The sequence below is a fragment of the Armigeres subalbatus genome, chromosome 3, assembly GCF_024139115.2.
Source record: "Armigeres subalbatus isolate Guangzhou_Male chromosome 3, GZ_Asu_2, whole genome shotgun sequence".
Lineage (NCBI taxonomy): Eukaryota > Metazoa > Arthropoda > Insecta > Diptera > Culicidae > Armigeres > Armigeres subalbatus.
In genome coordinates, this window is record NC_085141.1 from 2,464,114 (window position 1) to 2,608,292 (window position 144,179).

General features: G+C 39.2%; 2 protein-coding genes across 8 annotated transcripts; one reads left to right on the forward strand and one right to left on the reverse strand.

The window, feature by feature from the left end:
• Positions 1-28,003: 28,003 nt before the first annotated feature.
• On the reverse strand, positions 28,004-83,774 carry LOC134220478 (upstream stimulatory factor 1-like). Of its 7 annotated transcripts, XM_062699532.1 has the most exons (6): positions 83,001-83,774; positions 82,479-82,516; positions 82,304-82,351; positions 67,054-67,173; positions 66,694-66,815; positions 28,004-33,134 (listed from the first exon to the last, which is right to left on the reverse strand). In XM_062699532.1, exons 1-6 carry the CDS (start codon positions 83,039-83,041, stop codon positions 32,748-32,750), a joined length of 756 nt encoding a protein of 251 aa, XP_062555516.1. In that variant the 5' UTR covers positions 83,042-83,774; the 3' UTR covers positions 28,004-32,747. The 7 variants fall into 7 exon arrangements, with proteins under 7 accessions (XP_062555516.1, XP_062555518.1, XP_062555519.1 ...); XM_062699534.1 differs by lacking the exons at positions 82,304-82,351; positions 82,479-82,516; positions 83,001-83,774 and adding an exon at positions 82,166-82,211; XM_062699535.1 differs by lacking the exons at positions 82,304-82,351; positions 82,479-82,516; positions 83,001-83,774 and adding an exon at positions 81,982-82,026.
• Positions 83,775-95,002: 11,228 nt separating this feature from the next.
• Positions 95,003-107,872, forward strand: LOC134221423 (uncharacterized). The gene is given in 4 exon segments (XM_062700614.1): positions 95,003-95,068; positions 97,074-97,353; positions 106,651-107,703; positions 107,706-107,872. Coding segments are annotated over 4 exon segments (1,566 nt in total).
• Positions 107,873-144,179: the final 36,307 nt, after the last annotated feature.

Here is a 144,179-nt window from a genome sequence, read left to right on the forward strand (position 1 = left end):
ATAAAATATCGATAATAAACTAAATGTTTCTGGTGCAAGCCAATTGACAAGCTACATTAGTACATTATGACAATAATGAGAAATTATCACAATTCCCCCGTCCAACAACTGCATCGAATTAGTTAATTTCACTAGATAATTGTTTTCATTTTAAAAACATTCCATGGTTAAAAATTTCACCTAATATTGTAGTGGAGTTGACCATAAACCATGGTAGATTTTACGTTGTGCGTTCATGACAGTTCCATGGTAAAATTAAACGCACATTCTGTTCGAAACAAATGCGACATGTAGTCTGCACAAATCAAGTGCACTGAGAACAACGCTGCAGTAAAAATTACCATTCTGATGGTTTAAATTAAATGCACAACGCCACTTGATTTGTGCAGACTACATGTCGCATTTGTTTCGAACAGAATGTGCGTTTAATTTTACCATGGAACTGTCATGAACGCACAACGTAAAATCTACCATGGTTTATGGTCAACTCCACTACAATATTAGGTGAAATTTTTAACCATGGAATGTTTTTAAAATGAAAACAATTATCTAGTGAAATTAACTAATTGATGCAGTTGTTGGACGGGGAATTGTGATAATTTCTCATTATTGTCATAATGTACTAATGTAGCTTGTTAATTGGCTTGCACCGGAAACATTTAGTTTATTATCGATATTTTATTTATGCATGTTTTAGTTTTACAAATGATTCACTTATATGATGGAACAAAGGGGAACGACACAAGTTTTCCCAAGCCGAAAAATACTGCATCACCAGCTGAAAAGACGCAATATTTTATGTAGGTTTTGTTGTCTTTTTCGGGATTTTTCGGTTTTTCGAAACTTTGTGTCGTTCCCCTTGTGATTGAAGTCATTCTCTAATCCGGCTAGGAGCAGCATGATATTCTGGGCATCGGATCGTCTTGTTTACTCCGGAATAAATTCGCTCTGAAGTATGTCATCGAATGTTATTTTAGTTATGCGATGTTGTCTTGGATGTTGTCCTTTTTATTTACTGCATCGAAGAAAAATAATGAACATGAGTTGTGGAAAAATGACTATTACAATGCATACAAACCTTTAACCCAGGAAGTACAATATTATTTATTTGTTCGAGTTCTTTCTCGAATTATTTATCTTTTTTCAAATAACAAATCGGCGTGTCGGAAGAATCTTGAGCAACGTTCACAACACGATCACAACAGGCAATATGGCAGCCAGCAAGAACAAAATATTCTGCATTACATCATGCTTAGTTTAACTATGCGTATAGTAAAAATAACTGCATCAGTACCGCAGTTTTGAATACCGTGCAGTTATTTCAATAACAAATGCAATCAATCTAACAATACAATACAATAGTATTTTCAAGAACAGATGCATAGTTAAAAATACTGCAACATAATTTTCAGTGTGGCGTTGTGCATTTAATTTAAACCATCAGAATGGTAATTTTTACTGCAGCGTTGTTCTCAGTGTACTTTCAGCTTCATTTAAATCAATTTCGACCAAAAAGCACTGTGAATTGATTAAATTTCACGTTTATTCTCATGCGGCAACCATATTCATGGGAATAATTAAAATTACTTTTTATCAATATATAAGATTTTTTCCCACTTATATTCATGAAAAAGAGATCAGGCACGATAAATCAATTGCTCTTTTTGCATTTGTCTTTTGAATTTTTTCTTAAAACTATTCTTTCTAAGCCTTCCAATGCCTAAAACCGGCCTTAGGCAGGGTACTTTGACAATTGTGAGTTATTTTCAATTGGAAAAGTTTTTGATATTGGTCAATAATTAAATCCCTAATGCATGTCTAAGAGTAAATTAAAATAAAATTTCAAAATTCTCAATATTGAGAGTTGCGCAATTTTCTTTTCCTTTGGAGCTTTGTCCGTGGTTTGTTAGAAGGTGGTGCACTTGTCATAAGACGAGTTTATACAATCCCATTGAATTCCACCACTTAATTGTATCTTGACAGATACGTATTTCGACCTCAACAGTAAGGCCGTCTTCAGTGTCTCGTACTAGACTCGACTGGAAGAAAATGATCGCAGCTTACACTATTTATACTATACACTATTATATTTATGTCTTATGACAAGTGAAGACATTCCACTAAAAAGCTTAAAATAATTTTCTTATCAGAAGATGGTGTATGATGTATATTTTTTACAGGATAATTAGGGTAACCAACTTGATTTGGACTCTTGATTTCATTTTCTTGATTTCTGAATCTGAAGTATACATCACTGAAAATCTCAGAACGCACACAATACATTTTTGTCGAAATTGTGAATTTAAAAAGCAGGAATCTTCTCATTGATGCAAACCAATCGAAAGATAAGGCTTTGCTTCGACTCAATCAACAGTTATTACATTAACAATTAACATTAACATTAACAATTAACAATTTGTTCATTTGGGGGTCCAAAATATGTTACACTGTCCAAAACGAAAAATATTTTCATTTCAGAAAGTTACAATTGTCGACGATTTATCAACATTTGATGGCAATTTCAAATTTCTGTTTCATAAATGAGACTTCCATCTATAAAATGGTTTGATTTACGCCTATATCAAACGTGCCATTTTATACATATAAGCAGATATCGGTAAGCACTTCCTCCAGGGGTCCAAAATGGAACATTCACTCTATATCAACGTGATTTTTGATATATTTTTTGTTATTTTAACAAATTTTGTTACAATATTTTTCCAAAATAAATAACTTCCCTTGTTATAATTTTGTTATGCATTATTGATCGGTACAAATAAGTAGTGGAATTAAATGGAATTGTACGAACTCTTATGACAAGCTATAATTTTATGTTGTTGAACACGGAGGTCAATTTGTGGCACTGGCCATCGAGCAAGTAAGTGCAGTGCGTGTTTTAGACGTCGCGAAAATTACAAAAAATCTATTTGGGGTTCGGTGGCTCATGCGCATGCATTGCGCTTTGCTCCGGTCAACACAAGTGCGATCTTCCATAGTTTGCAGTAGCTATCGGGCAACTAAGTACATAGTGCTGCGCGTCCGTTCGGTCGTCAAAAACGCGATTCTCCTCAGTTTCCATATGCCACCGGGTGTGCATGGTTTAACATTTTTCGTGTGGCGAGACAGCGAGACAAATTATCCTTTGTAACTAAAACCATATACTATCCCAAGACAATAGACGAATCCAAGTAAAAATAAGAAGAAGACACACGACGGTGTTAACTTTGACAGATCCTACAGCACAGCATAGGAAGATCATTTTAAAATGCTTATAATAAATTCTAGACAAATTGTAATTAAAATCTGATTGCTGTAGGGTACGGAAAAAGTTCTGAATTATATATTTGGAAGCTTATCTCAATTTTTTGTATATTTTCCAAAAATGTATCTATCATACAGTTCGGAACTTTTTCCGTATCATACATCAATCAGATTTTAATTAAATTTTGTCTAGAATTTATTATAAGCATTTTAAAATGATCTTCCTATGCTGTGCTGTAGGATCTGTCAAAGTTAACACCGTCGTTTGTCTTCTTCTTATTTTTACTTGGATTCGTCTATCGCAGGTTCTAGTCAATCACGGAGTAGCAACTATGAATTGTGCGGTCATAATGCTCATGCTCATTAAACACGGAGGTCAATTTGTTACATACGCACAGATAGAAAAAGTTGTTGAAACTTACCAGGGAATCAATATTCGAGCAACGCCTAACAATCATCAACAGTCAACAGAGTTTGTTACTGACAAACACACCTCGCAATAAGCCTTTATCATAACCCTAACACAATATGACAAGAATCATTTGCCTTGCGAGCTCCGATATTTCCGAAAATACGATGCTATTTTTGTAATCAGAGTTGGATTCTCGAATATTTCCATAAAAGCAGTAACTACGATAGCATAAAACCGAAATTTGCTGTAGAGATATTGCAAAATAACGGGATGAAAAGTTAGCAACAAAATTGTCTTCTTTTTTGTAGCTGACAAAAGTTTTTGGATCTTTGTCATTATTATCTCCGACAACAACATAGCTTTGTCATTGGTTCTCTTTTATCGCATGTTTCACATTCGCATCCAAGAAAAATTGATTCCCTGAAGCTTACACGAAAGTAATGCACAGGGAATGCCAAAACGAGCGTAAATTTAAACGATATTATCGCCTGAATGTATGCAATTTACGCCCAGAAAAATGTAATTTACCACGTCTTTATTTTTTATGCGCTGATTAGTTTTTATTATTTATTTCTGAGTCCTTGAACGGAAATTTACAGGTTTTGTTCGAACTGTGTTCGGTAAACTCAATGGGAGTAACTTTTTTTTAGCCACGTTAAACGCAAAACAAGACTGAAACTCAATTTAGCTTTTTATTTGGGTACTTCACAAAACTTCAATCGCTCATTCGAGTTGGACGCACATAAAAGCTCGCATACATACCTGAGCACAGGAACACGTTTTCCGCGAGTGTTAATGTGAGAACTTCCAAGCAATAACCATTTTAAAAGCCTCTTATAAAGTGATATCCCAAACCTTTTTCCGTCGTCCGAAGCGAATGAGTTTGTGCGAAGTTATCAAGCACGGATCATTCAATGTCGCTCAGCTGTACGGAAAATCCTACAAAAATGCCCTGAATAGGGGAGACTGGGTAGACTTGATCCCCTTTTCTGATTTCGGATGTATCACAGCCAAAAATAAATAAACATACGCGATTTCCACACAGCCTCTCTAAGGAATATAGTATTTAACTTTACTGATGTATGACAGTCCTTAAATTATTGTTGTTATTGACACACAATCGATTTTTTGGAGTGCTGTCAAAAATATACTTTTAAAATATTCGGGGGAAATTGATCCCTCTCCAAGAACTTGCTTTGATAAAATTAGAAAGGTGCCCTCAGATTTTTTAAATATTTTTCCTTCAAAATACGCGCAATTTTACGAATTGCTGTACGTATACATGAACGATTTTTGTTATCGAATTCGACAGCAAATGCAATTTTAAAATTTGGGTAGACTTGATCCCCTTTCTATGATATCTACGCAATAAATAATTTTTCCTGCCAACCCTTCATCAAATCTGTCAAATCTACACAAAATTAGAAGCCTGGGAATAAATTTATATTTTTTGAATTCTTTTGCCAAATTTTTGTATGGGTGACTAATGGGGGATCAAATGTCCCCATATTGAGGCAATAACTTCAAATCCAAATATCCTAAAACTTTGATGGAATGTTGACATTTTCATCAGTACAAATCATTAAGCACATTTATGGCTTTGTGCTGTGAAAAAAGCATTAGGTCATTGTTATGAAAAGTTAATCAAATTTTGCGTGGCCAATAAAAAAATCTTTAGGAAGGTCAAAACATACAAACCACCCTGCAGAATAAATAAGGTTGTCAATCCAAAAAATAACTCACCACATAAAGGTCATTTGTCTAGAGGATCTATACTAAAAAATACGCTAGAACAAAACTACTTTAGTTCTTGTTAAAACAGGGGGTGATCAAGTCTCCCCGGGGATCAAGTCTACCCACCTTCCCCTGCCGTTCTCAACGCACCATCTGTTTATTGATTTCAAGGCGACATACGACAATAATATGGGTAGAGGTATGGAAAAATATAGGCCACAATAGCTTTCCCGGGAAGCTTATAAGACTCATGAAAGCAACAATGGATGGTATTCAAAATAGTGAGGAGATTTCGTGTGAACAATCTAGTCCGTTCGTGTTCCGGGTACTACGACAAGGTTATGGGCTTTCGTGTCCGCTGTTGAAAATTGAGCTTAAAGGTGTTATGTGGAGAGCCGGATGCAGCAGCCGAGGTACAGATTACAGGAACGATTTCCAACAGATTCTGTCAACTTTTGCGAATAATATGGACTTGGTCGGCGAAACATATGAAAAGCTGGCAAAATCTGAGTACACAAAGTACATACTAAGGAGCAGTCTGAAAAGATTAACACTCGCACCAAATGCATACATATAAAACGCTCATAGGAACGGTGATCCTTTACGGACATGATACTTGGTCCCATGCTCGAGGAGATTTTGGAGTTGGATTATACTTAGCATCAACCTCTAAAGGTGAACCAGACTAGGGCTGCGTACAAAAAAAAACACAAACCTTTTACACAAAATACGAACATAACTTCAATCCGACCAACCATTCCTCAAACTCCTTAAGTTGTTTATTCGAAATTTATGAAACGGTCGGTATTTCTTTACAATGAATCATTTCCAAAAATTATATAAAATTAATAAATCGTTATAAAGTCTTAATGGCGATGGGCGATGGTGCCTTTCTCGTTCGTTCAAAAGGGTTAATAAATATATATGAAAAGTCTGAAATAACACTAAGTGGATAGGTCTTATTTTTCATATTTGTTTATATGTATTATAAAAATTTCTCGCCGAACGCAAATCGGATGAGCAATGAGTGATTTTGTATTGTGGTTTTGAAATTAGTATTTTGGCCATAACATTGGATCCCATTGTCCGATATAGGACAGGATTCTGCGCCGAATGCAATTTGTTGCGACCAAATCGGTTGATCATAAGTGCCTAAAAAATTGGCGAGTGTTTTTGCGCACATACACACATACACACACAGACATCACCTCAATTCGTCGAACTGAGTCGATTAGTAGGTATATAACACTATGGGTCTCCGGGCCTTATATAAAAAATTTGTTTTGTGAGAAAGACAAAAATAAAATATGTCTCAATTCGTGTAAAGTTTTATATCAACGCAGTGCTATACTTTGACAACGAATTTAATAGATAAACGCCTCCGCACCTTTATCACTTTTTAATTCATCGGTTCATATCGCTGAGCAACGACTTAATTATACATCCCCGTTTGATAATTTCCATTTCGAAGAAAATGGGTTGAACAAATGTTGAATGAAAAGATATTCGCATTTCAATTATTGAAGGAAAAAAGCTCCTTAGCTTAGCTGTCAATCGCGCTGTTCAAGACCATGCTGAATGTGGCTGTTTTTGATTCTCGGTAGGTCTAGCAAATTTTCTGATTGGATATTGTCTCAACTTCTCTGGGCATAAAAGCAATATCATGTTTGCACATATTATATGAATCCAATAATGGTAAACTTGGTTAATAAACTTCACAGTAAATAACTGTGGAAGTGCTTCTTCTTCTTCTTCTTCTTGGCATTACATCCCCACACTGGGGCAGAGCCGCCTCGCAGCTTAGTGTTCATTAAGCACTTCCACAGTTATTAACTGCGAGGTTTCTTAGCTAGGCTACCATTTTTGCATTCATATATCATGAGGCTAACACATTGATATTTTATGCCCAGGAAAGTCGAGACAATTTCCAATCCGAAAATTGCCTACACCGGCACCGGGAATCGAACCCAGCCACCCTCAGCATGGTATTGCTTTGTAGCCGCGCGTCTTACCGCACGACTAACGAGGGCCCCTAAGCTAAGAGGGAAGTGCTTAATGAACACTAAACTGCGAGGCGGCAATGCCCCAGTAGGGAATGTAATGCCCGCAAATATGAATTAGACGAAATTTTATATGAATGTAAGAATAAATACTTAGTATACGAGAAACGCAAAAATAATGGCAAATAATTCAATACCCAATTTTGAAAACGACTTATCTGTTTTTGTGAACAAAGATTCAAACGTCAACTTGACGAATCTCATTGCACTCCCACGCAAACCAACACCACCAACAGTTAGCAGAAGCCTTCACCTACGTGCGATGGTGTTGGCTTGCGTGGGAGTCCTATCAGTTTTGTCAAATCGACGTTTGTTTACAAAAGCAGATAAGTCGTTTTGAAAATTTTGTACTGAATTTTACTATTAAGAATAGGAACAACATTGGTGTAAAAGTTTCGATAGTCATGAGTGTTCCTACATAGTTGGCAAAAAATCTGATCTTTTATTTTTTACAATTTTAAAGAATCGAATCAAGGATGTTATCGATCATTTAGTAATTTGCATTTGATCATTTAGTAGTTTGTGAATAACTCATTCCAGAAGCGGAATTTCAAAATGTGTTGTATGGTAGACTTCTAGTGTGAAGGTTTTTGTACAACTTTGCCTAGAGATTCATTGTTTGAATCCCCTCAGTAACGGAGTTATAGCTATAGTTTCAGTAACTTAGACTAAATGATAACAAAATTCCAATCATTTAGTTTAAGTTGCTGCAACTAGCGCTATAACTCCGTTATTAAATGAATTCTAGCAACGAACCATTACGCAGAGTTGTAGAAAAATCTTCGCACTTGAAGTCTACCATACAACACATCTTGAAATTCCGCTTCTGGAATGAGTTATTGACAAACTACTAAATGATCGAACGCAAATTACTAAATGATCGATAACATCCTTGAATCGAATAAAATTTATTCAGTCAATGCAACTAATAAACGGATATTTGAGCTTTCGAAATATCACTTCGATCTGTCAAAAAATACAGTGCGAGTCCCGTATAAAAACAATGGGAACCGCAGCTATAGGAACACGAATAATAAAATACCGCCACTGCACCAATAGTTCGAAGTATCATTTTAGGCAACAATGATGGATTCTGTTGCAATTGGATCAATCTTTGTTTGAAGTATAATTGATTAGCTTTCGAATGCACATTAAAGGTAAGTCAAATGAAGTACCAACTTGGTGAAAGCGAAGAAATGGTTTAAACCACCTTCTTAGTTCCTCCACTATTTGATCTTTCACCCAATATAGGGGAAGTGGGGGTAGCACGCCCATAGGGGTTAAAACGCGCCACCCCTGAATAAGGTTAAATATCCCCATTTTGATTATTTTCAATAGTCTATACGATAAAGCAATGAAAAATATTGCCATTGGATACATATATTTCATGATTTTTCTCTAGTTATACATGAAAAACTCGAAAAAACGATTTTTGCGTGTTTTGATGCAATTCTAGCTCGGTGGAATTTAGTCTTTCTGTCGCTGTTATACATTGATAAATTAATAATTGAGCCATGAGCCATGCTGCTTACTCGTGTTCTGTTCACGAAATCGTCGTCAAAAATGGTTTTAAAACGATTTTATGGGCCTTCAAACTTCTGAGGTCGGTGTGGGGCATTACGCCCATGCTCATTTCGTATGACCGAAACAGCTGAAACATTCGGTTAATTGCCTTAATGTAGGCAATTAAAATGAAAATCAGTACGACAAGCTCATGCGCGTTTTAACCCATCCACTGGCGCATCTCACCCCGCATGGTTTCAAAATCATTTTTTTTTGGGTGCTTTTTAAAAATCAAATTTCTGTGCAATAAAATGGACAATTAGATATCTGTTATCGGTAGTCAGTCGCAGATATGCTGTTCTTCAGTATGCGCTGATGAAAACTGGCTGAAATGGTGGTTTTCATTGATAAAAATGGCATTTTCCTTAACGTGGGCGTCCTACCCCCAGTTCCCCTAGAATGTTGATGTAATTTAGACCAACAATCAAAACTACATTGTTGTCTGGTGCCTCTCATGCGAAGATAAACATCATTAGTTCTTCTGGTTCGAATTAGAAAATAAATAGACAGTATCTTAAACACAAACAAACACTCGAATGATTGATAAGAAAACTTTTAAAGATAGATATCATAAACTTTGAAGAAAATTATTGTAATGGTTGGTTGAGAAGTTTCTCTTGATCTGTAAACTATTAATATATATTTTTGTATTATATTCTTTTTCAATTTCATTCCGTGGAAACATAAAAAGGCAATCATTTCTATTTTGACTCAACTCATATTTTCCCAGCAATCGGGCATTCATAATTACGGACATAAATGAGATCTAGGTGCCCGCTAGAGTAAACGCTAGTGCGATGCGACGCGACGCCACTCACGCAAAGGAATAACAATTATTATCAATGACTCGTCAAATTGCACTGTCGCGCTTACTCTGGCTTCACCCTTCACAAAAACGGGCGATAACCGTACTAAACGTTAAAAATTGCTTCTGCTGTGGGGAAAACCATTCATCGTTTGATTGTCGTACAGAAACCAGGCGAAAATGGATCTCGATTGCGATCCGACGGGCTAAAGAAGATGATGTGCACCTCAAGCAAAGCGGATTGATAAGGAGGATGCTGATTTACGGACCCTCCGAAGACTGCAAACTGCATTCCGACCTCAAGTTGTGCTTTTTGTCCAATGAAAATTTAAGGGGGGAGACATAATTTCTAAGAAGTACTTGTATCGGCCTCACAAATTGTTAACCCTCCGCGACTCGCTTCAATTTTCGTAACACTCGCATGTTGTAAAAAGTATACTATATATATCATGAGGCTAACACGAAGTAGATAGTTTGAATATTCATCATTTGCCTTCCACAATTGTTCCATTCCAAGTCATCCAAGAATTTCCTGGAGCCTACACGCGTAATCAAGGACCTAAGGTCTACAAGCGTAACGAAAGAGCTGTTATCTCTTTTTAAAAATGGTTCATGCTCTATTTGATATATTAAACCAAATTCCGTTCCAGGTCATCCAAGAATTCCCTGGAGTATAGGTCTTGAGATCTACCCGCGTAACCGGGTTGTTACTCTTTTTTAAAAATGGTTCATGCCCTATACGATCCCAAACATGTCCTCCAAGATTTTTTTTTCACTTACGTCTCAAATCCAAATCCATATTACATCACAAGATCGTCCTGGATTTTGAATCAAATGGCCTGCCGAATCAACCAAGGCTTCCATGATGTCCCCAGCCGCGGTAACAACCCAATTATGTTCTCCGAGTATTTGTCGTTCACTCGCGTCTCAAATGTAGGCATATGAGTTGTTTTAAGATCTCCAAATTATCCTGGAGTTCGTATCAAATGATCTGCCGAATCAACCAAGGCTTTCATGATGTCGCCAGCCGCGGTATAAACCCAATTATGTCCTCAGAGTACTTTTCTTTCACTTGCGTCAGAAATCCACACGTATGAGATGTAGTAAGATTTCCAAATCGTCCTGGAGCTTGAATCACATGGTCTGCCGAATCAACAAAGGCTTCTATTTTGTCAACGGCCGCGGTACCAATCAAATTATGTTCTCCGAGTATCTGTCTTTCATTCGCGTCTCAAATGTAGGCATATGAGTTGTTTTAAGATCTCAAAACTATCCTGGAGTTTGTATGAAACGGTCTGCCGAATTAACTATTAAGACTTTCATGATGTCCCCAGCCGCGGTATCAATCCAACTATGTCCTTCAAGTATTTTCTTTAACTTGCGTCTCAAATCCACACGTATGAGATGTAGTAAGATCTCCAAATCGTCCTGGAGCTTGAATCAAAAAGTCTTCCGGATCAACCAAGGCTTCCATGCTGTCCCCAGTCGTGGTAACAACCCAATTATGTTCTAAGAGTATTTGTCGTTCACTCGCGTTCACATGTAGGAATATGAGTTTTTTCAAGATCTCCAAATTGTCCTGGAGTTTTAATCAAATGGTCTGCCGAATCAACCAAGGCTTTCATGATGTCTCCAGCCGCGTTATCAGCCTAAATATGTCGTCCGAGAATTTTTCTTTCACTTGCGTCTCAAATCCACACATATGAGAGGTAGTAAGATCCTCAAATCGTCCTGGAGCTTGAATCAAATGGTCCATCGAATCAACCAAAGCCAGCATGTTGTCCTAAGACGTGGTATCAACTCAATTATGTTCTCTAAGTATTTGTCTTTCACTTGTGTCTCAAAACAAGACATATGAGGAGTTGTAAGATCATCAAATTGTGCTGGAGTTTGAATCAAATGGTCTAATGAATCAACCTAGGCTTCCATGATGTGTTCAGCTGCGGTATCATGAAAATCATGCCCTACGAATATTTGTCTTTCACTTGCGTCTCAAGTCAAGGTATATGAGATATTTTAAGGTCTCCAAATTGTCCTGGAGTTTGTACCAAATGGTCTACCGAATCAACCAAGGCTTCTTTGATGTCAACGGCCGCGGTATCAACTCAATTATATTCCCCGAGTATCTGTCTTTCACTTGTATATCTAATCTGGGCATATGATATGTTGTAGATCCTGGAGATCTTACAACATCTTTCATGCTAAAATTTGAGACGCAAGTGAAAGACTAATACTCAGAAGACAAAATTAGCTTGACACCTCGGCTGGGGACATCGTGGAAGCCTTGATTGATTCGGTAGACCATTTGATTCAAACTCCAGGACAATTTGGAGACCTTAAAACATCTCATATACCTGGACTTGAGACGCAAGTGAAAGACAAATACTCGGAGGGCATGATTTTGATGATACCGCGGCTGAGGACATCATGGAAGCCTTGGTTGATTCATTAGACCATTTGATTAAACCTCCTGGACAATTTGGAGATCTTACAACACTTCATGTGTCTTGCTTTGAGACGCAAGTGAAAGACAAATCCTCGGAGGACATAATTGGCTTGGGACATCATGAAGGCTTTGGTTGATTCGATAGACCATTTGATTTAAACTTCAGGACAATTTGGAGATCTTACAACATCTCATATGGCTGTATTTGAGACGAAAGTTAAAGATTAATACTCAGAAGACAAAATTGGGTTGACACCGCGGCTGAGGACATCGTGGAAGCCTTGGCTGATTCGGTAGACCATTTGATTAAAACTCCAGGACAATTTGGAGATCTTATAACATCTCCTATGCCTGGATTTGGAGAGATGTTACAATACCTCATGTAAGACGCAAGTGAGTGTATTTCAAAGTATCAAACGATCTAAAAATTAAGTGAAATACTTGAAATTTTAGCAAAAACTGTTTTTACGTCACATTCGGTTTAGGGTGGCTGTGCCAGTAATAGTGGTATACCAAATAATAGTGAAAACTCAATTTTCGCTACATGTAGTGCATTTTATTTTTTACAAAATTATTTCATAGCAAGCGCTATTGCTTGAAAAAGGTGAATGTGTGCGAAAAAGTTTTCAAATTTTCCTGGAAAACATCGAAAAACATTTTTCCTTAATTGTTTGGCTCCCTTGCACCAATAATATTGAGGAGCTCCAATAATAGTGAATCCCATTAGCAACCATTGGGATTCACTATTACAGGACAGAAGTTAGCTAGTCCCACTATTACTTATCCATGTACCATTTAATGGAGGAAGCGATTTTGAAAAGACAACAATATTTAAAGTATCAAAAATATTTTTTCTGAAAAGTAGAGTAGAACAGCTTTCTGCCAATATATTTACATCACAGGAAATATATTCCTATCAATAGTTAATTAAACAATTTGGACCTGTCACTAATGTCGTAGCCAAGCAAATTCGTCTTCCGATTTGCCTCTTACCAACGAAAACAAGCGCGGAACACCGAAGGATAATTCGCATGTTCACGCCTCAAAAACAGAACACTGAATGATCGTTTATTTTCACCGTTCCTGTCAGCCTACTGAGATTGAATTTCAAATTTCTTCTCATAAGCTTCTTAGTATGCTGGCATTTCAAATGCCAACTACGATTGAATTTCAAATTCGTTATCATTTTTTCTAATAATGTCATTTTTAAATATTCTAGTTTACGAAATACGTTGCACTTTATCCATCAATGTAACCAACAAATGCAAATGCATTTTTCGGACTCACTTTATTCCCCACAACTAATACCACTATTATTGGTACACCGACCCTACGTCCCCCCAATACGTGACGTAAAAAGAGGGTCGAATGTATATGACTCACACACACTCACATCACTTTCAGCTCAGCGTGTTTTTCGGCCAAACGACCTTTCTCCATTGATAATCATATTCAAGGATACGTCATAAAATCATTGATCATAATATCCAATAATAGGGCTGTCCTTTGCAATTTTTTTTTTAACGCTGTGTACAAATGATATTGACATTGATCTAAATTTCTACTCATCCAAGTTTGACATGATTTTAGAGCAAGTTCTGCTTATTTTTTCAATTATCTTATCCACTATAATGGCTTCCCATTATGTCTTGCGTCAACACCACTTACCTGATGTTGCTACCATATTGGAATTCCCTGCCGGAATAATGACCGCCCTGCACTGGATGTCTGGTTGTTTGTTGTTTGCCAAAGTACTTCTCAACTTTTGGGCAATAATATTTTTCACATCCAATAAAAGGAAACCGACATCAGGTGCGCAACATTCAGAAGTCATTCCAATAACAATTTACAATGCATTAATTCCGGCGACGCGTTGCTATCCCAGACGGACGATGATCGGATACCAATCGAAATTGACGTCACTGTGTCACAGGTAGAGCGGACAAACAAGTGGATTTTTAGCACGGCCTAGTAACAACAGCAGGGGCGCAATGGCATTCGGATCAAGCAGAACAACACTTTGGGTGGTGCAGTTTTTGCTTTCATCGTTATAACTTGTTTTCTCTTTATTTTGTTTTTCTTTTTGTTGTTTCACAATACGTTCCTATGATAGGGTTTTTCGCATCCCTCCAAGTGGCTGAAATGGGGTTGCATTCGCTGCCTACTATGCTATCAGAATTCCTTTGCTTGAAAAGTTGGTTGGCTCAATCGCTCAATCCGGTAATCTGTGTGTGTTGTCTTTGTGGGTATGTATGTGTTTGTGTGAATGTATGTGTGTCTTTCGAATGCTTTCAGTTTTGTATTTGTGTGTTTGTGAATGTACATGCGCTTCAATGTTCCGTCTTTCGTTCTCACTATTTTAGCTTCTTTCTTTATCCATTACTTCAGTGTTACAATTCAAAGTTTTTTTTTCGTTTGCTAAGATTTTTTCATCCTTAGCTAATCTTGTATAGCTTTTTATTACGGTATGAATATGTAAATGGGTTGTGAACTTGTGACTTACTCAAACTTATACGGTATGGGTATTTTTCTCTTCGTTTGTATAGCTCGCTTTTGCTGATGAAACACACCTAGATAATACGACGTTTGCGTTGGGTAAGTAACGGAATCAAAGATCATGTATCAACCATTATTGGCTTTATTGGCATTTCCAAGGAAATGTAGATCAATTAAACAACATCAATTGGTAACGCGGGGTTTTCTGACTTTTGTGTATATTTGCTCTTGTCTTTTGTAAAGTGACTGCTTCAATATGTTTATGTTTCTGATCGTATGTTAAATATTAATACATTTGTTTTTTGTGTTCTTTTAAGTATATTTCATGTAATAGCAATAATTTAATAACCTTTTGAAAAGTTCAATTGATAACTATAAGTTAATTATTGTATCTGATTTCGTTACTTTAGATTTCATTAATAATATGCTTTTTTCAGTAGAAGTTTGCTTTTAGTTTATTTGCTTTTCTTTTTTGTTTAAGTAAATGTATTTCATTTTAACTTCACTCTTCTTTGATTTGTATGGTTGTAGCGACGATCCTTAATTTGTATTTATTGCAAATAGTAACTCGTACTCCTTTCGTTATGCTTCACAACTTTTGTACATAGACCAATACTTTAAATATAATAATATTTCAGTAAAATACTTACGATTAGTAGTTAATAGTTCAATAAAATAATAACACTATTATTGCATTTATCCGCATATATATAGTTAGGTATTTTTTCTCTTTAGTCTTTGCTAAAATCTTTTCTGGTTTTCATCAATTACCTTCATATAGTCTTACTCTATGTATCGTTCTCTTAATGATAATATATTCAACAACAAGATGTGTAGCACAAATAAAATGGGATTTCACTAAGCTGTACAACCAAAAAACGAGTAGTCTTTCAAGCTGAACATAATCAATAATAACAACAATAATCTGAGCACAAACGACTTCCGAAAACATTCTAACACAAAGGTGTAAGCAATTCCAACGACACTGGAAGAGAGTTGAGTATAATGCGTAAACTTCTAAAGATTTTAACGAAAATAAAACAATTCTAGGAACTTTTTTCAAATAGGCCTAACTGTATTTGACCTTGAAATTTGAATCGACTCATACTCTGTCTATTCACCAAATTTCGTTCAACTGACGTTACTACCAAATAGTCCGCAATCTATTCTTTCTGTTAGGTACATAAGTTGACCAAAATAGTTTGAATTAAGAGCACAATCGCCGTTCCAAAAATCAAGGTCAGAATCAATTACGCCCATTTGAAAAAAGTTCCTAGAATTCATTGTACGCTATGCTTTACAATTTTCTGCTAACATCTAAAGTCGTTGAAAAATAGTAATTTACATTTTTTCTTGCATAAACCGTTATCTTTTTGTGTTGATTTATTACCATTCGCATGTTGCTTCTTTAAGGCTCCCCCAGACCGAAGCGATTTCATCGCCGCGACGGCGACAACTAGTCGCCGCGATTCTATCGTTGGGTCGCTGCAGGCAGTGTTCTATTTACGCTTCCATACCAATGGCGACAGAATCGCTGTAGCCAAGCGATAGAATCGCGTCGCGACTGTCGCGTCGCGTGTGTTTGGGTGAACCTTTAAACTTTCGGTGAAACTTTCCTTCTCTTTTGAATTTTGATCAAAAAATTTCGAATTTGAATTCGAAATTTGAAAGGAGAGAGCTTGTTGCAATAAAACAATAAACAGTTCATTACAATAACAGTTTGTTGTATTAAAATTGCAGAAAAAAAATTGCCCTTTGGTAGAGCGTGTGTTTGTTATCACGGCCATATCAAGGAGAAATGCCAATTGCAATGCCGACAATGCTTTTTATGGCTTTCATTTTGAAAATTTGATTATTTCGATTTGCAACGAAACATTTATCACTATTACATTCCATTCGTCATTTAGCCTTCATTTGCACCTTAGTATAAAGGCGTGTTGATCTTTCATAAATTGAATAAATTTGGGCTGTTGCGTTCTTTTCAAATGTTGGTCTAGATTTTTCTTTGTCGATACAATTAGTTAGACGGGTAGTTTAACTCACTAATAACATATGAGTAGACGGGTAATTTAACTCACTAATAGAATATGAGTGACTTCAAATTGTTATTCATAACAAATTGACCATAAAATAAAATTATTCAAAAGCTGTGGTTTAGATGTCGGTGCTATCAATTCTACAAGTGGGAAATTGCATTCTCGGTAGTAAACTCAATCGTTACTAGTTTGATCAAAACCGAATTCAAAAGAGGCCAAGTTATGATAAAACATCTAATGTTTTGTTCATTTATAGGTCAAAACAGTGCTTTTCTGCACATCTATGTCACAGAGACATCATCAAGGTCGTTGCGCTCCTATTAGAAGATTTTTAAATATAATGGAAACTACATTTCTTGGACTTAATCATTCGAGTGACTCAACTGCATAAATGCTATCAAGTAAGAATTTCTATAATTCTTCTTCAAAGTGTTCCATCGGAATTTTTCCGGATCAGAGCTCTCCGAACTGTCTTCTTCAATTATCATCCGATCAAATGTCAACAAAGCGCATCCCGCCAGCAGAAACCTTCGAGCGAACAACTTCCCAGAAAACAACTCGTCCTCCGCCTGTCAGGCCACGTCGCAGCCTACTAAGCGGCGCACGCTAGTTGTTACAAGTTGTAGAATTCGCATGTCGCTCATTTCTCATCGATAATGAAACATAACTATCGTGCGCTGTTGTCGCTATTGTACAAATTCTATACACCGCCCCTCGTCACTAATGAATATCCATGTCCGGTGGAGCCCTCTGCCATTTTCCCTCAATAAATCAATCATCTCCCGGCCCGGTACGGTCTCGGAATAAGCCAGCACACTAATGGCGAAAACGCGATTTTCATGTGCGCACGTGCATCTCGTGCTGCTGGCTTCTACTGGGAATGATAGTAAATTATCCGATCAACTGTTTAGAAGACATTCTAAATATCAACAATCAGTGGCTGAATCGCCCGGGCCTCGTGACGAGGAAAAGTGAGAGAACGCTGTTCAATATCACATACAGTTGTTTTTCGAATGCACAATACGCGCCTACCTCTGTGCCATGACGACCGATCGCAGTAGTCCAGCTTTTGTCATACACGCCGATGTCATTATCATGGCAACGAAAACGGAAAATTGCTATCAGTGAGTAATCTACATTTAATGTGTGTAATTGAATCGCAGTCCGATTTCTTTCGCCGGGGTGCAATAACGAAATGACTTTGTGTGTTTATGCGTGTTTTCGGAATTACACCGTAATCGCCGCCATCCCGTCGTTGACGATTGGGGCACTGGCTGAGCCGATTGGGATCGGCCCCCAGAAGTTGATGAGTCACATAAGAATCAACCGCATTAAATTACTTCATAGCATCGTCACTGATTGGCTGTTCGAAAACAAAATTGAGGTTAACTAGCAACAGCAGATTGAATTGATTTTTGCTGAATTTTGCAAAACATCTTGTCTGCCCAAGCAAAATGTTGGCGCGTCATCTTTGAATGTATCACTCGGACTTTTATGATTTACTGAAAATGATAATCGATAATGTCCATACAACTTAGATAATGACATTTGACTTTATCGACACTCTAAGCAAAGCTGAAAATTTCAATTAGAAATTAAAAGTTTTCACGAACGCATAGAACAGTCCAGATACCTTTAAAGAAGTATTCAAATCAATTCCAACAAGATTGCAAGAATGTTAAAAAAACAACATGTTCAATCCTTAGAAATATGTACCCTATAACGATTACAAACAATTTTAAATAGTATCAATTACTTAAAAATGGGAACATAGATTATCGAAGTGTCTGTGATGAGTTCTTCGAGAAATCTAAAAAACATTCGAGGTAGCAACACGTATCTGAAAAGATTACAACGTGTCGGATTCAAATGGAATAGTACCCGTCTTATGACAGACTAAAAAACATTTTTTTTAACTCCACTGACTGTTCTCCATTTATCTTTTTGAAAAAATATGAAACCTCTAGAATGTGTCCAAACGACTACCGTTCAGCAGTTTATCCTGATAGATTCACCAAATCGGTCATATATTTCCCTAATCACTGACAACTATCCGTACAACAGATAAATCTCCATCGCTGTATTTTCGTTGATTATCAGACAAACTACAATACAATCGGTCTCAACAATGACGGACTACCGCAGGGGCATCTCGTCGTGTTTCACATATCGCACGCTATCAGTCAGTCAGTCAACAATACGCATGCGGAGTCCACTCGTCCACAGATCCCGGGCCGAATCCCAAACGTCCAAACAAGTAATTGAAGAAGATAATTTCCATCTGCCAAATAATGCGTATAAAGGTAACGCGCGTCCTCCTTCACGCCTGTTCCCGCCGATACGCCAAACGAGCCAGATAACGGCCTTGCTGGAGATGTCGTGCTCGCGAAGGTGCTTCCCATCATCGCTCGCGCAGCTGCAGGTTGATTTATTTTCCGTTGCAGTTCGATACAGAACCCACGACCGAGACGGCACGCAAGGCTGTATACACAAAAGTGGACCGGACGGACGACAAGAGCGTCGGTTATCAGAAATCCGCCCGCTCGTATTATTACGTTTCATTCATATGACCGGCGTGACGTTTTTCCATCAACCGCTATCGAAGCAGGTGTGAGCCGTACCCTGCCCTTCTTTCATAAAGTCTACGCTGTTTCCACGATGGGCAAGTGAACAAGAAGGGCACTTGACAATGAGTGTGCGACAGCCAGATATGACACTGTCAGGTAGTTGCTTTTTTTTTTGACAGAGGCTATTGTTCCTTACCCCGGTGTAAATCTTCCACACTGAACCGCGGTGGTGGAGTGTCCTCAAGGCCCAAGTAAGCACCTAATCAAAGCAAGCACCGGGAAGTGTATTTTTGGAAGAATGCGTCTTTATCTTATCAACCAGCATGGCGGGCACTGTATTGGTGGACGACGAAGACGATGTTGAGGGACGCCGAATGAAAACAAACAGACCGAACCACGAGATTTTGACGCGTTCTCCTATCAGGGGAATTAGTCGCGCCCGGACAGCAACAAGAAGTTACGCCGCAATCAAGATTCCTGTTCCCGTTAACTACTACGGCGTAGTCGACGGCAGTGCCGGATGTGGAGTGTCATATTCACGCCAGCTTATTAGGGTTACCTCAAAGGGATTATGTATTTAATTTGAAGCTTAATTTGATGGTTTAACGGAAATCTCGGAGAGCAACTAATCTGTCGCTAATCGCCAGGAAGTTATATTTGAATGGAAACAAATAAAATGGAATCAAATTGTAGAATGTCACTAGCAGTTCAAGTTAACTTGGAAAAGTTTGGCAACACTGGCTCACGGAGTTCATTGACCTTACTGCGGTGAGGCTTATTTAGGTTACGTTAGAACAAGGTGATATTCTACTGTTTTAGCTGTTTGATATGGTTCTGTATGGTATTATCAAAATAACAGAAATCGATTATACAAGTTCTGTAAGACGAGACGAGCCAGCCTTGGGCTGAAAGTCTTCCTAACAGAGACATAAAAAAAATATGTAAGGTTCTTATGCAGAACTGTATTAAAATCTTCCATCCGCTGGTTGGGTGTAAAAATTTAGCTGAAGATATTCGGATCTCTAAAAGGCCGTATTAGTAGTATTTTCGCCATTTTTTCGAATTTCTTCATACTAACCCAATTCCATTTAATTTTTACAGATAAGTAAGATAAGTAAGATAAGTAAGATAGTAATACCCATTATATATTGCCCTGAGGTTTCGCTGAATCAAAATGCTTTCTTTGGATAAGTCACAAGCTTCACATAAATTTAACAGGCAGGGTACCGCTTGTACACTAAAACACACTCGTTGACCGCTGCTATTCAAAACGCTATATGTTCCTCAAGCGTTCTTAAATTCGACTTCTATTACATGGATATTTTAATCATTTGATAACTGAATAGTTTCAAATTTAAATCTATAAAAATGAATTTAAAAACATCTGATTTAGCAAAACCGATGTTAGTACTTGCCATAAGACGAGCTGGTACTTCAATTCCACCACCTTGTAGCTTGCAATCTATTGTATTGTTCTCAATATCCCGTATATGGAATCGAGATAGTCTTAGTTCGTAACAAATAAAGAGATTTCACTAAATTAACTCCAAAACCGTTTTTAGTAGCTGTTCATATTTGAAGAAAAGTATGTACTTGCGAAAATTCTATGCATCAAAGGTTGGTCAGATCTTGCCACTGATTTTGCTTCGTTTTCCTACATTTCAACCCCCAGTAGCTCATATCCCAAGTAACATTTTATTCCGCTCAAGGAATGGTTTTCAAGATCAAATTATAAGATCTACTAATAAAACCACTTTTTACACGACAACTCTCTGATAGCCACTATAAGGGTCTGTCTCATTTGGAGAATTAAACTTAAATTAAACCTAAAAGTGACATTTCAATAATTATCGAATAGACCAAGTGGTCGTCTCTAGATAACCACTATAAGGCTATTATAAGAGTAAAAAGAACCCCTTTTTAAACCACACGCAAAAAAGAAGTTTGGCTCTGAGAGTTTGGTGAAAAATGTGCTTCGAAAAAAGAGAAATAGCTTTGCAGAAAAATAATAACAAAATGAATTATTAATGCCAATCATGATTAGAATGACTACAAAATAATATTTTTTCAGATTTGTTTTTAGATGTACTTTAATCGAAATGAAATGCGCATTAGATTTTCTGGTGAAAGCTGAAACATCACGCGTCAGCGGAATAATGTAGTTTTGGGCAATACATTAAAAATAATTACAACAACAATATCGTACATGTCCACTGAATCTATTGATATTCTACTCCAAAATATTTGTAATTCAAATCAATTAAAAATAAACTGTTGAACGCGGTGAAAATGTCCTTTAATCATGATTTTCAGTGAAAATATCACCGACTTGAAAATAATGCACCATGCCATAATTCATGTAATCAATCACATCTTCTTCTTCTTATTGGCATTACATCCCCACACTGGGACAGAGCCACCTCGCAGCTTAGTGTTCATTAAGCACTTCCACTGTTATTAACTGCGAGGTTTCTAAGCCAGGTTATCATTTTTGCATTCGTATATCATGAGGCTAGCACGATGATACTTTTATGCCCAGGGAAGTCGAGACAATTTCCAATCCGAAAATTGCCTAGACCGGCACCGGGAATCGAACCCAGCCACCCTCAGCATGGTCTTGCTTTGTAGCCGCGCGTCTTACCGCATCAATCACAGATCAGCATAATAAATGCTAAAAAAGATCAGTTTTAACGATGTAAAGATGCATTTATTCACCAATTGTCAAGCAACGATACACTAGTTCAGCATTACGAATGCAGCGATGCATTACTTATGCTTTATTCAACATGTCAAAGTAATGAAGCATCATTTCGGTCGTGAAAGGGCCTTTTTCCTCTTTAAGTCAACTTTAATGGTTGTGTTATTTGCAAGCACATATAGCTTCATTGTTACTTGGGATTGCTCTTATTTTTAACCGTTACAAACTCTATGCAAAGCAAAATTCTTATTGGGGTTGTTTATTTGGTCACATTACAACCAAAAATTGTAGCTTTGAACAAGCTTTAAAAATAGGACTTATTATGCTCTTCATTACAACCGCAAAGCTGCTCATAAGATCAATCGGCATTTGACGTTTAAAGTCAAAGATTTTGAAAGGTTTATTGACAGCAATACGAATGCCAATAAATCTGAGTTACTAGCCACGCTGATTGCTGTCATAAATCCGTTAAAAGAATTAAATAAATCCAACAAGCATGGAAATTGTTACTTGGGATGTGATCCACCAGAATACGTTCCATTCGTTTTCACCCCATATTCAAGGCAAAATTGAAATATTTCTGACAGTCAAAAAACAATGATGAAGTCCCAGATGTTGCGAACGACTGGATCAATTAATATCATCGATTTGTCCGTATTTTGGATAAAGTAGCATTATGGCGTAGTCGGGATCTTTGTTGACATGTGCTGATATCAGGAAAAATCCAGGTAGGAACAATCTATGTGCTAAGTCGAACCAGGGTGTCGTGTTCAAGGCATTCTCACACATTCGCGAAGAATTACGCTACGGATTTTTAAATGGGGTTTGAGGCACCTATAAATCAATAGCAAGCTGCATAGCATCATGTTCCAACATCCAAATCGAATAAAAATGTACTTTTTAGCGGACATGAAACTTCGCCATCGGAATCAAATAGGGAACAGATACAAATGAATAGCTTTCTTGGCGAATCGGATATGCCTAATTATGTGCCAAGAGATCAGTAGCGTAGGAAAAGGACTTGTCGGTTCTTCTCCCTGTAATATCGAAGCAATATCCAACCCAAGATTATGATAACAATTTGGTTGTTTTGACCTAAGAAAACAATTATTCAAATGGTAACCTAAATGAAAATGTGTTAAATGGATTTTCATATAGGTCAATAACAAACATATTTTTATAGCAATTTTGATTTTTTTTTTGTTCAGATATGATTAAACAATTAATCTTGAAGAGTCCAAAACCAGTGCCTTTTTAGGAGTATGCCGAAGAGATGCCGTTTTCTTGTGCTGCTGAAGCTGATACTGGCGTCAAGGCCCTGGACGAGTTGCAGATTGTTTGACATTCAGGACAGTCTCACATCTGCTCTACGGCAGAAATTCAAGCCAACTTGAAGGCAAATGAAAAATCTACAGAACCACTCTAGTTGCCATTCAATAGATGAATCAGATCACGTAGAAATTTTCGATCAGACGACGTCTCGTGAATCACGAGTCGTGATGACACAGAACGATTTATTGTAAGCCATCCGAAAAAAATACATCATCTTAAAACCGAAAGAGAAATACAACATCTGGGCGTACTACAAAGATAAAAATGTTCTACAGTTTGTAGCGCGATAGTATTTCTAGGCGGATTCGACGAAAATGAAGTTCTATACTGCCCATAAAAGCATAACTGTTCCCAGTGACGTTGGGAGTGGGTAGGACAAGTAGGACATGTCCTACGCATGAATGTTCTTGGGTGTGGAAGTGAAGGCATTGTTCTACCCATGATTATGGTAAGAACATATTATCCAGGTAATTACTTTAGTCACAATACAATCTGATAGATTTGATTTCTAGCTCTACAAAAATATCATCAAATATTTGGCAGTTATATACCCGCAATTATAGAGGTTTCTGAATCCTGAAGAAGAAGTCTGCTGATTGTTCCTCAAGACTGCAAGAAGTATTGTTTGATCCCAAAAATGCTCAAAGATGTCTCAAGGTTTTCCAGAGGTAACAAAAATTGTATTATTCTGAAGATGAAATTAATTTAAATTTAATATAAAAAAAATCAGCCTTTTATTGTTATTATAGCACTTTTAAATAAATTATTAGGAGCCCACGGGAAAAAGATTTGTAAAAACCAAAAAAGGATTTATTGAAATCAAAGGAAACGTCAACATCCCTAAGTCCACATGGAATATCATTTTAAGATGTTATGAACTTTCCTAAATATTATTTGATGATCACACGAGGTCCTGGTAGTTCGCAATTAATTGCCCAAGAAGTTAATATTAATTGCCTGGAACATTAATGACTTGGAGAATTTTGTGGGATATGTGACCTTTGCTGGGATCTTGTTAAAATTTTCGAAAACCAGAAGCATTCCATGATGGTCTGTAAGACGAAAAGATCGAACATCAAAAAGACGAAGAGACAATATGTCGAATTGATACAAGGTAAATTATCTTTAATTTTACGTAAATGATCACTAGTGCAATATTTTTACAATAATTTTGGAAATCCAGATTAGCAAAATCTAGCTTAATGCATTTCTCAAATATATTTCCTTCTTTATTTATTTTTTAGCAGCCTCCGGGCGAGCAATGTGATGATTTTTTCTCTAGTCGCGAGAAGTTGTATAATTAATTAGTGCTCGATGGATCGTGCACTTGTAGTACGACCCATTTCTGTCGAAATAAACAACTTGAGTAAAGTCTCACACAATTGTGAGAGCAAAAGGAATACATACTTCGATGTTAATATCATATTGAATCATAATTTGGTAAGAAAATTATTTTGAGCTTTTAGTGGAATGTCTTTACTTGTCATAAGACGAGTTCCTACAATTTCATTTCTTACCACCACTTGATTGTACCTTTGACAGATACGTATTTCGACCTCAACAGTAAGGCCGTCTTTAGTGTCTCGTACTTGTCTCGACTTTAAAATTCTTACTGTTAAGGTCAAAATGCGTATCTGTCAAAGGGGTGGAATTAAATAGAATTGTACGAACTCGTCTTATGACAACCCAACAAACAATTTAGGCTAAATAAGCTAGTTTTTTAGCTGGAGAAGACTACCGCTCTACCAGCTTCCAATGTTTGTTGGGAAGTAAAGATAATTTGTTTTCTAATTTTGTTTATCATTATTGATTACATATTTGATTCCATTTTACTGCAGATTTCTAATATGTACGAAATGACATCAAACTAATTACTTATTTTTTCATCGAGAATCAACATAGGACAACAGCAGGAATAGTTTTCGATTTTATATTGCAGTAAAATTTTTCTGCTATAGATTTTGATTTCACAACGTCAAAAAAATCGATATCTTTTTTGATCTCGTGCTTTGCTTAAGCAGCAATTATTTGTCCAGAATATTTGAAAAACTTTTATAAATTTTGTGATGATTCGGTCCGGAAGGTCTTTTGTAAAGTCCAGATTTTTTTTATATTTAAAATAGGATTATATGTAAAATGTGCACAAATTCTCAACACCTCAACTTTTGCCCAAATCGACATTTCCCCTTTTTGTCCTACCCTCGACTTGAAACGTGAAAGTGCCTTTGACTGTTTCACATAGATAGGAAATCAAGCAATCAAGAAATCAAGTCGTCATGATCATCCAGATTGAACGAGTTTGTTACCAATAGAATTTTCGAATTCAACACATCGCAAGGGGTGGAATTTGGAACAATGTAGTTGAATGGAAATTCAGAGGACACGCCGAATGAGTCCAGTGGAGCTACAATATGAAGGTTTCACAGCTATAAGATCGATAACAAAACAAAGTTGATTATAGTGGAAGTAAATGGAAGAATTGTAAAAACGCTCCAAAATACTTAATCATGAAGATTTCAGTTGGAAAAATTGCGCAGGCTGGTGTGGTGTCGGAAACCAACGGAATTTTCAGACAGACATCATCGTAGATCAAAATTGTTGGATGTGTGGCGCACATCTACCGTTTTTGATGGAATACTGGACAGAAAAATCGAAGTAATCGACAAGTCAGGGAAGTTATGTCACAAAAAATGTTGGAATTCTTATCGCAAGATATTATTGATCCAATAAATAATCGAGAGAGGCAAGATTGATCCCAGATTACTGAGCTAAATGATGGTTTAGTCTATCACACTCTGTAGCTAAGCTGCGCACCATGTATTATCATCGATTGTAATTTAGTGATAAACAACAATTGTAGATCCGTGTGATATGAGGATGGTTTAAGGTCTGTCACATTTCCCGAAATAAACTCAAACTAAACCTAAAAGTGACGAGACTACGTTTAACAGACATTGTTTGTTTTCGACAGAATCGGGACCTTTGCGATTTGGTCCGGATTTGGTATAGTAAAAGACCGGAAATTATCAATTAATTCATGAAAAAAATGTTACTTAGGTCCTTTTGAAAAGTTAAGCGAGATTTCCCCAGGTAGTACTTGGTTTATTTTTTTTTTCTTTATCAAAGAAGCGTTCAGCCCTTGGCTGGTTCACCTCTAGAACTTGCTTAGTTTATTTGGAATCAGGTTGGAATCTGCTTTTCACACACAAATCATCATGTGGAGCAATGAGACAGGTTTTGCTAACGTTTGAATTGAGATTTCGAAAAGTCACATTTTTTAAACCGAAAGAATACTAGAACTGTATTATCCACAACGCTGCTGGAGAACGAATCGGGTTCAATCGGGAATCTTTTTGAACATCGATTAAAAGAAGCATTGGTTCGCAGCTTCTAACATAAACATCCGAATAGCACAGCAACAATTTAAGTTCGCCCGAAGAGACCACACGCCCACCAATTTGTCCGGATGGATCGCCCTATTCAACCGTTAAGTTAATTTTGGATAGGCGAGATTTTGATGCCATTCAAATTCAACAGAGAGAAAATGAAACCTTATTCCATCCAAATCCGTATTTAGCCGGGATTAAACAAAACAGGATATGGTTTAAACTTGATTGTTTCCCGTTTAGCAAAGGGTGATTTGGCATAATGGTGATTTGAATTATTGCGAAGAAGGAAGGAACTATTTACTATTCGCATTTTCTAGGAAAAATCATTTTTTAGAAGGAGCAGAACAATAAACAGCTTACTTACGCCATAAAGAAGGCAGAATTAAGTCCAATGACCTTCACATCATATATTTCCCTTCTATATCTCGTAAGCTGTCATTTGATGCATTTTGTGCCAAACGTCCGTTACGCCCAACGTACTTATGCCGAATGGCGAATTTTACTAAATGTCTTGCCACGGTGCGTTTTCGGTATTTTGTTTGATCACAATACACTGTCGCTTTCAGTGCGAATAGAAGTCAACAATTTACCGGTTTACCTAAATTACAACAACTTTCCTTAAAACGGCTGATTTTTATTATTTTTATGTGAATTTTTTCATGGTGCAAACCAATCCGAAGACAACAGTTTAAAGTACGTTGGCTTCTCTATTTCCTCAACCGGGACTCGCATGGTCTTAGATCTTTCATGCAGTCCCACCTCTCCAAACGAGCTTTTTTCCAAAGGTGTGTTACTTTTTACAACGGTGCTAAAATGCCGCTCAATCTGCTCTGATCGACATGGTCCGCTTTATCGAAGCGTTGAACGGAGACCAAACCTGACCACACGAAGATGGAAACAGATTTCAAAATCTCAGATGAAAAGTCTGTAACAAGTGGTGTGTTTGTCATTTCGAGATGTGTGAGATTTTCGCATTTTGCATTCCGTGTATTACAGGTTAAACGAAACCGAGAACAAATTTTAATATGCGCTAAGCATCACAACCACCCATCACCCACAGGAAAGGATGCAGCCATCCTCATTTGCTGGATCGGGCGGCCATTAGAGATGGAAATTAGCTTGATCGAGGGTTCTGGATGGATATGCACCATTGCTTGAAATCGTTTTCAAAGCAATATCCAAATAAGACAGATGTCTAAACAGCCAGCTTTTATTACATATCAATTAGAAAGAAGTTAATTGAAGCCTTGCGAGACAGTGAAAGCAATGAAGCTGAAAACGCCATCCAGGTAAAAACTCTCGTCCAGAACTCCAAACCCATCCTAAATTATTGTGGGTTTACCTCCGGTGATTTTAAACCCATCCTAAATTATTGTGGGTTTACCTCCGGTGTTGGCCGTGGTCGTTTCGGTTGTGCCAAGCCAGTGAACGTCGAATAACCATCCATCGTTCCGGCCATGAGTTAACTGCAACTGTCATTCTGGCGTTTTAATTGTATCGGTTTGCAAGCTCTCATGTACGACGGAATTGTAAAATGGTTGTGGTTTGTAAAAATGGTTTTAGATGTACCTACACCTCAAAAAACTCCTCTGCAAGAGATATCTCTGCACTAGTTATCAAACAACCTGGTAATGTTTATCTCATACTAGATAAAACAAGGAAATCGACGACTGTCATGCCATAGGTCAACAATCCTCAGAATGCTTCAGTGCAGCAGTTTGACGTCAATGATTTTAAGAAAAAAGATAACACGATTTCGTCACTGAACACAACTGCATGACAATCATGTCACGACATACCAAAATGCTCGGGTATACAAAATGATAACTGTTCTAAGGATTCTTATCATCTAGTTGTACGTTTTACTGTTTTTTTGCCAGTCTATGTTTCATGTCCAAAGAATGTATAACCAGGATGCAATTCTGGAATATGCTCGAAAGTTACATGAATTGTTTGCATGTGTAAAAACAAAAAGTTTCAGAGAAATTGATTTAGGAAAACCCGACAACAATCATAGAAAAAAAATACCAACGCAATTATGTTTCATATTTAACATTAGCTCATGATTATTTGTTTAAAAACACTCATTATATTTATTTAAATTTAATGCTTTCGTAAACCATTTTTTGCTAATTGGTGATGAAAATACTAAACCATAATCATCATCCTAACCTCAAATTCTTCATAACCGTCCAAACCAGAATCGCAATCGCACATTAGACTGAGCGGGCCAGAACAAGCGTGCTTTCCTCGATCCTCGGTTTAATAAATTTAAAATAAATCAATTATTCCCCTCGGTGTCGCCTGCTGAGACTGCCACCAACTCAAATGTCAAACTGTGCAAACGTTTCCGTTGCTGCAACCATCGGCATCTCTAGCGTGGGACTTAGTAGGCCGGTAAAAGTAAAACGCGGGCAAGCGGTTTATTGCGAAGACGACTCGTTGGCAGCTGGAGTGTGTTTACCGACAAATACCCCGACACTATCAGTAAAGTACCGCACCGACCGGCATTAGATGACATGTATCGTACCTACCTACCTACCTACCGATAATTAGCGGTCGAATTGTAAATTTTTCGTAGAGCGCATCTTAATCGCTTCATTGACTGAAAGTCACGTTTTTTTCCTTACATTGCTTCTTGGAAATAGTGACCCTACAAAATGGAAGTGAATGAAAGCCAACGGACTCCGCGGAATTACAGACAGTCTGCCGATCTACATAGAGCAGATAGCTGCCATAACCGTTAATTGCTTGTAAATTGTAACAATTGATTACATAGAGATCTAATCCGGTCGATTGATGTTTTTATTGGTAATTGACTAGAAGCGGGGAATATGGCGCATGTACGTACGAACGTATGAATTGCTGATTACTGCAGCGTGTGGGCAATATCGTCGTCGTAGTAGGCTATGGTATGGTGCTACCTTTCTTGTAACTTAGTATCGGGGTTACCCGCAGTTAGATTGCTTCGGAGACTTTGATGTGAAACCCTGATGACGACACAAGGGGGAATGTTTGAATACCTACTCGTTGTGCAAGACGGCACTGCACGTGAGTGTGAAAACTTGCGCAGTTGGTTATTTTTGTAGTTTTGCCCGGTGAAGGAATTACGGTAATTGGTATACAAAATCACCAAGATTTTAATTATAGGTGTTGGGATTATTAAAAGTGAATGAAGTAATTTGTAGTTCCTGACAAATGGTGTTGCAAAGTTGCATAGTATCGATTAAACTAAAGTTGTGAACAACATTGCGAATTATTTTAATTTACTATTCAAACAAAGTGCTCTGTACTTTGTTTTTGGCGTTCCATTTTTGTTTCCAACGACCAGAAGAAAATATGAACTTTTAAACTTTAAACTGAACTTTTAATGCATTATGTGGAAATGGATCTATCTACCCTACATCCGTTATAAGCTTCTTATCAGCACAGCACGATTCACGATGGAAAAACCGGCGGTGAAAAAGAATACCTTCCGAGCACATTAAATCGCTGCTAGCTTTAGGTAAACGCAGTCACGCTGCAATATAAATTACAGTGGCATGGTTAGGATTGTAAATTAGACCTCACTCGACGTGACGACTGAGGTCACCCCGGACGAATGCTTGCGCAAATATGGTTTAAACTTTTAGATCCCTAGATTCAAATACATCAAAGTGCGGAAAATACCAAAACAAATATTTTCCTACCGATTCCAGATCAGCCTCGGACAAGGTCCGGGGCTCGGTGTTTGTAATACTTATAATCTGTTCACAACAATACGTGTTTCCAAGTGATCGCGATCGCGATCGATGTCCAATACTCGCAATTGCGACGACGGCGACCGTGTGTTGCTATCACCCGCCAGACATACCTTGAGGATAAATCAATTATCACCGTTTCAAAATAATCGTAAGCGACTACGTCGTCTGAGGCAAGTGACTGGATCTCCGATATTGAGAAGCGAACGCGGGAGCTTGCTTTATGTTTACCCACAAACACAGCATCAATCGCAGCCTGAGGGAGAAATCGATCACGACCTAGCTCTCAGAACTTGGTGGCGTTTCGCAGTACGAAATAATGGCGATCGCATTAACACCTCTGCTCCGGCGACAAATGCGAGGCAGCAGCTCTGAAACCGTAGCCAAATAAAAATCATCATCCGTGGCCACGTCGACCGAAACGAGCTCCGCTGTCTAAGTGATATTGTACACACATCACATTTTTTTATTGCTGCCTAACTTCTAGCGGCTCTTCAAGATTAAACTCCTCCTAAAGCATGAGCGCTTTGTGTTATCATCACGATAATTGAAGCTGAATATACTGGTAGGCAGAGGCTTGGAAGGAAACCCCTGCCTGATTTGTTGCGATGCCTGCAGGCGGATGGCAATGACAACGACATCCAGAAGCAGAGAACTGGGCTAATTTTTCAACAAAAAGTTTATTAAATATCCTAACGGCGACGAGATTGAAGATGACGTCAACGGTAGCGCGAGAAAGCCGTTTTCGGCCAGTAGTGTGCGCTACCGAACTTGAAAATGAAAAAAACTGTAGGAAGGTCGTGCTAGTGCTCGATAGCAACCAATGCGATTGATTTATGATTATGCCAAGGAAATAAAATTGTAAGGACGTGGCCAGATACCAAACTACAAAATGAGATTATTTGTCAAGCGAACAAATTCACGATGATTTGATTTAAAGCATGATGCAACTTGGCGTCCGATGAAGTAGGCGGCGAACTTTGTCCTTGCAAACTCCTTGTTGTCGACTCAGTTATGAAAAATGAAGCTGTTTAAATATTCAGTCTTTTCCAAAACTTTCTTAAAGGTTAAAAATTTAGGATAACGATCAATGATCACAAACAGGTATAGAATTGAATGACAAAAATGAGTGGATATCAAATTAATAAAACAACACAATGACGCTCAACCATCGATTTGTACCAACTTTGGAAACTACTCATCACCTTGAAAACTTCAATACCATTCGCTAGAACTCTTCAACCTTCCTCGGACTTAAAAGTTTCGGACCCTCCACTGAAGCCATTATATGCCCACCAAACTCAACAAGTCGAATGAATAAATCAACACAACAAGTTCGGAACGATATGCGGGACAACAAATATTTACACATCTCTATATATATGCAAAAATAAGAACAGTGTGCACCTATATTAAACTTAGGCAGGAATTTCGCGACGAAACAATATCCAGTAGTGTACGATAAAAAAACAAAAATTATCCACAGCACTGCCAGTGCACAAGAACCAAGTAGAAATATGGCGGAACCTATACGTTACGTACACAAAACTGAATCATTAATAATCGTGGTTGGTTGGTTTGGTTTGGTTGATTGGTGGTTTATTGTCGTTGAAGACGACGACGACGATTAGATTATTGATGTTCTGTGGGTAGGTTTACTTTTGCTAGTTTCTCTGAATTATACGGGTTTAACAAAACATTTGTTTTTTTTTGTGTTTTGAAGAGTTTTGCTCTATTTCGATAACTCCGTTCTTGTGTCTGTTTTTCTCACTTTGTCTCGTTTCTCTCTGTATGTGTCTTCTTTTTTTGTTTTCGTTATTTTCGAACTGTTTTTCTCAATGCAATAATATTAATATAACAAATAACACTATAATATGGTAAATTGATTGATTAATTAATTATGACGAATACTTACAATTACTGATTCTCTCCGATTCAACTCTCACGTTTGTGTGATCGTGTGCGTTTGCTTGAGAGTGTGTGCGTGTGAGCGGATTTCGGAAGCTTGATCGCACAGCGTTTGGACCTCCTTGTTATGCACCGGACACACCACACCACTCGCACACTCACCTATGTATATACGTAAAGATAATTCTCTCTTTTTCGCACTTGCACTCTCGTGTCTCGTTCGCGCTCGTTCAACGGGCATCAAATACCTAGAGGTTTCACTTAGACTATGATAACATGATAATGACTTTTCGACGATGGCTACGACTCTATCTTGACGTTGGTGGCCAGGGCAAACTGCAGTTCCGACTGTAGTCGCTTGTTCTCCGTCAGCAGTTGGTTGATGCTTTCCTTGAGCTGCAGGTTCTCCAGCAGGATCTGATCCTTTTCGGCAAGGCACTCGGTTAGTTTGTCGCTGGTGTCCTTCAGCCGGGTGATGTATTCGCAGGCTTTCGCCAGGATGCCACCCTTCGAGAGGTTATCGCCCTGGCCACCGTTCTGTTTGTTCTGCTGGGGGTCCGACGAGGGGCTGTTCATGTGCTCCGCGGGGATGATCTTGTTCAGCTCGTGGATCCAGTTGTTGATCTTGTCCCGCCGCCTTCGCTCGATTTCGTTGTGGTTCGCCCGCCGCCGGTCATCTCGTTGTTGCTGCAAGAGACAGATAGGAAGACATACATACGATTACATTACTGGGAAGTCTTTTTATGGAGTCGCGAATAGTTTCGATAGGGGTTTCCAAGACCTAAGATAGCATGAATTCTTGCACAAATCGTATAGGTATTTGATACATAATATGAATGCAATTTCAATCGTGACTGTGCTGATTGAAATGATGTCGACGGTATCATGCCGTTAAAATTGAGCGGCAAGGCGGAGTGAATCAGCGAGAACTTATTTTATGCATAAAAACATATTTCATATATTCAGATCTACAGCTTTTCGAGAAATTTGTTTCAAAACTTCTACAATTGTCCGGAAATTCCTCCAGAAATCCAAGAAGAAAACTTTTCTGGATATCTGGGAATGGAATGCTCCAGGAATTTCTCAAGGAGTTCCTCTACGAAATCATCTGGAAATTAGATTTCCCCAAAAGATTATCAGACAACTCATCCAGCGATTTCTCCAGAAATTCAACTAAGAACTCGTCCGAGAATTCCTACCGGTATTGCTACAGACATTCCCCCTGAAATTTCTAGGGGATATACATCAAAGATTTGCACAGAAATTCCTCCAAGAATTTCCATAGAAACTCCTGGAATTTATCTGAAAATTCTACCTGCGACTTCTCCGAAATTCCTCTGGAAATTCTCTGGAAGCTTACCCAAAAACCGGAAATCTTATCAGAAATCCCTTTCACACCTCCCCTAAAAACGCCTTCGGAAATTCTTTCATAAAGTCCTCCAGGAACTCAACTGTAAATTCCCTAAACAAACATTCCAAAAATTTTCACTTCACCCAGAAACTTCTACGGCACTCCCAGGAGCTCCTCCGAAAGTTTATCCAGATATTCTCCTAAGGACACTCCCAGAAGCTCATCCAGGAATTCCTCAGAATAGTCCTCCAATAATTCCATCAAAAACTTCCGCATACGTACTACTTCCCATATATCTACTACTCCGGAAACCCCTTCGGGAAGCTCTCCAGGAAGTTCCATGAAAAAATTACCGAAATTCTCCCAAAGATTCTGCCATGAAATCTTTCGTAAGTTTCCCCAGAATTTAATCCAAAAACTTCACCAGAAATACCTCCGGAAATTCCCAAACACTCTGGAAATTTCACCAAGAACTCCGCGAAAAATTCCTTCAGGCACCCCTTCGGAAATCCTTTCCAAGGGCCCTCCAGAACATCTACAAAGAAGTCTCCTGGAACTTCCCTTCATCTTTCTGAAAATTTTCCCGTTGACGGGATCGGCGCGCAAGAACATACATACTGAAACGGACAGGACATTCCAGCCGGTGGTTTAGCAGATCGAAAGCAATTATCCTCTGCAGGTATTCACGTTTTTGGTTGAGAGTTTCTAAACTTATTATGCAACGGCGTAAGGACCAGGGCCTTTATTGGATCAATTGAGCTCAAGGCGTTCTGCACTTCTCCAATTTCCATCGGTTTTACATACAGAGGATCAAGATCGGAACAGAAGAGTGTGTTCGAAATATGAGTCATGTTCGTTATTTGTATGTGTAGACGTAATTTCCTGATCATCAGTATGAAGAAGTGCATCATCATCTCGTTTAGCAGGAAAAAAAATCTCTCATCGTCTGGAAACGTTAGAAAGGCACTGCGCTGTAAAGAACCTTGGCGTTATGCCAAAATCAGTATTAAATGTTCGTGAACAATACAGCCATGTCGTCAATAAAGCCAATCAGAATTTAGGATTCATCTTCCGTAGAGTAGACGTAGAGTACATTAACCGGGAAGTGCAGAGGGAACTAAGAGAGGATGATGAGGAAAGATCGATCGATACGTCGAGAAAGAGTTCTGTTGGATTGGATGCATCAATCGCAAGTAACCGTCCCGATTCGATTACACCTGCCGCTCCAGAACCAATAGTGGAATTGCAACGACAGCAACTGAAGGACGAACTAGCCACTCATATGGGCACAGCAGTTACACAATTCCGTAGGACAGACCCCATGTCCCGGCATTGGATACCCAAATTGCAGTACTCCTATCGGTTGACGAGTGCAGTAACCATCCTTAATCAGGGTATTTTGCCACAGTACTTGGAAACCGTGGAGAATCTTGCGGAACTGCAGTTTATCGTGTATTCGGCTGCAGTGGCTGCTGTAAGGACGTTGGGATTGCGAACGCGCCCGAAAGGTGAGAGTGATGAATGCGCACGCCCGAAAGTACAAAAACCCGCGTGGATGCGACTTCTAGAGACCCGCATCGCCACACGGCGGTCAAATGTTGGACGATTAACACAGTACAAGCAGGGGAATCGATAAACGAAGCTAGTTCGGAATGTTGCTGAAATTGTGAAACCCACAGAACTCCGTGATCTCACCGAGACGAACATAACTGAGATCCTCGACACCCAAGTACAGCGGTTGAGTGCTCTTGCTAAACGATTGCTACGTTATGGAGAATGTTCGAAGAGGAAGGAGCAAAACCGAATGTTCAACATCAACGAAAGGGAGTTCTACAACCACATCCGAAACGACAAAGCCGACTTTGGCGAAGGCCTTCCGGAGATTGGAGAAGTCACGCAGTTTTGGTCCAATCTGTGGGAGAACCCCGTCATACGCTACGGCGATGGGGTGTGGTGTGGATAGCAGAAGAAGAGTGATATTGTGGTGGAATTGGAGACATGATCGCTATCAACGTGACCGCCCAAGACATACGTGAGGCTACCCGGTATACCAGGAATTGAGCTGCACCAGGACCCGATTTTATGCATAATTTCTGGTATAAGAAACTCACAACGGTCCACGGGCGGATGGCGGAATGCTTCAACACGGTACTAGATAACCCCGGGCAGCTACCGAAATTCATCACTAGGGGTGTCACTTATCTTCTGCCGAAGGATCGGAACACTTTGAACCCAGCCAAGTAAAGACCAATAACGTGCTTTTCGAGTCTGTACAAAGTGCTGTCATTGGTAATAGCGAAGAGGGTGCAGAACCCAGAACCGGAGCTGCAAGGGTCAGTTCATCATCGATGCAGTCGTTGTTGGGCAGGCCACCCGCAAGCAAAGGAACCTGAGCATGGCGTATATCGACTATTAAAAGGCATACCTCACTCGTACTTTCTTAAGGTAGTGAAGTTGTATAAGATAGACCGTAACGTCATCAGGCTAATGCAGTTTGCCTTAAACCCTCTTAGCAGAGCACTCAACCAACACAACTATGGCTATCATTTGAAGAGTAGGGAAAGGAGTACACACATTACACACACCTTCTTTATGGACGACTTGAGGCTGTTTGGGGAATCTGTGGATAAGCTGCACCAATTTCTGCAGCTTGTAACGGTATTCAGTAACGACATCCGGATGGAGTTTGGAATAGATGAATGTCGATCCATACATCTACGCCGGGGTCATCTGGTGGATGCCGACAGTTTCCGCGTCAACGAACAGGAAGAGATTCGAAACATGGTTGAAGACGAAACGTACAAGTTCCTAGATTTCCTGCAACTGAAGGGAATTCGCCACACGATGGTCAAGAAGGAGCTGCAGGCAAAGTTCTTACATCGTGTCAACGGTATTTTGAAAAGCTTCTTATCGGCCGGTAACAAAGTTAAGGCGATAAACAGGTTTGCTGTGCCCTGACGTACAGTTTCGGGATGGTGAAGTGGACGAAGACTGACTTGGAGGCGTAAGAAACGAGCAGTACGAGTTGCGTTCACTAAGCATAGCATGCGCCATCCAAAATCGTCCCTTGAGAGAGTCACCCTGCCTCGTACAGTAAGAAAAAGAAGCGTCACCGAATACAGACACTATGTGTTTCCCAGACCCAGTAGTTGCGGAGATACTTCGTGGAGAGCCAGAACCGCCACGAAATCTATCGCGCTGTATGTGAAGCTGACCACGGATTCAGTGCCCTGCATCTGGCACAGTAAGACTATCAGCTGAATTGCGACATCAAAACTGTTGACGAGATGATCGCATCGTGGAAGCAGAAGGAGTTGCATGGGACGCACCCCCATCAACTGGAGCTGGAATATACCGACAAAGCGGCGTCGAATACGTGGCTGGTGCGGGGTGAACTCTTCTCAGAAACAGAAGGATTCATGGTAGCCATCCATGCACGGGTAATTACGATGAAGAACTATCGGCACTATATATTGCACGAAAACGTGAAACAAAAGCTGCAGGAAATGCAGTTCAGTAGGAGAGACGGTCGAACATATCGTGTCCGGGTGTTCAGCCTTAGCTGATTCAGCATATTTCGGTCGTCATAACGAAGTAGCCAAGATTGGGCACCAACAGCTTGCTTTAAAGCACAACTTGGTTAACCAGTTTCTCGCCTACTACAAATATATAATAGTTTCGCTGTACTGGGATCACGAGATCATAACGGATGTCCTCATTCGTGCCAATCGGCCCGATATTGTGGCCTACGACAAAAGGATGAAGCAAGTAACCCTCATCGACATTGCTGTACCGCTAGACCATGATGTCCAAACAACATTCTCCAACAAGATGAAGTACCACGACTTGGCGGAGGAGTTGAAGGAGATGTGGCACCTGGAGGACGTGCCTATAATTCTGGATGTTATCTCAGCAACCGGAATCGTCCCGAAATCTCTTCTGAGATCCTTAGGAGAGCTGGAACAATCTCCATAGTATTCAAAAAAAAAAAAACAGTGGTTCTTGGAACTTGCAGCATTGTAAGAAGGTTCCTGAACCACCATAACTAATATATCCGGTGCAAACGTTTATTGGAATTTTAAGTCAAATTGGGAAAATGTTAGGCCGATCTTAAAAAACAGCACTCTTCCGATTTTTTGTTTCAAATTTTAAAAATGATTAGAGGAGTCAGAAAATATGAGGTCTAAATAAATTTAGGAATTGAGAATCGATTTTTTTAAAGTTAGATTTGCAACCCTAGCAGCGCGCATGTTGTGTACAAGTTTCATTTGATTATTCAACAAAATTCAGTCATACATATATAAGTTACTGCAGCCAAATCGATCTAAATTGCGCGTCTACGGAAAGTAAACTGGACCTTAAGGTCACTCCTGACAGAATCCAAGTTTCAAAGTTCTCGCGTTTTCGGGGGCACACCACTCGATACTGAAGCAACGCATAACTGTCATTTTTATTTTTTCACGCATGCTGCGACGCAGCAAAGCATAATCAACAAAAATGACAGTTGTCCGCCGCCTCCGTATCGAGTGGTGTGCCCCCGAAAACGCGAACGCTTTGAAACTTGGATTCTGTCAGGAGTGACCTTAATCTGGTCAACCTGGATCAACAATTTTTTTCTTTTTCTTACTTCAGATCCCTTCAGATACGTAATTTATTTACTATTGAAACCCGACTCAGTGTTTGTTGAAGACGAATCCATGAATGAATGCAGTCATTCGCGAATTGAACAACGTTGCAATTAATTCTACCGGAAATTTAGAAATGGCATTTAAACTTAGTGTGTCTAAAAGCCCAAGCTATTTCTGCACGGATAACTCTTCAAGATGCAAAGCGTATCCACTCTTCACATATGTTGTTCTTATTAGTGACCATCTTTGCCACATATTGCTCGAACGATTATTCAAAACAAACTCACGTTCTGTTGATCACAAGACGGGAATGTAATCCAGGTCACTAGATTGCGATATTGACATAATCGCGTTGCGTAAAGGAAGACGCCTCTTGACAATATCACGCGCCTCTAACCTTGTCACCGAACTCTGCCGGTCCTCGGCGATGTCAAGTGTAGGGCTATTTGGTTTAGATATCGGTCGGGCAGAAGGTGTTAATCGCATTACGGTGTTTAATACGCCGGCACACTCAATGGCGGTACCTACTTCGAGTTATTGCCAGGTGCAAGCAATTTCGAAAGCGCGGATGATTCAGTTCTCTAATCAAAGCAGAACAGAACCGATTAGTAATTAATGAATTTTTCCATCGCCTCTCGTGTGCTCAGGTTCAGGTCTATCTTTGGAACCCGATAAAAAGCGGTTCCCATCGGTCACACCAACAACGGTTAGATTACGATTTGATTGACTCAGTGACTTCGGACGGTTCTAGAACCGCAAGTAATATGACGAATGTGTCGCAAGGCGAGACTGTCGGTCTGACAACCAATGCAGAGGTAGGACAACCGCAGCGACGCCATATTCCACACAAATTAGCAACACAAATTACTGCAAGGCTATCATAATTTTATTAAACCAATTACATAATTTATTGTTCACGCGCGCTTCGTCATTTTGTCGCGCTTAGGGTGGCGGATCCTGCTGTCGCCATCAGATTGGGTCGATTTAGTCATTGCCGCAGACATCGCAAAACGGATCGGTGTCGAAATGTGGCTCACTTTACATACATTAGAATAATTGCCCGTACAGAAGTGCTCATATTTCAAAAGATATCGGCACTTGCTTTGCGTATAGTCCACAAGCAGGGCAAGCTAACCGATCGACCTGAAGTATTAATCATCGCTTTTTCATATTTGAACGTGAGGGTTAATTAATACCAGCCTAATGATTCGCAAAATTCATCATCAATGATAAGGATATGATCGTGTGTCATAGCCCTTATGAAATTAAAAAATATATGCGGATCGAGAGGCGGCACGGTAGATAATGTAGTAATTGCCATTTGGCGCCTGGTTTCATGTGCCGAGAGGAGATCGACTAGACGTCTCCTCTGATAACCTACTGGTGCTTAGCAACCTTCAAACCGCGCATAACATTCGATAATTGCCTATCAATTATGATCGATGTTTTTAAGGCCGGTAAACTACAGATGAGGATCGTATTCTAATTTTACGATTGTTGGTCACAAATGTAATTTGAATGAAAAGTAATACCACTCTCGACAACAGGCTCATCGGAAATGTTAACCGAGAACTGAACGTTCTAGGCCTCAGTGTGAAATATGCACGCTGTGGAGGAAACCTTCCTCTCGGCGAAGACCGCATCGCGCAGAGGAAATCGATCAACCCTGAGGGGACACGTTTCGATTCCCGTCTCCCCTATTTGCAATCTCAACGGATAGTACGTGTGAGGCACAGGCACAAAATTAGCATCCATTATCGAACACCGTCGAATAATGACACCTGCTGGATGGTTGTTGGAAGTTAACTTCGCGCTGGCAGTGGCAAGCAATAGTGAGATCCACTCGTATAGAGTCGCCGCGCATAACTGCAAGTACTCATATGACTTTCCAAAAGTGTCAATTCAATTCATTTTGACACGCTCAATTTCGGTCACGAACAATGGCTGAGCTGTTCTGCTTGGTTTTTTGAAGCGATATTGTTTGATGTAGTTTTGAAAAGATAATCTGTTGGTAAAAAAACCAAGGGCGAATAATCGGAGCATGATCAAAGGGTGTCGGAATATATCTCTCATAAATCTACTTTATTTGTTCATTTTCAAATTAAAAATTGTTCATAGTCAAACTTTCCGAACATTGTTCATAGTCAAACTTTTCAGGTTTACAATTGATTTTTAAACTTCTTTTTCGTGATGTGTTTCATAATAATTATTAAATCAACGAGTTGCAAAAGATAAAAATATCATTAATTTATTTAGACTATTTTAACGACGAAAAGTTAGATTTATGTTAACTGATCGAATCCAAAAGTGGATACATACATACATAGAAATACATGATAACAAGCAGTTTCCAACATGAAGAACTGTGTTGTGCAGCTTGATAAACTAAGCGTACTTAAAAATATGTTACAAATCATAATTGAATAAGTATTTAGGCAAAGTGTAAACATGTATGCGGTGATCAACTGTCAGGTTAAGATTACAAAACTTTAAAACACAAACTGGAGAAATAGGTATTAAGATGTGGAATGAGTAAAACCAAATATCCGACAAAGAATCATTTGAAGTCTTCCAAATTTGCCGATTTTTTTTACGAATTATGCAACAATGATAAGATACCATAATCGTAGATTTGCTTTCCAAGGAACAGAAGAACTCTTTCCGTACCAGACACATCCGTCCGATTTGAACTTTGTAAGCATAGATATTCCTACTGATAATAAGGTAAACCCCTTTACGACGCCCACTTTCGTCACCAAGGTGCGTGCTTGAACCTATTTTAAGCGTAGATAAAAATGTTCACAGAAACCTTCCGATATCACATATCAGTGATTCGGAAAGTCAGGCGCCAGTCGCTATGGTAGATTTAGAAATTATTGTAGATCTTTTTTTATTTTGCGGACAAAAATGTTTGCACCAAAACAGGTTCGTTCAATTTGCAAGTGTAGCATTGTTAGACGACTAATTTTTGGCACCTTTCCGCTAAATAATCACCGAGGAAGTGATTATACGATAATCAACCAGTTTGGTCATTTTGGGTTCAGATTCTTCAGGCTCGCGAAGTGGGCCAACAACTAAGAATATGCTTTATTTCTTGTGGGAAATGGGGCGGAAGCTAAACGGGAGTTGGTCCCGGTTCATGTAAGTATTTACATAAAACTTGTTTTGTGAAATGGAATTTGTTCATTGAAAGTAGCCCATCTCCCCAAAAAGCGGTCAACGTAGGTTTAAATTCATATCTCCAAAATTTGAGAGTTATGAAATTTTTGATTTTTTTTTGTATTGAATGTATAGTTCATGCCAAACAGTCTGAATAACTAAAGTGCCTGTTTTAAGATTGAAAGTAAAAATGAGAATAGACGTAATAAGCTAAACAGTGACAAAGAGAAAAGTGTTATATCAAAACACTGATAAAAAAAAACCTTAAAAGGACTCAGAAACGGAGAAAATCAAATCGAGGAAGCTGTTAACAGTGCTACCGTCGAGATGGTCACCCTAGAACAACCGATTCTACCGTTGGACTGACTCACTACCAATGTGTCACCTCGATAGGCAGTCAACGGTGGAATGACGAACGAAGACAAAACAAACGTGGGAGAAAGTTAAAAATACTTTTAAAATATTTATCTATTTGTACTTAATCTAACTTGTACAATCTAAATCCAATCCAATCCAAAATCAATCCAAATCCAACCCAAATCCAATCCAAAGCCAATCCAAATCCAAACCAAAACCAATCCAAATCCAATTCAAATTCAATCCAAATCCAATTCAAATCCAATCCAAATTTAATCCTAATCCAATTCAAATTCAAATCCAATCCAAATCCAATCCAAATCCAATCCAAATCCAATCCAAATCCAATCCAAATCCAATCCAAATCCAATCCAAATCCAATCCAAATCCAATCCAAATCCAATCCAAATCCAATCCAAATCCAATCCAAATCCAATCCAAATCCAATCCAAATCTAAATCCAATCCAATTCCAATCCAAATCCAATCCAATCCAATCCAATCCAAATCCAATACAAAGCCAATCCAAATCCAATTCAAATCCGTACATTTAATACAACTTTTAGTTTCGCGTATAGTACACCATCAACCATTTGCCATCAACAAGTACTGCTAGCCAATAACTCCAAACTAATCTTACGCATAATAAATTCGAACTTCCGAATAGCTTTGTTAAATCCGGCAACCTGATTTATTATTCGAATTTCAAGATATCTGATCCTACAGGTAATCCCGCTATGGCTACTAAGTCACTACATTTCAATATAATTTCTAGATACAGTCGACTCTCTACATCTCGATGTTCTGTATCTCGATATCTCTCTCTATGTCGATGATTTTCTCGGTCCCTTCAATCTACATACATTTGCGCATTCTACATCTCGATAGCCTCTCTATCTCGATATCTCTCTATCTCGATGTGTTCTGATCATATTTTGTTCTGGATTCACTCTCTTTATGTCGATATGTTCAATTTTTTAGGCTGCTAGATCATCTTTGGACAATAACAAACATATCAACAACAAGATATGACATTTGTTTTGTTGTGGTTTTTCTTAGTAACGAACTGTTCTGGATCTAGTACCCATTTCAATTTTCCTTCCATTCCTCGATCTCTCCCTATCTCAATTGTCCCTTCAATATCGAGATGTGGAGAGGCGACTGTAATATATTTGGCTTTCCGAACAGTTTCGAATAGCACAGATTTGAATATTTCTCCATTTCTCTCAGATTCCGTTATATATATATATATATATATATATATATATATAATAGCTTAACTGGTAGTCTCATGTAGGTCGCCAAGTGGATTCATGAAATCTAAATTTGTTTTAATCCAAATCAAAGCACGTAGGACTTTGAAATTTTCTAGATCGTAAATCATTTTCCGTTGGTTTTCCATACGCACCTTGTAATTTTACAAACCACTAACCAATTCCTTACGGACTTCCAGGCTTTGATGTTTTTCAAACCACAAACGATTTTTCCAGCGGTCTTTCGGACGCACCACCACAAACCATTTTTCGACGGTCTTTGAAACGCGTCTTATGATTTAGCAATCCACAAACCATTTTCCGACGGTCTTCGAGACGCGTCTTGTGATTTAGCAAACCACAAACCATTTTCTGACGGTCTTCGAGACGCGTCTTGTGATTTAGCAAACCACAAACCATTTTCTGACGGTCTTCGAGACGAGTCTTGTGATTTAGCAAACCACAAACCATTTTCCGACGGTCTTCGAGACGCGTATTGTGATTTAGCAAACCACAAACCATTTTCCGACGGTCTTCGAGACGCATCTTGTGATTTAGCAAACCACAAACCATTTTCTGACGGTCTTCGAGACGCGTCTTGTGATTTAGCAAACCACAAACCATTTTCCGACGGTCTTCGAGACGCGTCTTGTGATTTAGTAAACCACAAACCATTTGCCCACGGTCTTCCAGATGGCGCAAACTGAAATATATCACTCGTTACAATTTAACCACTTTAATTCAACTCACCTCATGAAATCAGCGACAGGATCCAAAAAATAAACTGGCAAGTTGCAAAATGTGTAGCTCCAAATTGCAGGAACGACACATAGCTCTGCTATACTGCCATCGGCGGGACCCAAGGTTGGCCCGCAAAGGGAACTCCTCAAGTTCCCTTTCAGCTAGTGTTGAACTTAATTTTAAAATTAAAAAAACACTTTAATAAAGAATTAAAAAAAAAAAAAAAATTGCAGGAACGAAGTTATGACAGGAACTCTCCGTGGATGAGTGTGCACGCCGCGGAGGTCTGACTAGACGGGCGGGCAAAATCATGGCTTGCTGCTCGCCGATTGACACGCTGATGTGTGAATCTATTAACACACACTGAAGGAATTTTACTCAAACCCCACATGTATGACAAGTCTACAGGAACTACAAGAGTTGGAAAGACAGCGAGTAGAAATAGAACTAGAAAAGAGTTACATACACGAGCAACGGAAGAAGAGAGCAGCCAGGTGAGTCGTACAAATAACCGAACGAGGGTCCGAAATTGGATCGAGAACGCGGATCCGAAAGCAAGTGCAGCAGAAAATCAATTGCCAGCCGCTCAAGCGATTTAACAGCAAATCTTTATTCAAACCCATACGGATTCAAAGGCAGCAGGTTCTAATAAGGAACTAACTTCGGGGCTTCCGTCGATATCAGTGTTCTTCAGCCAGAGTTCTGGTTGTCTGGTTGATATAGAGGAGATATAGAACATCGAAAAGCCATGTATATGATCCGGGAGTTGCGAATCAGATTGGAGCACTGATTGCAGCGATCCGAGCCAACGGCTGATTTGCAGTAGCAGTGGAGAGATCGATGGAATCCATTCTTCCGTACATCTTTTGTCGACAGCACCACCATCAGTTGAACAGGCCGGAGCATGTGTTGTTAATGAAACTGATGCAAATCAAGATAAATTCCTTAAAGAATCAAGGTCTACGATGCTAGGTTCCGTTCCTAAGCAACGTGCGTCAGATCTTCCCTCAGGTAAGAGTCACGCCTCAGAAATCCGAACCGATTAAATGTTCAAAGACTAAATCTCTCATCTGAAACTAAATCCAACCATGCAAATTCGTTCGAACGAGCAGCAACGTTCAGCTCACGCGCGCTTTAGTCGAATAAAAATATCAGAAAAACAGCAGCAGTCAGTGTAAAATTTTTCAAAGAAGCAGCCTCAAATGCAAAACATGGTGCTTAACTCATCGATTCAACCGATTGTAGCGCAGCAACCATATGGACAACAGTTTGCAGTGCAGAAGCCTCAAGTGCAGGATTCAGTGAATCAGCCCACGATCCAGCAATTTGTATCGCAGCAGCCTTCGATGCAGCAGTTTTCAGCAGTTTGCAACGCAGCAACCAAAATTTCATGCCAGCAGTATGTAGTGCAGCAGCCGTTGATGCAGCAAGTTTCGGCATACCAGCCACACGGCGTTCGAAGTGTTTAGTGTTTACGTTTCATGTTGTTTTTGGACGCACTTTCATTTTTCAGAAATAAGTCAAAGACTCCCCTTTTAAAAAAAACTGATAAAATAATATTCATCCGTTTAGAAATATGAAATTCAAAACCCATTATGTGTTTTTCAATAATTACATTCATTCGCGAAACAATCACAATCCACATTTTCTGATACTCTTTTACACAAATAATGAACATAATTATGGTCCATTTAGTAGTAACAAAGCAATGTAGAAGTACAAGAGTTTTTAAATATCATTGATTTTTTAGATTCTTTGTTTTTCCCTTTTTTGAAACGAGTTTAGATAATTCAATGGAAATTTACTCCAGTCGAAGAAAACTGATATGGGAGAGAATATTTAAAGATTGTTTGTGCAATGTCTTCAGACGAGTTAATTTTCATTGGAATTCTAGAGGTCGACTTGTCCACAATGTCCCATAAATCATTAAATATAGCCCCATATAGTTGTAGTTGTTTTTTTTTGTGTAGAAGTTGGAGTTTTGTAATTCGGTACTGATTTGCGATTCGGGCGTAACCATTCCGATTTTGGAACTAAAGAAATCTCGCTTAACGTTTCAAAAGGACCAAAGTAACATTTTTTCATGAATTAACTTGCATATTACAATCAACAGACCAATGTGAAAATTAATTCATGAAAGAATATTACTTGAGTCCTTTTGAAAAGTTAAGGGAGAATTCATCCCTGTCCGACAAAAAAGGAGAACGCCGTAAAGAGGATCGGGTAGAGATTTCCGCCCGATAGGAAAAGGGACCTGAGAGGCGCGGTTAGAAGAGAACGAGATTGAGACGTTTTGTTGGTGGCTGATTGCCGAAGTAGACGATTGTCTGGATAACTAGACCGCGTGTGAGGAGATTATAGTGAACCGTTGAAGTCAAAGGACTACCCGTTCGTCTCCGCAAGATTTTGTTCATGTGTCGTGTCCCTGGAATAAGTTTAAGTGCGCTAAAACTGCCCGCGTGTGGGCTCGACGCCAAATGAACATTAGTAGTGCAAATATCTACCACGTCGTGGCTTTTTCCCGGTGAAGTTTCATTGAAATTTGGTATCAATGTCGATTTCGATTTTCTGAAACCTTGAATCGGTCGCTAGTATTGCTGGGAAGGTGGTTGGTGGTGAAGTAACCAACCTGGAAGGCGGTGGAAGGAACCCCTTCCCAACGTAAAACGCTCTCGATTAGGGAAACCAGGAATGTCCCTGAGTCACATGCATACATAGTAAGAACACTATAACTTACAATGGGATAGTACTAACTCGCATTATGACAAGTGACATAGGAGTCTTATGCAAACAGAGGCAAAGCAGTTCCAATTGTAGATCATTCGCGGCATCGATCCATCCCTCACATACTCAGTTTTTTTTTCTGCAGCTTGTCAAAAGCCGCTGATGATGATGGACTGGATGAAAGACGTTTTTAAGCTGAATTTCATAAAATTATTTGCTGAGAAAGGAAGTTGTGTTAGTTGGGTAGGGTAGACAGAAAAGATCGGTGGTCGAACATTCTATGTTTTTCGGAGCAAAACCGAATGTAACGTCATGTCCCAAGTTGCTTGTTCATTGGCCGCTAAACGCCAGTCTCGATACGGATCTAGGCGATTTTAAGACTGATCTTCGCAACGTTGTCCTTCGCGAATCATTATAGAATGGAGACCTGGCCATTCCTCATGATGGCACTGCAACCTTCTTCAACGAATACGAATTCATTGATGTCGCTGTAGCCAGCAGGACCGTACTCCCAACTATAAAATGGGATGTAAGTACGGACCTTTTAGAGAGCATCCACTACCCCTTTTGATTTCTGCCCATGCGTCTTCTTCTGGCCTCTTTTCCCGGGTTCACCTGGCGCTCCCCTAGTAGCACTTTTTAAAACGATTTGGTTGCAGTAACTCATGTATGACTGAATATGGTTGCATATCTGTAATATAAATTTATTTACAACATTAAGTTTCCATCTCGCAAACCAGCAGTCGTCCCTGGCACCGAACTCTGAAATGCTGTTTCGAAGCGATCTGTGGTAGTAGAGCTGTGAAAGCCAGGAGAAAGGCCCTCCGTGCGCTTAGAAGGTAGTCTCCCCAAACGGCTGCCACCCAGACCTCAAAACGCCAATTGTTTCAAAAAACCTAACCCTGGAACACTTCTGGGTTTCACCGGATCGTCGGAACACTCTCATTAACGATCCTTTTTGATACGCAGAGCTTTCGTTTGCTCTCACAAGGAGCAATAAGAAATCCTAAGGGCCTGACGAAGTGAGTAATCCCATATTAAAGCAACTTCCCCTGGCCGAGAAAGCAGCGTTTCTTAATCTAATCGACCTGTCGACCTAGTCTCATCGGGCATATCGAAGGCCTACCTGGAGGAATCTGGAGTTCCAGAAGGTTCCGTTCCGGTGGTGACTCTACTTTTAGTCGCCATGAACGGAGGATTCAATGGTATCCCCAAAGGCATGTTTTTTTTGGTCCACGCTCACGACATCCTACTTGTGGTCGTCAAACAATCGCCGGCCAGAACGTGGATCCGAACCCAAGGAACAGTTAGCGGTCGGATAGCCCCACTATGTCGGCCGGGAAAATGTCCGCGGACAAGTGTGCAATGAGCGACACCGCTTCTCTGCCCCTTGTCCCAAGCTAAATGATCAACTCATTTCTAACCGGACACTTGCTAAGACCTTTTTTTTATCTGAAGAAGCTAATTTGGAACGAAATAAGCCCTTCATCGGCTTTCAATGTTTGAAGGGTGAGGTTTTCGTCGTTCATCGTCGATTTATCCCACATTTTAAAGCGGTAAAAACTGCTGCAGGTCCAGGATCAACCGGATCAAAACCCTTTCAAAATCCCAGTACGCAGAGATCTCATCAACATTCTTTCTCCAGTATTCAATTAGTACTTGCACAAAGCATCCGGACTCTATAACCGCCGAGGCCGCCTGCGCTGGAACAGATATCCTTCCATTTGGCCACCGTGCTTTGGCGGATGTATGCTGAAATGCTGCCGCGTGAGCTTCCGTCACATTCAGGAATTACAGGATACCTCTTCTTCTGCGAGAAGATTGGATTCGGCGATGTCCCTTCAGTGCCAGTGCCAGAAGCTGTCATTCCTCCATTGTCAACGTAAATTGCTCGCTGCGTTGTCGGGGGAGAATACCGAGGATCTGTTGCGGAACTGCTGAATACCGTCTTCGCCAGATTCAAGCATCGTTACATCGACGGATCGCTTTTGCATCGAGGTGTCGAGATTATGTGTATCCGGAAACGGCCTGACCGTTTCCGAAAGCCTGTCTTCCCAGTGCAGTTTTCATAGCCGCCATCACCTTTTCAGATAAGCCTGTACTCATTCTGTCGGACTCAGCCAGTGTGATTGCAAAGCGACCACTCCAAACACCCCTGGTTCTGGAGTACCCTCGCAAACATGCCTAGTACCACCACCTTCGCTTGAATCCCGGGGATTGTGGAGTTTTGTGGAGCACGGGCGCCGATCTGCTGGCTGGAACAGGATATACAGATTTTTATTTACTCCGTACCCCAACTGATACGGTTGGTCAAGGCGACGATGGATCGAGTGATGTACGTAGTTCGGCACCGTGCTTGTGGATGATGTCTTGAACAAAACCGCTGCTGTGGCCGAGTAGACTGAACACTGGTCTGTCAGTCTGAGGTGCATCCACAGATCTGGGCTGCAGTCACCGATCCCAACTTAGCCATTGTCGTTGGATCCATAAGGGTACCGGATCTCCGTGTCTTGGTATTTATGTCGAGCTCTTTTTTTGCTAAAGACAATATTTGTCAATATTTGGAGCCATGGCCCTCCAGCTTCCTTCAGCGGCCCTGCTCGGTTGAGTTCAGCCACCTGGTAAAGCTTAGAATTGGTCACTGCGTTGAGGGCAAAGTTGGCTGGAGCCTGCAAAAAACACGTTTGCTTCACGCTGCTCTGTATCCGATTGTTATCGCTAGTTCTAATCGGAATGATAAAACACCTCGTGCCTTCAGCATATGCAACTAGGACAGGATTTGATGCATAAGAAACCCGGCCTTGTTGTAGTAAAAGGAAAGAGTTTACTCCATTCCACCCAAGGTGCTGCACTGATCTCCGATCCATACATTTGGCGGCAATTGATAGCCTAGCATACTTGCTTACTACTTATTTCTAAAGCTACATCCCGGTCTGTATTTCTTAAGTTATTTCAAGGCCTCCGGAGCCCATGCCCGGCTGTAGGATCACGCCAGGTCAAGGGATACAAGCTCTATATATTCACCATTGGTCAAGGTATCATTCAGAATCTGACCAAGGGAACAAGGTATTTCCCGGTTCCAAAGCCTGGTCGGAGAGCGTGCTGTCTGTGATCCAATCGCTTATTCCGGAGGCCAGGGTTCGTAATGATCACTCATTCTCAGAAGCACAGGATGCTCCTTCATGAAAATTTTCGGGAAAGAAAAACAGTCTGAGGAGTGATAACCATTTTTCGCTCACTACGATTGCCGCGGAAAGCTGGTTTGCTCGTTTTCTTTCATATCCTGGCCTTTTCATTGTCATCACCAATGCTAAAGAGAGTAACTTATGTGAAACAAACAACCTAAGAGCTAGGGGTAATTACGGCTTTGGCAGGTTTTGTTCTATTATTATCAGGGGGATTTTCTATAACTAATTATGCTTAAATTTGGCCTAAACATTCTTCTTTGCGTATCAAAGAATATTGTGGCCAAATTCGTCTACAAAAACCTCCCTGACAATAATAGAACAAAACCTGCAAAAGCCGTCATTTCCCCTACCAACTGTTTTTCTTTCCCGAATTTTTTTGTGAAGGAGCATCCAGTGCTCCAGAGAATCACCAAAGTAACATTTTAAGATTTATAACGCTCCTGAAGATCATAAATTACTCTCATTTCATTTATTCAGACTAAGGCCGAAGTGGCCTGTGCGGTATATAAGAGTCTTCTCCATTCGGCTCGGTCCATGGCTACACGTCGCCAACCACGCAGTCTACGAAGGGTCCGCAAGTCATCTTCCACCTGATCGATCCACCTTGCCCGCTGCGCACCTCGCCTTCTTGTGCCCGTCGGATCGTTGTCGAGAACCATTTTCACCGGGTTACTGTCCGACATTCTGGCTTCGTGCCCGGCCCACCGCAGTCGTCCGATTTTCGCGGTGTGAACGATGGATGGTTCTCCCAACAGCTGATGCAACTCGTGGTTCATTCGCCTCCTCCACGTACCGTCCGTCATCTGCACCCCACCATAGATGGTACGCAGCACTTTCCTTTCGAAAACTCCAAGTGCGCGTTGGTCCTCCACGAGCATCGTCCAGGTCTCGTGTCCGTAGAGGACTACCGGTCTAATGAGCGCTTTGTAGATTGTCAGTTTGGTACGGCGGCGAACTTTATTCGATCGGAGCGTCTTGCGGAGTCCAAAGTATGTACGATTTCCAGCCACTATGCGTCTCCGAATTTCTCTGCTGGTATCATTTTCGGCAGTCACCAGTGAGCCCAAGTACACGAATTCTTCTACCACCTCGATTTCGTCACCACCGATGCAAACTCGCGGTAGGTGGCTCACATTGTCTTCTCTTGAACTTCTTCCTATCATGTACTTCGTCTTCGACGTATTGATGTCTAGTCCGATCCGCTTGGCTTCTCTCTTCAGTCTGATGTAGGCTTCCTCCATCTTCTCAAAGTTACGTGCCATAATATCTATGTCGTCGGCGAAGCCAAATAGCTGGACGGACTTATTGAAAATTGTACCACTCGTGTTAATCCCTGATCTTCGTATTACCCCTTCCAAAGCGATGTTGAACAGCAGACACGAAAGACCATCACCTTGCCGTAGTTCTCGGCGGGTTTCGAAGGGACTCGAGAATGCCCCTGAAACTCGAACTACGCACATCACCCGATCCATCGTCGCTTTGATCAACCGTGTCAGTTTATCCGGAGATCCGTGTTCGTGCATTAGCTGCCATAGCTGGTCCCGATCGATTGTATCATATGCGGCTTTGAAGTCGATGAATAGATGATGTGTGGGCATGTTGTATTCGCGGCATTTCTGCAGTACCTGGCGAATGGCGAACACCTGGTCCGTGGTGGAGCGTTCGCCCATAAAACCCGCCTGGTACTGCCCCACGAACTCTCGTGCAATTGGTGTTAGTCGACGGCATAAAATTTGGGAGAGTACCTTGTAGGCGGCGTTCAGCAATGTGATTGCGCGGTAGTTGCTACAATCCAGCTTATCGCCTTTTTTGTAGATGGGACACACGACACCTTCCATCCACTCCTGCGGCAACACTTCCTCCTCCCAAATCTTGGTAATGACCCAGTGCAGCGCTCTAGCCAGTGCCTCACCACCGTGTTTAAATAGCTCTCCTGGTAGTTGGTCAACCCCAGGGGCTTTGTTGTTCTTCAGCCGGCCAATCTCCTCCTGGATTTCCTGGAGATCCGGAGCCGGTAGAATTATGTCCTGCGCGCGTTCCCCCAGGTCTATCATCATACCGCCATCTTCGTCTGCCACATCGCCATTCAGGTGCTCTTCGTAGTGCTGCCGCCACCTTTGGATCACCTCACGCTCGTTCGTAAGAAGGTTCCCGTTTATGTCCTTACACATATCAGGCTGTGGCACGTGGCCCTTACGTGAACGGTTCAACTTCTCATAGAACTTTCGTGTGTTATCAGAGCAGTACAGTTGCTCCGTCTCTTCACGGTCTCGATCTTGCTGCTGACGCTTTTTCCTCCGGAAAATCGAGTTTTGTCTGTTCCGCGCCTGTTTATATCGTGCCTCGTTTGCCCTCGTGCGGTGTTGCAGCAATCTCGCCCATGCTGCATTCTTCTCTTCTACTAACTGCTCACATTCGCCGTCATACCAGTCGTTTCTCTGATCCGGGGGCACCGTGCCAAGTGCAGCGGTTGCGGTGCTACCAATGGCGGATCGAATATCTCTCCAGCCATCTTCAAGAGTCGCTGCGCCTAGCTGCTCTTCCGTTGGGAGTGCCACTTCCAGCTGCTGCGCGTATTCTTGGGCTAGTCTACCGTCTTGTAGCCGCCCAATATTAAGCCGCGGCGTCCGACTTCGACGCGTGTTGTACACCGTCGAGAGTTTTGAGCGCAGGCATACTGCAACGAGGTAGTGGTCCGATTCAATATTCGCACTGCGGTAAGTGCGGACGTTCGTGATGTCGGAGAAGAATTTACCGTCGATTAGAACGTGGTCGATTTGGTTTTCCGTTTCTTGGTTAGGTGATCTCCATGTGGCCTTGTGGATATTTTGCGGGGAAAGAAGGTGCTTCGGACTACCATTCCGCGGGAGGCTGCAAAGTTTATGCATCGTTGGCCGTTGTCATTCGATACGGTGTGCAGACTATCCGGTCCATACATTTCCTGCCTTCCTACCTGTGCGTTCATGTCACCGATGACGATTTTGACGCCCGGCAGTGGGCATCCATCATATGTCTGCACCAGCTGTGCGCTACTTTCTCGTCGTCGGGTCTCCCTTCGTGTGGGCAGTGCACGTTGATGATGCTATAGTTGAAGAAACGGCCTTTAATCCTCAGCTTGCACATCCTTGCGTTGATTGGCTGCCACCCTGGCAATCACGCGTTGGCGCATCTTACCCAGCACTATGAAGCCGGTTCCCAGCTCGTTGGTGGTGCCACAGCTTTGGTAGAAGGTAGCCGCTCGATGCCCGCTTTTCCACACTTTCTGTCCTGTCCAGCAAATCTCCTGCAGCGCCACGACGTCGAAGTTGCGGGGATGTAATTCATCGTAGATCATCCTGTCGCAACCTGCGAAACCTAGCGACTTGCATGTTCAATGTTCCAAGTTTCCAATTGTGAACCTTTATTTGTCCCTTGGTCTTTGCCGAGTATATCGAGTCGTATTATCTCTTATGTTGTTCTTAGTTATTGGTTCTACAGGCGGCTTGTTTGGCCTGCACAATCCTCCTGTCTCGTCGGAGGGCCGTCGTGTCGGGTCTGTTTTGCGTCCCACCTAACACCAGGACTTGGGCTTGTGCGCTTTGAGCGGCACACGGTCGCTTTGGTGGGGCCTACTTGCGGACACATGCAGCTTTTTATAGGAGTTTAACAGGGCCCACTGTCAAACCCCACCACATCCTAGGCAAGCCCCACAACTCGCAGATGGCCTGGGGAAGGATCGTCAAGCCCTTGGACATAGTCCCTGCTGCCCGCACAAGAGTGTAATAAAACCATCATAAAACCAAAATCTTATTAGGGCAGTGATCATTACGAACCCTGCCTAATAGAGCGTTAATAAAATTCTAGCTTCGAATCCCGCCGCAGACAAACATGTTTTATAATGAGTTAGTGAGAAACACAAGCGATGGAACGAAAACAGGAATCTCATCTAATATACACGATTTTCGTTTATCTTCCAAAGCTAGCTCCAGAGAAAGATTGATGGGTGAAAGGTGCTCCTCGCCATAAACAACGAAAATAGATTCTCTCTTGGTCCAAAAAAGCGCTTCCTTTGGTCTCATCGAAACGAAAAGTCGAAACTCTGCCGAAACAGTTTACGGTTGGCCATCCACTCCATTACCTTTGGCACACTGTCATAGGAATTAGACGATAGTTGCCGATTTCACTAGAGGGATTGCTAATGAAATGGGGACTACGTTGCTCAACTCTATCCTGTAGTAAATCTGGTTGTTAATTTCTTGAAAAAGTACGCCTTTTCTACTGGGGGAGCCTCAAAAGCATTAGGTAGCCCAACTCATCTCACAAATTTCCTCTTTCGCGATTTGTAATACGAATTCCAGCTCGTCCATAAAAAAGATCAATTAAACTCCTTCGTAGGGCCGAGAGACATTAGGAAGTTCTTAATAGCCTGATTCTGCCTGATTGCAGGGTGCAGGGTGCAGATGTCCATGTTTTCCATCACAGCAGCCCACTTTTCATACTTGAGAACAAGCAAACCAAAACAATAACCCGAGCAGCACAAGTCAGACAAAATTTGTTGCAGCAACTTGAATGTGACTAAATTTGAGTTGCAGTGACCTATGTGGAACATGTGTGCTGCTAGGAAAATTTGACATTCAAGAGACCGACCAAACCCTTTATGTAAAATCCGGGTCACTATGATTGAATCAAGTTGATCACAATAGCTGTATGGAACAACAGCGCTTCTAGCGTTCTGCATCTAACTGTTGCATTCAATGTTATCTAGGTTCTTCGATTCATTTTCTTCATAAAGAAAAACGCTGACCGATCGAATCAGACGTGCCTTGTTAAAAAAAAAAGTTCAAAGCTCGAACGCACCAACAAGATATTACTCACCGCCAACAATCTGCACTTTAATTACGGTTCAGTTTATAACACATTGACACACTCATCCACTGCGGAAAGAAAGCAGATATTCACACCCAGCAAGAATAAATCGTATCTGCATGAAATTATCAGCTTCAACAACATCATCAACCAAACGGTACAATTAGTCATCGACGGAAAATTACCACAAATTTGCTAGCGCCCATATGCCGATAAGAATGAGACAGCCGGCTTGTGCTCAACGGGTCAATGTTGCAAGAACAGAAGTGCGGGAGAACGCGACCTTTCCGGGACCCGGCAAGCCTTGACTGCGTTGCTCCGAGCTCTGGGTTCTGTTCTGCTGTACGCCGCATCACAACCAGCGACATGGCATGGCGCTTTCCATATGCACATCTACTCAATCAACCAGCTCGCTGCTGGTGTTTTTATGTGGATGACGATGATGGTCTTCCCCAAGTGAGAAAGAGCGCGAGACTGCACGATCCGAAAGACGTTCCTAACTCGTGAAGTTGTTGATCGTTTGTTCCCATGCAGTACAATAATTGGTAGAATGGACACACCGACTGGAATCACTATTCGAACAACAAGGCATTAATGAACACGCACATGGATACTGGAAAGGGGAGATGATCTAATAAGCACTTTTGAGTTCAATGCAAATTTCAAGTTGTTGATCATTTTGACTGTGGCGACGCGGTTTATTCCCCCGTCCTCTACTTCCACATGTGGGGCCCGCACATCGAAAGAACTGGGAATATTTGTGTACGGTGGGGTTATTGTCGAACGCACGCCGCAGCCCCTCTCTGTCGGTAGATTGGGGCCATACAACTAGCTCAAGAATCTCTAGAACAAGCAGCAGAATGGAAATGTTTGATAACATCTGGGGAGACAAGGTGCGGAGATAGTGAACGCGGCACGGTGCTAAGTGTTGCTCATGATGATGAGCGCGTCAGTGGGTTTGATCTTGCTTACACGCGAAAGACTTGGAACGTTGATTGGCTGCCCAGAAGTATTTTATTGGAAGGCGAGGGCCACCATTAACCTGATGGGAAGTGAGATAAAGTTGAAGAGGTAACCAAGGTCCCAAGGTTCGTGAAATCGGCAGCTCCTATTCACTTTGAGTACGTTTAAATGTTTCGTGAAACGATTGATGTATAATTGGAACCAGATTCCATGGAGTGTGGGTTCAATTTGCTCTTCAGTCTTACTCCGTTATTGTGAAAACAGTTTCATCGCCATCAACGAAGATGATCCCCAATAAAACCTAACTAATCTGATAAAACTTTTCAAAATCATCGGCATTTTAGTCTCCAATCAACATTACATTGTGTAGAAGGCAAGTAACCTATCATTTGAACACATATTGAACACGATTGAAGCGGAGGTCGTCAGTCATTGCCGCTGCTTTATTGCTCTCAGTTCACCAGTCACACGCTAAGGATGGCTTACATAATAGGTGATACATTCATTTTAGAACCAAAAATTAACACAGCCCTGTATTTTTAATCACAAGGGGTTTTGGATATTTTGGTCTTTTGAAATATTAGATAAGACTGATTCTCCACTTACCATTTATTTATCAAATTATGAAACTTGGTAACTAAACCAATTATGTGTGTCTGTGCCGCATTTAGCGTGGTTATTCGTGCAATGACAGTGGAATGCGCGTGTGAAAAATCTACACGTGCACTGCAAGAAATGCTTACTAATGGGCGGTTAATAGAATGTGTGCAGTCTAGAAGGGTAATCACATCAGCATTTGCGAATCATATGAAAAGTGCAACCAAGCCGGATTTTAACTTGAGCTCATCTTGGGTAGGAACGGGAGCTAATTCCCGTCGTAGTTATTCAAATCTAATTTAAACGACAGTACAGCTACTGATTCTAACCAAGTTGTGAGTAACATTAATTTTACAGTTTCTTCTTTCTACTGCGTGCTTCAGGCACAATAAATTAATTATTAATTATTCAGAACCGGTAATCCAAAACACCCTTCCACTATCTCAAATTCGTCTTACGAAAATCTGTTTTCTTCCATGGAAGTTTTCATTCGTCCATTCCAGTATTCGATGGTTTGTTGTGAAATAATTGTGTTGGTATTGCAGGGTTGTTACGGGAATCCCGGGACTCAAAAATGAATTTTGGACAAATACGTGCCAAGAATTGATTTTTGTCGATTAATTGATCCCATGAAAACATTCTCCAGAAGCTCTTGCGGTAACTCCGACAAGATTTTCTGCGGTTATTTCTATAACTGTTTTCCGGAAGCTCGTTTACAATTTCCAGAACTCCAAGGGAAATTTTCTCGGACTTTCTGACTGAATTGCAGTAGAATTTCTTTAACGGACATTCGTGTGAGAAATCGGAAATTCTTGCGAAAGTCCATTCGTTTTTTTTTATCGTAAATTCAAATAAACTGCTCTAAAATAATCTGCGAAACATCTTCGGAGAGTATACACTGAGGAAAATGGACGTTTGATTTTCAATCAAACGCCGTATGAAAATTTGCCACAAGGAATCGGTATGAATTTCAATATGTTGCCTTATGAATGATGATTTTCATTTGAAAAAAAGTTAAGTTCGGCATACTAGGTTCGAACCATCGACGTCGGGGTCGGGAAGCCGGTATGTAGACCACACGCCCATCGACGCTTGATTACTCGGGAAGGTAACGGCGTATAAGAAGCACTGTTGGTGGAATAATCAGTCGAAGAATCATAAGGCGCCAGTTATGAATTTCGATAGTCTAGTTCGCTGAGTGTACATGCAAAAATTTCTGCGAAATTCGCTCACTCACCAGGTATCAAATGCATTGATTTTTGGATATTGGATAAAAATGAGTTCGCGTTAGATTGAACGAAACATAATAAATTGCTTCACACCCCATACTTATATTTGACTAAATCAGGTCAATTTTGGCCTTTTCGTATACCAAGTATACGGAAAGCCTATACGACCGCTCCAAAACCGAACTTTTGATATAAGGCTCGGAGACTCAGCTCAGCATTTGCTTGCAACAAGTTGCATTATCCAGTACCATCACAGATAGAAAAAGTTGTTGAAATTTACACGAAAGTAATGCACATAAAGGGAATGCCAGAAAGAGTGTAAATTTAAACGATATTATCGCCTGAATATATGAAATTTCTGTTGCATTATGCCACTTTTCATATGTCTTATGCTATAGCAATTGACATAATGCTATAGAAATTGCATACATTTAGGGCGAACTTGTTGGAAAAGAACCAGGTACGCCCAGAATAGTGTAATTTTCCGCGTCTTTTTTTTACGCGCTTATTAGTTTTCATATTTTTTTTCTGTGATTGTTTGCTATTGAAAATTGACCCCATCGGCCATTACGTTCCGGAGTCTTGTGCATTTTTCTCATTTTCATAATGCGCGAGAAAGGCATCACCACCACCATACATCTGTTTTTATTTCTATTTTAATTGGATTTGGATTGGATTTGGATAAGATTTGGATAGAATTTGGATTGGTATTGCATAGGATGTGGATTTCGATTTGATTAAGATTGTATTTGAACTGAATTTGGATATGATAAGGATTGGTTTGGATTGGTTTGGATTGGATTTGGATTGATTGGTTTGGATTGGTTTGGATTGGATTTGGATTGGATTTGGATTGGTTTGGATTGGTTGTGTTGGTTTGGATTGGATTTGGATTGGTTTGGATTGGTTTGGATTGGTTTGGATTGGTTTGGATTGGTTTGGATTGGTTTGGATTGGTTTGGATTGGTTTGGATTGGTTTGGATTGGTTTGGATTGGTTTGGATTGGTTTGGATTGGTTTGGATTGGATTTGGATTGGTTTGGTTGGTTTGGATTGGTTTGGTTGGTTGGTTGGTTTGGATTGGTTTGGATTGGTTTGGTTGGTTTGGATTGGTTTGGATTGGTTTGGATTGGTTTGGATTGGTTTGGATTGGTTTGGATTGGTTTGGATTGGTTTGGATTGGTTTGGATTGGTTTGGATTGGTTTGGATTGGTTTGGATTGGTTTGGTTTGGTTTGGTTTGGATTGGTTTGGATTGGTTTGGATTGGTTTGGATTGGTTTGGTTGGTTTGGATTGGTTTGGATTGGTTTGGATTGGTTTGGTTGGTTTGGTTTGGTTTGGTTTGGATTGGATTTGGATTGGTTTGGTTGGTTTGGATTGGTTTGGATTGGTTTGGATTGGTTTGGATTGGTTTGGATTGGTTTGGATTGGTTTGGATTGGTTTGGATTGGTTTGGATTGGTTTGGATTGGTTTGGATTGGTTTGGATTGGTTTGGTTGGATTTGGATTGGTTTGGATTGGTTTGGATTGGTTTGGATTGGTTTGGATTGGTTTGGATTGGTTTGGTTGGTTTGGTTGGTTTGGATTGGTTTGGATTGGTTTGGATTGGTTTGGATTGGTTTGGATTGGTTTGGGATTGGTTTGGATTGGTTTGGATTGGTTTGGATTGGTTTGGTTGGTTTGGTTTGGTTTGGATTGGTTTGGTTTGGTTTGGATTGGATTGGTTTGGATTGGTTTGGATTGGTTTGGTTGGTTTGGATTGGTTTGGATTGGTTTGGATTGGTTTGGATTGGTTTGGATTGGTTTGGATTGGTTTGGATTGGTTTGGTTGGTTGGTTTGGATTGGTTTGGATTGGTTTGGTTGGTTTGGATTGGTTTGGATTGGTTTGGATTGGTTTGGATTGGTTTGGATTGGTTTGGATTGGTTTGGATTGGTTTGGATTGGTTTGGTTGGTTGGTTTGGTTTGGATTGGTTTGGATTGGTTTGGATTGGTTTGGATTGGTTTGGTTTGGATTTGGTTTGGATTGGTTTGGATTGGTTTGGATTGGTTTGGATTGGTTTGGATTGGTTTGGATTGGTTTGGATTGGTTTGGATTGGTTTGGATTGGTTTGGTTGGTTTGGATTGGTTTGGATTGGTTTGGATTGGTTTGGATTGGTTTGGATTGGTTTGGATTGGTTTGGATTGGTTTGGATTGGTTTGGTTGGTTTGGATTGGTTTGGATTGGTTTGGATTGGTTTGGATTGGTTTGGTTGGTTTGGATTGGTTTGGATTGGTTTGGATTGGTTTGGATTGGTTTGGATTGGTTTGGATTGGTTTGGATTGGTTTGGATTGGTTTGGATTGGTTTGGATTGGTTTGGATTGGTTTGGATTGGTTTGGATTGGTTTGGATTGGTTTGGATTGGTTTGGATTGGTTTGGATTGGTTTGGATTGGTTTGGATTGGTTTGGTTGGTTTGGATTGGTTTGGATTGGTTTGGGGTTTGTTTTGGATTGGATTTGGATTGGATTTGGATTGGATTTGGATTGGATTTGGATTGGATTTGGATTGGATTTGGATTGGATTTGGATTGGATTTGGATTGGATTTGGATTGGATTTGGATTTGGATTAGATTTAGATTATATTTGGATTGTTTTTTTTTTTTATTCGTAGATTTATTTGGCAGGCACTCTGTGTTCTTAACCGCTACTGTGCCGTGATCTACTGTGGTACTCTGCTGTACAGAGTCCACACAGAATCTATTTTTAGATGTCCATAAATCGTTATTGTTGTCGTTGCCAGTCCATATCATCGTGAGTCCATTGTGTTCATTTGTCCATGTGGTGAATCCAGTGATCGTTGCTTTGTTCGGTTACCATTAATCGAAGAACGTTGGAGGAATGCCTCCGAGAAGAACAGGTCTGTCAGTCGTCATCAGGTAGCCGTGTCGGTGAGGCGCGTTCCCCAAAACGCCACCGTACGGACTGCGCTTCTGGCGACTGACAAGGGTTTGGTGGAGGGGCTGGGAATCGAACCCATGACCATTCGCTTATGAGGCGAACGTGTAGCCAACTACGCTACGGGACCCCCCTTATTTGGATTGTATTTGAATTATATTTGGTTTTGAATTGGTTTTGGGTTGAATTTGGGTTGGGTTTTAATTAGATTTGGATTTGAATTGGATTTAAACTAGATTTGGATTAGATTTTGATTGAATTTGAACTAGATTTTTATTGGATTTGGATTGGATGAGGATTGAAGATGGATATGAATTTGATTTGGATTGGATTCGAATTGGTTATGGAAGTATAGATTTCATTTTTTGTTTTAATCTTGCGTTTATTTGGAAGGCTCATTTGCCATTTTACAATTTTACAATTTCTGCTAATCTTCTTATAACTAGCGTTAGCTTGGGTAACCGACGTACACGAGGCTGACTCGAGGTTAGGGATTACAAATACACAATAGGAAAAGGAGGAGGTAAGGAGGAGGGAAGTATACATTTCAGTCGTGATTTATATTCTCAACAACATTTTGCTATCGAAAATAAAGCCCCATGTAGAGAGATTCGAATTAAAGACTTCATTAGATTAAAAAGTTCAGTTTTTAAATCAGTTTTTACGTGATATATATTCGCCGAGTTAAATAATGACCCAAATTCACATATGGTGGTCAAAGACCTGTTTTGTATTTGTTATGTGCACCTTGTTATACGTTGAAAAGAATTTGTGATTGGTAGATGTTCTTGGTTATCCAAGAAATTCCAGAAGCTGGGGACTTCAGATTTACTCGCGTAACCAGCGATCTATCGGCCTGTTTTGAATATGCCTTGCGGTGAGATGCGCGGCTATAAAGCAAGACCATGCTGAGGGTGGCTGTGTTCGATTCCCGGTGTCGGTCTAAGCAATTTTCGGGTTGGAAATTGTCTCGAATTCCCTGAGCATAAAAGTAACATCGTGTAAGCCTTATGATACACGAATGCAAAAATGGTAACTTGGCTTAGAAAACTCGCAGTTAACAGCTGTAGAAGTGAATTATGAACACTAAGCAACGAGGCGGCAATGGCGAAAATGTAATTCCAATAAGAGGAAGAGATGTTTACTTCAGGGATTTTTTGGATGACTTAGAGCATGTGCTGTGAACTCATTCTATTATTTGTTCTACAGAGAGCATGTACCATGTTTAAATCGGATAAATTGATCATTGGTTACGCCCGTAGAAGGCCTTACTTCATTACCTACTGTCTACAATATCTGTTTTCTGTGCCACAAGGAGCTAATTACACAAACGAATTTTAACGACTGCATGATGTTTTATCAGATGTGTAACATAAGATTATCCCAGTTCAAGCCGACAGTTTGGTAAAGCGAACTTAGTTTATTTTTACACCTTCCGGAAGTTTGTTTTCGATTTATTCTTTAATTAAGCCAAATATATTCCTTTAATCTAATGCGTAGTGGAAAACGGGGAAGGGCCATATGGCGGAAACTCATGCGGCCAAAAGCCATTTGGCTGAATGCCCCTAGGCAGAATAAAACATTATGCTGTAACCCATCAGGCCGAAAGTCATTTGGCCGAACGTGTTATCTAACCGAATTGGTCATTTGGTCGAAAAGTTCATTTGGCCGTATAAAACATTTGGCCGAATAAGACATTTGTTCACATAGGACATTTGTCCAAATAGGACATTTTGCCAAACAGATCATTTGGCTGAATAGGTCATTTGAGCGAACATGTCTTTATGAGGACATTTGGCCGAACAGGAAATTGGAAATGTCTATTATCTAAATGTCCTATTCGACTAAATGTTCTATTCAGCCAAAAGTCCTATTCGGCCAAATATCCTATTCGGCCAAATGTCCTATTCGGCCAAATGTCCTATTCGGCCAAGTGTCCTATTCGGCCAAATGTCCTATTCAGCCAAATGTCCTATTCGGCCAAGTGTCCTATTCGGCCAAATGTCCTTTTCGGCCAAATGTCATGTTCAGCCAAACGTCATGTTCAGCCAAATATTCTATTCGGCCAAATGTCCTATTCGGCCAAATGTCGTATTCGGGCAAATATCCTATTCGACTAATTGTTCTATTCGGCCAAATGTTTTATTCCGCAAATGTCCTATTCGGCCAAATGTCGTGTTCGGCCAAACGTCCTATTTGGCCAAATGTTCTATTTGGCCAAATGTCCTATTCGGCCAAATGTTTTATTCGGCCAAATGTCCTATTCGGCCAAATGTCTTATTCAGCCAAATGTCCTATTCAGCCAGATGTCCTATTCTGCCAAATGTCCTATTCGGCCAAATGTTCAATTCAGCCAAATGTCCTATTCAGCCAAATGTTCTATTCGACCTAATGTTCTGTTCGGCCAAATGTCCTATTCAACTAAATGTCCTATTCGGCCAAATGTCCTATTCAGCCAAATGTCCTATTCAGCCAAATGTCCTATTCGACCTAATGTCCTATAAGGTCAAATGTCCTATTCGGCCAAATGTCCTATTCGACCAAATGTCCTATTGGGTCAAATGTCCTATTCATCCAAATGTCCTATTCAGCAAAAGTCCTATTCAGCCAAATCTAAAATGATTGAGTCATTTACGGTGATCAAAAAACTTTCCCAATTAGAAATCAGGAGTAGTAGAATAGAGCTAATAGAAATTATAGAAATTATATTTATGACAGAGTGTAGTTTTCACATCATGGAGGAACTTTTCCTACTCTTATTTCAAAGCTTCATTGAGTTCATATGATTCCGGAAGGTATTTTACAAAGTAGCTACATCTTAGTATTTTGGGCTGTGTGCTTGGGTTCATTATCCTGCTAAACGATATGTGCTCCTTGCAACTCTAATTTTGCAGCATCTGCGTTCAAATTTTCTTTGAAAAGGCGAACTTACATTTTGGGATCCACAATTCCTTCAATGATAGGCAATGCAAGCCCTACATCGGTAGCACTCCTGCCAGCCCCAAGACCATAATGGAATCCCAGTCATGCTTTACTGTTGGAATGAGGTTCTGAGGCTGCATCTCAGTATTATTACATTGTCATACAATACATCGGCCATCTGATCCAAATATGATGTATTTTCTTTAGTCAATTGATTCCAAGCATCATCCTTCAGACGCTATTCTTTGGCGGAATCAAGCCGTTTTTGTCGATTAATTTAGACATTCAGACATTTCCTACTTGACAATAATAGTAATAGGAATTGAAAAAAGTTTTATGAATTCGCCTTAGTTTTAAAATTAAGTGAAAAATGTGCAGCTATAGACAAATACTTTTTGCACCCACTGTACTAGAAATTTAATTGCTCACACAACCACACATCGCATAATAATGCGCAATCTAAACCGTTTATCGACACAAATTCGATTTTAATCGCATTATGGTGCGAAACTAATCAGTTTGATTACAAACATCTCCTTAAAAATAGTGGAACATATTATACTAAACTGTTTATTTTTTTATTTTACACTTCTTTGAAATTGGATTGTCTGTCGAACTAAATTTGTTGTCACAAATTACAATGCAATGAATAACATGATCAATCGCTTGCAAATCGTATTTCGTGGAACAAATAAGTTTCGTTATTATCATAATAAAAGGAATTTGGAAAAATACAAAACAAAAATCATAATAACAGATATCATTTGATCATTCTGAGCGTTAGAGTGTTTGAATATCCGGCAACATCGACGCGTTTAAAAGCCGGTACAAATAGTCCCATACGCATGCGTCGGGGCCCACCAGGGTACGCCGTTTTCTCCTCCCATTTTAACCATGATTAACCTTGACATCGATCGAAGCGTTATTTTGCGGAGAATTCACCCGAGAGCGAAATTTGTCTAGCCTTTTCCAGTCTTGTCTAGTTTTGCTATTAGCGTAGCGTTCGCAGCCGGTACGCGTCACAGTTTGGTGGTGGGCGTAAACTCGTCTGCCTGTTGCTGTGCTGCGAGCCATGATGGGTTGCTTTGGTGCGCGTTGCGAATAAAGTGAAAAGTGAAATCGTAGCAAACTATGCGTTGAATTTCAGAGTAGAGCAAAGTACCCAAGTTGTAGAAATAAGTTCACCTCGTTGACATTGAACCGACAGGTTTTTTTTTTGGTTGACGAATAGCTTGCTGAAGCTGTTCTCAACTGAAGATCATCAATCTTATTGGGTCAAAGTGTTACAGACCCAAGACTGCTATAAATCACTGAGAGCCACGCAATGACTTCACACATAAACCTTGTGCGGCAATAATTATACACTAAAGGCTTTTGATCGTTTAATTGAGAACCAATAATGCTATGATCACCTGCGCAGCCATGTCACACTGCGTTCCGCCGTGACATGTCCCCAATTCACCTCCATCCAAGCCAACAGGCATGACCTTTCACACTAGTCATGTTCTGTATATTGTGACCGGTATCGGTATCGGAGTAGGTAAATGACATGCTTCTATAACTTGCCTGCTACTGAGCCGGTCGATCGATCGATCCGAAGCAATGGGGGCGGATGGCGGTTGCTATGAGTTACAAGATCACTTTGTCGGCTCTGCTCAGCCCACTCTGATCTGCGCGTCTCTGCTGTCTCTCACCCTCAGCATCAGACACGCATGAATGTGTACGAAACCTTCGCTCTTGCTGGCCGATCGGCGAGTGCGTACATACCGACCTCTCGATCAGTACCAACGCTTATCGCGCCCCAACGCTTGTACCGAACGAACGAGGAGCGAGTTGGTAATTAATTACGTTGAAATGCACTTATTCCGAGGTGCTGGTGCAGAATGAGACTGCAATCACTGCCAACGATCGATCGTGCGCATAGTCTACTCAAGTAGTATTTTTATTACGGTTAATAAATTTTATAACAGGAAAACTGTTAGCTTCAAACGATTTCTGAGGACTCTTGTATTTTAACTTAGTTTGTGTTATTATTTTTTGTATCAGAAAGAACCATTCTTCAAGAATAGTGAAAACGCATCCCGGCGATACAAGTTTTCTTCTACCGTAGGTGGATCAGTTTAAGTTTTTCGGGTTCGCGTTTACCGCGCGCCGGTACACACATAGGCAAGTGCGCGCACTGAACTTTCCAAGTGCATTGCATAGGTGCAGCAGCTAGGAATGCAACGCCAGAGGAGCGAGGAAGCACGGTGCCAGAGGATCACTCGCGTATAGACGCTGATCAGACAGTCAGACTCTCCTCTCTGTTGTTGATGCTGAAGTAAGCCGGCTCAATACTACCGAGGAGGACAGTCGGCGGAGGATTGTGGTCTGTGGCCATGTCTGTCCAGCGTGAATGGGACTGAGTCAGAGAGTCGGTCAAGAGTGCCACAGTAGAATGTACCGGCGCGCGTCGCGTCCTCGCTCCTTCCTCCATGCTCATGTCGCTCCAAGCAGTGTGCAGCAAGTTGCGCTCGCGGATTGACCGGTTGTTATGAGGCTACAAACAGGTTACAGGTTGTGTGAACTTGACGAATTTATTTCATTTCAGCATAGATCTCTCTATCTCTATCTGTTCCTTTCGGTACAATCCGTTTATGTACATTCGAATGCTAAGGTTGAGTTCGTTTTTTGCCTTCTTCCTTCGCGGCTACTTGTGCGGGTTTCCACTTCTCGTAGATCGGAACTTATTGATCGAGATTGGTGACTGCATGGCTGAACGATCGTGCTGCTTTGGGACGGATGAAGCGCAGATGACAGTGCGGCAGAAAATTGGTGGAAGTGAGACTAAATGGAAGCTATTCAGACTGATATTAATTAAGAGACTTAGATTAATTTGAAGGAAATCTCTTGTATGGAGCTCGGAAAGGGGGTGCGTTTGGTCAAGATTAAAATTGACGTGATTGTAATAGAAGTTGATAGACATCAATTTAATTCTATTCATACAATGAACGTCGGTTCTATTGCTCAGCTGATTTTCGTTCAACTTGATTTGGTTAACAAGGACAATCACAGCACAACCCAGAATATGTCAAAACATGGTCAATACAGATGAAATGATAAACCGCTCAGAAAAATGAATAAATCATTTCAATCAGCCGTTTTTCAATGAATTTATAGTCATTAAAATCCATTATTTAATAATATAAAATATTTTTAATTCTTTTAATAAACTTTAGGTGGCTATAAAATATGTCTGCAACTTTTAAAATATTACCAAAGTAGATAAGGTCCGGAAGCCTTCCAGGACATGATAATTTAATACAAATTATAGGTTTTAAACAAACTAAAAATCGAAGGAAACAAAACTTACCTTTCGGTTCAGGTTCGATTCCGAGGGGCAGTCGATCGGCCTCGGGCCCGTCCGGCTGATGTTGACGGTGGGCCTGCTCTGTTTCACGTTGTCGTTATTTTTCTTGATCACAAAGAATGAGCCTACATTGCGTCGTGGGGTTGGGTAGAAGGAAGTCGAAGAAACGCATTAGAAACTATATCGTCGAGCCCATAACGGGTGCGGAAAAGTGCCACCAGCTGGAGGAAGAAGCATATACACACTTCAGTCATAATAGATGTGCTCGAGTTAAGGGGAACTTTCGCAGCGGTGGTACTTTCCCGCAGCCCGGATTAAAACATCCATGAGGTGACTCATTACAATTAAAATCAAAGACATTACATTGATTGGGATCGCTGCTGGAGTTGTTTAGCGTTGGGTAGGAATTTGCTGGTGATCCGGTGATAAAGTTGGGTGAGTCTAAACTATCTGCCACTTGAATTAATCTTAGTGCTAGCATTCCTTTGTGTGGTGAATTGTTGGTAGATTTTAGTTTGATTTGGGTCGGGTTGCATAGAAAAGAGAGGAAGAGAAAAAAAAAGAACAATTCAAAAACACTGTTGTGTGACATTACGGTGCAATGAAATAAACAAATATATGTACAGATATGAGTCACCTGTTGCTGCTGCGGTTGTATGTCAGTAGATTGTGAATAGAAGATTGCTTGCGAGAGGAAAATCTAAATAAATAATGCATAGAGGATATTTGTTGTTGTATAATTTAAATGCAGCTGCTATTATATAAGATAAGAAGCGCCAATTTTCAACCTTTTAATCGGTACTAGTTTTAGTATGGACACAATGTTACGTAGCTTCACTTGCAAAAATATTTCTCAGAATAAGCTATAAATGGATACTCATTGTTATTAATATTATATTGATTATAACAGATAGATATTTTTTTGGAAAATTTTGGAAGTGTTTCTACATTATGTTTCTGAGACTTTTCAAAAGAAGGGCTTAGGCTTACTTAAAATTTGATATTAATTTTTACAATTTGCAATTTCCGCACCATGTATTGCTAGGCGAACAGAAGATTTATCGGCTTGTCGTTGGCCCATTCAGACTATGCTATCAATATATTCCCCGTTTCCCTAAATTGATCGCTGTTCTGACGTAGAGACGTTGTTTTAACCATATAAACATAATCACCAACATTTGCTCATTTATGACGAGAACTTAGTTCAGCATTCAACTGATGATTCTCTGCAGCCAACACAATATTTGGAAATCGTGTTTGAGGTGAATCAATTTGATTTGAAAATCGTATGCAAGGTATTAAGGGACTGACGTGGACATCCCGAGTTGCTTTCGGTTTGGTACCAGGCGTAATTGACCAATTGAGCAATTCCAGAACAATTTTGAAAAAACTAGAACTTCCGTTTTGAACCTTTTTTAAATAGTTAAGCATTTGCAAGGGCTCTATGGACTTGCATGGACATGTTGGGTCACCATAGGTTTGGTATCAGGCGAAGACATGTTAGACCAATCGCTCTGAACTTCAGGGTTATTTGAAGCACCTGGCACATCTGCCATAGACTTATTTGAATAATGACGCATTGACAAGAACTCTAGAGTCTTACATGGACATGCTGGATTGCTGCAGGTTTGGTTTGGAACGAAGTGCAGAAGATATATACTGCAAAAGTCCCCATAGTTATTGAGGATATTAATTTCAGGATGTATTGTATGGCCCTGCACATCCATTCACAGCCTCACTATCTGTCCATCTGACTTTCGAGAATCTGTATAAATCCTGAAAATTTATTCTTCACTTCATACACATAAGTCTTTCATGTATTTAGATCAGCTACAGCACGGACATCCAGATGTATTGGAGGCCGTGAAGTAATTTTGTGTCAGTTTGTGACAGGGGAAGGGAGAGGAGTTCGTCTTATGTGACGTCCATCCTCAAGATAAAATTCTGAAAGCATTTTAAAAACAATGCAAAAAGGCATTCCCAATTCAATATCGTACAGATTATTTTAAAATAACAATTAATTTCAAAACACTTTTATTTCTCTTCTTTTTTAAATATCAGATGATGTTTCTGATATTTGCCATTATGTGGGGAGAGTCGGGTAAAACGGAAAATTGCCATGTTACATATATAACATGACATTTCCTGCTTTCGATTCCGCCAACTTAATCACAGAAGTTGAAATAAATTGAAATTGAAAGTTGAAATAAATTCGTTTTTATTTTCGTCCAATTTAAACATAGGAAGAAATTTCAACTGAGGAGCATTGGGCAAAACGGGCAACTGACGGAGGTTGCACATTACTAGATCTTCTTTATTGGATTCAGTAGGCATTATTGAAATAAACAGCGCAGCTCCAACCTTTTTTTATTTCTGAAACCGGATGTTTCATCTAGTTATTTCTCTAGAGAGAATCGATTTAAATGGAAAACTTACGAACGCTGCACAACAAATATATCCCTAAGAAGTTTGTATATTATTTGTGTAATATTTGATTATGACAGTAGATTTAAATTCACTCTGATTTCCCTCTGTTCCTAATATTAGATGATGAATTTATTTTTTGACATTATATGGGACGAATCAGGCAAAACAGACGACACTGAACGTTCGCAAATGGTTAAAATAAGTGGGAAGAAAAGGGTGACATGGACTTCTTGCCAAAGTCTGGCCAACACGAATCCAGCACTACTCTACGGAAACGCTATTTTGCAAAGATTTTTTGTAGCGTACTTTTATCGTATTTAGTATCATTTGAGATCCCTTTTCCAACTGTGCAGTGGATAATAATTTATATGTGAACAAAACAGAATGCCTCGATTGAGTTTTGTCTCCTCTTGGAACAAAATCATTTTTGCATGAAAAACTCAAGCGCGATGCTTTCCCTGCAGAATTTCAAACGAGTTAGCTAGCGGATGAAGCTTCTATTATTAAGATTTGAGTATGATTTTATCATCACTACAACAAGTTGGCACCGAAACTTTCCATTTCTTGGATACAGATAGGAAGTTTTAGGCAAAACTCATCACCCTGAGGCACTTTAAATACGGAAACTGCAAACAGTACTCCATAATTGCTCTCCAAAGTACGTGTATATTTTGAAGTTTATCGAAAAACGAAAAAAAAATATACATTTCCGAAAAAAAAAAATTTGGTATTTTTTTGCCAAAATACGTATTTTCCGACGAGGATTCAGAATATATGAAAAACTAATTTTGCTCAAAAATGTCACATATGCAGTTTCTCAAACAAACGGTTCAAATGTATTTCACTCGTATTTTTCTTTCTGTGCTCCAAGATAGGTCATTTTTACGGCTCTTGCATGCTAATGAGAGGTGAGAAAATCTTGTCATTTTGCGTTCTGCTTCATCTTAGCAAAACTGACAATCAACTGGTACTCCTCAAATTATTCTTTTAAAGTTTAATTCAATTTTTTGCAGATAAAGACAAAAACGAATTGTTGCTCCTTTAGGCTGTGTTCTTGCCTGTTTAATCTGTGCCGTGGAATTAAAAAAAATGAACTTGGTCCAAAAACAGGCAATGAGTCATCAGGCAGCGATTGTTAGAAAGATATTATTTTTGTTAATTCCGTTCTAATTTTATTCTGACTGTTGATTGAAATTACTGGAGTTTGCTGTAAAACCGTGCTTTTTGCCCGTTCAATGAGTGGCCTTTATTACGCCTGTCATGTATTTATCAGCATGATTTTTTTTTCAGAGTTCGTTTGGCCAAAAATCATTCAGCTATTTAGCCGAGACGGCTATTATGTCGAATATTTAAATCGACCGAATCAGGCGTTTGGCCAAAGAAGACATTTATCCGAACAATTCATTTAGCCCGAAGGAGAGGTCTGGCAAAACACATCATTCGACCGAAAATGTTTTCTAGTCGAATTGTTCATATGACCGAAAATGTAGTTTCGCCGAACATGTCATTTGGCCGAAAATGTTAACAAAATGTTAAGGGCCGATACTGTTATTTGACCGAACGCGTCATATGGCTGAAAAGCTTAGTTTTTGCTCAGACGGTCATATGGCCGAAATATCATTTTCAGATCGAAAAGGTCGATTGGCCGAAAAGGTCACGTAGTCGAAAGGTTATATACCATTTTTCCGAAAAAATATTTCGAAGAATTTTTTTCCGCGGTATGACATCTCGCAAAATGTGCCAATTAAACGAAAGACATTTCGCGAAATTCAAATTGGGTTAATTACCATTGAAGTGATTATCGAATTATGCTTAATTTAAAGGAGTTAATTCCTTCTATTAATGACCAAATATGCCAAAATTGAACAAAAAGAGAAGATAATGCCTTCTTTAAATGATCGCGATTCCTCGGTACAAGGCTATGGGAGGAGATACAGTCAATTCCTTATGAGACGATATTGAACGAACCATCAATTCATGAAAATATCCAGATGTGGAGAAGAAAAGCCGTGGGATATAGGTGTACGCCACCCTCGCCGACAGTTTTGGCGGTATGCTACTCAAAATTTGACGCACGGTTGATCTATAACTCGTCACACCGATTCAAGTTTTTATCAATCATTTTTACTTAACAGCGTAGTATTACAACTCATTTGAATTCCGAAAAGTTTGCTGGGGAAATTCCGAAAAAAAATCGCCTGATAGGTCACAAAATATTTACCCGAGCAGATTTAGATGAATTTTCTAAGAAACGTCCTGTGAGGATTCCGAATAACATCCAGTAGAATCTCTGAAAACCTTCCAGTGGAAATTTCAAAGAGTTTCGGATGTTTTGACAATTTTGGACAATAATGTATCCCAAAAGAAGTTAAAACGCCTCACTATGATCATCTCTTAATTGAATAACTCCAAATTTAGCATGAACAATCTTATCGCAGAATTCACGACCTTGCTGAGGAAAATCTAGTGATGACATAAGGTTACTATAGCAAGAAATTTAGTTAAGTTTACCATCAGTAGATCAGTTTTGCAGGAGGGATTTCATTTTATTCACGACTGTTATAATACAGCAAGCCTAGATTGTAGAGGCTTGATTAATAAATCATCTTGTATTGCAGCTCAAACAGCTTACAGCATGGAAATATTCAAGAGAAATAAATCAAGTTAAGCATACTATACAATCTCAGATTTAATTTCTTACGGATACACGATTATGAAACAACAACGCCATTGTCATAAGCTATCTATAAACATTGCAGTCCGTCCTCACATTGACAAGCATTTCGTTATCGAAGAGTTCATCACCTCCCAATGGTAAAGTGCTTAAATCATCACGAGTGCCCGGTATAAAGCAAATGTTGGAGATGGGAAGATGTAATGGCATATGTTGAACTTAATACTATGTTAAAAAAACACAATAATAAAGAATTAAAAAAAAAAGAGGTAATGGATTATTTAAAGCAAACGTCCACCCGTAATAAGATAAGCAGAAAAGGAAATCCCTCACGGGCGTAGCCAAGGGGGGGGGGGCAGGGGGGTTGGGGGCGTCGCCCCCCCTAAATTGTGGAAAGATTGCACGGGTACTGAAATGAATTCCCTTAAACATGTGCACTTTACGATCCAATCATATACAGAAATAGGTGGTTGAAATTCAAAAGATTCCCAAAACTTATTAGGGCATCCAGGATCCATAATATATGAAAGTTCAAAACAACTCGAAACTTTTCGGACTCAAAAATTCTCCTTGAAATCCTTCTAGAAGCTCCCCTGGGAACTTCTGAATTCCTCTGGAAAGTTATCCACAAATTCCTCTGAAAATAGTTCGAAAATCCTTCTCATGTAATTGTAATTCCTCCTTTTCTAGAAACTCCCATTAATTTTAGGAAATTGACAAGGAAATTCCTTGAAGATTTCTTTTCCTCTCTCCAAGATTTACTTCTAGATATTTCTTCGGTTATTCTCTCTTCAGGAAAAATCCGGCATTTCCTTCAGGCATGCATTCGAGAGTTACGTCAAGAATACATACGGAATTTCTTCCCAAAATTCTGTAAGAAGTTTCTTCAAAAATTTATGACGGAAATCCTCCGATTTAGCTCCATAATTTCACTTGTAAATCTATAAGAAATTCCTTCGGAAATTCTTCTAGGAACTTCTCCGGGCATTCCTCTCGGAACTCTTGCTTTAATTTAATTTAATTTAATAATTTTCCGGGAATACCTCCAAACATTCAATAGCGAAATCATCTAGCATTCCAATCTGGAAATCTTTTCGCAATTACTTCAGAATATCCTTCAAGAAATCCTCTAGAAATATCTTCATGAATTTCTCCTGGAATTCGTCCAAGTATTTCCCCAGAAATTCGTACAGGTATTTTTTCGGGAGTTTCTTCAGGTAGTTCTCCAGGAATTTTCCCGGGAGATTTTCCGCGGAAGTGTACTAGAATTCCTTCCGGACTTCACTTGGAATTTACTCGGATATCTGCCAAGAGTTCTTCCAGAAATTTCTTCGGAACAATCAGCAGGGATTTTCTTCAGCAATTCATCTGGGAATACTTTCAGGATTTCATCTGGGAATTTCTGCATTAATTTCTCCTGGTATTTTTCTGGGAATTCCTTCAGATATTTTTTCGGAAATTCCTTCAGGAACTTCTCTAAGAATTATTTCAGGACTTCCATGTGGGAATTCCTCTGGAAGTGCTTGTGGGAGTTCCTCCGGGAGTTCTTCCAGGAGTTTTTCCAAGAAATTCTCCGGTAATACCTCCAAGAACTTTACAGGGAATTCCTGGACGATATTTGGCAGGAATTTCACGGGAAATAGGATTTCGGAAGTTCCTTCAGAAATATTTTTTCTCTTCCTCTAGGGTATTCCACCGGATATTCCTCTGAAGTTCCACCAGTAGTTCCTTCGGGAATTCAATCAGGCTTTCTTCCAGGAATTCATTTAGCATTTCTTTAGGCATTTATCTACAAATTCCTCCAGAAGTTCCTCGGAGAATTTCTCTGGGAGTTCTTACGGGAATTCCTTCGGGAGGTTCTTTTAAGAATTCTTCCAGGAGTTCCTCCTGGAATTCTTACGGAACTTTCTTTGGCAGTTCATCCTAGAATTCTTACGAGAGTTCCTCCAGGATTTCCTCCGGAAATTCTTCCTGTAGTTCTTTAATAAGAACCAGAAGTTCCACCGGAATTCCTCCGAGAATTCCTCTGATAATTTCTCCGGAAATTCCTATAGAAAATCCCCCGGAAGTTCCTCCGGAAATTACTCTGGGAGTTCCTCCGGGAGTTCCTTTTCAGAGAAACACCCGGAGAAACTGCCGGTGAAACTCCCGGAGGGATTCTCGTAGAAACTGCTGGTGGATCTCCCGGAGAAATTCCCGAAGGAACTGCCGGAGGAGCTTCCGTAAGAACTCCCGGAGGAATTTCAGGAGGAACTCCTAGAAGAATTCCTAGAGGACCTCCCGGATGAGCTCGCAGAGAAACTATCGGAACTTCGCAGAGAACTTCGGGAGGAATTTCCAGCTTAATTTCTGAAGAAAGCCTAAATGATTTCCTGAAAAAGCCTGAATAATTTCCTGGAATAGTTTCTGGTGGAACTCCCGGAGGAATTTCCGGAGAAACTCCCGGATGAATTGCTGGTGGAATTCCCGGAGGAACTCTCGAAGGAATTTTCTGGAAGAATTTCTGAAGAAACTCCCGGGAGAATTTTCAAAGGAACCCCGGGGAAACTACCAGAAGCATTCTCGGAAACAAGAGAATTCATCTTATAGACAAATCTCGTCTAGCTGAAACCTTTGTTGGAGTTTGTAGCTGGACCATCATCATCATCAGAGGACCTCCCGGAGAATTCCCTGAGGAGCTCGCAGAGAAATTCTCAGAGGAGCTTCTGGTGGAAAATCTATATAAATTCCTGAAGAAGCCTAAATAAATTCTAATTCTGCCGAAATTCCCGGAAGAATTTTCAGAGGAACTGCCGATAGAACTACCGGAATTATTTCTCGAAGGAAATCCTAGAGAAATTGGAAATGCCGGTGGAACTCCTGGAAGAATTCCAGGAGGAATTTTCGGAGAAACTCCTGGAGGATCTCCCAGTGGAAATCTTGAAGTTTCCACCGGAATTCTTTCAGGATTTCATTGCGAATTAATCTAGGAATTCCTCCGAAAATTCCATTGTTGATTTCATTTTCGGTATAATTTCTGTATAAATTTCCGGTGGAATTCCTAGAGAAATTCTTTGAAATTTTCACAAGAAATTATTCGAAACAATTCACGGAAAATTTTATGGAATTTACACAAGAAATTCGAAGATTTTTCGTTAAATTCTCAGGAATGTTTTCTGGCAATTCTGCGGAATTTCCACGGAATATTCTTATTCTTAAAAATTATGGGAAACAGCACGAAATTATTTGAACTATTGAAGAGAGTTCTGCAGAACTTATAAAGAAGTTCGTGAAGATTTTCTTGGAGTAAATAATGGTGGAATGTTCGGATCAATTCCCGGCAAAATTTATGGTGGAGTTCCTGAAGACACTGCCGAATAAGTTGCTGGAGGCATTCCTAAAGAATTCCTGATAGAATTTCGGATAGAATGCCAGGAGCAATTGTCGAAGGAATTCCTGGAGAAAGCTGATTTTTCTGCCTATTTTATAATAAATATTGTTTCAGAGAGGATTTGAGGAAATTCAGATGTATGGTTCTAGTTTTCTTAAACTTATGGAAGAATGCATAAGACAAGACTTATGGAAGAATGCAGGATTTTTATAATAATTGTTATAGCCGATTTTTCGATTTTTTACTAAGTTCGTTAATATTTTTCTCACTTTATTTAAAAATATCTCACTTGTCATAAGACGAGTTTGTACAATCCTATTGAATTCCACCACTTAATTATATCTTGACAGATACGTATTTCGACCTCAACAGTAAGGCCGTCTTCAGTGTCTCGTACTTGACTCGACTCGACTCGACTCGAGTCGAGTCAAGTACGAGACACTGAAGACGGCCTTACTGTTGAGGTCGAAATACGTATCTGTCAAGATACAATTAAGTGGTGGAATTCAAAGGGATTGTACAAACTCGTCTTATGACAAGTGAAGACATTCCACTAAAAAGCTCAAAATAATAATATCTGATGAGCAATGAATCACGCATTTTTAAATCCATTATTGTTTTAGTCATTATTTTTTTCGATTTGGTTTGGATTTGGTTTTATGTGTTAATATTCATGTGTTTTTATAAAACTACTATAAAACTACGATTTAGAAAAAAATTGCCCCCCCCCCCCTTCTCGAAATCCTGGCTACGCCCATGAAATCCCTCCAAGGCGTACGTCTCGCAGATATAATAAGGTATTTGTATGGGTCAATTACTGCTGCTATACTAAACCATGATTATCTGAGGAAATGCAACTCTATTAAAATCTATACTATTCTTTTTATGTAGAACAAAAATCTGCTAAATGCAAACATTCCGCAAAACGGTATACATTTCACCAAAAGTCATTCGCCGAGAATAGAACATCCATCATTAACGTAACGCTTAATGGTGGAAAGGGGATTGCCTGAAGTGTTACGACCCACATTTTTTTCAGACGCTTTATTCAAATGTCAAATGTAAAATCCGTCAAATGTCGTATACCACGAAAATTAATAACCGCCAAATGTTTTTCAGCTTTTGTTTGACTGTAAAAATGAATTATTGGTCAACTTTTCAAAAGAACTGTAACATTTTATTCGTGAATTAATTTGAATAGCGCAATCAACAGAACAACATGAAAGCATCTGATTGCAGTACTCAAAATAATTCATAAAAAAATTGTTACTTAGGTCCTTTTGAAAAGTTAAGCGAGAATTTGGCGAATAAGTTTTTAGTAGCAGTAGATGCCGATTCTTATACAAAATGGCCTACTTCGACATGCTGCCTCTATGTTCCCCGATGATCCTTTGAGCTGTTTTTTCAGAAGTTACATTGAAATACGCGAAATATCATGTTTCAACAACTTGTTGAAACAGCCATTTTTGAACAATTTGATCAAAAGTGGATAAAATTTTGATATTTTTTGTTTATTAATTTAAACATACTTTTAGTGCACTGCTTATATTTCAGCTCAATCGGTCATCGGGGAACGAAGCTACATTATGTCAAAATTGGCTATTTAGCATGAACTGATGGTGATGAACTTATCTCTGTATTAAAAATCATACAAAACCCAATAAAAATATATGAAAATTGGCCTCCACATACTACTATTTTTCCGAACACCACTGTGCGAGAAATGAAGAATGGGTAGTGGAAAGTCTGACTTCTCACTCCTCATTTCTCATTGTAAAAAATGAAATGTGTGAAGTATGAGAACGAGAAGTGAGAAATAAGGAATGAGAAATCTAACGTCTAACATCTCACTTCATGAAGCAGAACAAAACTGGACAACAATATGTAAGTGAAAGTTTATCCAGTGATAAAAAAATCGGAGATTTACCTTGACTAACTCATTTTAATTTTTGAGCAAAAATTTGTATTAATAAATTAGTGTAATATTTGCAATTTTCATACTCCTTGGCTATCATTTACAAGTTCTTGTTTACTCTTGTGACACAAGCTAAATCGGTCGTTTTCAGAAGTAAACGCCTCACCATACCATCCCTATATGGAAGAGTCCACTTAATATAGTGAATATGTATTCCAAAATTTATATAATTCAACTCATGCGTTCACAAGTTTCACCAAATTGATTTTTTTTATCAAGAAGTAGCCCTTCCCTTGGCATAGTCGTTTCATTAGGATAGAGAATATATATTCCACATATGATCAAAACCGACTCATAAGTTCAGAAGTTATACTGAATTGTTAGTTTTTCAAAGAATACACATCACCGCATTTTGAAGGGCACTGCACTCAAAACGGAAACAATGCACAACTATTAGAAAGCGCTCACGGAGGGAATTTCATGGAAAATTTGTTTGTAGTTTTGAAGTTTCTGAACTGTCTGAATTATGTTATTATCTTTTTGCCAGTCGATTGAACGACAAATTAATCAAATCACTGGTATTGCACACTCTCATGCCCTATCATGATTTTTTTTGTAGAATTGCTTTCAATTATAATAAAATTGCAATGGAAATGAAAAAAACAGGAAAATTTTTTTTAACAAAATCAAACTTTTGATGAAAAAAAAAACGTTCACGAGTAAAACAAAATTAAAAATAAATCATTGCACATACACTGACCCCACAATCATGGGTCACACACTAATATGAGTCATTTCCATTTAACCAACATGCAAATTGGAGTGACTTATTGTTACAAAGTGACCCATATAGGTGGGGTCAGAGTAATTACTTGAAAATAAATTATGTTTATCCATAAAAGTAAAAACGTGTAGAAAAAAACTTTTCGTTGGACGGAAAAATATATAAAGCTCTTTTAGTGGAATGTATTCAACCGTCTAAGACGAATTAAGTACTCTCAATTTAATTCCACCAATTAATTTTCGATATATTTGCAGATGCGTATTTAAAGTCGAGTCAAGTACGAGACACTGAAGACGACCACACAGTTGTGGTCGAAATACGTATCTGCAAAGATATCGAAAATTAATTGGTGGAATTAAATGGAGGTTTTTTCGTTTGAATTAAAAAATCTAACCATTCTTATAGATAAGTTTAAGTTTTATTTGTAATTTTGAAAAAGTATAAAACAATTGTACGAAGTTTTTGACAGCAAAATAAAATTTCCTTGAAGAATTAGAAATTTTCCATAAAAAAAATAAGAAAATTGCCAATAAAGAAAACACGATATGAGCAATAAATAAATATAAAATTTCCAAAAATAATGCAAAATTTTCTATAAGAAATTGAGAATTTTGCACAAAGCAAAAATAAATTAGCACTCTTGAAAGCAAAAATTCTTCTTCTTCTTCTTCTTCTTATTAGCATTACATCCCCCCCTGGGACATTGCCGCCTCGCTGTTTAGTGTTGATTCAGAACTTCCACAGTTATTAACTGCGAGGTTTCTAACAAAGGTACCAATTACGCATTCGTATATCATTAGGCTAACACGATGATACGAGTCGAGTCAAGTTGAGGTCGAAATACGTATCTGTCAAGATACAATTAAGTGGTGGAATTCGATGGGATTGTACAAACTCGTATTATGACAAGTGAAGACATTCCACTAAAAAGCTCAAAATAATTTTCTTAACACGATGATACTTTTATGCCCAGGGAAGTCGAGACGATTTCCAAACCGAAAATTGCCTAGACCGGCACCGGGAATCACACCCAGCCACCCTCAGCATGGTCTTGCTTTATAGCCGCGCATCTTACCGTTAGGCTAATTGAAAATTCAAAAAGCAAAAATTGCAATTATATATGAGGTATTTTCATAAGGAATTCAACATGTTCCACGAAAAAGAAAGAAAAATCTCCATAAATAAATCAATATTAGCATTAAACCATTACAAAATTTTCCACAAAATAAATAATTTTTTTCACATAAAAAATTAAACAAAAATTACAAAATAATCAATAAAGAGCAATTAATACAAAAAAGCAATCACATTTTGATTTCCTTATGGAAAATTCTTCTTTTATAATTGTAATTTTTGTTCTTAAATGTGCTCATTTATTTTCATTGAAGGTAAAATTCTTAATTGTTTGTGGAAATTTTGCATTATTATGGGAATTTTATATTTATTTATTGCTCATATCCTGATTCCTTTATAGGCAATTTCCTTAGTTTTTTGGACAATTTTCAAATTTTTTAAGGGGAGTTTTTATTTTAGTCGAAGTTTTTAGAAAAGACATGACAACACTTAAGCACAATCCTCACAGAATCCAAAACTGAAAGCACTCGCGTTTTCCCCCATTCGAAATGAAAGCAAGGCACAACTTTCATTTTTATTATTCAAAGCAAAGCTGAATAATACAAATGACAGTTGTGCGTTGCTTCCGTATTGAGTGTTGTGCCCTTGAAAACGCGAGTACATTCAGTTTAGGATTCCGTGAGGATTGTCCTTCACATCTAGCATGAGACAAAGAACAGAATATTTACACAACACCCAGTGGAATTTGACTAACGTTATCCTGCTTATTTTTTTAAAATTATTTGCCTCTCACCTCTGGAAGAGCATTAGAACATTTATCAACAATAGTAACTGCCTCAAAGACGACAACAAAAAAATATCCATATAGTATTAGAAATATTCCAAAATAAATTAAAAATAATTTAATAAAGAAAATTTGGTAGAAGCAAAATATAAGATTAAATTTGAACTAAATAATGAACCATTTCCATTAAATAAAGAAAAATTTCCTTAAACTTAAAATATAATAAAAATTTCTAATATAGATGATGTCATTAGAAGATGTTTTTAGTGGAATTTTCCACAAATAAAAATTTAAAATGTAATGTAAAATAAAGGAGCAGTGAAAAACTATGAAAAATATCAAAAATAAAATTAATCAATAAGGCCGTTACAAATATGTAATTAAGATTTTGTCCTACTGGTCTCCGATAGGTCAAGGGGGGGGGATAATAAAAAATAAATATTAAAATGAAAAAAATTAAAAAACTCCTCGGATTTGTTAAAGAATGTTTTGAAAATCCTCAAACGTATTCGAATTTTATTTTGTTGACACCCCCCCCCCTCTAACAGTTATTTCAAGGGGAGTTTCATTTCAATCACTACAGATCAGTCCTTTACTCAGTAAAAATAGATTTACCTAAGAACTTAAATCTGCTCATTCAGTGATGTAACATTATCGAACGATGATTTTCATATTCATCTATAATTTATACCTTAATGAAGTACACAATGTATATTCAATATTAAAAAATGAGATACTCGGTAAAATTTATAAGCGCAATAAAATTCATCATTTTATGCATTTCGTAGTTGCAATCACACTGCAGTATGAATATGCATTACTATTTTTCTAAGCAAAAGTATATTTTTAATTTGTTTTTTTTTTTCAATTTTTCCAAAATGAAACAGAAAATTTAGTGTTGTATGAAACAGTACTTTTTAATTCGTGTATTTTGGTATTCATCACTTTTTCACCTCATTGTTGACATCCAAAAGTTGAGCTGACTCTCGCAATTATCAAAACCATAAAAGTTTATTTCAGATGAATGCACAATGTAACCACTTCAATTTATAGCGTGGTACCTCGGCAGTAATACTCATTTCATTGCCCTAACGTGCAGTGCTGTTTACAACCCTCTTGACGCGTGATTAATAACCTCAGCATTACACGCCACTTTTTCAATATGGTCTCCAACCAATTTTAAACGATAGGGAGGGGTATCTGTTCTATTATTAGTAAAATACTTCTATTTTGGTCTATTTGGTTGCAAAAATGAATTGACCTAAATTTATTATCGTTGAGCCTTTCAGTTGTTTAAAATGCGCACAAATAAAAAAAGCTTCAACATTAAACCTGAATGAGACTACAGAACGCATTCAAAAACAGGGTCGAACTTAATTATTACTTGCTTATTATCCAGTTGTCGAACATAATTTCGACACAGACAAAATTTATATAAGTTATCAGATAAAGCATCACTTTTGAGAATATTTCGTATTTTCCATACTACACAGAACTAATTAATAGTGAAAAATAATCAAGAATTTTTTTTTTTCACGTTTTATAACTAAATGTAAATTACAAAAAATCGCTTCATTGAGCTACGCCGTAGCTACGTATTTTACCGTAACGCGGAAAAATAAATGTTTGTTTACATTTTTAACCTTATCAAATGATTAAATGATTTAAGTTATTCTTATTTAAAATGAGTCAGTATTTGTACAGTGATCTTAGTTTTAGCATTGTGCATCTTTTCTCAAAAATAAAAATACTTAGCAAAAAGGGAATCAAAAAAAATATACCCGAAGATTCCATTCCAGTTTTCATAACCCTAACCAGCATATTACTCACGATTTTTACCCAACGATCAAAACTTGACCATTCGGTAAACATGTTTGTAGCAATCTTCCATTCACGTTCCACTGTGAGCGTCGATCACTCAAAGTGCTCTGATATCGAGTAACAATAATAGCAGCAGCAACGGTCTGCAGTTATAACACCACAAGCAAGAATGCAACAGTAATCGCACGAACGAGAATACAATCTATTTCTGTAAGAAAAAGAGCAGCCACAAGACGAGAATAAGTGGAGTGTACTGTTTATGAACATGCACTTTTACTTCGATTTGTGCAAACAACACACAAATAGAGAGACACACGCGCGCGCGTTCAACCACCCCCTCATGCACTCGGCAGCGGGGAGTACCCTCCAGGCCACAAGGCACTCGGTTGGCGTTTGTTCTGGGAAGCACAATGAATTCCGTCCGCCAGGCACATTTTTTCACCGCTAACTGTTCTGGGTTCCATTTACAATCCGCTTTCATCACTTGCACTTTCCAACCAGAAAGTTTGTCATGTTCCAACCACTGATAATGCACACATTATCTCCTGTGTTCTTCTCCTGTCTCCTCACTACTTCCGTCCGGTTCCATGTGCCTGCCTGGCTGTCAAAACTCTTCGCACTCTCACTTTCACGCTGGTTGCGTTTCTGTTTCTCTGTTTCGGCTCTTGCCATCTTCACTGTTCACAAACTGATTACTGTTGCACGAACTCACGAAAACGCGAAACAAAGGAAATTCACGAAAAGCAAAAGCTAAAATGTATTACCGTCATTTTTCACAAACTGCAGCTCGTCGTCGATATGTGAGAAGTCACCTGCGAATGAGGGGAGAAAGAAGATGGTCAGAATTGGGGGTGGTGATGGGTGGAAAATTTCATCATCGAAAAAATTCCTTTCTTCGATATAACGAACAATATTTCCGTCTTTTTATATCGAGCTTACCTAATGTATTGTCCTCGGCCATGCTTATCAGGTCGTCACTGCGGAAGATGAAATGGAAAAAAGAGTAGCCGATCAGAATAGATTTTTGTGAATTTCTTTACGTCGATAAAACGATGAGGTTTCTCGCAGTTTCTCCTACGAAGTGTGACCTTCTTAAATTTGACATAGAGTATTTCGCGAGAAAATTTTCAGAAACGTCATTTGTTGTTCTTCGTGCGGTCGCATGTAGAAAGTAAGATTTTATGGCACGACAGATAGAGTGATTCGAGTGTACTACTGCTACATAGTATTAGAGGGATGAGCAATGGCACTTAGAAAAATGCTTCAATCAGTAGACTCTAGTTGATACGTCGATTAATGATGTATTTAGCGAAACACACAATAAGCGCAGGAATTTACGCGTGCAAAAATGCGGGGAAGGTAGCAATCGTAGGAGGCGAGCAACGATAAATACTATGCAGGGGAAAATTATGGGGCTAGTCTACTATAATCAATAATCTGATGCTTGGGTGGTTCATTTACCTTATTTCTAAGCAATCGACATCGTAGTCTAGCTTATTCATCTTGAATATCGTTGGAAGTACTCCCGGATCCAACGAAAACTATTGTCTCACTAGGATTTTCGGATTTAAACCTATATAAACACTAAATAACACTTGAGCCCCGTTTCTGCACAGCGAAACTTTTGTATGCTCTTTTCCTTTTTTCTTAGGACAAATATCCTTGCGTTATTCCTTTTGATGCGTATGCCGTTCTCCCCTGCTAACTTCCTTGCGAGTGTCAAATTCGCTCCGATTTACTCCAATACTTTCTCACAAACTCTCTCTCGCTCTTGCTCGTTAGTCGGTCCGCCTATGATGCCTTTAATTAAGCATTACACATCCATGCAGTGTGCTGCTGGCTGCTCGATGATTATGCCTGGCTGCCTGCCTACTACGGGCGGTCCGTGGTGGTTCAAAACAAACAAGGTCGGAATGACAGTACGACAACCGAATCGCGAATGTAGTATGCCATAAATACAGTGTTGCTAGCTTCTTCTACTGTTGCTTCATGAACATCGTTTGAGTTCTACCATAACAGCTCGGCTTTACTAGTTGGATCACGAAATATCACGCGCGAGAACTTTCAACTGAACGTCGAGCACCTTTGGCGAATCTCCGGGATATTACCGTATCCTTCAGGACAACCTCAATACAGCCCGTACCTGGCAACGGTTGATTAACATTTAACGACTTATTTGAGCATTGATATCTAATCAGTTTCTGAGGAGACCAGGTGCCGTTCGATGTGCGCAGCGCGACGGTTCTCTTACGACTGACTAAACACTCATTGACTGACTCCAGCCGGAGTGAAGCGATAACTGTGATCCATCGTCGACCGCTGTGTTGTCGTCGTCATAGTTGTCTCGACGCGGCATAATGATGATTAGGTCTCTCCTCCGTCTCGATAGTGGCAACCGTCCACCAGTATGCCGGCATCGCGACGACGATGGCAATTGAAATTCACCCAAAATGAACGATCGCTGGTTGGTAGCGTGCTATGCACTGGCCGACCGGGGGTGATGGATTCATCATTCATTAACACTTTAAACGACATTTGTTTACGGGGCTAATTAAACTGATTTCCTATACCTGCAAAGTTTTTCGGTTACTTGAACGATTTTATACACGACAAATTTAGCACGTTGCTGTTGATTTGTAATAGGGATTGTAGACATATACCGTACTCTAATTTCCAAATCTACCGAGAGCCAAGGCCGGAAATCGGAGTCGAAGTTGAATTGGCGGTAGACCGTACGGAACACGTGTCCAAGCAACATCACTTATGGCGTAAGTGCGACAACGATTAGCAGGTTTAGGAAAAAAAGGCAGTTGACTCTGGATCTAATATCTGATTATGGATGCAAATATTGAAGGGCATATGTGTTCAGAATCTACGAGAAACGTACAGTTCCATAATGATCACTATTTGCGCCATCCATTGCATAAAAAGTTCGTCCAAAGCAGTAGGGGAGAGTGTGACAATACGTAGTAGCACAATATCGTCGGAAGTTGGTTTTAAATTGTTAAGATTTTATCCGATATTTGAAAAACATTTCTAGCTAATACCAGTTAAAAAGTGTAATATTTTACTAAAGTTCACATTTTTTAAGTGCCACCACTCTAATGCCGGAAATTTTAAAGCTAGTGAGGAAACAACGTAGGTCATGTTCAACTATTGTTAGTGTATACAATATATGGAGGCGCGTGGTACTTCGTTACTGTCGCAAAGTTGTTTTCCCTTTTAAAGCTTTGATGCATCAATTAGTTACACCTTCCTTCTAGCTATGCTAATACTTTTTACTTTTAATAGCATTGGATCAAATATTGCCACATATATCTCAAACACGATGAATATGTGAAAAATAATTTCAATATGAGGTGAGTCCCATAGCTGTTCATTTTTTTAACTTTATTTAAGTGTTTTCTACAGATTAAGTTGAACACCGCATAGCTGTTCAATTTTCTGTTGTTAATAGATTGAAAATGATAATTGGAGCTAATACTATGCTCGCACTAGGGCCTTGTAACATGTTATTCGGCTATCTTGATGAGCTTTCTTTTGTTGACAATTTGAATAACATGTTATTCATGCTGTAGTGCGATCATAGTAGGGTAAGACGGTACAATGCGCCCCACCTGGTAAAAACGCCCCCCTTTGATTTTTAGAAAACTACAACTAACTAAGGGTAAAAATCAGTTTATACCTTTAAATATTTGTAAAACCATCATACTATGTGAATGTGAAAGTATTTTTGTATTACATAATGAAAATAATAGCAAAATACAAAAAGTTACAATTATGATGTAACTTTTTATGTTTGTTTGCTCAAAATTCTGGAGCGGCTCTAGCATACTGTCCGCAAAATTTGCACTGGAACACTCAGTTGGGCAGCAAAATAACTTCTCTCAGTGGTTTATATGACATAAAATTGCTTCCATCTTCGAAAATGTTACGATTTTCGAAAATATGTTTCACTGGTCAAAACGCCCCAGTGTAGGCAGGACGGTAGGCCCTTATCAACTGGACACAAGCGCAGCGACACTGCAGCAAATGATATGGAAAATTTTGAAATATAATTCACAGCTGCTTGAACCGACCTATGTTTGGTTTTTTAATGTCAAGCACATAAGGATTTGTAACCTTTTTATTATGGGATTAATAAATAAAGTGCCCAGGCACTTTTTGAAATCTACAAAGTAACACAAAGCAAGGATGTTATCGATTATTTAGTAATATGCGTTTTACCGTTTACTAGTTTGCCAATAATACATTCCAGAGGCTAAATTTTAAAATGTGTTGTATGGTGAACATCTAGTGCGAATGTTTTTCTACAACACTGTCAAACAGTTCGTTCTTTAAATTTCACTAATAATGGAGCTATAGCGCTAGTAGCAGTAACTTATACTGAAAGATTGAAATTTTGTTATCATTTAGTATGAGTCACTGCAACTAGCGCCTTAATTTTGTGAATAGTGGAATTCAAACATCGAGGCAAAGTTGTAGAAAAACTTTCTTTCTATTTTCAGTTTTTCAGGAAACGGTTTTTCTTTATTCTTTATTTCTTCACTCTTTTTAGCTTCTTTCTTTCTTCCGTCTTTCTTCCTTTTTCTTCTTTTTTCCTTTTCTCTTCCTTCTTTCTCCCTTTTTTTTTCTTCTTCCTCCCTTATTTTTTCCTTCTTTTTTCCTTCTTTCTTCCTTCTTTCTCCCTTTTTACTTCCTTATTTCTCCCTTCTTTGTTTTTTTTTATTTCCCCCATCTTTCTTTCGTCCTTCCCTGTTACTTGCTTCTTCTGTCTACCGTATTATTTTGTTTCCTTGTGTCTTCCTTCCTTCTTCTTTCCTTCTTTTACTTTCCTTCTAACTTCTTTCTTCATTCTAATTTCTTTCTTCCTTCTTTTTTCTTCTTCTTTTCTTCCACCTTTTTTATTTTTGTTTCTTTTTTCTTTCTACCTTCTTTCTTATTTATTTCTTTCCTCATTCTTTCTTCCTCCGGTTTTCCTTCTTACTTCTTTTTTCATCTTTTCTTCCTCCTTTCTTCTTTTTTTCTTTTCTCTTTCTTCATTCTTTCTCTCTTCTTTCTTTTTTCTTCTTGTTTCCCTTCTTTCTGCTTGTTTTTTTTATTTCTTCCTTCTTTTTACCTTCTTCATTCATTTATTCTTTTTTGCTTCTCTCTTCCTTGTTTCTTCTATCATTCTTCTTCATCCCTTTTTTTCTTTCTTCTTTTCTTCCTTCTCTCTTTCTTCCTTCTTTCTTTCTTCTTTTTCCCATTTTTCTTTCTTGTTTCTTACTTATTTCTTTCTTCTTTGTTCCTTATTTCTTTTCTATTTTTCCATTCCCTGTTAGTTGCTTCTTTCTTTTTTTGCATCCTTGTGTCTTCTCTCCTTCTTCATTCTTCCTTCGTCCTTCTTTTCTCCTTCGTCCATCTTCCATTTTCTTTCTTTCTTTTTTTTTTCTTTTTTTTTCCTCTGTTCTTCTTCATTCTTCTTTTCCCTTTCTTATCGTTTATTTTTCCTGCCTCCTTCTTTCTATCTTTTCACTTCTCATTTTTATCTCTCCTTATCAGGGTTCATACTTTTCGTTTAGATGAGACGAAATCAAGCGATTTTCGGGTCGGAGGAGAATCTTTTTTCGGAATTTGTAGTGAAAAACATCTCTCTCCCATCCCTCTTTTCTCTAGAGCTAACCTAGAAGATAAGCGAAAATCGTGCCTACTTGATGAATTTCTTTTTTCGTTTCATCACTTCTACGCCTCACTCACGTTTCGCGAAAATTTTCGTAAAGCAATTACAAAAAAATTATAACCGCAACGGGAATCGAACCTAGAACATCAACAAAAATGGCTATTGGATGCGGTCACTATAGCCATACCACCACATCGACTGCATGTAAGGATTAGGTTATTTGTTCCATAAAGGCTACACTTTTTGCAATTGATGATGGCACGAAAAGGAAGAAAGGAGTGAGAAAACGAGCAAATCAACTTTTCGCGGCACTGGTAGAAATGGTTATCTCTCATCACACCTTTTTTCTTTTCCCGCAAACCCATTTTTCAGCGAAAATCAGCGTGAGGGAGCATTCTCTGCTCGTAAGAATGAGTGAGAATTACGATCCCTGCTCCTTATATCACATTTCTTGCTTGTCACTTTCTTTTTCTCATTTATTCTGTTTTACTTCTCACTTCCACTACGCACTTCTCACTTCTCACTCATTACTCACTGTCCACTTCTCACTTCTCACTTTTCACTACTCACTATTCACTATTCATTTTTCACTTCTCACTACTCACTTCTCATTTCTCACTTATCAATTCTCACTTTTTGCAATTGATGATGGCACGAAAAGGAAGAAAGAAGTGAGAAAACGAGCAAATCAACTTTTCGCGGCACTGGTAGTGAGGGAGAAATGGTTATCTCTCATCACACCTTTTTTCTTTTCCCGCAAACCCATTTTTCAGCGAAAATCAGCGTGAGGGAGCATTCTCTGCTCGTGAGAATGAGTGAGAATTACGATCCCTGCTCCTTATATCACATTTCTTGCTTGTCACTTTCTTTTTCTCATTTATTCTTTTTTACTTCTCACTTCCACTACGCATTTCTCACTTCTCACATATTACTCACTGTCCACTTCTCACTTCTCACTTTTCACTACTCACTATTCACTATTCACTTTTCACTCCCCACTACTCAGTTCTCATTTCTCACTTTTCAATTCTCACTTCTCACTTTTCACTTCTCATTTACCTATGCTCATTACTCTTTTCTTACGTCTCTCTTTTCACGACGCATTCCTTGTCTTTTTGTCCTTTCGACCTTTTGTCCTTCGACCTTTTGTCCTTCGACCTTTTGAATGGGCCCTCCTTAGCCGTGCGGTAAGATGCGCAGCTACAAAGCAAGACCATGCTGAGGGTGGTTAGGTTCAATTCCCGGTGCCAGTCAAGGCAATTTTCGGATTGGAATTTGTCTCGACTTCCCTGGGCATAAAAGTATCATCGTGTTAGCCTCATGATATACGAATGCGAAAATGGTAACTTGGCTTAGAAACCTCGCAGTTAATAACTGTGGAAGTGCTTAAGTGAACACTAAGCTGCGAGGCGGCTTTGTCCCAGTGCCCCCCATGTAATGTCAAGAAGAAGAAGAAGAAGTCTATGATCATTTACCAGAGAAGTTTCTATTTGATCTAGTTTTGATTTTCCAGGAATCTCATTTTGTATTGCAACGCGTAATAACGTAAGGTGGATACAATTATCCATCGAAATACAAAAGCACTGAGTAAAAGAGCACCGAGCAGGAGATTTTTTTTTTCTTATTTTTCTTGAATTCCATGATCTTTTGTTTTAGTATACATATATGTAAATGCCCAGTCAACATTTTGATACGTATAACTTTTGATATAAGTTGTTATATACAAACAAGATAACTTGTATATAATGCACTGAATCGCTAAATATGTACATACTAAAGTGGAGACCATATACGTACTACACAACGACATTCCTGAGTTTTCGTAAGCATTAAATAAAATGTAAACAACATTTGACCTCTGGATCTAGAGGCTATTAGTCTACCATTGTGCTATACAGCAGCTGTTGAAAAGCAGAATAACTTTTTGATAATCATAATCTAGATGAAACTATTGTGTTGACTACGATATTACAATATACGATGCCTACAACATTTATACGATTCGAGGTCCATGTTGTTGTACTTACAAATGTTGCTTGAATCGTATATGGAAACTATTTGTACCACAGAGAACAGACGTTGAAGCTGTACTCGCTATGTTGTGATAACTTTCGCCGTTACCCCGTGCAGAATCAGCGCTGGCGTCATAAAAAAGTGCCACTGTGCGCTAGTGTCGTTTTGCATGCAAGAGTACACCTGCGCCATCGCGTTGTCAAACAGAGTTTGTGAATTGCAATGTCGACGTCGAAGGCGTGGATGTTCGGTTTGATTTTTTACACATGTTTTGCTCGAAATTTTGTTCGAGCCTCCATGTCTGTTCTCTGTGATTGAACATACATAAAACGATTCCGCACACGGAAGAAATAAACTTCCCAATAGTTGGGGCCCTCCGTAGCCGTGCGGTAAGATGCGCGGCTACAAAGCAAGACCATGCTGAGGGTGGATGGGTTCGATTCCCGGCGCCGGTCTAGACAATTTTCGGATTGGAAATTGTCTCGACTTCCCTGGGCATAAAAGTATCATCGTGTTAGCCTCATGATATACTAATGCAAAAATGGTAGCTTGGCTTAAAAACCTTGCAGTTAATACAGGTCGGACTCGATTATCCGGAGTATCGATTTTTTTTTCACTCCGGATAATCGAATCCTCCGGATAATCGAATCACTAGACAAAAAATCAAATCTGCAATTAAATGACGAAAAAATATGTTTTATTGTATTTGCAGTGGTGTAGTCAGAAATTATTTTGGATGAACCCTGATTAATCCGCCTAACGGTATCGGTGACTTTCTGGTATATAATGGAAAATAGTATTTTTGCCATAATTTTGAGTCTATAGTAAGATCCAGCCAATTTTCAATATGAAATGATGAGACAGGATTCTCATTCGAATCGAACTTGATGGTTAAGAATAGATGCCAAAAATAACTAGACTAGGAGAACTGTACCGGTTTTGGCCATGTTCCTAATTTGGCCAATTTTGCGAATAACTCCAAAATAAAGCAATTCAGGAGGGTGTTATTAGTTCTAACAAGAGATAGGGTTACTGCTCCTGGACTTCATCTCATAGCTCCGATATTGGTCTCACGAAAAACAAAGCAATGAAAAGGTATTTTGTTTGTTTATTATTTTGTGATTTTTTCAGCAGTGAGCATGCATGTTAGCAAAAGAAGCGACGAAATTAGTGCGGAATTTCTTTGTTTCGCTATGAGATGAATATATGTACAGTGAGATGGAAAACAGAACAGTTCCCCTAAATCCCTCACGATTCAGCGTTGCTTTTAGCTGATCGATTATTTTGGAAAAATATGTATTTTTCAGGGTTGGCCAAAATAGGCACTAAGTTGGCCAAAACCGGTGCACTTCCGCTATTTACGCACTTTTGTAAAAAAATAGTATTTTGGCTATTATTTCTGAACCCAAAGTTTTATCTATTTAGTCAATTTTCAACAAAAAGCTATGAAACTTTTAAGTCAATTGCCCGATCTATCCATTTTTTCAATAGGAAACAATATAAAGGCTCTCCCAGACCTGAGTGATTTCATCGCCTCAACGGCGAAAACTATAGATAGTGGAATATATAGATGAGCGAAGATAAATCCTCTGTCTCCAAATGAACTGTCAAACGTGTCTCCAAACGAGCATGACGTCACTATTTCAATGGAAACGTTAAGGGCTGTGTCATATGCGCGTGTGCACGGGCAAAAAAATCGACTCAGCCATGCTTTCGCTCATCTATAGATTCTACTATCTATAGCGAAAACTAGTCGCGCGATTTTATCGTTGGGTCGTTGTAGGCAATGTTCCAGTTACTCTTCCACTCCAACGGCGACAGAATCGCAATCGCCAAGCGTTAGAATCGCGTCGCAATTTTTCGGTCACGTGTGTTAGGGGGAACCTTAATAAGATTTCTCATTAAATGCAACCAGTCGCAAGCAAATTGGATAAGGATAAGTGCCAAAATGGGCCCCAATTCGCCGACCATAGATGATCGGTATATAATACTATGAATCTCCGAGATATCTCAAATATGTTTGTTTTGGAGCGAACAAATAGCCTTTCGGTACACTTTGTGTCCGAGGGAGACAAAAGGGTCTTTTGAATCAAATATTAGGGCAATAATAGAGTTGTTCTACATATTTATTTTATTTGGATGAATCAATTAAACATGTCCACAAACTTCTCACTTCAAGAAGTTTTCCGTGGAAGCCTCGCCACCATAGAACGATCCGTTTGGATGCATAACATTGGTTGCAGAATTCGCTCTCAATTTATAATTAACGACGATGGACATAAAGCATAAGGCTTTTTTATCATGAAGACATGAAAACAAATTGCTCGTCACCTGATACAAATGAGAGAAACGGGGCAGAGGAATATTTCCCCCATTTCCCCCATGTTGTGATAAAACGCTTCGTTCTAGTACAATTGCCATAGAGGATCAATTGCAAAACAAGTCAAAATGCTCCATCAGCGCCAATAATGTCCTTTCAATTGGAGTTTTTCTAAAGGAATTTATCTTGCAGAATATCATCCTTTAAGGAATAATCCATTAGTTATGTAAAGCCCTCAGTCCACTGTTTGTCATAATGACAAACATTTGTCAAGTTGATCCGGACATCTACCAAACCGACTAGAAATCGACATGGATATCAGGCTGACTTGACAAATATTTGTCATTATGACAAACAGTGTACTGATAGCTTAATGCAAAAATCGTGAATTTCCACGAGAAAATCTTCAGCAACAAACGTTTCTCGATGGATTTCCAATGATGACAGGTCCTTGCAATCTTCTTGGTAACGTGTTTCCGTTTGTTGCTGAAGATTTTCTCTTGGATATTTACGATTTTTGCGTTACGTAATTAATGGATTATTCCTTAAAGGGTGATATTTTGCAAGATAAGCTCCTTTAGAAAGCTACGTTCATATTTCTTCATATAATCTTATTTTGCATGAATATAACAGTATAATCATTTCAATTCATGAAGTTGATATACAAGCCTATAGTCAAATTTCAGTATACAAAACGACCCCTTTTTCAACTCCCTCCCACAACCTAGATACGTCACATTGTTAAAATAATCATAGTGTATATTATCTTATTGAAAATAAAAATTTAGAATAAAAAAAAAATTTATGAGAAATAATACTCCGGATAATCGAGTCTAAAATTCCGGATAATCGAACCCCGGATAATCGAGTCTCCGGATAATCGAGTCCGACCTGTAACTGTGGAAGTGCTTAATGAACACTAAGCTGCGAGGCGGCTCTGTCCCAGTGTGGGGATGTAATGCCAATAAGAAGAAGAATAGTGAGTGCAATTCACCCAACCTCGAACATCCGTACGGAAAGCAAAAATTGAGTAAATGGGGTCGAAGTAGTTTGCCTTTACTCCCATGTTAAAAAAGTACCCAATGGAAAATTTATTTACCCAAATGGAGGTTTATTTCACTCAATTTCGACCTCAGGTAATAAAACTTAAAATTGGCTTCACGTATTGAACTGGCGTCGTTGGATTGTTTCGCTCTTTTGTTTTTGACAACAGAAGAAAGAGTGAATGAAAGAGAAGAGAAAAAATAACTCAAAAGTAAGTTCAAAAATACTCAACGCTGGGTACTTTTTTTCTTCTGTGCAGCATTCCTAACGATTCTCTCCACATATAAACGATGGTGAAATGTCAATATCAGTGATGTTTTATTTTGTCGTGTTAACCTCAGAATTATTTTCAATTGGTTAAAGTTTAGTTGTTATTGCGGCAGCACTAAGAAGAACACCTGAATGGCGATGTGGCAGACGAAGATGGCGGTATGGTGATGGACCTGGGAGAACGCGCGCAGGACATAATTTTACTGGCTCCTGTTCTCCAGGAAATCCAGGAGGAGATTGGCCGGCTGAAGAACAGCAAAGCCCCTGGGGTTTACCAACTACCATGAGAGCTATTTAAACACGGTGGTGAGGCACCGGCTACAGCGGTGCACTGGGTCATTACCAAGATTTGGGAGGAGGAAGTTTTGCCGCAGGAGTGGATGGAAGGTGTCGTGTGTCCCATCTACAAAAAGGGCGATAAGCTGGATAGTAGCAACTACTGCGCAATCACATTGCTGAATGCCGCCTACAAGGTACTCTCCCAAATTTTATGCCGTCGACTAGCACCAACTGCAAGGGAGTTCGTGGAGCAGTACCAGGCGGGTTTTATGGGCGAACGCTCCACCACGGACCAGGTGTTCGCCATTCGCCAAGTACTGCAGAAATGCAGCGAATACAACGTGCGAATACAACAAGCCGCATATATGATACAATCGATCGGTACCAGCTATGGCAGCTAATGCACGAACTCGGATTTCCGGATAAACTGACACGGTTGATCAAAGCGACGATGGATCGGGTGATGTCCGTAGTTCGAGTTTCAGGGGCATTCTCGAGTCCCTTCGAAACCCGCAGAGGTTTACGGCAAGGTGATGGTTTTTCGTGTCTGCTATTCAACATCGCTTTGGAATGGGTAATACGAAGAGCAGGGATTAACACGAGTAGTACAATTTTCAATAAGTCTGTCCAGCTATTTGGCTTCGCCGACGACATAGATATTATGGCAGGTAACGTCGAAGACGAAGTACATGATAGGAAGAGGTTCAAGAGAAGACAATGTGAGCCACCCACCTCGAGTTTGCATCGGTGGTGACTAAATCGAGGTGGTAGAAGAATTTGTATACTTGGGCTCACTGGTGACTGCCGAAAATGATACCAGCAGAGAAATTCGGAGACGCATAGTGGCTGGAAATCGTACGTAATTTGGAGTCCACAAGACGCTCCGATCGAATAGAGTTCACCGCCGTACCAAACTGACAATCTACAAAACGCTCATTAGACCGGTAGTCCTCTACGGACACGAGACCTGGTGATGCTCGTGGAGGACCAACGCGCACTTGGAGTTTTCGAAAGGAAAGTGCTGCGTACCATCTATGGTGGGGTGCATATGGCGGAGGAGGCGAATGAACCACGAGTTGCATGAGCTGCTGGGAGAACCATCCATCGTTCACACCGCGAAAAACGACTGCGGTGGGCCGGGCACGTAGCCAGAATGTCGGACAGTAACCCGGTGAAAATGGTTCTCGACAACGATTCGACGGGCACAAGAAAGCGAGGTGCGCAGCGGGCAAGGTGGATCGATCAGGTGGAAGATGATTTGCGGACCCTCCGTAGACTGCGTGGTTGGCGACGTTGGCGGACCGAGTCGAATGAAGAAGACTCTTATTTACCGCACAGGCCACTTCGGTCTTAGTCTGAATAAATAATAATAATAAAATAAATAATTAGTTGTTATTTTGAATATTTGGCATTGGTACGAAGTACAAATCGGCAGCTTTCATGGAAAGGAACTCAATCACACCATTTACAAAATGGAATTTATTGACATCGGATAGAGTGAAGTAAGTAAAAACGCAGTGGGCTTTGACCAACGCGTATAAGTTAGAAAGTCTATATGTACAACGCACATTAGTATACGATTTTCACGACAACACGTATGTGGATATACGATATTTGTGATTGAAACAGATTGACCGGATATTGTTTATATCGTTCAACGATTTCTTTTACACAATCGTGAATATTCTTTATGCATGTATTTCATACGATACAGCTCCGTAGCGTGTGGTTGGCCAGGTTGGCCCCCGCCAAGGGCGCCAGGCCTTAGGAGGGCACCGAAATCCAGAACAATGGGAAATGATGACGAATCTATTCAAGGTTTTTTACGCAGTTGAATTCACTTGAATTGAACAGGAACTACAATTTAAAAGAAGAATGGAACAAGTTTCTTTGGAAGAAGCCCTAGACGAGGACTTCAATACGCCAAAAGCGAAACACAGAGTAGACTGTAAAAAATCGCGTATAATTTTTATTCGTGACTAAGAAATTTAAACCGTTTCCAAATAATAGATACTCGGGAGTAGTGAAATTTGATTACATTTAAGCTAAATTATCTCATTTTATGCAGGCAAACTTGTTGAGGTTCAAAAACGGACCAGAACGGTCGCATTTGATCCAGTGACATTTTCGATTCCTTCAAACCACATTTATGATGGTAAAAAAACAAGCAAAGCCGATAATATTCGATAATATTTAGAATTTGATTTTTTTTTTTTGGTCTATATAATCTTATGAAGCTTTACACCAGTGGTCCCCAGCATGCTCACTGTCAAGGGCCACATCGCAATTTTGAACTGTTGAAGCGGGCCGCAGTATATTTGCAATATATTTGTTTTTCATTTCTATTAAAATTTTTAAGCTTAGTACTAAGTGATGTTTTATCGCCATAGCTAACTATGAGTCGAAACTACTGCTTCTGCTCTTTAAGACTTGACAGGAGATAATTCGTTTGCATCACCTTCTTTTCGAATCAGTTGGCAGAAAGTATGCTGAGCTATTTTTTTTATTTATGATCTGCTCATTTAATTTTTTATTTTTCACAAATGTCTTCTTCTGAAGACTTTTGGGGCTTTTCAAAACGCGTGTTTTGCTATAAGAATATCGTCTGTATCTTTTTCCGTTGTCGAGTTATATCAATTTATTTAAAAAAAAAACATGTTTTTAGTAAAATTGGTGAAACTTGTGATAAAAAATTAACAAATCCCCAATTTTTTGACATAATAAAGAATATTATTTTTTCTCTCAGATGCCGTGTAAATATATTTTTTTGGTTTGCCCTAACCGGATATATCAACTTATGAAAAAAAAATGTAATTTTGACAGAAAAACGATTATAACTTTTGATCGGAAAAAGATATTGAGCATATTTACCCATCAAAAGTTGCATTTTTTAACTCTAAAAGTCACCTGAAGTCGACTTTTTCGAGAAATCTAAAACAAAAAAAGTAGATCAAAAATACTGTTTTTTGAGGTACACCCTAATCCAATTAGGTAAAATTGCTCTAAATCAGCCAACTTAAGAGCTACAGAAAAGTTTTTTTCAGCAAAATTGATTGAAATAAGCTACGCTACAACTTTGTAGAATATAACATGTCAATATTCCAAGAAATTAAAAAAAATTACTTTTTCTATATGATGGGCCACCTTATTTTTTGGTAGAACCATAATGATGGCCTTACTATTTCGAACAATTTTGTAGAACAACAGTTTTTTCTAAAAAATATAGTTTTGGCGTAAAATGCATCTTTCCGCGTAAATCTGTATCCTGGACCATAGTGCAATGGGCCACATGTAGTGCGTTCTCTGAAATTCTTCGCGGGCCGCAAGAAAAGGCTTGGAGGGCCGCATGCGGCCCGCGGGCCGCACATTGGGGACCACTGCACTATTGGATCTAGTTTTTTTTTATTTCGTGGGTTTGTTTAATCTTTCACTTGTCATAAGACGAGTTTGTACTGTAACCGTTCGCAAAATCGTATGAGGTGATTTATTAACCTTGGTGGCTTGTAGCGCCACTCTCACGTGTGAGAGACCACCAGTCTGTTGAGTTGCCCGACTTTCTCGAGACAATACCTCAGGGGAAATCCTCGAACGGTTGCTGGCTGAGTATTCCAAACCACTTGCTAAACCAACGGAAACCCAAACTCGCTCTGCTTATCCCTTATTGCCCCTCGTACTCGCTTAAGCTCGCTCAACCCAATACGCACTGACCGAAGAGGAATAGAAGTCTGAAATATCCAATCTACCCACGGAATAACTGAAACGTACGAGAACAGTGTGTTCTAAACGGAAATGCTGCAAATAAAATCAATTGGCATCCAGATCTTCTAATTCAACATATTTTATTCTCAAGGGAGTTCATTCGGGTTGGACGACATACTAAATGGGCTTAATATTCATATGAGAAACTTCATGGCCATGATTACAATGTTTCCACGTACCTGCGCAGGATTTTCGTAGCGATGGCGGAATTCCGGCGGGTGCCGAAGACGGAGGGCTTTCCGGCGAGGTGCCGAAGACGGATGGCTTTCCGGCGGAGTGCCGAAGACGGAGGGCTTTCCGGCGGGACGACGAAGACGTAGGTTTCTCAGGCGGGGTGCCGAAAACGCTGGACTGTCCGACGAGGACGATGACGACTCGTTTGACCGTGCTGGTGACGTCGGTGTCTCCGGAGCGTCGAGTTACCGGCGGCTTGCCAGTGGGCGATCGCTGCTCCACAAGATGGCGGTGTGAGGTCGTGCGCAAATGGCCGAACTGAAGAAGCGGATGGAGTGGCAGCTGGACAGAAGACTTCCGATTTTCAAAACTCGAGAGCGTCCGAAACGCCGTTCCCTCGAGCCAGTAGCCCACTTTCTCTTAGGACCGGGCTTTACGTACCTTTCCGATTCACCGGGTGAGGACTAAAAGAAAGCTACTAACTCTCGGTTCGGGTTCGGTCCAACGTACGATAATTAGCGACGTACGGGGACCGTGCTCTCGAAAGCTGACCACCGGGGGTTGTAACGTACGAGTGGTTCTACGACAGTTTTTGGCGACTGTTGGGTCAGTTTCGCTCGACTGACTGTGACTGGCGAACTTCACTCCTCTTCGTTTAGCTACCTAGAAAGGCAGGCCTTAGCGGACACAGGAGTCCGAATGGTCGCTCTGCGAGTTTGGACGGGAACCCCAAAATGACTCCGCTGGTCGCTTTCAAATTTCCAGCCCGTACAAAAAAGCGCCTATGCGCTGGAAGTCCAACGCGAATGGCGAATGTTAGTCAAAACTAATTAAAAACTATTTACACGAATTCCCTTTTTTTTCTAAATAATTCCTCCGGAAAATGGAGTAGAATCACGTAATCGTCAGGCGCACTGACGGACGATAAGCTGTATCTGGAAGGCATCAAAAGATTTCTTTTACATCACTTCACTTTTTTAAAACCACTGTTCTCAGTTTTCTACCTTCGACAGACTTTGAAGGTGCACACGTTTCACTTTGAAAGTTTCACAAACTCGGAACTGAAAAACCGCGATACTTCTACTCCGAACGAGCTTAAGGGTTCTATCCTTCAGGAAACCTTGAAGGACAATTGCTTATTCTTTAGCGATTTTCGAATGGCGATAGCAGTTTGGCGCCTTCCTAGATTTAAGCAAATGGTTGAAAAGAGCTCTATACTTTCAGGAGCCATTGCTGCACTCACTGAAGCAGTATACCACTTCGCTCAGCCGAGACGCAAACCGCACGAAACATTTCATTACCCCAAGACAGTCAAGTAGTCAGGCAAAGACTGGTTGTATTTTGGTCTCGCTTTGGACTTTGAATCGTCAAGCCGACTTAACGAATTCCAGCATTATTTTGCTTAAAAAGATAAAAACGTCCAAAGCTAAATTAATTCAAATGAAATAAAACATATACAGAAAAGAACAAAAATAATTAATTTACAATAATTAAGCTTTAATTCAATCTAAATATTATTCTCTTTAATTTAATTACAATAATAAAACTAATTTCAAAATTTATTTACAATTGATTTTGCTTAAAAAGATAAAAACGTCTAAAGCTTTTGAATTTCTTTTAAATTTAATTCAAATTATCCGTCGAACGTTACAGTACAATCCCATTGAATTCCACCACTTAATTGTATCTTGACAGATACGTATTTCGACCTCAACAGTAAGGCCGTCTTCAGTGTCTCGTACTTGACTCGACTTGAAGAAAAAGATCGCAGCTTACACTTTTCTTCAAGTCGAGTCAAGTACGAGACACTGAAGACGGCCTTACGGTTGAGGTCGAAATACGTATCTGTCAAGATACAATTAAGTGGTGGAATTCAATGGGATTGTACAAACTCGTCTTATGACAAGTGAAGACATTCCACTAAAAAGCTCAAAATAATTTTCTTTACAAAATTAATCTTTCAGAAAATCGTTAAAATTTCCGTTATGCAAAAAAAAAATGATTGAAAAAACAACTTTCGTTTATTTAGAAGGCCCATTTGCCGTTAAGCGTTACGGAGCCAAAATCATGTTTTAATTACATTTTTTATGATTCTTATTCACAAATGTTAGTTTTGGGGATCCGAAAGACTCGCGTATTGGTTATGGAACACAATAATACAGTAAGAAAGGAAGGGAATTTAGGGTGCTTATGCTTAAGTAATAACGATGCTGATATTCACATAGTTATGAAATAATTAATATTGAGCGTCACATAGTTGCCATTCTTGATGATGTTTCACTTCTGTAATGGGAAGAACGAACATTTTCTCGGGAGACAATACCGAGAGGAAGACATATAAACTACAAACTTTTACTACAAAAGTTCAATTAAATGGACGCAGTGGTTCATCCCGAACAAAAAAAGACATATAAAAGGGAAACGGCAGACATTAAAATGGAAAACAAGAGGAAGATATTCGTGATGGGGTATGGCAGACAAGAGAATGGGCGGACTATGATTACATTCTTACATCAGCAACTCTCAAAAATCGGCAAACAAGGGACATGTAATCGAGATCAAGACACGCCAACACTTCCCTAATAGCCCAACAAATAATTTAAGTTGAATAAGATAATTTTTCGGCTAAAGAAGACTATATTAAGCTGAACAAGCGCTTCACCCGCTTTCAACGTTTGTTGGGAGGCTTTGGTTGTTTTCCTCGGACCTGGAGATGTTCCTTCGCCGCAAATCTGGAGCCACGATGCTCCCCGCACGCCCACACGACGTGATCAATATCCCGATATTCTTCGCCGCAAACACAGAGCTTGTCTTCCGAGAGCCCCACTCTGAAAAGATGTGCATTTAGAATGTAGTGATTGGACAACACATGATTCGAATGAATTTTTGTTCCATATTAAATTTTTGAACGCTTCGATACCTGCGGGCAAATTGAATACAGCCATCAACCCAACTTCCCATTTTTTCATTTCTCCTGCCAACTGATCAAGGTTTCATCTTATCCAAAGAGTCCGCTTTCTCATTTCCCGGGATCAGGCAATGAGAAGGAACCCTGGCCAACTGATTTTAAAAATATACCAGCTCTTATCAAGCTTTTTGTTTCGAACGCAACACGCTACGACGCTGACGATAGTAAACATATTTGGACTATCTTTATAACTAATCATATACGAGTGCGATAAAAAAAACTCCAATATATCCGATTAAATATATACTTTCATATACGATCAGTGGTTGACTGGGTGATTTTCTGCTTCAGCCACTTTCGATTTGCGAAAAAAAAATGAGTTAAAACCTCAGAAAGTGAGGTGGCGCATTTTGCCCAATTTTCCCTTAGAGTTCAGGTCTCCATGAAATTCAGAGAACTCTACTACAAATTAATAATAATAGATAGATATTCGCATGATCCGTTAAGCACAATACGTTTAAATTCATTCATTGTACATTAGCCATGCTCATTTGTGCGTTCCATGCCATCCATGGTAATGAGCTACTGCATCATTCTTAATGCTACAATTGGAACAAATACGCCTTACGTGATATTGGCACACGTATTCAAACCTCACATAACAAATTGTCTTTCCACCGATCACCTCGAGATAAGTTTGTTCAATGTTCAATGTGACAAAATTTGTATGCAACAGCTATCTGCTGGATCAAAAGAGGTTCACACTACAATCAAATCTACAATACAAGATGACAAGGGTAAAAGCTCACTTCAGATAAGACCGAACGATGGACAGCACAGAAGTAGCTTACAGTGGCTTCTCATGTTTGGCAGCACACTCTTGTCAGTAAGTTTATTCTCCCGAAGTCAGTGATAGAATAATCAAGAACTGCTTATAAACGGGAATGCACTGTATTTCCCCTTGTGCTGACGTAGATTTTCACATGCTTCACTACGCTTGAGACCACGTATCGTGTGCTGCTGGCTGCGTGCATCGATTGTGTTTGGATGAAGCGGAGATACCGTCGGTCGCAGTTTCAAGATATTGCAACAAGCTGGGGCATTCTGATCTTCAAACCGTTAAAAGGCGTGATTTGTAAATCGAACAACAACGACACTTGAAAAACTTCGATATTATTATCAGTTGTTCTTAACAGCATTGTTCAAGTGCTCATCGCCAGCTACAATCGAATAGGTTATTTGGAAAGTTTATTACAGAAGTCTTCACCTTGTCCTAGTTTTTTTTAATTATTAATATTTACCCAAAGGAGTCCAAAAATTATCCAACTCGTTTGATCCCCTCGACTGGACGTGGAATCGAACTCGCCACCGGGTAATAGTGTTTTTGCAATGAACATTAACCTTTTCGTTCCCACAGCTTTATTCAAAAATTTTAAAAGGAAGGGAAAAACAAAACAATTGTTTGGCGAATCAATAATTACTTGATTGTTTTCAATAGTTTTACTATTTTCACAATAAAAAATATTATAAAGGCAGTATAATAAAACCATAAGGAAATAAATATTAGGCATTGATTTTTATCGTTGAAACAATTCGATAAAAGTTGGAAGATGCAAAACTTTAGTGTTGAGCTTAAATTTTAAATTAAAAAAACACAAATCATAAAAAAACAAAATTTCATGGTGCTCTACAACAGGTACCATGGGAAAAAGGATCAAAACGCTGAGAAAAAATGACGGAAATTACAGTCGAAATTACACTACGATTGCTCAGCATACCGAAGATAACTTTGTTAATGCATACAACAAGTTTAAACATATTATGGTCAAAACACTATAAATCGCTGCAGTCACACTAGCGTTCATACTTCTACTCCTAGTCCCAAGTCCTAATGAGAAATATGACTATTAGTGAGTGTGGTGAGAAAAACCATTGAAAGTCAAAAAAAAATACTGAGACAACTTTACGACTGCTTGGACATTATTCTCATTTTTTAGCAATATGAAAGTAGGTGCGTATTGACAAAACTTCACCATGCTGAAGGTGTCTGGAATCGATTCCTGGTCCTCGTATTAACTTCATACGCCTAGAAACCTCGGATGTAATCAATGTAGAAGTCCTTAAAGGAAGCTATGCTGCGAGGCGGAAATGTTCCAGTGGAAGATGTATTACCAAAAACAGAAAGAAGATCAATATGACAAAAATTACAAAATATAAAAACTACATACATAAAAAAAATTGTTGCTGTTTTTAAATTTTATTCAAACCTTGATTGACGAGTCGAACCACAAAAGGATATTTTAAATCGGTAAGGCTGTTCGTGAGTTCATTCGCCACAAACATAATTCAACCTCATTTTTATTTACATAGATATTTACGAATTTGTTCTTCTTCTGTTTTCACGTCATATCACTTTCCCAAGGCTTTTTGAATTCGAATCCAGGAGATAAACATAATCGCGCGAAGTCGCCATTTTGCGGGGATCATCAACAAATTAGGTACAGTTCATAAACACAATCTCTTGTTTTATTAAATTAAATTTTCGAAATTGTATGAATTATTTTCAATATGGGAAAAAATTCAACCAAAAATTTTACGGAATTTTTGGATGACTCGTCAATATGTACGCTCGGGTGCACCGCAAACAACAACACAACAAAGTTGGAATTAGATAAAAAGCAAAAAGTGTATAATCGTGATCGAGCGATCTATTTTGGCATAATTTTGCTAAACAACAGTCGTGCATGTTTTTGACCATCGGAAAACGATAGTGAATTGTGAAGTAGTTGCCATGTGGAATGATAACATTCAAAAGCACACAAATTAGTGAATTTAGATTGGCGGTAAACAACAGGCAAAATATTTTATTCCATGTGGAAAATCACAGCATCAATCAACCAAGTGCTAATGATAATATGGCCGTGATCGGTGATGAACAAAGAGATTGAAAATATCATGAGAATAATATGAATACATTTAATTTAGTTTTATTTGGAAGAAATGAACTGAAATTTTTCCACGAGAGACAATTTTAGATTGTCAGTACAAGTACAAAATTACATCCATCGACTCGACTTTTATACTGAAATCACGCGACATTGATACCGATGACGCTTCCCTCGGGCTATACCACCGCGGGTGTTTGGTTCTCGTTGAACTAAGCCCTGCGACAATCAGCAACCGACTCATTCTTGCAACACTGCATTGCCAGCCACCGTACAGGTACCGAGCTGAAAAGGCACACTGACTGGAGCAGAACCACAAACAACCGATCCGCGCCACAGCAGCACGTGCTTGGTGTTCTCTGCGGCAAAGTTTGAAGAGTAATTATCGCTATAAATTGACAATGTCCGGCCCCGTCCGGTATTTTGCCCGGCCACTATCGCTCGCTGCATTATGAATATGGGTGGATGAAAAAAAAAGTTTCCAGCGAATGATATATGAATGAGTCCCTTACTTTGTCACCTCTATCACATTACGGCGGAGTGAAGTAGCGGACGGGTTGATGAAAATGTCTCCTCCTATCAACCTTCGTTCTCATCTACCGCCACCCCGCAATCTACAAACAGGCCATTATAAAGTGAATCACTACACTAGATAATGAGCCACAAGTTTAATCTAATATGAATAGAATGTGGAAACCCACCGTAACCCTGGACCAGAAATTGTTTGATGAAAAATTGTATGAATGGAAGCCAACAAACAGTGTGTTATTTTGGTAAACTACAGTGGTAGACATTTATTTAGCCACTCCTCAGCTTCTCGTAATGTTTCCGTTGTTTTAAGGAAAATGCAGATTCGTCGTTGTTAACAATGGGCTTTATCTACACTTCATCGATGAATCCTAAAATGAGAATCAGAAAATCGTTTTGGCTTCGAAACAATATTGGAAAATACAGTGCGGCATAACAAACGTCTACTACTGTACAACTCTTCAACTTAACAGAATAATCATCTGCATTGCGTGGCTAATTTAGTGTTTTACCGACATGAGGCCATATAAGTGCATGTGGTGACAATGTGATTGTTCTGAAAACAGTTTTTATCCGTATCGTAGAACTTTTATTTTGTATTAAAATTATGTACCACACGTAATAATTTGACACTTTTTGGCATTGAGTGTATTTAACTGAATAGAAAATTCGACCATCGCTCTTTTTTTTACTGATCATTCATGTTTGGCTTAAAATCATCCTATCGTCAGACAATCTATCGTCGCTAACTGCTATTTGCTCTCTGTGTAGTGAATTTGTAGTTGTTTTTTATTTCTTTACTATTGTGTATATAATTTTGAAAACTTCAGTTGTTCCTAAACTTCCGTTACCGTCCGTGGCACATAACCTGTGACGTATAGTTCCACATATCATACAACTTGGTATCTATGTTTCTTTCGTACCTTATTTCTGATTTCAGTGCGTTATACACTCAACCCTCTTTTTATGTCATTTATTGGGACGATCTTGGGGAGGACGTAAGAAAGAATATGAAAAATTAAACAAAAAAGAATTTTTGTTTCAAATACTAGCTCTTTGACTTGTATCTTTAATTTTTGAACACTTTTAAATACGATATGGATATGATATTAAATTGGAAATGAATTGAATGCATGTTCCAGTCTAGGCTATCGAAGGATCCCAAGAATTCAGGTATCAGAACGTCGGCTCAGGACTTATTTGTTGTTGGTTAGGAATTGGTTTAATTGTAAGTACTATTGCAAAATGGGAGTAATTTGGGTGGGCGGCATCCATTGTAAGTACGTACCGTTGGAGATATTTGACGAGCGCTCGTTATTGTTGCGGAAAGGACGGGTTGCTCCTTTATGGATGGCGGGTTGGTGGCTTGATCAGCACGATCCAATGGTGGGATCGAAAGTTCTCTGGGCCTGACATAATGGGTTCTCTCCGGCGGAAGTGGTGCCTGGAGTTTCGCTCCTTTACTGTTAGACCAACTCAACTTGCTTCAACTGTCTAAGACGCGTTAAGTACTTTCCATTTAAATCCACTACGTTTTGTTGTCTTCACAGGCACGTATTTCGACCTCAACTGTGAGTCCGTCTTAAGTATCTCGTACTTGACTCGACTCGTCTTAAATATTTGAAGACATCCCACTAAAAGAACTTAAATAATTTTTCTCAACTTACTCGCTGAATTGTCCGATCGTGCACTGTGCGGTTTGGAGATCTGATTTTTTTTTTAAACGTTAAGGTCCTGAAGACCAAACCAGCTTCTAGCTACTTCCAGTGGTCTTATTTACCTAAATGAGATTGGGGATTGAAGATGACGTTCACGAACGCCGGTTTTCTAATCAGCAAACTACTCCCCAAAGGGGGTCTGGGTCATTTGGCATAAAGTTATTTGGCATAACGCCATTTGGCATAATGGTCATTTGGCATAACGGACATTTGGCATAATTTTGAACTGTAAGAAAAGAGTGGGTCATTTGGCATAACGGACATTTGGCATAATTTCGAGCTGTGAAAGCGAAAGGGATATTTCATGTAATGTTTAGCGTAGATAAAGTAGGTCGAGGGTGTTTTCTGATTAATTTAGATTGATGGTAGACATTTTCCGGGAGAACGAAATAACAAAACGGCAGAATTACTTCCGAGAGAGGGATCACATCCATCAATGACTTAGTCCGGCCACATGCCTACTTTTAAAGTAGGGATTACAGCCACCATTGCTTCAATCCAAGCATGCGCCGTAAGATCGGATCAAATCCACCATTGCCTTAATGCGGGTAAGCGCCTAACTTCAAAAACTCAAGCAACTCACTTGTCGTAGACGAGTTACTAAAACTAATCAAGTCAACCAAATCAATCTGAATTGTGCTTTTCGGGGAAGAGATCACATCTACCATTGATTTATTCTCGACAAGCGCCTACTTATAAAGAAGGAGTCACATCTACCATTGCCATAATCCGGGAAGAAGGGATTACATCCACCATTGCTTCAATCCTGAAAAGCGCATATTTTTTAAGAACAAATCAAATCCTCCATTGCCATAATCCGTGCAAGCGCCTTCTTTTAAATAAGGAATCACATCCACCATTATAATAATCCGGGCAAGCGCCTTCTTTTAAAGAAGGAATCACATCCACCATTGTCATAATCCGGGCAAACGCCTACTTTTAAAGAAGGGATCACATCCTCCATTGCCATAGTCCATGCAAGCGCCCACTTTTAAAGAAGGGATCGCATCCACCATGGCCTTAATTCGGGCATGCGCCTACTTTTAAAGAAGGGATCACTTCTACCATTGCCTTAATCCGGGCAAGCGCCTTCTTTTAAAGAAAAAATCACATCCACCATTGTCATAATCCGGGAAAGTGCCTACTTTTAAAGAAGGGATCACATCCTCCATTGCTATAGTCCATGCAAGCGCCTACTTTTAAAGAAGGGATCGCATCCACCATTGCCTCAATCCGGGCAAACGCCTTCTTTAAAAAAAAAGAATAACATACAACATTGTCATGATTCGGTGTTTGACTACGGTCGAGTTAAGTCGCATCGGCGCAATCGGTCGATCGCAGTTAATTTATCGAGAGGTGTCCAATTATGCCTCTGGTCTTTCGGGTAAAAGTGATTACTCACTAAATCGGTAACGCGAATAAGCAACGCAAGTGTCTACCAAGAGTGCAAATTAAAAACCAACCAACGAGCAGAGCTTATTTAATGAACAGTTCTAATTTCCCCCGTATGGTCTCCAGTATTAGTGGAGAAAACAATCCAGAGCCACTGTGGGACAATAATTGCGGCTAAAAAAACGAGAGAAGGAAAAATATTTGTAACAGTGAGAAATGAAAGTCAGGCCAAAGACCTGGCTAAAATTGAAAAACTAGTGGACGGAATTACGGTGAAGATTTATGAACATAAATCATTGAACTCCTGCAAAGTGGTAGTGTTCTGCCGTGATGTGAAAAACGATACGGACGACGCAATTCGAGACATGTTGTCAGATCAAGGCGTGATAAATGTAAAGCAAATTACGAAGGGCGCGGAGGACAATAAAATACCTACCGGCATTTTCGTGATAACCGTGAAAGGAACCAGGCCACCTAAAGAATTCAAATTGGGTTACCTCCTCTTGCAGACAAGACCATGGTACCCTAACCCGCTAAGGTGTTTCAAGTGTCTCAAGTTTGGACATACTAGCATTAGCTGCCCGGTCAAGGATAAAAAGTGCAGTAGGTGCAGTGAAGTCTACCATGAAGAATGTGGCAACGTAGCAAAATGTATTAATTGTGGTGGTGGGCATGGTGCATTTTCCAAAGAGTGCCCAGAAAAATCGATTACAAAAGTGAAAGTGGACAGAAACATTTCGTTTTGGGAAGCCAGACACATTGTTGAATCAGAGAGCAAAACAGCTTACTCAGATACAGTGATATCATCAGTTGAAGAAGATGTTAAAAAACTTACTAATGAAAACAAAGCCTACGTAGCTAAAATCAACGAGCTAAATGAAGAGAAGAAAATGTATGCTGACACCTTGAAAGCTAAAATGGAAGTACAATTCGAGACAAAGCTCATGCAATACAAAGAAGAATTGATCAAATGTTGCCAGGAAAATGAAAAAAAAGTGACGGAAATGCAAACAAAAATTGAGGAAATGCAGGAGACGTTAGACTCAGTTCACAAAGCATACAAGGAAGAAAAACATAGAAGAAAAATTGCAGAAAAAGAGGCGGAAAAACTCAAAGAAGATTGCAACAAGCTCGAAAATCTATTGAAATCATACCAACAAAAAACAGCCCCAAACACACAAGGAGTCTGGATAACACCTTGCTCTCACCACCTAGGAAGAAAAAAGGAAACACATCAATGCAACCATGTGAACAGATGGAGTTTGTTGAATCGGATTCAGAACAATCCATAGGATCTACCCACCACGACGATAATATGTAGTAAGAATATTTAACAGCTTAAACGAGACCACAACACCATACCCAAGATAAACAAGTAGTCAAAACAATCCCAAATAATATAAAAATAACCCAAAATAATAACAGTCCAGCAAACAACGAAAATTTTGCGGTCTCATGGAATGTCAGAGGATTAAGGAAAAGAAGAACCGACTTAAAACTATTAATGTCTACAGGAAACAATGTGCCAAAAAGAACAGCAAGCTAACATCAGTAAGTATAAAATATACCACCGTCAAAGACCTGGTGGAGCCAGATCAGCTGGTGGAGTGATAACGACAGTAAAAGAGGACATAGACAGCAAGAGTATTGACCTAAATACAAATTTGGAAGCAGTAGCCGTAAAAGTAGGTGCACCAATAAATGCTAACATACTAAACGTATACCTCCCTCCCGGAACCCAAATCCAAAAGGATGATATTTCTGAATTACTCGCTCAAATTCCTAAACCTATGATAGTGATGGGTGATTTTAATGCACATCACCCACTATGGGGTTCAGACGAAATCAGTTGCCGAGGAAAAATTATAGAGTCAATCATTGACGAAGAAAACCTTGTAGTGCTCAACAATGGTGAAAACACATATGTGAATAGTGCTACAGGAATTGGATCCTGCATCGATATATGTTGTTGTTCAGATGTACTAGCTGGTACTCTGGAACTTACCGTCTCAGATGACTCCTATGGAAGTGACCACATACTCCTAATTATATTGATGCCGCAAATACTACAGGAAACACAACGTCTCCCTAAGTGGAAAATTGATGAAGCAGATTGGGAAAAATACCAAAATACGATTGAAATCACCTACATGGATAACGTTCATGACCAAGCCGAAGAAATAACAAGGCAGATGAACAGAGCTGCTGAACAATCAATCCCAAAAACAAAAGGAACCATCACAGGTAAACAGGTGCCATGGTGGAATAAAGAAGTTGCAGCAGCCATTAAAGCAAGAAGAAAGGCTCTTAGAAGCTTGCAAAGAAACAAAATGGGAACTCTGCATCCACATCATACCCAAGAGATCCGAGATGCAAATATCAAAGCACAAGAGACCATCGTAAATGCCAAGAAGAAACCTTGGGAAGACTTTACCCAAAAATTCAACATCCACACGATTGCCAAGGAGATGTGGAAAAACTTCAGCAAAATTCAAGGTAAATTTAAAAGCCTACGTATCCGAGAAATCAAATTCAATAATGAAAAAACAACTAACAACAAAGGAATTGCTGATAGTCTTGCTGCACACAACAATATCCAGTGATAGGGAATACTCTCCAGCATTTCTGGCATATAAAAATAACATCGAACAATCCCCGATACTTATAAACCAGGAAGAAGAAGCCGGATATAACTCAGTATTTTCCCGAAACGAGCTTGAAGAAGCAATGGAAGGACTTAAAGGATCTTCTCCAGGCCTAGATGGCATCCACTATGCGATGATCACCAAACTGCCAATAGAGTACAAACATCTGCTCCTTAACACATATAACCGATTGTGGGAAGGCTCCGTATACCCAGAAAGCTGGACCAAATCCATAGTGGTTTCTATATACAAGGGAAAAGGAGAAAGAAGTTGTCCAGGAAACTACAGACCAATCTACCTAAATAGTTGCCTTGGTAAGATCCTCGAGAGAATGGTGAACAACCGTCTAATGCACCTAATTGAAGAACGTAGGCTACTTAACGACCACCAATTTGCATTCCGTAAAGGGAAATCTACATCGGACTATCTAGCACACTTTGACACCGCAGTTAGAGAAGCTATGCACAAAAAGATCTTTACACAAGCAATCTTTCTCGACATTAGAAAGGCTTACGACACCACTTGGCGTAGGCTGGTACTAAACAAAATCTGTGAGTGGAAAATAGGAGGCAATCTTGTTAAATACATCCAAAAAATCCTGGAACTCTGTCACAGGAAACAATAATGTAAAATGACTTATGTCAAGGATCAGTTATAAGTGTTACGCTATTCCTAATTGCAATCGACACCATATGCGCAAAGCTTCCTGCCGAAGTTAATGCACTCCTCTTTGTCGACGATGTAGTTCTTTTCGCCTCCGATGGTAACAGGAAAAATCTCACAAAAAAATTACAATCAGCGCTTAAATCGGTTGAATCATGGGAACAACGCACCGGCTTCAAAATCTCTACCGAAAAATGTGTAACTATAGCGTTCAAACACCCGAGATCTAGAAAACAAACAAGTCAAAGACTTATATTGAACAATGTCCCTATACCAGAAAAATTATGCCACAAATGCCTAGGAGTAACATTAGATCAACACCTCACCTACAAAACACACATCGAGGAAACAAGAGCAGTATGCTCCCAGAGAGTCCAGTTTATAAGATCCATTGCATCCAGATCATGGGGTGGAGACCGCCAATCCCTGATAAAAATCTATAAAGCAACCGTACTTGAAAAAATACTATATGCAGCCCCGATCATATCTTCAATTAGCGACACGGTAATCAAACGGTTCGAAAGTTTGCACAGCAGCGCCTTACGAACCATCTTGAGCATTACATACCAGCCCAATAATGAGCATTCAGGCCGAAGCAGGCATCCCAAACATCAGATTTCTTTTGAACCAAAAACTAGCGATATTTGCAGCAAAGGAGCCAACAATGCTCGTCAACCATCAAACAGCGAAACAGAAGAACTCAGCAACAACAGTTCAGGGGAACTTTGGAATCAAGGACCAACTACTGAACCAAACACCATAAAAACTAGAAGTAGCCGAATAATCGAAGAACTAGCAACTAACATCCCAGCAAGTAAACCTTTCTACATACCATCTACTCCACCATGGAAAAGAAAACAAATACTTGTCGATAATACAGTTCTACACGCGAGCCAGACCGGAAACAATCATCTGGATTTAAGACAACTATTTGCTCAACGAATGCGTACTAAATACAGATTCCATACAGTTTTATACACTGACGGATCAAAACAGACTCCAGAACCGGCTTTAGTGTAATTGTGGAAGAAAACGTAATACGTAAAAGAACCCATAACTTACTTAGCATCCACAGCGTCGAAACCATGGCGGTAATTGAAGCTCTGAAGTGGATATCAAACCAAGATAGAGTAGGTGCTTTTATCATATGAGTGTGATAACAACTATCAAAAAGAGAAAGATAAAATCTTCCCTCAAAGATGAAATAACCACACTGTACAATGACATATCCGATAAGGGAACATCCATTACCTTCTGTTGGATCCCAAGCCACATCGGCATTCCTGGGAATGAAAAGGCCGATACTGAAGCCAAACGAGCCCTCGAGCTTAACACCATTATGCAAAAAATAGTTGATCACAAAGAAATTAAAACCATCATTAAAAGAAATATGATTAACAAATGGCAATTGGAATGGGAATCAACCAGAAATAACAAATTAAGAGAATGCAAAAATACCACTACACCATTTAGAGAGACAACAGGAAATCGCAGAGAGGACGTTATACTAACCAGACTACGAATTGGCCATACGCAATTAACGCATGCCTATCTACTAGAAAAAAACAGATCCACCCAATTGCACAAAATGTAACCAAATTCTTACTGTCAAACACATTATAGTCAACTGTCCAGGATATGATTTTTCCTCGTTTGTCGGGTGAAGATCACTGCGTCCAGATTTTAGGACTATTGTGATATACCCTTTTACTGTGAAATACGCAAGTTATCTCAGTAACATGTTTGTCACTGAGATACCTTGGTATCGACTGAACTCAAGACCATCTATTATTGATGAATAGAGATCCTGAGTTACAGTATGTGACTCCCCATTCTGGCGAGACTAGCTTTATGAAGCCAACCACGTCCTTGGGGATAAAATCCATATGTCAGCAGGCCCTAAAAAGGGCTTGCTGAGAACTTTGAACCTACGTTGGGTGAGTGCACTGCAATAGCAGAGGATGTGTTCTGATGTTTCTCTCTCCTCGTCACAGAAGCGGCAATTTGAGGTTTGGATTGCTCCGATCTTTTGTAGATGGTATCTGCAGGGGCAGTGTCCAGTTATTAGACCGGTGTAGATGTTGAGATCCCTTTGTTGAGACCTAATAGTTGTTGGGTTTTCTTGGGGTTAATCGTTACGAGCCTTTTGGATTGGCTCGTATGGGGAAGTGCATTCCAGTTTGATGTGATTTGACTGACCATATATTTGTTCAGTTCCATTTTTACAGAGCAGTCTGAGATCCCGCAGAAGGGCTCAGGGCCAATGAACCTTTCATTAGATCCATTCCTGGCTAGCTCATCAGCAATCTCGTTTCCCTCTAGACCCGTATGTCCTGGGATCCAATATAGGTAGACTCGATTGCGTATGGATAAGTTTTTCAAAGCCAGAATGCATTCCCACACTAGCTTTGAGTTACAAGTGTAGTTATTAAGCGACTTAAGTGCCGCTTGGCTGTCAGAGAAAATACATATTTTTGCAAATCTATACTTTCTCCTCAGGCATAATAACACGCATTCTAATATTGCATATATTTCCGCCTGAAATATCAGGGCCACTGTCCTAAGTGGACAGAAATTTTTGTTGTAGGGCCATAGATTCCGGATCCTGTCAGATTATTCATTTTCGAACCATCTGTGAAGAAATTTATAGAGCCTGTTGGAACGCTGGGTCCACCTCCTTCCCACTCCTGGCGGGAAGGAATGAACACATCGTAAGGTAAGTCATAATTGACTACCGTTTCCATCCAGTCACTACAAATTCCTATTGCGGGATTTATGGCAAATTCATTTAATATGCTGAGGTGACCCGTAAGGTCTCCCGACAGCAGTGTTTTTGTTCTCTTTAACCTTAGAGCACTTTTTTCCGCTTCCAGCTTTATGAATTGATCTAACCGGGGCAGGTGAAGCATTGCGTCTAGGGCCAAAGTGGGTGTACTACGAACTGCACCAGTGATGGCTATGCAAGCGGTGCGTTGGATTTTGTTGAGCTTAGCCCTTGCAGCAGCCTCATTAGTTTTAGGCCACCAGACAAGGGAAGCGTAAGTTGTCCTGGGACGGACAATGGTTTTATATATCCACATGATCATACTTGGTTTTAGGCCCCATCTTTTACCAAGGGTTTTTGAACAAACCCAAAGTGTATTGAGACCTTTCTGCACAACTGATTGGAGATGAGAGTTCCAATTAAGCTTTGCGATATGATGATGATGCTCGGGAAAAAATTGGGCTCCAATCAAACATAAGAGAGACATTGGCCGACGACAGCCGCCAAGCAAAAAAGTGCTATCGTTCCTCAAAGAAATCGCGCTGATAGATGAAATATGACACACAACTACCCAACGGAAAACCTAATATAAAACAGTAGAAGTGTTGAAAAATTCAGTTCATCAAGTTCCACCAGTTTTACCAGTAACCACCTCACTGAAAATAGGATACTTCTAATCAAAGGAAGACAGCGTTAAGCACATTGACGATCGGCAGGCCACCGTAATCGAGAACTAGGTACCAGTCCCCAAGGCGTCAAATCTTATCATAATAGGATGGATGTTCTGCCAGCGGACCGGATGAGACCAGTGAATGAAATATACATTATCTAGATCCTAAATTACTCAAATTCTGTGAATTGAACAACCAAGACTCGAATAATATTTAAAGAGTCTTTAATAAACATAAAAAAAACATTGTCATAATCCGGGCATGCGCCTACTTTAAAAAAGGGATCACATCCTCCATTGCCATGATCCATGCAAGCGCCTACTTTTAAAGAAGGGATCGCATCCACCATGGCCTTAATCCGGGCATGCGCCTACTTTTAAAGAAGAGATCACTTCCACCATTGCCTCAATCCGGGCAAACGTCTTCTTTTAAAGAAGGCATCACCACTGTCATAATCCGGACAAGCGCCTACTTTTAAAGAAGGGATCACATCATCCATTGCCATAATCTATGCAAGCGCCTACTTTTAAAGAAGGGATCGCATCCACCATGACCCAAATCCGGGCAAGCGCTTACTTTTAAAGAAGAGATCATACCATCCATTGCCATGATCCGGGCAAGCACCTACTTCAAAGATAGAATCACATCCACCATTATAATAATCCGGCCAAGCGCCTAATTTTAAAGAAGGGATCACATCATTCATTGCCATAATTTATGCAAGCGCCTACCTTTAAAGAAGGGATCGGATCCACAATGACCTTAATCCGGGCAAGCGCCTAGTTTTAAAGAAGAGATCATATCCTCCATTACCATAATCCGGGCAAGCACCTACTTTTAAAGAAGGGATCACATCCTTCATTGCCATAATCCGGCAACACGCCTTCTTTTAAAGAGGGGACTATATCCACCACTGCTCTAATCCGGGCATGCGCCTACTTTTGCATTGCATTGCAAATGCATTCTTTCCACGAGAGGACAATGTCTTTTTAATATTGTTATCGACGGGTGTTATATTTACTATTCCGGGGTGTTTGCCGCCGTTTCACTTAGTCACCATTTAGCAAACGCAAAGAAAAATTATGCCAAATCTCCGTTATGCCAAAAGACCCTCACTTTTGACGTTGGTTACAATTATGCCAAATGACCGTTATGCCAAATGGCCTTATGCCAAATGACCTTATGCCAAATTGCGTTATGCCAAATTACTTTATGCCAAATGGCCCGCTCCCCCCCCAAAGGCATGTACTAGCACCCGTTTCATATAATTTCCCACGCAATTTGTCCTCCTTGCATTATACTTCCATATTCCTTTCATGTCGACTTCCACTCATCCAATACGAATCCTTCTCCCATTTTTCTACCTCAGTTGATCACTCTCACCCATTTACAGATTTTGCATTATAACGTCCGATGTTGCGTTATAACGTCTAGTGCGCAGTGTTGGTAAAATCACTCATAAATCTCAATCAACGAGCCCTCCCGTGCGAACGAAATCGTCTGCGATTTTAAAGGAATGCATCACGCTTGAGTTTTTCATGCTAAAACGCATCGTTTCACTCATTTTCCAAAAAATCATTTTGGTTCAAAAACGCATTTGAAATCAATTTGGGAGAAATTTATTGATTATACTGGAAGAGCATCTATTATTTTATGCGTCAAACGCAAATTCACTATTTTTAACGAAGGAGAACAAAAGAAAACCTACGAGGATTCAAATGAATGATTCAACTCATCCATGAGTTTTTAGGTGCTGAGTTGGGTGCGTTTCAACCCACGCTTGATTTGAATCGTCCATGAGTTTGGAGATTTTGAGTTTTACCAACACTGCTAGTGCGTTAGCATAAGCATGAGCGTTCTCAATAGTCCTCCCCTGATGTATTGCTTAATTACGGGCCAGGGGATACGGACTATCGAAAGGATTACCTGAGTTAACCTCCTCAGGTGTATGTTTGCAGATTTCCGTTTACCCTAGCTCAAGAAAAAAAAACAGATTTTCCATACTTTTTTGAATAGGGATTAAAAATTCATATTTGCTAAACTAACTAATACAATTCGGCTTCCCCTATTCCTACTAGCCCAACACAATTTATATAAAAAGGACACAAACGGTTTGCAAACATCTCAACATACACTTAATTTTGAATAAATTGTAACTGTCTGTGAGGTCCACACGTCTTGGCAGAGGACGTCGTCTCGTCCTAAACTAGCTCACCTCCAATTCTCAGGTTTTAACCGGCTCGAAGGGACACACTGAAACACAACGAAGCGGACAGAGGAAGACCTTTATGGACCAATGGGCAGTCATGTACTCTTTTGACCAATTAAGGAAAGGTTGAAGTACATTTATTTTTGAAGTACATGTTAGTTTTGGTTTGTTTGTGTTCTTATATGCTAGGGTTGGTTTAGGTTAATAGTGTAGTTGCTACTGATCAATAGGTTGGTGCTCATAATGGCATGCAGATCTTATGCCACAGGACGTTTGTGCTTAGGGGACACACAGACAAAGGTACATCAGAAGACAATACAGAGCCAAGGAAATCCCATGCACAACAGGGCTAGTACTTGAAATGATTGAAAGCTAATACATTTTGACTTATTTATTTTTGAGTTCTTTTCATCTTGGGTTTAGTGTTTTAGTTCGAGATTAGTATCGTTGCGGCCAATTGTTGCACTTGTCATACCTTGGGGATTTGCGGGTTTCCGCCGGGTGAGGTCAGCTGGTAGGTCATTCTGGTTTCCATTTCGGGCGGGGTACGATCCTAGGAGCAGCGGGACGATCTCTCGGTGTAGAGCTTTGAAATAGCGTCCGAGGACGGGCCTCGGTAGGGCAGCATCTGACTTGGTTCGACACTGGAACAGACGTGTCGGCGGTCACGGCCGGGATGAATGTGGAGCGATTTCAGGCACCGGGAAATACCGTTCGGCGTTTTGGGCCTGAGGTGTACTCGATGTCGGCCTTGGATTGATCCAAGCCCAGTGGAGGCTAGAGGCACTAAGTTGAGTCCATCGGTAGAGTATGGCACGTAATCGGTCCCACACCGATGACAGGAGGCTGACCGCAATCTTATAGACAAGTTTGGCAGCGGGTATCTGACCGGCTCTAGGGCAGCAATTATTCGGCTTTTGGACAGGCCAGTTTCGGGTTCTTCGATGGCGAACGGAAACGACTAGCATACGGAAGTCGGGACCTTGGCTCTCTGGGCTAATCGATCACGGTCTACTGATTTAGACTTCTCCCGATGACACTCCTGAATCACGACAACTGCCCTTTACCGAGCTCTTTACCAGGATTCACCTTTCGCTTCCTAACTATTTCTTTATTCTTCACCTATTTTCTTGCGTTCGTACTCATCAACGTCTTCCAAAAAACTTCCTAACCCATACCGAAATTCAAACCCATAACTCTTAGAGTTTCTATAACAACATTGTGTAACTGCCACATTTACATAATTTAATACAGGTTTACCTCGATTATATGGACCCTCGATTATATGGACTTCGATTATATGGACTTTTTACCTCGATTATATGGACATTTTTTTTCGCTCAATTTTGTTTTTGTTTTTTTGGTGTTGAATATTGTAAGTCATATTTTACATTGATTCTATATTTATTATGGTACATTGGGGCAAAAAAAACCGGAAGGCATGTTGTAAGGGTAAAATCAGCAGTGATTCAAATCGTTCGGGGCTGTCAGTTTGAATATGAATGTGGAACATTCATTTTCCCAGCAGCTGCTCTAGATTCATTTTTTATACCAGCCAAATGTCAAAAAAATAAAACTGGTATAACGCTCCGTTCTATTTTCTGCAGATTTGAGCCACGATTGAATCACGAGATTCAAATATTTTCCAATTGTTTTGGTTTATGAATCCGTCATTTTATCTACGATCAATCCACTTTGCAATTACGGCGCCTTTCTTGTCGCCAACATGATGATTTCATTTAATTGAAAATTTGAAAAATATGAATAGAACACTGCTGGGGAAACTAGCTAGTTTGTTCTATTTTGCTCCAGGTTCAAACTAGAATAGTGGTCGGAAATTTGGAATGAAACTGAATCACTCCTGATTTCACTTTGTTATATATGGAGATGCACTCTGAGTCATATGTTCGATTGACCATTTTTGACCATGTTTGATTTACCATTTTCGCGCTGGAAAATTTCATTGTATATAATGATAAATATACAATTCTTTAATCTGAAACAGCCACGGCCACGTCCTTACAAATAGGTGGTGAAAAATAGTGCGTATTTTTGGTGATCTCTGCCATACGAAAACGTGAAGTGAATTGTCAGACTGACAGTATGCGGAGCAAGTGATAATATGAGATTGTTATATTTAGCTGTTAGATCTTTGCTTCCAACCTTTTTCTGCTTTTGGTGCATGGAATTAAGTATAGAAGGACGGATGATGCATTAACATTCAGCAAATCAGACCCACTGAGACTGATTTTTTAGGTATATCCACGAAACTGGAAGAGTTTACTTCAATATGTAATACATAAAGTTCCAAATGGTTCTCAAACCTGGCATTATTTCTTGTGGACGAACTTGATAATTATTTGAAAAACTCTTCGAGCAGTCTTTATGTTTAAATAAATATTGTCGAATATCCTGGTATTCACGTTTGTTCAGCACAAGGCTTAAAGACTACACAAAAAAAAAATAATGAAAACTAATCAGCGCGCAAAAAATACAGACGCGGAAAATTACACTATTCTGAGCATACATGAATCTTTTCCTTCACTTTTGCCCTAAAAGTATGCAATTTGTATAACATTATGCCACTTGATCGAATAAATAGTGGCATAATGCAATACAAATTGCATACATTCAAGCGAAAATATCGTTTAAAATTACGCTCTTTTTGGCATTCCCTTTATGTGCATTACTTTCGTGTAAATTCCAACAACTTTTTCTATCTGTGTATACTAACGCTCAACGGTAGGAAAAGAAATTGAATATCTTAAGAATGTTCTTGTTAGCAGTTCTTAAATCAATTGCTGCTAAACCGTTCACCAAAGCGTGATCCTGAAACGCTCATGCAAACTCGTTCATGCTGTGTAATGTGAGCGATGTGTTTTTCGTTAGTGTTGTACAAAATACAACAGCGCGCGTTGGTGAAATTTTGAATGCAATCTCAAGTTTTGTCCGGGATTTTTATGAGGGCCCGCCACTGTGCGTCGTTTTGAATTTTAAAACCCGTTCTAAAATACAGCCTTGTTTTAATATACACACTTAACTCATTTCACCGTATTCGGTAAATTTAACCGAAATCTCAACAGCAGAACTGTCCGGCAATTTATTTTACAGATTTTTTGTAATTTTTTCCATTGCTCAAATGTCAAAATCACCGAAAATCTGTTAAATTATTTACCGAACAGTTCTGCTGTTGAGATTTTACCGAATTCGGCGATTTATTTTAAGTGTAAAATAGCCATAACAATTTATCCTTTAATATTCCACTTAGCAGGTGTAGGTGCACTGTGTAATTGACCTTTCCCGTCAACAATTTTTATCCGCTCAATCGATTCTTAATTTTTTTGAGGACAACTTTCCCAAAGAACCCATACTTTTTGACGAATAGTGCTGCTTGACCTAACATTCACCCGATTTTTAATTAAAATAAGGCGAATTTCAATTCTTCAAACGTGCGGCACTTTTCCGATTATTTTTTATTCTAAAATATGAGTTCTGTGAAAAGTTGAACTTAAATAAGTCAAAGAATTGACTGAGACAATAAAACGAGATACATTTTGGCGGAAATGTCAATTGGTTCTTGTAAAAATGACACTGATACGTCGATAGAGCCCCTTATTTACATTGATTTGAATTCTTTTTAAGAATATCAATTAATATCAATCAAACGCAACTTGTTGCGAGGAGATCTTTTAAAGATAAGTGTCAGAAAAATGAGGCTGTTTCTACGCGATTTTTGCGTAAACAAATGCATTTTGGCCATATCTTCTGAGCCAATAGTCCAATCCGGCCAATTTTCAATAGGAGACAATAGCACAAAATTCTCCATCGGTTTCAATTTGCTGCGTGTGTCAGTCCTTCTATATAAAGCCAGTTTTTGAATCTAACATATACCTTTCTCGACCACTCAGTGTTTGCTTTGTTGCTGAAACAGGAAGGCACTGTAGTTAGAATTCGTGAATAAGTATATTAGTGTGTATATTAGTATATTAGTGAGCTGGGCGAAGTCTTCATTACTAACGTAATCTTAGAAACTAGCGGCTGGAAAAAAGGTTTGAAAATCATAATCTACTGAGTTATCATAAAATGAGCCCAAACATGCGGATTTGACTGTAAGGCAATATATGGATATTTTCTTTCAACTTTTAAGACTTATTTCATCGTGTAACACAAATTTCGAGAAAAAAAATTTGCTTCGATTATATGGAAAATTCGATTATATGGACTTTTTTGCATCGAAAAAGTCATCAAATTTGCATCGAAAAAGTCCATATAATCGAGGTATACCTATAATTAGGATAATATGATAGATCGAGTAGAGAGACTCATCGATCATTCCCTGCAAAAAAATATTCTGGTGCTGATATTAAAGGTCAAATCTAAGATTATTTTTGTGATCTGTTAGTTCATTTTTATTTATTTATACATATAATTTACATCGATGAATACATAAATATGGAATATCATAAAAACAACTCACGCAAGGCCCTTAACAATAAAATCTGCATCAAACTGCGATTCTTGAAAAAAAAAAAATACACGGAAAATGGTAACCTGGCTTAGAAACCTCGCAGTTAATAACTGTGGAAGTGCTTAAGAAACACTAAGCTGCGAGGCGGCTCTGTCCCAGTGTGGGGATGTAATGCCAATAAGAAGTAAGAAGTTTTCCCTAAAAAAAATACGTTCTTAAAAAAAAGGGTTTTGAGATATTTGAGTTTTTGTGACAAAAATGATATTTTCTAAAGCAAAAAAAAATTTTTTTACGGTGTACATTTTTTTAAGAATCGCCATTTAGTTGTCTAACTTTGCTGAAAAAATCATAACAATCGAAAATTCCGTTTTTGCTGTGCAGCTCTTTGAATATTTTTGAACCATTTTCACATACACCCTTTTGAAAAGTTAGTCGTGACTCAATAAAAAGATTTGATATCGAAAAATGACTATTTAGATGAAATTGAAAAACTGTGCAAAGTTTCAACTGAATAGAAAATCATGAATTAAAAAATTTGTTAAATTTTGATGCAGTTGCTTGGAATCGCTCAGGGGTGGAGTTCACGCGTCACATTATTATCTACACTTTCAAGGTGGAATACGCAAATAGCTGGCAATTTACCTGCGTCTGCCACCTTAAGGATACTACATGTCTCACAATAGTATTTTTTTAAAATCAAAATTATGGTATTTTACTTGACTCCTTGTTAACGTATTCGATAACAACTGGCTCTATCAGGATTGGGCTTGGCTGCGAAGTCCTCGTGGGTATGCAGGAGCGCTGTCGACATTCTGGTGGGGCCTAGTGGAAATCCGGGGAGGCGGGTCTGCCACCCCACGCTGTATTCGCTCGGATTTGGTCTTAATATGCTGAACGCGATGACGGACGAGAAAGGACTCACGGTCAGGCTCGCTTTGCTCGGATGGGCAGCACTGGGACAAAACTCCGCGTGGTGGGGAGTATAGAGACTGATTTCCGATGTATCACACCCAAAAATAAATAAACATATGCGATTTCCACACAGACTCTCTAAGAAATACTTTACTGATGTATGACAGTTCTTAAACTATTGTTGTTATTGATACACAATCGATCTTTTAGAGTGGTGTCAAAAATCAACTTTTAAAATATTCGGAGGAAATTGATCCCTCTCCAAGAACTGGCTTTGATAAAATTAAAAAGCTGCCCTCAGATTTTTTAAATATTTTTCCTTCAAAATACGCGGAATTTTCGAATTGCTGTGCATACACATGAACGATTTTTGCTATTGAATTCGACAGCACATACAATTTTTAAATTTGGGGAGACTTGATCCCCTTTCTATGATATCTACGCAATTACATTTTTTTCCTGCCAACCCTTCATCAAATCTGTCAAATCTACAAAAGATAGAAGACAGAGACCAGATTTATATTTTTTTAAATTTTGTTGTTAATTTTTTGTATGGGCGACTAATGGGGGATCAAATGTCCCAAATTGGGGACACTTGACACGCTAGGACAAAACTATTTTAATTCACGATAAAACAGGGGGTGATCAAGTCTCCCCACCTTCCCCTACAGACCTTGTGGAGCGACGGATTTGGACCTGATCCGATTGGTTCTGTCGGCAGCACTTGCACCTGCTTAATGTAAATTTTCCGAGCTGGCGGTTCGGTTAGGTTAGGTACACCAAAACCCTGGCGCTATCCAGAACCGTTCGAACTAGCCGGATTTATACACCGGGCCCGAATCAAACAGTTCCACTTCTCGTGACTTTTCTAAAAGATGGAGGTTTTTTCAACCGTTTTGCTTCACATCCCAACTTGCAATCAATTGCCTTCCAAAGTCGTGCTTCTTCCTTTTTTTCTTTTCCTTTTCTCCTTGTTCTTTGCCCCGGATCTTGCCATGACTTGTCGGATATTTAGCCGTCGCTAGAGTCCGGAGCCAATGTTGTTTTTTAATATGTTAGTTCTTACATTTCTGAGATGTTCTACATGCGAAGATTCACAATGAGTTAAACTATCCAAAGAAGTAGATGGCTGATAAAATGGTCTATTGTTATCGTGGACGATAACAAAATCCGCCGTAGTCGTAGCTGTAAGGTTACAAGACCATCAACCATCTTAAAAAAAATCTCATATCAATTTGGGCGTATATTCCATTAAGAGAGCTTACATTTTTTTTCTCTAGGGACCATTCAAAATAGAAACCCTTTGGGTACGTGTGAATACCTATAGCTAGCCGACCATAGGATTGCCGGATAGTCTTTTCTGTCCTCAGTTGGTCAAAGCTGGAGTACAATAGCGCGTTGCGCGTTACGCGTTGTTGTACTAAAAGTTCTAAATCAACTGCATCACAGCGTCGGGTGCATAGGTTTTGAAAATATTTAAATTTAGCTCGTTGACGCTGAAGAAAATCAAGGAAACAACCAAGTCAAAATAAATATCGAGATATCGACACCTAAATTTCCATTGCTAAGATTTTCTATATTTATTAATAACTAGTTGACTCGGCAGACGTTGTCCTGCATAGTAGGCGAAAATGCGCGTTGCCAACTGCTCATGCGAATTTCCCATACGAATCTTTATTTAAATTTTTCACGATTTACTTAACTTTACTTATGATTTTCGACTAAGGAAATATCATATAAACCCGTCGGAAACTATAACGAATGTAGCTGCTGAAGGAATGAATTAAATCCATCCAGCCGTTTTCGAGTTATGCGGATACAAACACAGACCATTTCATTTTTATTATATAGATAGTTCATTAAAAAAATTAAAACAAATATGAAATGAATTAAAACGTGGTATACGTAATATACGTGGTAGGGGAACTGTTTCGTTTTCCATCTAACTGAACATATATTCATCTCATCGCAAAACAAATAAATACAGCATCATTCTCGTCGCTTCTTTCTGCTAACATGCGTGCTCACTGGTGAAAAAATCACAAAAACAAGAAACAAACCAAATTCCTTTTTATAGCTTTGTTTTTGGTGGAATGGAAATAGGAGCTATGGGATGAAGTACCGCACCGTTCCCCTATTTATCTGGTCATCAAATCCGAAGAACCGTACATAATTTACAATCCTTCCTAATTTTGAATCTTACTTAGTGGTTTTCTCAAGACTTTCTAGATGTTCACTAAGATATTCATAAATCGCTTTTTATATTTTACTAGCAGACCCGACGAACTTTGTTTCGCCTAAAATTGATTTATTCTCTGATTAGTTCTCAAGTTAAGCAGAAATGTGTGTTCCATTTGTATGGGAGCCCCCCTTTCCAAAAGGGGGAGGGGTCTCAAACCATCTTAAGAACCTTCCCCGACCCTAAAAACCTCTGCATGTAAATTTTCACGCCGATCGGTTCAGTAGTTTTCGAGTCTATGAGGGTCAGACAGACAGAAGTTCATTTTTATGTATATAGAAGAGAAGAAGAGATTTACTTTGCCGTTTCCTCGTTTTCTTCATAAGTATTTCATATACTTGATGTGATATTATTTTTTTCTCTACCTCCTACAAAATAATATGTTTCTACCAGCAATCCTTCCTAAAGCCCTCCTCCTGGAACTTTATAAATTCCTCCTGAAAGTTATCCATAAATTCCTCTGAAAATCGTTCGAAAATCGTTCAGAGGAAATTCCTTGAAGTTTTCTTTTCTTCTCTCCAAGTTTAACTTCTAGACATTTATTCGGCTATGCTTCCAGAAAAATCACCGGTATTTCCTTCAGGAATGCATTTGAGAGTTCCTTCAAGAATCCATACGGTACTCCCTCCTGTAATTCCTCCAGAAGTTTCTTCAGAAATTTATGACGGAACTCCTCCAATTTCGCTTCATAATTTTACTTCTAAAACTATTATTCTCCGAGAATTCCTCCAGGAACTCTTTCAGGATTTTTTCCGGGAATACCTCCATAAATTCAATAGGGAAATCCTCTAGGATTTCATTCTGGAATTCTTTTCGCAATTACTTCAGAATGTCCTTCAAGAATTCCTCTAGAAATTTCTTTAGGAATTTCTCCAGGAATTTGCCAAGTATTTCCCCGGAAATTCTTCCAGATATTTTTCCGGGAATTTCTTCAGGTACTTCTCCAGGAATTTCTCCGGGAATTTTTCCGCAGAATCGTCCTGGAATTCTTTCCGGACTTCACTCGGAATTAACTCCAGAATTTCATTCGGGAATTAATTTAAGAGCTCCTCCAGGATATCTTCCAAGAGTTCTAGCAGGAATCTCTTCGGAACAAACCCGCGGGACATTCATTCCTCCTGGTATTTTTCCTGGAATTCCTTCAGATATTTCTCCGGAAATTCCTCCAGGAAGTTCTCCAATAATTATTTCAGGACTTCCTTGAGAGAATTCCTCCGGAAGTGCTTGTAGGAGTTCCTCCAAGAGTTTTCTAATAGTTCCTTCGGGAATCCCTCCAAAAACTTCACAGGAATTTGATGGGAAAAGGGATTTCGGAAATTCCTCAATAAATTCAATTCCGGCTGTTCCTCTGAAAATTCCTCCGGGAGTTCAACCAATAGTTCCTCCGGGAATTTATTCAGGCTTTCTTTCAGGAATTCATTTAGGTTTTCTTTAGAAATTTATCAACAAATTCCTCCAGAAGTTCCTCCGAGATTTCCTTTGGGAGTTCCTACAAGAGGTCCTCTGAGAATTCTTCCAGGAGTTCCTCCTGGAATTCTTACGGAAGTTCATTTGTGAGTTCTTACGGGAGTTCCTCCGGGAATTCCTCCAGGATTTCCTCCGGAAATTCTTCCTGTAGTTCTTCAAGAAGTTCCTCCAGAAGTTCCACCGGCAGTTCCTCCGAGAATTTCTTGGATAATTTCTCCAGGAATTCCCCCGGAAATTCCTCCGATAATTATTTTGTAAGTTCCTCCTCAGAGGAACTCCCGGAGGAAATCTCGTAGAAACTGCCGGCGGATCTCCCGGAGGAACTCCCTGTTGAATTTCCGGAAAAATTCCTGGAGGAACTCTCGGTGGAATTTGTGAAGAAATTTCCGGGAGAGTTTTCAGAGGAACCCCCGGAGGAACTGCCAGTGGAACTACCAGAAGAATTCTCGAAAAAAAATCTTGCAGAATTCAGAGGAAATCCTGGAGGAATTCTTGGAGGAGCTGCTGTTGGAACTCCTGGAAGAATACAAAACGCTGACTTCAACGCCCAGCGCGACGCGCAACGCGCTGTTGTGATCCATCCTTTACTTTTGGATTTGGTTCCAAAGTTTTTGGAACTTATAAGGAAATAGTGCCGGGCACTAATGTTCATGTGTTTTTATAAAACTACTGAAAAAATAACAATTTAGAAGACCTAAAAAAGTTCTTCTCAAACATGATAGTGAGCAACCTTATGAACTTCCTCTGCATATTATGTAGTAAATATGGGAAGACGAAGAATTTACTGCTAGCAGGTTAGATTGCCTTTTTCGTCCACTTTTTAAGAAATGGCACAGACAGGAAAGTGCGCCAGTAACCGAGGAATAAACACTCCTCAATTCGGTGTACATAATTATGTCCCGGATTGAGACCCGTTGAAGAGTCGTTCGTCAGCGCCAAGTGTATCGAAAAGCTATAGATTGAAAAAAAAACAACTTTTGATGGACAGCCAATACATTAAGTTCGGCGAATTGAAGTGTAATCCCAAACCATAGGATAGAGTAACAATTGGTACTCCAGTTAGTGATCTCATTCCTGAATCCTGGCACATGCTGAAAATCTCTGGACAACATAGATTTTACAAAAACTTAACCTTTTGTGTTTATCATATCTTAAACTGGAGTTAACGGTAGAATTGATGTTTTGAAAAGGTAAAGTAATAGCCTCTTGCTTTTTAGTTACGATATAAAAGCATGCGCAATAGGTTAGTGTCATCGATTCCATATGAGGTACAAAATGAAACACCAAAAAGTACTGCAAAACGTTCCAACCTGTTAAAGCGCCGTCACGCGCAAATTTTGCGTACGAAAACAATGAAGAAAGTTTCACATTTTGTCATGGCATATCCCACCAAAACAAATCCAACGATGCCGGGCAGTAAGAGGGTGGATCTTGCATATCAAATAGCCCAGGGGCACAAGCACAGACTGTGGGTCGGCTCGCGAGCTACATATGTGGGAACATAGAAACCACACAGAGGACAAACAATAATGAAATCAATTTAATTCACGTCCCATTCGTAAGCCAGCAGACATCCAACGAGGATCGATGATCGATGATTATTGTGTTGCGATGGAAGGCGTCGATGCGGGTGCGGAAGGAAACAAGCGGGGTGACGATGAGAACGGTATAGCAAAAATTTTAGCAGCGAAGGGAAGGTCAGTGATTCGATTTGCTATGCCGGTAACGGTGCGCCCCTAGGTTAGGTTTGTCACGCGAGCAATATCAGTTGGAAATGTGCAACAAAAAAACGAACGACACAAATGATCTTGCCTACCTACGCACAGGTTACCCGACGACGACTGTTGGATGAATTACTGTTGGACTAGGTGACAGTGAATGGAGGTCCTCAGCGTATCGCAATTCTGAATCACACGTCAGTCATTTATGGTTAAATCGGATTGTGTCATTAAACGGCACGCCATTTAACAGCTCATGGTGGCCCATATGTGTGTGCGATTTATTTATCTCGTTGGAAAACAATTATTTTTTTTACGAACCTGTTTGTTGAATTTCGTTTCTAAGGACGCTCGCTAATGCATCACTCTTGTTTGGCGGTTTTACTACCATCCACCCAGTGATGTAACAACTAGAAGACTTTTCTGGATAGGGTTTACACTACTTTGAGAGACACGTAGATTCTACCATTTAACAAAAATAATAATAGAGTAATAAGCTACAGTTTTGATCCTTGATGGACATTTATAATAGTCACTATACCATAAACTTATCATTCATTACGACGAAAATTAAATAAGTATCTCTCTAATATTTCATCTGGTTACGCTTCTGTTGTCAATCATATGCATTTTGTATGAAGGTTTGGAGGGTGGTTTACAAAAAAATCAAATTAAACTCCATTGACCATGCCAAATTAACCCATTGCCAATGTGTGAGATGAACTTTGTGATTCGCACAGACGACAACAAATTAAGCTGATGCGCTAAAAGATAGCTACAATGGGGTTTTTTAGAAGCACAACGAATCATACAAATGTTTCACTTTATTCATGACTACAATCTTTCAGAATCATCGCCTGCCAATCAATTTTGTCGACTTCAAATAAAGTACGAAACGTTGAAGATGATCTTACTGTACAAGTCGAAATACGTATCACTATGATTATAAAAGCATTAAACAGACGACCAAAGTGAGATCACTTTTCCACTGTGGACACTGAAGGTATCAGAACTAAGGCTTCCCCGTAAACCCAAGGTCGGCTTCACTACTAGGGACAGCAAAAAATTACTTCCACAAACTGTTACTTTATTTGTTGGATTTCATTTCACTAACAACTTTTTTTGCCATTTAGTAACCAAAATATATTCGATATAGATCCACACATAAATTCAATTATTGCTCAGTTGAGACCACACATAAATATCATTTGGTTATAGATTTTATTTATACTTCGCCATAGAGAGTGATTATGTGTGCCCTCATAAACATCGTAAGTTAAACTTTTAGATTTTTGCCAAATAAAATGGAAAATACAGAATCCGATGATTGTTAATGTGATGTACTTAGATAACATTTTCATTATTTTTTTAAAACAAAATTGGAAATCCCAGAAATCTTTTGATCACTTAAATTTTCTCGGTTGTTATAAGGCCGCTAGAAATATTTAATTAACATTATGTCCTATTGATCTCCGGAAGGTCAGGGGGGGGGGATAATTAAAATATAAATATTTAAATGAAAAAAAATTTGTTAAAAAATGTTTGAAAATTCTCAAAATTATCCCAATTTCATTTTGTTGTCCCCTCAAAATATTTTTTTCGGTCAAAAAATCCCGGTGTCAGAATAGTTTTTAAATATTTGTATCGGCCTAATTCATATTTAAAGCTCAATCTTTTCCGAAATTCATGTCGTCTTTTTAATCGCACGTCTCAATTATTATTCGACCTCAGTAAAAAAAAATATCATAATTCCACAAGGGATGTTTTGCGGATCTTTTTTAATTATCATAATTCCACAAATGATGTTTCTCGGATCTTTTTTGCTAGCTTCTTCAAAATTGTACCGAAACTCTGAATCTATGTTTTTTGTCAATGCTTAAATAACGATTACTAAACTCGATTTACGCAAAAAATTACTATACAACAAAATTTTTTAACTATTTTTTTGGTAATTTAAAAATCCAAATTTGCTATTTCAAACAAGAAAATTTGTTTAAAACTACTTATCTTTTTGAGTTGATGCAACTTTAATTTTGATTCTACCTACAGTACCATTTATATCAACTGAAAATTCGGTTTTTCATCGATGTTGAGAGCACTAAATATTTGCTAATATCAAACTAAACACAACACAAGACTAAACATTAGGTTGTTTCAATAAAACCATTACGTTGAATCAATTAGGATTTAGTTTACTACTAATATGACCTATATTAATGCCTATATTAATAATTTGATTAATTATCAGCGATTCTTCATGTGCCGCCGTCGGTATGTTTTTTTACATTTGCAAATCCCAAGCATATTTTTGGATTCCTTTAAGATTTTAAGTAAATCTACACACTCAGTTTTTATTTCTGCAGCTCGGCAAAAATCCGCACAGCCGTGCGCCAGCAAAATAAATAACTGATATTCCGGCAAAAATAGCGTTTATTAGCTGATTTTCGGCAAATTATTTGCTGATTATCAGCAATTTTGACAGAATTTTGACGGCTGTGCGATTCTCGGTAAAAATTCAACATTTTGCTGAGATCCCGGTAAAAAAAATTAAGTTTGTATATACATAAAAATAAATTTCTGTCTGTCTGAACCTTATAGACTCGGAAACAACTGAACCGATCGGCGTGAAATTTTGTATGTAGAGGTTTTTGGGGCCGGGGAAGGTTCTTAAGATGGTTCGAGACCCCTCCCCGCTTTGGAAAGGGGGGACCGCATACAAATGAAACTAAAATTTTTGCATAACTCGAGAAATAATGAAGCAAATGGAACCAAATCTGTCGTGGAGGTTTTGGAAGAGAAGATATGTTTCTGTGGTGATTGGAAACCCCTCCCCCTTCTGGAAAGGGGGCCTCCCATACAAATGAACAAATGAAATTTCTGCATAACTCCAGAACTGATCAGAAAATAAATCAATTTTAGGCGAAACGAAGTTCGTCGGGCCTGCTAGTGTCTAATATAAATTGTTGTTTTTTATAGGATCCTAGTAACCGTTCGCGAAGGTGGACGTCAAAAATTTCGTCAACACGAATTTTATCCAGCGCTTATTTCCGAAATAAAAAATAACTGTAAACACCGTCTTGCTTCTTCCCTGTATCTCATTACTAATGCAAGCTTCACCCACCAGGTTAGGTTTTTGTTTTGTTTCGTTGGCTTTGCCATTGTAATGGGTGGAGCTTATTTAAGTTTCAATTGACACAAACACTACATGTACATATATAAATAGTAGGGTGGCAATGAAAATGACATTTTCGAATTTCAAAAAAAAAAAGACATTGCTCACATGTTTCATTACCCCAAAATATGACCCCATGAAAAATTTGAGCTCAATCGGGCATGATTAAGGGGTGCCCTTAAATTCATTTGAAATTTTTACTCAGGAAAAGTCGAAAATCGAATTTTTGTTTTTAAATGCCAAAAGACTCAAAATGCATGAAACTTTGAGAATATTTTTTTTGAAAAAAAATCGGCTGTTTTGGGATTTTGAAAAAAATTCTAATGGCGAATACAAATTTTTAACAAATTCAAAAACCGTTTGTTACGTAAACATTTCCCAAACCCTAAAATATGTCCCTATGCAAAATTTGAGCTCCATCGGACATGATTTAGGGGTATCAGGTATCAGGTATCAAAACGTCGGCTCCAGGGGCACGTTCACCTCAATTTGGGAGATTTGTGCCATCGCCTTCACAGCCTTTTTCATCACACATCTGACGGAAAAGGAAGTGAACAAAAAGGAAAGGAATGGGAGAACAAAGGGAATGTTTGGAAAAGGGCCCTTGAAGAGGGCATACAACGCATAAGCGTACAAGAGCTTATAGCTCCTTACCACAACGGGTTATGAACAACAAAATACTCTGAAGGTTCAGGTTTCTGAAATCAATTTCACTAAGTAAGTGTGTACCAAATATTTGGAAGCGCAATTGTGCATAGACAGGGCAGTTACATATTAGATGATAAGAAGTTCCATAATCGGGTTCACAACTGTCACAAACAGATGATTCAACGCGTTGAATATTTGCTATGTGATAGTTCAGTCGGCAGTGACCTGTCAAGGCCTTGACTAAGACACTGCAATTCTGTTTAGACAGATGAGCTAAATAGCTTGCTACTACTGGAGATGGCTCCCGGATGTACAATTTTGTTTGATGACATGAATCCAGACTACTCCAATGCCATTTGTGCTGAGTGACAGCCCAAGAGTTGATCAAAAGCTTCACCCAACACTTGGATATTGGAATAGCTGGCTCAGGACCAATAAAGTCATGCGATGCTCCATTACGAGCTAACTCATCAGCCAATTCGTTTCCAGCTATGGAAGAATGACCAGGTACCCATATAAGGTGTAAAGTATTTACTGAATTCAGTTCCTCAATTTGAGTTCGACATGCGATTACTAACTTCGACCTTGAGTTGGCCGAGGCGAGAGCTTTAATAGCTGCTTGGCTATCTGAACAGAAGTATATTACTTTGCCCATAATGCGTTGCTGCAGTGCAGATTGCACTCCACACATGATGGCAAATATTTCCGCTTGAAAGACAGTCCAGTGTGTACCCAGTGAGTGTGACTGTTCCAATCTCAGCTCACGCGAATAGACGCCTGCACCTGCTCTACCTTCGAGGAGGGAGCCGTCAGTGTAACAAACAATGCTGTCCGTCATACTTCTCTCCAAATAACCAGATGTCCACTCATCCCGCGAGGGGAATTGTGTTGAAAATGTCTTATAAGGAAAACTACTAACGTGTGTGAGATCACTTGGAGCAAGGAAAATTTTGTCCCAATTAACCATAAGCGGTAGCAACGAAGTGTGTGTAGAACTGCGGTTTACTGGATTCTCTTGAATAAAACCGAGTACCCATAGTCGGTAAGTACAAAAAATTGCTTCTTGTTTGAGATGTATGTGTAGTAGGGCCACGTCGAAAAGAACTTCGAAAGCAGTCGTGGGAGTTGGAGAGAAAGCACCAGTCATTGCCATTAGGCACATCCTTTGAAGATGGCCTAATTTAGACTGAATTGTCCTCACTTCCCCCTTTTGCCACCACACAAGACATCCGTAAGCCAAAATTGGTCGTACAACTGTTATGTAAATCCATTTGATATATTTGGGTTTAAGACCCCAAGTTTTAGGTTCGTCGGCACTGGCCGAAAGCCATACACGCCTTTTTGATTCTGAACTCAATGCTAGGAGTCCAGGAAAGCTTTGAATCCAAAATTAGACCCACATACTTTACTTGATCAGTTACATTGATTTCAGAACCAAAAAGATGTAATGGACGAATACCATTACGATTACGTTTTTCCGTGAAAAGAACAATAGATGGTTTATTCGGATTGACCGAAAGGCCATATTGGCGACACCAACTTTCAACTACCTGAAGAGCATTTTGCATCAGGTCGAATAAGGTAGTAATGCACAAACCCACTATCAATGTAAGATAGTCGTCGGCAAATCCATAGGTAGGAAAACCACCATTATTGAGTAACCTCAATAGCGTATCTGCAACGAGATTCCACAAAAGTGGAGATAATACTCCCCCTTGAGGGCATCCGCAAACACTTAATTTCCTAATCGCTGCTTGACGTAATGTCGAATAGAGATGTCGGTTTTTAAGCATCTGGTGAATCCATTTGGTAATAATATAAGGTAGCCCATGACAACGTGCGGCTTCCAATATTGCATCGAAAGACACGTTGTCAAAAGCACCTTCAATATCTAAGAAAGCACCCAAGCACGATTGCTTTTGAGCGAATGCTTTCTCGATATCGTACACAACCTTGTGTAGAAGAGTCACGGTGGACTTTCCAGATTGGTAAGCATGTTGATTAACATGAAGAGGCATGTTTGCCAAACAGTCATCACGAATGTGATGATCAATAATACGCCCTAAGCATTTCAGAAGAAATGAGGTCAGACTGATGGGTCTAAAACTCTTTGCTTCTTCATACGAAGCATGTCCTCCTTTTGGGATAAACTTTACAGTGACATCCCTCCTTCTGCACTGCTTCCTTAGCTTAGCCAAATCGGAATTCCACCAAGGGGTTCCTTTTGAGGTTTTTACAGAACGTAAAGGGCAAGCTTCTTCGAAAGCTTCCACGATGTGCAAGGTTGTAGTATCAACTGCATCATCCAAGTCGGTAGGAGTTTCTATAGAAGGTAGATATCCATGAAATTTGGTAGAGAGCAATTCTGTGTAAAGATCCCAGTTTGTTGAACGAGGATTTCTAAAACGCAAGGTCTGCGAAGTAACATTCAAATGATCAAAGTAGATGTAGCGATGGTCAGATATCGATTCCTCATCTGACACATGCCAATTCGTCAATTCGTGACTGATTCTATTGGAGCAAAGGGTTATGTCTAACACTTCTGCTCTATTAGATACCATAAAGGTTGGGCGATTGCCTATGTTAAGTAAACTAAGTTCGGTACTACTTGAGTATTCCATCAAGCTGGAGCCTCTCAGATTGCTATCCGAGCTACCCCAGATGATGTGATGAGCATTAGCATCGCTGCCGACAATTAGCGGAAGGCCTTTTAAAGTGTAATATATGACAACTCGTTTGAAAGCATCCGTAGGGGATGATTCATCATGTGGTAGGTAAACTGAACAATAGACGTATTTCCAGACGAGGGTTCCGCCAGTTGCATCAATTGTGACAGCACATACATCTCTGGTTGTTAGTTCCGAGATAAGTGTAGCAACAATAGCATTGTTAACAAGCACACATGCACGCAGCATTGATCGAGAGTTTGCCATTTCTTTACTGAAAGCAGCAAAAACCGGGTTCACTAGGTTACCTAGGTAGAAGCTACCCTTGCTAAAATAGGGTTCCTGCACCAAAGCCACTTGGGATTTGCCATTTTGCATGAGTCTACAAAGATTAATCGTTGCTGTTCTTTTATGCTGTAGATTGATTTGAGCTATCTTAACTGAAGCCATTGCAAATTAAGATAATGCACTCCACAACTTCAGCATTAATATGAACAGCAACGATGAAACCAAATTGGTATCTTATCAAGAAAGTCAAAGACGAAACACAGAGTACAATGTGTATAACGCATAAAGCAAATCCATATAGGTGACAATTTGTTGAAAAACTAAATAAAAACATGCTCATAATCCCACCCTTATTTAACCTCAAGTTGAGATTGAATAAGAGTAGCCGATTATTTCGGAGAAGCAAAAAGTCAACTACGCCATAGCTCCGGTTAGCGCAGTAAGGGCTAGATACTGTGAAGGGTGCCCTGGTGCTTCACAGGCTCCGTTAGCGGTTAGGTTCTTTTTAGACCCCCTAACCATTCATTCGTAGGCACGGTAAGCATAAAGCCGCATCACACCAAGAATTTGGGGTCACCTGTATGGTGGACTTCTACCACCGGAACAGGCAATCCGTAGCGTTATTCTTAGCCAGATAGCTGGCTGCCGACACCACACGGCTATCTTGGCTGTTCGGGAAGAGAAGTTGACATTGACTTTACGTCAACTCTCAATGTGGCCGAACAGCCATTAATTTGAGCTCAGTCGGGCATGATTAAGGGGTGCCCTTAAATTCATCAAAGTTTTAAAAATATTACTCAGGAAAAGTCGAAAATCGAATTTTTGTTTTTAAATGCCAAAGGACTCAAAATGCATGAAACTTTGAGAATATTTTTTTGAAAAAAATCGACTGTTGTCGGATTTTGAAAAAAAATCTTATGGCGAATACAAATTCTTAACAAATTCAAAAACCGTCTGTTACGTAAACATTTCCTAAGCCCTAAAATATGCCCCTATGCAAAATTTGAGTCTATCGGACATGATTTAGGGGTGCTCAAATCTTGCTATCAAAATTTTGAATTTTTTGTAACATTAAAAACTTTTGAAATCTTACACTGAGGTTTATTTTTACGCGGTTATTATTACGCGGTACCGCATGAATTCAAAACACAAAGTGTAAAGATCAAGTTACCAAAAATTCAAAATTTTGATTGCTAGATTTTGAGTACCCCTAAATCAAGTTTTGCATAGGGGCATATTTTAGGGCTAAGGAAATGTTTGCGTAACGTCCGGTTTTTAAATTCGATGAAAAATTGTTTTCGCCATAAGATTTTTTTTTCGAAGTCCCAAAACAGTCGATTTTTTTCAAAAAAATAATTCTCAAAGTTTCATGCATTTTGAGTCCTTTGGCATCAAAAATCAAACAAATTATTTCCCCCTGCTGAGAAAAAAAATTAAGTTTTGATCCATTTTGAGCATCCCTAAATCATGTCCGATTTAGCTCAAATTTTGCATTAGGGGATGTTTTTAGCTACGCAAACGTTTGGGTACACACTTAGAAAAAATCGCCGAATTCGGTAAAATTTTACCGAAATCTCAACAGCAGAACTGTTCGGTAAATAATTTTTACTGATTTTCGGTGATTTTGACAGTTGAACAACAATGGAAAAAATTACAAAAAATCTGTAAAATAATTACCGAACAGATCTGCTGTTGAGATTTCGGTAAAATCTACCGAATACTGTAAAATGAGTTAAGTGTGTATCGTCCGGTGTTAAAATTCGATTAGAAGTCCCAAAAATTTTCTAAGAGAAAAAATCGATTTTTTTCAAAAATTTTTTTTTAAAGTTACATTAGATCTTGACATTTTATGCATTTTTAAGTCATTTGGCATCATTTTTTCTTTGGTCCCCCTTGGGAAAATTTTCATGGGTAAAAATTTCAAAACTTTGATTTACTTAACCTAATCGTAATTTTCGCATTTGGAAACATCATATAAACTCGTCGGAAACGGTAACGAAGATCCATCCGTTTTCTAGTTATGCGGATACGAACACAGACCATTTCATTTTTATTATATATACTAGGCGAACCTGTCTGAACTTGCGTGAGTTCTATTTTCGATCTGTCAATCACTAAGATTTAGTTGATTATAGCGTCGCACTCTAGATCGATTTCAGTTGGAGTCAGATGGCTTTCATCAGAACTCATGAAATCGTTGCATTTTAACAATTTCCCAACTTTCCCCTTAATATTCATGAACTCTTAGTATATATCGAAACAAAATGTTGAATAATATGTTACGAATGTGCTTCTGATCTAAAAGTTTAAAGGTTCCGAGGCTTTCATTCCAAAGGCATGAAGCCTTTTTCCGAAAAGCTCAGTTGCAAGAGGATTGGAAGCGTTCTTCTAAGCTTCTTGGAATCCTTTTTTCTTGGAACTCTTTCAACAGGCTCGGATGACTCCTTCCAAAAGGTTCGTAAGCATCCTGTCAAGAGGTTCAGAGGCCTCCTTTCAAGAAGCTCGGAGGACACCTTTCAAAAGGTTCGCAGTTCTCCTTCCAAGAGGCCCGGAAGCTTTCTTCCATGAGGTTTGAAAGCCTTCTTCAAAGATGCCCGGAAACCTCATTTAAAAAGGCTCGGAAGCCTCTTTAAAAAAGGCCCGGAAGCCTGTTTTCAAGAGACCCAGAAGCCTCCCTTTTGAAGGTCCGTTTTAAGCCGTCCGTTTTTTTTTTCAAAAGGCTCGTAAACCTACTTTCAAGAAGCTCGGAAGCCTCTCTTTAAGAAAATCGAAAGTTCTTCTTTTAAGAAGCTCAAAAGCATACTGTCAAGGTACTCAGAAGTCTCCTTCAAGAGGCTCGGAACTCTTCTTTCGAGAGGCTCAGAAGCGTTCTTTGATGTTAAAAAGCCTTCTTTAAAGTGATATGAAAGCCGCCATTCAAGAGGCTGAGAAGCGTCCTGTCAAGATGCCGAGAAGATCCTTTTTAGTGACTCGAAGCCTCCCTTCAAGAGGCTCGAAAGCCTCCTTTAGTCATAAAAGTCCTGTAGAAATATTGATGTTTAAACTCAATTTAAATTGGAAAGTTTCACAGAATAATGAAAATATCTAAAAAAAAAACACTTGAATAAACGTTCATAGATATAAAAATTCTAGCCCACTTTATGGAGACCCATGGAAACAAACTGTCATACGAAAGATCTGTCGAAAGGAGATGCGCAATGAGACCCCTGTTTCCAGTATCCGGCATCAGCAGCAGACACACAAAAGTTATCCAGCATCAACACAAGCCAAAATAAGCGAATGTCACAAAGTTTTATCCGCGAAATCTTACAATAATTCAAACTTCCAACCCCGTTTACCATTCAACAATTATTCACTAGTCACAACTGTTATGCAATCGCTTACACTACATTAAAAAAAAAGGTTTTATATTAATGTAATCGAACCAAAATCGCAAAATTAGGAAAAATTTACAGGGAACAAAAACGGAACGAAAGAAAAACACGTTTACTCGTCAGTGCGGCACACTTCGATCTTTTTGCCATTCTCATGGTATAAGGTAGGTATTGGAGAAAAAACTTAAAAAAAAACAAATAATTTGTTTTTTGAAACACAACAAAATACAATTATCTCGCGATTTTTTTTTTATTTTCCTGGTACACGTTATATCGGATGTGTACCAACAGTTTGAAAACAAGTCCATGGTTATTCAGTCTTGGATCTTTTTTAATTGACTAATATCTTCTGCATCCCAAGGACACCTCATTAAACATTCATGCCAAATAGAAATAAAGATGTTTCGATGGTTAGGGATAATCGTGACAGCTGAATCAATCAGAGTTCATCGCAAATGATGGCGAATAAACAAGTAGTTTTTAAATGTACAGTCGAGACTCATGCTACACAACTAATAGATCCGGCAGTAGTAATCTTTGTAAGAATTATCAATCTACTATTTATGCCGCCCAAGCCTTTGGGCTTAACGGTGTTTTATTTCACCATCTATACATAGCCAAATTCCCGTCGATTATGGTGTTTCTAGTAATAGATATCCATGTAGCAAGAATCCACGAATTACAAGACCCGACTGTCTAAAAGTACGCAACTCGTTCCAGCCAACAAACTAATCATCCGCGATCAGCATTCATGTTGAATCGTTTGCATGCACTTCGATTTGTCTCCAACTACCATAAAGGACACTGCGAGTGACATTCTGTACATCGCCACAAGCACGTGCTACTGCGCCAAATCGCATAAACATCAAAATCCAATCAACCGCGTCATCGCCGCGTCAAGGCCTCGTGATCATTAATCGATCTTGTCGTAGCGTAACTCACCAGACCAATTAGTAACTTCATATTTACCATAGCTGGAAGCTATAGATGAAGTTGCCAGCAGCTCAAACCGAGAAAGCTCCTGTACTGTAATCATCAATGTTGTAGCCAAAGCTCAGCGAGACTATTTCTTGGTTGATCAAAACAAAGTCAATGTCATTAGCTAGGATCAGACGACCCGAATAAAAACGTTGGCAAAATGTGATTGTAGGTTTAAAGTAATTTAATTTGATTCTAGAACTTGATAGCAACTTGTCACATAACAACTGCGATCTCAGTAGAGCTATTTTCTAGTCTCATACTTGATACTGAAGATAGTACGTACGAAATTTACGTTTTGAATTAGCTCAAAGAGAAACATCGCCTGTAATTATAGTCATAATATATATTTTAATAGTTTAGCATATTATTAGTTTCTATAATGCCACTACATAAACAAAAATAATTATGCTGAATATTTTTATTCGGGAAAGGATCTCAATTCGTGCATATCGTTGACAATCTTTTTGAACCAGCGGCAATCCGTTTTGTCTTGACGGCCGCGGCCAAATCCAGTCAAAATTTCCACTATTGCCGTGCCGCGCTAATGATTATCGGATTGAAAACAAACACCAATCGGATTTGTTTTCGTCGGATCGTTCGACTAGTGTTGGTTAGCGGTTTCGCAGAATATTTGGCCTATATTTTAGCATACTGACGTGAACTTTATGGCCGGCTGTAAAGCTGAAACAAAAACGACACTTTCGAACGCGATCTGAATTGGTAAAAAAACCGAAATGTACGGACGAAACGGCGAGTTGACACATGAATCCGTTTGCGAAAAAACAAGTAGGTATTTACTTCGTGGTGAGGAGCCTCAGCTTGTAGGGGAAGGGGGGGCAATATGCCCTAGCTAAGCAACCACTGCTCTATTGTCTTATTTGTAACGCTATTCATGGGTATTTTTACATTATGCATCAGTTAAACAAGATAGCTAGTTGATGCCATTCAAAAATTGTCAAAAAATCTCAATCATATTGATAATATTCACATTTCAAAAAAGTGGTGATATTCTGTTGCCGGAAAACTCATCAGGCAAAACGCCTTTTAGCTGGCAGCTCCTAGGCAGGGTTGCCACTACTTTTTGGGAAAAGTCTGGCATGTTACAAATTAAAAATCTGGCAAAATCTGGCGAAGAAATTCGTCTTTATATTATTTTTTTGTTTTTTTTTAATTTATGATAATAATTAATATTTTTTTTTTTAATTTAAGAGATTTTAACTAAAAATTTGATCGAATTTTTATTATTTTTAATAATATTAGAAAATTTTGGTTTGAGATTTTGCTTTTGCTCTATGTTTATCAAAATTTATCCTAAGATATTCGTTTAAACAATTCGATATTTTTTAAAAATGAGATTCTTAGAAATTATATCATTTTAAACAATTCAGAAAATTCAGATTGAATTGCTTGTTAGATTTCAGATTAGCTCTGAAATATCTGAAAATTTTAAAAAGAATTTAAATAATTAAGGGAACGGCTCCTGGACTTCATCTCATGGCTCCGATGCTCATCCCATCAATAACAACGCAATGGAAAAGTATTTGATTTGTTTATTTTTGTGAGTTTTTTCAGCAGTTAGCACTCATGCTTACAGAACGAAGCGACGAAATTGGTGCCGTATTTCTTTGTATGAGATGAATATATGTTCAGTGAGATGGAGATTGGAACAGTTCTCCTATTGGTGAAACTTGACTTCATTGAGATAAACGTGGTTCGCTTTTATTTTGAATTTCTAAGTAACACTCAATGAAGTTCAAACCATTTTTAAATTGATCGATAACCAAACAAACGGAGCTTAAATTAAAAATGTTCTACGGTACCCGTAAGCCCATAGGTATTCCAAAAAGAATTTTGATAAGCATAGTAATTAATTGAATATTTGTTAAAAGTGCCATCATATTTTTTATAAAATGTCCATAATAGCAGAGGATTTTGATCTTCCGGAGCGTAACAAGTCCATGAGAAGGGGTTAAGACAAGCATTTGTTACTCAGAGTACGATAATGAAAAGATTTGAACAAAATTGCGCTCTGAGTATCGTGAATTGACCACTTTTACGGAGGCTCCGGATTTTCCGGAGGAATTTCGGTGGCCACTTAGATTTATGAGAACGGACCACGTCAATCATTCGCTATTCAAAGACGGATGAGTTTTATGAACTTTTCACTTTTACGTATGCCCCGAATCGTCCATAGGACCTCCGGTGGCCAATTAGGTCCATCAAAATATGTTTAATCTTGTTTCGAATCTTCCATGAGAACGCCGAATTGACGAATAACCAGGAATTAGACAATGATTACATTTATTGGGTTCATTGTTACAGAATGTTGTAAGCATTTCCAGAACTCGAAACGCAAGAAATTACGCCAAAAATTAACCTGGAAAGATTCCTTCAAACCGATTTCTGGAAACCAGCATGGCCAAACTGCAATCCGGAACAACATCCGCGGAAACCATAACTTCACTTTATTTATAAAATATTGAAATTGATTCAAAAATGAGTTTTTGGAAGCGAGATGAAGTTGCGGTCAGATTTCAATTATTGAATGAATATAAAAATAATAACCGAATGATTCATTAGAAATGTTTGAACATGTTCATGCAGGTCATAATTAAAAAAAAAATCTGTCTGAAATTTGAAAAGTCTGGCATTTCGAGTGAATTATCTTTTTCTCTTTTTGCTGCCAAAAAGTCTGGCAGTGCCAGATATATCTGGCATAATGGCAACCCTGCTCCTAGGGAACAAAGTACCACGCGTCGGCAAATCAGCATTCTAGTATGGATAGTCGAGACGCAAGTACAAGGAGTGCAAGGAGACGCAAGTACTTTGTAGGTTATTGTCACTAGGGCGTTTTGCCTCGCCAAAATGTTAGATGTTTCTTCAAAATGTGGAAATTTTCGGTTTTTCCGACCTTCCCATGCACTATTTTGAAACTTTCTTCGCCTATCCTACATAATTTTAGATCTAGTTTTGTTGCGGACATCTTAATGACGGTAAATATGAGGGAAACCACAAAAGGCGTTTTGCATCGGGGGGGCGTTTTGGGGCCTCTTCCCCTATGCCGAGCCGGTGCACCGTGTTCAGCAAATAAATTAGGCGCAGGAGACAATAACTCAAAGAGATGTTGCCTATTACTTCTGCGTTCAGTATTCTGCGTGAGCATTTTATTGAATCCCGTTTTTTTGGGGTACTCGCGATCATGGACCTGTAACGTAGACACGGTGTGCTAATCATAATGGAAAGTTTTTGAATAATACGGATCTAAAAGACCTATTTGAGTAGCTTTTTATTGAGAGGTTGTTTAATGTATGTCTTCACTTGCCATAAGACGAGGTAGTATTATTCCACATTATTCAACCCCTTTGTATTTTGACCTCAACCGTTCGCAAGAAACACGCAAGTTCTATCAGAAGCTCTAAGCATTCCGTAGCACAGTGACAATGACGGTCAAGACAGCAGAGGTATGTCAGTCCAGTAGAAGATTACATAAAACCATCTAGCAATCGCGACCTCTGGTCAAACCCAGTGTTTTTGTCCTTTTTTAAGGTGACGAACAATAAAGCTGATGTTGATGATAAGGATGGTATTTCGAGCTGAATTCCGGAAAAGCTGTCCACTTGTCTTCAATGTATAAGGACCCCTGAACGTGCCAAATATGGTACAGTCGACCGTCTACAATTTGATGTTCTATATCTCGAAATCTCTCCCAATGTCGATGGTTTTCTCAGTACCTTAAGTCCACATACATTTTTGCTTTCTGCATCTCGAAAACTTCTTCATCTCGTTATCTACCTATCTTGATGTGTTCTGAACATATTTTGTTCAGGATTCGCTCTCCCTATGTCGATTTACTAAAACTTTTAGCCTACTAGACCATATTAGGGCAATATAAAAACCTTTTCAAAACAACAAACAATATTTTCATAGCAACGATTTTTTTTTTCAATCTAGTGCCCATTTGAATGCATCTTTCGTTTTTCGATCTCTTCAATGTCGAGATGTGGAGTGGCGACTGTTTGTAACGGCACGGATATTAATCTCTCATCTCCCCCTCATTGTACATATTATATAGACCGCGTAGAGTAATAAAAATCATAGAGAAGAACATCATGTTTCGGAGTGTGGACTCCATTTCCGCAAGAGGGTTTTTTTTCGGATAGCGAGAGGTTCCTAAGAAACATGCGAAATATTGTTCCTTTTATTCCTTTTTATATAAATCGCGAAACATTATGCACAGATGTGTTTCTGAGCAATGTTGTACAATCAAAAGTAATAATAACGGCTAACAATTAGTAAGCGACTCGAAGGCAGTAAAAATCATATTATAATTTATTAAAATACTTATCGGTTATTTTTTTCTCTGTTTTGTTCTTACTGAACACACTGCGTCAAAAAGCTATAAAACAAAATAAACAAAATTAATTATTTAATACACCTTGCATCCAGTTCGTGTTGTCCCTGACGGTTGGTAAAGCCGCTCCGGTGAGACCCAAACGAGTTCTTGGGAATTACCCTTGCAACCGACTGACCGACTGATCGAAGGAAAAAGACAAAAAGCGAGAGTGGAAAGAACCAGTCGATGACGCATACCGTATAGGCTCCCACCCGGTGGTGCACAAGCTTGTGCGGGAATTGCTGTTAAGGGAAAATCATCCATCAAAACCGCAAGCAGTGAACTTTACCCCGGGGACACCCAAGAATGATAAAAATTAAGATAAATAAATTGGTAAATACGTGGAATGGCAATTATAACAACTCAATGGTTGTATGTTATACAATTTAAATACAATAGGTGAAGAGCTAAAAGAAAACCTGAAAAATTTGTACCGAACGAATGTAGTCAATTTATATACCAATAATGATACAACTGTACTTGGCATATTAAAAATATACTATTTCGTTTTCATGATTTATATTTGAACGTACACATTTTTACCTTGCACGTTACAAACAGTTCGGCTAACGTGTCGTCATCCCAGTGCAACCGGCGGGTAAAGTCCAATGACTTGCCAGTTTTGCACGTTGATCTTTTGACTGATTCGCTTGACAGCAACTGAAATATAAATTAATTGATTTTGAACCTTTGAACGATCAACGTGTCAAGATATTTGTTACTGTACCAACAAAATTATGTTATTTTACATTAAGCTTACTTCAACTTTGTCCGCTTCTTGAAAATTAATTGTGTTGGGCGTTGGACAATTTAAAAAACCGTCTATACTATCATAAAAATTCGGATTTATACTGATACGTATACAATCCAAATCCAATCCGAATCCAATCCAAATCCAATACAAATCCAAACCAAATCCAATACAAATCCAATCCAAATCCAATCCAAATCCAATTCAAATTCAATCCAAATTCAAACCAAATCCAATACAAATCCAATCCAAATCCAATCCAAATCCAATCCGAATCCAATCCAAATCCAATCCAAATCCAATCCAAATCCAATCCAAATCCAATCCAAACCAACACAAACCAATCCAAACCAACCAAACCAATCCAAACCAATCCAAACCAATCCAAACCAATCCAAACCAATCCAAACCAATCCAAACCAATCCAAACCAATCCAAACCAATCCAAACCAATCCAAACACAACCAACTTAATCCAATCCAAACCAACAAACCAATCCAAACCAAACCAATCCAAACCAATCCAATCCAAACCAATCCAAACCAATCCAAATCAAACCAAACCAATCCAAACCAACCAAACCAATCCAAACCAATCCAAACCAATCCAAACCAATCCAAACCAATCCAAACCAATCCAAACCAATCCAAACCAAACCAACCAAACCAATCCAAACCAATCCAAACCAATCCAAACCAATCCAAACCAATCCAAACCAATCCAAACCAATCCAAACCAACCAAACCAATCCAAACCAATCCAAACCAACCAAACCAACCCAAACCAATCCAAACCAACCAAACCAATCCAAACCAATCCAAACCAATCCAAACCAACCAAACCAACCAAACCAATCCAAACCAATCCAAACCAACCAAACCAATCCAAACCAATCCAAACCAATCCAACCAATCCAAACCAATCCAAACCAATCCAAACCAACCAAACCAATCCAAACCAATCCAAACCAATCCAAACCAACCAAACCAACCAAACCAATCCAAACCAACCAAACCAATCCAAACCAATCCAAACCAATCCAAACCAATCCAAACCAATCCGAACCAACACAACCAAACCAAACCAACACAAACCAATCCAAACCAATCCAAACCAACCAAACCAATCCAAACCAATCCAAACCAATCCAAACCAATCCAAACCAATCCGAATCCAACCGAACCAATCCAAACCAATCCAAACCAATCCAAACCAATCCAAACCAAACCAAACCAACAAACCAATCCAAACCAATCCAAACCAATCCAAACCAACCAAACCAATCCAAACCAACCAAACCAATCCAAACCAATCCAAACCAATCCGAACCAACCGAACCAATCCAAACCAACCAAACCAATCCAAACCAATCCAAACCAACCAAACCAACCAAACCAATCCAAACCAATCCAAACCAATCCAAACCAATCCAAACCAATCCGAATCCAACCGAACCAATCCAAACCAATCCAAACCAATCCAAACCAACCAAACCAAACCAAACCAACACAAACCAATCCAAACCAATCCAAACCAATCCAAACCAATCCAAACCAACCAAACCAATCCAAACCAACCAAACCAATCCAAACCAATCCA

Coding starts and splice junctions, on each gene's coding strand:
- LOC134220478 (XM_062699532.1), bottom strand. CDS start 83,041: ATGAATAAGCTAGACTACGATGTCGATTGCTTAGAAATAAG. Junction 82,352..82,478: donor GGCCGAGGACAATACATTAG/GTAAGCTCGATA, acceptor CCTCATTCGCAG/GTGACTTCTCACATATCGAC. Junction 67,174..82,303: donor GCAGTTTGTGAAAAATGACG/GTAATACATTTT, acceptor CACCACACAAAG/GAATGCTAGCACTAAGATTA.